This window comes from Ictidomys tridecemlineatus, chromosome 2, assembly GCF_052094955.1.
Source record: "Ictidomys tridecemlineatus isolate mIctTri1 chromosome 2, mIctTri1.hap1, whole genome shotgun sequence".
NCBI classification, from domain to species: Eukaryota; Metazoa; Chordata; class Mammalia; order Rodentia; family Sciuridae; genus Ictidomys; species Ictidomys tridecemlineatus.
In genome coordinates, this window is record NC_135478.1 from 101,667,875 (window position 1) to 101,812,053 (window position 144,179).

At 47.2% G+C, this 144,179-nt stretch overlaps 2 long non-coding RNA genes and 1 pseudogene across 2 annotated transcripts; all 3 read left to right on the forward strand.

The window, feature by feature from the left end:
• Positions 1-5,863: 5,863 nt before the first annotated feature.
• Positions 5,864-29,265, forward strand: LOC120891224 (uncharacterized). The gene is made up of 4 exons (XR_013434900.1): positions 5,864-6,003; positions 19,116-19,253; positions 20,340-25,736; positions 28,647-29,265. It is a non-coding gene; the product is annotated as an uncharacterized LOC120891224 (long non-coding RNA).
• Positions 29,266-36,877: 7,612 nt separating this feature from the next.
• Positions 36,878-85,845, forward strand: LOC144375280 (uncharacterized). Its single transcript, XR_013434901.1, has 3 exons — positions 36,878-37,153; positions 53,658-53,801; positions 82,237-85,845. It is a non-coding gene; the product is annotated as an uncharacterized LOC144375280 (long non-coding RNA).
• A 3,247-nt stretch (positions 85,846-89,092) lies between these two features.
• LOC144375279 (transmembrane protein 132B pseudogene) lies at positions 89,093-95,527 on the forward strand (annotated as a pseudogene).
• Positions 95,528-144,179: the final 48,652 nt, after the last annotated feature.

Sequence of the window (144,179 nt, forward strand, 5' to 3'; positions counted from 1 at the left end):
CAGGCGAGCGTGCTACCACTTGAGCCACATGCCCAGCCCCGGAATGTAAACATTAATAAGCCAGAAAGAGAAGGTGGCCAGCGGCAGGTGGGAGGGAGCCCAGGTGCACAGGAAAGAGCAGGGATGTCAGCACCTTGCAGTCACCAGTGGGTGAGAGTGCTGTGGGACAAGACGTGGCTGGAAGCCTGGCGTTTTAGGAGGACAGGAAAGGCCCATTAGAAGGGTCAGTGGAAGTGATCTTGCCCCCAGCGCCCTTGCAGAGCTGGTGGAAACTGGAGATACCCCAGAGGGGGACAACCTCATCCTTCCCGGGAGAGTGGGGGAACATCTTAGGACGTCCACAAATGTGGAAGTGGCATCCTCAGCTCATCATTCCACCCAGAGGAGAGCCCCGGGGAACTGAGAGCTTCCGAGTTTCAACACCCAGGCTCCAGAAGCAGGAGGTGGGTCCGCAGAGGCGTGAACTGGAGCCTAATTTCCTGCGGGCCTCGAGGAGTTGCTGTGAGCACTGGACCAACTCAGATGTGTTCGTCCTAAGTAGGGAAGTGGGGGCGGGGGGCTGCAGTCCTGCTCAGCTTGACAGGATCTGCGTTCTTGGAAGCCAAATATGTGTTATTTTTAAAAATATAAAATATTTTAACATTTCTAAACTATGAAATATCATAAACATTATAGAACCATTGCCTGCTCTCTGTTTCTACCTCTCCTGCTTCTCGTGTGTGTATTTATTTTGGGTGCTATGGACCCGCACCCCAAATGTACTCACTTTCCATGGAGGAAAAGCTATATCTTCCATTGTACTTTTCTTTCTTACACTACAGTGTCAATTTGAGGGTCTGATTTGAAACGATCGTCTCCTTCCTGGACGGTGACAATTGGTGCCCTGAGGAGGCCCCAGCACGTACCCCTCAGGTCTGTGCTCAGGGCAACCTGGAGTGACAAGATAGATTTCCAGGCCCTGAGTGTGACTTAGGTCTCTGCGGGTTCCTAGTTTTGCTGTGAATGTTGGGCAAGATTCCTCCCTAAGCACTGTGCATCCTTAGATCCCATGAAGAGAGGTGTTTTGATGCACGCAGACCTCCATGCTCACTGCTGGGGCGTAGGAGCTCCTGGTTTAGCCTGTCCCCTAACACGCTGTGCCCTGGGGTTGGCATTTGTGTGTTGTGTATGGGATGAGTTCCGCCATGGTCTCGCCTGCGTCTCCCTGGCCTGGTGAGCAAGCACCGCTCCTCCTCCTGCTTGTCCACTTCTTGGATGAAGTGTCCACTCAGGCTTTTTCTCATCATTTTCTTTTGCTTCTGCATGATGGGTATTTTTAATCTATTTGTTTTTTTTTATGTCAGTGTGTTTGAAAACAATTATATATTATGATTAATGTAAGTAATAGTTTTTTGTGATACACAAGGTCGGATTCCTTCTTCCATGTCTCTTGGCCACTTGTGTGTCATCATATAAAACTTGACATCTGTGTCCTCTGTCTCTGTGCCTGTAGAGGTGGACATGGCAGATGCAGTGGACACAGTGGTGCAGGGCTATAGGTGGCGTGTGGCTTCATTTTGTAATATCCTTGCACCCTTTTCCTAAAGAACTCGGTAAGATGCCAGCAGCTCCAACTCTGTGCAAAGTGCTTTGACGATTTTCTCATGTACCATCCCTTCACCTGTTGTGACACTGTACTTCTCCTCATTGATTTACAAGTGTGTGCTGTGTACAGGGAATGTCAGCCCTTTGTCTCGTCATTCTGGGGAGTGTCCCCTGGGGACTCAGGACTGGGCTCTGTCTTTGGGGTCTGCTTGCTTGGATGCTCCTTAATGAACACAGTGCAACTCAGGTGGGGCCTGAGGCCCACGTGGGGTCCGAGACGTCATCCTGGCCACTCCTGCACTGGCGGGTCCCCAATAGCTATGTTTTCCTGGTGAACAATAATAACCTCATCCAACATCTGAAATGGAAATACAAGTGAACAGGACTTCACGGGGCTGTTTACATAATAGAAGACACCGGAGACCCAAATGAAGAAAGTACAGATCCCCTGGGTCTAGGCTGCTGACCCTCGTTGAAGTGTGTGCATAAATATGAGAGAAGGAAGTGCGAAGTTGGACATGCAAATAGATATCGAGCACAAGGTAGCCCTCTATCCAGGCTGCTAAACAATCTAAACATTTCTGCATAATATTATCAAACGTTGGCAGGAGGGAGCAAGAGGGTCTCCCCACCTCTTCCTGCCAGCCCAGGCCTCTGTGCCTGCCACCTGCATCCAAGAGCTCCAAGTACAGGAGTGGCTGCCTGAGGGGGACTGCAGACCCCGAGGTCGGGAGGCCCAACCCAGGCCGGAAGATAAGCCTGGCACATGTGTCTGCAGGGGCGGGCCCAGGACGGGTCCTTCACACATGTGGACCCAGGCAATCCTATAGCGTGGGCTCCAGGCAGACTGGACCTTCTCTGAGCCTGACTTCCTCATCTGTGAAGCTGGGAAGGATGCCGGCAGAGGTAGAGTGCCCCTTGTCTGAAACGCTTGGGACCAGAAGTGTTTCTCTTTGGATCTTGGAGGATTTGGGGATTGTTGGAATAGTTACATAGACTTTATGGCTGAGCATCCCTAATCCACAGATCCACAATTAGAAATGCTCATGGCGTCCACCCCAGAAGGGTAACCAGCAGATGATGGAAGGGGATCCCAGGATGGGGAAGAATGAGGGAGAGACAGGAAAAGCCTGTGTCACCTGGCTGTGATTGACAACGGGTCCTTGCTGGTCCTTGCAATGATGAATGCTTTGCACCAATGGGTGACATTAACAATGGTTCAACTAAATGAGAGTGCATGGAACTTTCTAGTGTTCTCACAAATTTTCTATAAATAACACTGTAAAATTATTATGAAATAATTTAAATCATGTAAGTAACCCAGGAGGCTTTTTTAATGTTGTTTTTAAGACTTTAATTACATTATTGGATCATGATTTTTTGTAATGGTTTTAATAATGCACAAATTTAAGCCTGGATATTACCCTCTGAAGACCTTCTTGGATACACCCCACACGTTTGATAGAAGTTGTTATCATTCATGTTATATTATAAAGAGTGCGTGGTGGAAAACACTGCTAGTTAAACAGGAGGTGCTCAGCTCAGGCATTCACTGAAAAAAATTAAAACCAGCACAGAAAATTAGCAACATGGAAATGTGAAAAAACATAACTTTATCTTATCCCCACGGCTACTTTAAATTGGGAGAACCAGTCTTTCTGCAATCTTTGACACCTCTGCCTCCAGAATGCATGTCCCTAAGTATAAATGTCACCTGCTGCCTGGCTGGGTGATGTGGAAGCCCTAGGGGGAGGGGAGGAGGCCAGCTCCTCCCTGCAGGGGGCAGGCCTGGACACAGTCCTGGTGCCTGTAGATCCCTGGACCACACTGCAAAAGCTGAGTAGGCATCTACCACCTCCAGGCACCAGGTGAGAGGCTGAGAGAAAGCAAAAGTGAGCCACCAACACTCTGCTCTCCTTGCACAAAAATACAAACAGTTCATAGGAAATTGGTATTTCTAGCAAACATAAAAGTGCAGAAGAGACGCCATGCCCGGGCACCACGGTTTCTACCCAGTACCTAGTTCCTTGATGTCCCTTCTACTGTTCTTTGGGGACCCACCCCTCCCCACACTTAATTCTTGTGGCCTTAGCAGGCTTGTGACAGAGGTCTTCTAACCCTGAGGCCACAGTGATTGGATTCAGAGATGGGACTGTGACTCCAGATGGCCAGGAAGCTCCATTTCTGGATTTTGTCTGCAGTTATGCAGAAATAGGATGTTCTTTCCGCTTGGTTTGCAAAGTCAGTGGGAGATAACCCTGACCAGCCTGGAGTTGTCAGAAGCCAGCATTTGGAGAGAACTTGGAAATAAACCAACAGAGAGACAAGCAGGTCCCAGAGATGGAGCAGATGAGAGAGAAAGAGAGAGGGAGAGAGAGCGCGCGCACCCTGTTTTCATTGAGCTTCTGGACCCAGCCATTCCTGCAACCAGCTAGGACTTTATAAGCCAGCAGCATCAGCTTGCAAATGCTGGTGTGACCGGCAAGCACAACCTCACAGCTTCAAACCACATGGACATGGCTTGAGCTTCTGGGGGCCAGAAGTAAGGTCAGTTTGGGGCTCAAGTCTGGACAGCGCAGGCTGCTTCCCCTCAGCAGCCAAAGGGGAGCATCCGTGTCCTGGCCCTTCTCCTGCTTCCAAAGGCCTCTCCCACACCTTCAGAGCACTTCACTCTGGCCTCAGCTTGCACCCAGGCCTCTCCTTTCCTTTGTATTTTGAGTGGACACTCCTGTCTCCTCCCATCAGGACCCTGTGGTTGCACTGGGTCCACCCAGATCTTCCAAGCCAGCTTCCCCCTGCTGAGAGATTTAACTTGATCCTATCTGCACAGTCTTCCTGGCATCCTCTCAGATCCCAGGAAGTGGGCTGTGAACATATTTGGGCAGCCTTGACTCTGACTGTCCCACTATTCATGCCTCCCCTTTTATTCCTTCTGATATGAAGCTGGTTGAGTTTGGTTTCCTCGTGCACGACCAAAAAAAATAGTGACACATGTTTTAGAGAAAGAAATCGCTGAAACCACGCTGAGCCAGGAAGATCTTTATAGAAGAGCTGGCCCTGAGCATTCAGCAAAGGAAGAGCATGGACACGTGAGGTAGAATGTGGCGGCAGAAGCTCCACTTAGATAGGATCTACACCTATCCTGGGGTTCACTGGACTTCGCACCTCCTCGAAGCCTATGTATGGATGGTGCTCGTCTTCCACTCACATCTACCCTGCTCCAAACACTAATTTAAGCCAGCACTCTTTGCTTGGGGGCCTCTGAAAGAGCCCTACTCCTTACTCCCTCATTCCCAGGCGTTCTGACTACACAGCTTTGCTTCCGGCTATCGGTCCTTCAAAGCCTCTGACTCCTCCGTGCTGGAATCCTCCAGAGCCATCCTCCAGGTGGCCAGGAGTGAACAGGGTGACGCACAGCTGAACCTGTCTTGCTGTCAACACCAGCATGAGGGATAAGGTTGAGGATGGAGGGGAGGACTCGGGCCTCTGTGGACAAATGGCTGTCAATAAATGTCAGGGATCTAAACTCAGTCCCAAGGCACACAGCAGAATGGTCTGCTTAACATTCTGAAAGAGCCGCCCATTCAGGAGGTTCTGGGAAAAACCTTCTCTTACAAATGCATAATTATCACAGGCCCCTTCAAAGCAAGGATAGAAGAGATTCATCCACTGATGGACAGTGGAGTACCAGACAGCAATGAGCCCCAAACAGAGCACATCACAGAGACCAGGGTCAGCATTGGGGGGCATCTGGTGCTCTAAACTAGGTCTTTGCTCACCTTGAGTGTGTGTGTGTGTGCATGCGTGTGTGCACGCATGTGTAGACTCATGCTCACTCATTTGATACCACTTGTGTGTGCCTGTCATTCCATGCTGATGTCATTTTCTTCTGAAGGAAATACAGGATAAATTGACAAGGAACACTTCCTACTCGAAAGACAGAGCTTGTTTCAGGGTTTAATGTCTCCTGGGTATTTCCAGAAAGTGGGTCCTTAACACAAAATGCTCTTGAAGAGACAGTCTGTCACTTGCTAAAGTTACATTCTTTTTGCCTTGTGTTCCTTCCAGGGGTTTGAAAACAAAGCTGGATTTCCCACAGGAATCTGCTCCAACCTTACTTAAAATTCCAATGCCTCCCTTGGAGGGGGGTTCACAAGATACGTGCCTGGCTAATCAGCAGGAGCCATGCCATTGGCCACAGTGACTGGCTGGAATGCTCATGAGACCTGGTCACGTGCCCCAGTGCTAAGTTCTTCCGGGGGGGGGGGGGGGGGGGTTATGCACAGGAGATGCCGTGTGTCCCTTGCTGCAGCCTGCACAGGCTTGTTGACGAGCTTGCCCTCTCCCACACAGGACTTCCCAGAGCCTCCAGGTGCACAGAGGAGGCACCCAAAGTGACCATATGCACATCTGAAGCAGGTATGCTGGGCTCCCGGGATGGTGGGAGCTGGACTGGGCCAGATGGGCAGGGAGCACCAACGCGATGGCACCTCTGCCACTTCCTCTAAGGACCCTGTACACTCCACTCCTGCCTCAGGCCTTGAGTGTCCCATCGAGTTACAGCCCTGACTTGACCAATTCTCACAAGCAGACCTGGCCTGCAAGGCAGGCTCACAAGGTAGTGTCAACGTGTGGGCAGTCACCCACTGGCCCAGACACACGGCCACCTGAGCTACTCAATCTATTAGAGATTGGGAGTCAGAAAGGCTCACAGACTAAATTAAGATGCTCAGATTGTGTGTCTTGTCAAAAACCTGTAGCAAGAGGCAAGGAGAGCACCACAGGGTCACTTGAATGTCCCTACAGCCTTGTTCAATTCAGGAGCAGACACCCAGGTGCCCATCACCTCAAGAATCAGGACTCAGGGATGATTGTGACCATGTGACAGAGTGACATTCAGCAGTCCAGGAAGGCAGCACTGGCAAGCTCCCGCAGGGGTGAGCTACATGTCCCCAAGGCTGTGACAGAAGCCACTCAGGGTGACCAACTGAGAGGAGATGCTCAGAGCCGCCAAATTCATAAATATAGAAGATAGAACAGCAGTGTCCAGGATGGAAGGATTGTGGGACATGAGAGTGACTCACATGGGGAGTGACCAGTGTGCCTTATAGTCACATGATGGTGCTGCTCGCTGTTCTGTGAACGTGCCAAATCCCTGGATCCTGCATGGCCAGTGGCCACTACTGTGGAACCAGAGGGTACATCCACAAGGATGCCCTTATAAGAAAGCAAGAAAAAGAGAAGGTTGACATGCTGATGACAGGTTGCAAGGGAGAGCCTACCTACCTTGGTGTTGAGCCAAGGGCACAGCAGAGGAAAGGGTTCAGGTGAGGGGACACGTGAGCTAGTGCATGGCCGTGTCCTCTTATGTCCTAGGAGTTTCATAGATGGACATGTTTTTTCTTGGGTATTTGGCAGTGTGCATTTTGGTTGTCTATTCAGAGTGTCACAAATGCCTGCATCAATTGTGCCCCTGAGGGTTTAGCCTCTGCTCTCCACCACCATCTGTCCTGCGTGCATGGTGGTCACCTGTGCTGCCTGTGGGACACTCCCACCCCACTTCCCTCCCTCCTCCTCTTCTGTTCCCCTCTCTCATTTTCCACATCAGAGTTGAAAAGTCTCACACAGCACAGCCAACACAAGATGCCACTGCTTCTTCCTGAGCCGCAGGTGGGTCTTCAGTGTCTCTCTGATGGAGGGACATTCTGCAACCTGGAAGAGAAGATGACCCCTGCCCTGTCCCTTCTGTTGAAGAAGCCTCAAATATCCTTCATCCCTCTGTTGATTCTCCCTAAAACTGGAGTGTGGCCAGTGGCCTGAGGGAAACTATGTCCTTCAAATGACACCTGCCAAATGTGACTTCTTCATTGAAGGAGGCCCCACAGATTTCAAAGAGCTTCCTACGAGATCAGGGTCTGGCCATGTGGGCATCTTCTGGCTGGTTCTCTGACCTTGCTGGGTGTCCCTTAGCTTCCGACATGAGACACCAGGCTCTGAGGTGACTGAGGGTCCAGTTAATGAGGTAGGCTTTAATGGAGATGGGTTAGCTAAAAAGTGTTGAGCCCACCCTGGGTCCAAGAGGGCCATCGTGACACTCAGAGGAATGTCCTTCTGAAGTCCTGACCAGGGAAGAGGCCTGTGACTCCACCTCTGCTCACTTCCCTGGGAACTGGCACAGACCAGGAAGGCTCACAATGGAAAGGAGCCCACCACGGATGCCTCACAGTGACACCAGATAAGGAGGTGGCATAAGTGACAACTAGACTTGGTCACTATGGGGTGGCCATGGAAGGCAAGGTTGTCCAGTGAGCCAAGAACTGCATTGTCCAACCACAGGCCACTCAGCTCCTTCTTGGAGGGTCGCTTTCACACACTGTGGAGGGCACCTGAGATGTTGGCTTGCCCCTAAGAACTAGAAATAAGGCTCAGTCTGCGGTCTTCCCGTGGTGGAGACTGTGGAGGAGCATGGAGGACAGGCACAGCGTGGCCCTCTAGGACCATGGAGTGTGTAGACAAGATCATCTGTGACCCCTCCCCCTGCCCACTCTCCTGCTGACCTGCCCTCATCCCCTGGTCTCACCTGGGTCCATGCAGGGAGGGGCTCCAGCAGGAAACAGAGAGCAGGAGGCTCATCCCTCTGGAGCCAACCCAAGGCGTTCCTGTCCCCTGGGCATGAGTGACAGGGCCTTCCTGACCACACCAAGCCTGGGTGCAGTGACACCTGCTCCCAACATCTTGACACTCAGAGTCCTTTGGGAAAGAATCGCACACTCCCCTCTCACCTACAAGGACCCTGTCTGACAGAGACCAGAGAAGAGGGGGGTAACCAGGACTGCAGCTTCGAGAGGCATCTAGATCATTGCTAAGCAGATTTCTTTTCTTGAATTTCCTTGCTGATTCATTTTATTTTTTATTGCAGTGAAATTCATATGACATAAAATTACCCAATATAAAATCGACCACTCGATGGCATTTAGTGTCAGCATGACGTCCTAAAAACCACCCCTGGTCTCTAGTTTCAGAACACTTTCATCCCCCTGAGTAACTCTGTACCCAGGAAGCCATGACTTCCCAAGCCTTGACAGCCACCTGCTTGATTCCTGTCCCTGGGGCTGTCCATCTCCTGGAGGCTTCCTCTGAATGGCACCCATGGGATTGGACCTCTGTGTGTGCCTTCTCTCCCTGAGCATGACATTCCAGAGTGCACCTGTTGGAGCCTGAGTCGGAACTTCCTTCCTTTCAGTGGCTGAATAACATGGACATCCCACGGTGCTTGTCCACTCACCCACTGGTGGAGGTCTGGGCACCTAGAACTCGCGCTACCATGAGCAGCCTACCCAGGTCTCCAGGGCGTCACTGTTGCCCCGGAGTTCTCAAACCCCAGGGCGCCTCTTTTCCCTGGTGGGCAGGAGCCTTTCTGAATGGGAGTGGGTCTAACAGAAGAGTGTCCCGGTGGGAGGGGTGCTCCCTTGAGCTGGACACCCCTCCCCTGTCACCAGTGATTAGCGTTACCCTGCCTTGAGGCTGCCCGTTTCTCATGGCTGGTCTCTATGGTCACTATGTGACCTCAAGTCCTGGGGTAGCTGCTTCCCAAAGGTCATAGAGGGGATACTGGGTTGGCCTGAATGTCTCAGGCCTCCAGAGCTCTGCTCCACACGTGAACACACGTTCACACACACGCAGGTGGGCACACTGTAGGCACGGCCTCAACACCCAGCCAAGGTCAGGCTGAAGCTGAAATTTAGGTTACCCTGGCTTCTTTACCGCCCGTGGAAGAAGCCCCCTGCCTTTCCCACAAATATCTGCAAGTGCCTAGAGAGAGAAATTCAGTCTTAATATTTAACAACTCATTCATTCATCTGTCCATCAGATAGCTACAAGTTCAGCTTCTCTGAGCCACACTGGGGACAGGGAGGGAAAGGCAGCAGGTTGGACCTCCTGGGACTGCACCTTCCAGCAGCTGTCCCTGCGGGCCCCATGCAACCCTTGCTCCTGGACACCCAGATGACAGCACAATTAGCGGTGAGCTCAAGTGTTGACTGAACAGTCCAGATTCAAATTTCTTGACACCACACCCTCAGTTCAAAGAAAAATGGAATTTCTATCAATTCTCAAATCCTACTCACTTGGGTTAGAATTTTTTTTTCAAGCTGCTTATCATTCTACAGGCAGTCAGAGAAACAATAGTTTTTACTGCATGCATGAGTGTGACTGGGATCCTTTATTTCTGCCCTGTATGTTTTTATTGATTTTTACTGAAATATTGATCTGACTGCACATACTTGGCAAGCTGGGAGGGAATTCAGTCAAGTGCGGGGGGATTTTTGTTGTTATTATTGTTGCCTGATTTGCTTTGCCTATAAATTGAGTAAAGGAACTGATTCTAACTTCATTTATTTCCTACTGCTGCTGGCTCTTTAGTCCCCAATACTCTCTGCGCTACAGAAAGGGCATTCGCTCTGACAATAAAACATCAAGTCCCGCATGCCATTTACCGGATGTGATATTTCTTCTCCAGGCACCATGGTTTGTAGTTGCTAACATATTTCTTTGGCTATATAATTTTATAATTTACTTCCAAGGTTGAGAGGCTATTATTTTATATCCCAAACTGTTCCCAATAACGTCCGAATACAGAGTATGTTTGATTTATGGGACTAAAAATCTATATGTTTTCTTGCGACTCACTTTAAAATCACTACCAATGACTGTATGATGAAAAATATTTAGGTTTTTCAATTTCTCTGTGAAAGTGAACATACTTCATGTTCAGGCATATTTTCTATGTTAGCAAAAAGGGCCTCAGGCCTCATCAGCATGAAACTGAGGCTCTGAGGCTGATTACTGGTCATCTTTGTTTTGGTTTTATGTGGACGCATTGGTGACATCCTGCAGAGCAGGTGTGTAGTCGCTCTCCTTGGACATGGCTGACCTGAACCCTCTGGACCGAGGCTCACTGCCTTCCGGGCATTCACGGGCTTCTCCACACACATGAATTTGCACTGGAAAACCTAGACCTTCCCATCATTCCCCACGTTCAGGATGGACTTCCCTCCAGGTCAGCCCCACCAAGGGACATCAGCCCACATCTCAGCCGGTCACCTCAGTCTGTTCCCCAGCCATCAGCAGGGTTCTTCTGGGATTTTGACTTTCAGTCTTGACTCCAAGATTCAAACCTCAGTCGGCTGGAGCTGCAGCCATGCTGGCAGCCCTCGCAGGGCTGGGGAGTCAAGTGGACGTTCCTTTCCTTAGTCCTTCTTTATTGCCCTCAATCCCAGTGATTTGAGGGGGAGAAAGTCCATTTTACAGAATAGTGGGGTGAGGGTTTGAAATTCCAAAATGGAGATTTAGGGGCTTAAATTGTAAAATTAGGCCATCTTTTTTTTTTTTCTGTTTATACCTGAGAACTATAACAGAATATAGAGTTAGCTTCGCTTCGTAGGCGCTGAAACGCTTGGCTTATAAATTGGAGTCACAGGGAGTTATTGGTGTCCACTGTGTGTGATCTTGGCCCTCAGCTCTTAACTGTCTCCATCTGTGAGGTTGACTTTATAGTGAGGATTATGCAAGGTGTAGACAGGGCTGGAGGCTTTGCAGGACTCGAGGTTTTGCAGGGCTTGGTCAAAGAGCCAGAGCGGGAAGAGCTGAGCTTACAGGGCGGAGGTGGTCCTGGTCCAAGAGCTCTTGGAGGCCTGGTCATGTCTTCCCTGGGGCAGGCCTGTGTTTATACCTGCCGTCCTTCCAAAAAGAAGCCCACTTTATGTCATCAGTAAATCTTTGTTCCATTAACATATATTTGTCAGTACAGTTTTCTTTCCTCTTCTAACTGCCAAGGCTAAATTGTAACTCTACCTTTCTCATGTCTGCCCAGCTCTGCCTTTTAACTGCATCCAACCCAAATGTAATGAATGAACCTTGAGCCAGACTTTCAGAGCTCCTGACCTATAAGCAACAATACAGCTGTGCATTAGAAGAGGTGATATTTAACGAAAGGGAAGAATCTTGCTTAAATGCGACTGGCCAGCACAGAATGTATTAATTTTCCAAGTGCAGGACTTGTAATCTTCTGACACCCAGGTTTGGCTGATATGTGATTCTTCGCCTGGCAGACAGACTGGCCACAAGCTGGACCCATGTCCCAGGCCCCAGGTAATTACTGTTGGAAGCTGTGTGCTGAGTGGCTTGCCACGAAGTGCTGAATCCAATGTGGGAAGGCACACCCAGTGCCTTTCTGAGCTGACAACAGGAGTTTCCTGAAAAAAATAAAAATAAAAAATAATAGTAATAATAAAATAAAACTGGTGGTGACGTGGAATCTCGCACTTGTGAGAAACGTCTGAAGATTTCTATCCAGGCTGCTCTCCCCTCTTCTGCTGGTTCCATTATTAGAGGTGTCTCTCTCATTGATCATGGCTGAAGGACCACAGTCCCCTAGGGACACACACAGCCAATTTTCAGTGATCTTGTTAAATCTCCTTCCCATTTAAAGATCTGTAGATAAAAAACGTTTTATGGCCAAGCAGTGGTTTATCACAGTCTCCTGAGTTAGTGTCTGTTTTCTAAAACCCCAGGTGGCTCCTCTGGATAAAACAGCAGGTAGAGGCAGAGGCTGAGGTGGAGGCTGAGGCTGCTGTAGCTAAGACGGGCTTCACTCCGCCAAGAATCAAACCCTCTAGCTCATGGGGCTCCTGTAAGAGCAGGGAGAAAACACCTGTGTTTCGGAAGCCCTTACGGTGTTTCTGAGCATCTGTCAAAGGATGCTTTCAAATGCTCTGGAAAAACACTCCTCTTATAAAAGATGGAGCTGAAAACACGGAAGCGCATATGGCTGCTCCCCAGCCTCGTTCAACGTGGTGGACGAATGAGGAATCCGACTCTCAGGTGTTCACGGGGGCCACCAACCATCCGCTACCTGCAGATGCTCCTGGTGCCTGAACCCGAGCCTAGGGAGCCCCCAAATCCTAACAGCAAAGGAGGGGCTGGTCGTGGGGATGACCTCCAAATGCCTGCCCTGCACCCACTCTTTCAAACGTTGCGTTCTCACATGGGCAGAGGGTACCAACGACCCAAAAAGTCCACCCCAGCCCTGGGAGCAAAGGAGCCCATCCTTCCCCAGCTCCCAGGAAATCCAGATTAGCTCAACCCAACCAGTCCCTTTCTCTGCTGGGATTGGCTTAGGGCTAAGCACGTGACCCACTGCCAACCAATAAGATGTGAGAGAAAATGAGCTGAGCAGTCCCTGGAAAAGGGATCCTGGTGCTGGGAAGGAGACCCGCAGTGCTGTTGGACCTAGGGACCCCCTGGAGCCAAAGCAGCCATCCTCCAAGGGCCAGGGACCCAGCTGATGGGCTGAGGCTGAAGAAGCAGAAAGGGGGAGGGGAAGCTTATTTACAGCTGCACAGTAACCTTTGCCGGGGTCCCCACACCTGAAGACATTCTGAGACGTGAGATGCTGAGGTTTCCTTCTCATTGGGCTCTTTGGGTGGGTTCTTCTGTTATCTGCCACTTGAAGGATATTTGTAAGGCTCTGCATTCTCTTTAACTAGAAAGACTCCTGGGTGACCACAAGAGGCCCTTCTTTGTCCCCCAGTGCTAAGCTCTTTCTGAGTCAATGCAGAAGGAGGAAGTCTATCAGTTGACAAACCCCCAGCCCCATCCTTCTCTGAGCAGACACTGTCCTGAGGAATCTGCCCTCTTAGGATCCCTCTGAGCGGTTGTCTATGCTGCATCAGCCACCAGGCATGGTCCAGCAGCTGCAGGAATCTTCTATGGCACTGGAGTTGAGGAGCCAGAGTGTGGGGCATTGCCAGGGGATGAAGGGGGAAGGTTGATCCTACTTCAGGAACCCACATAAAGGCATGGAAGGTTCTGGGCTGCGAGAACCTCAGAATATCCATGCACTTTTCCTGCCTGCAGGAACTCCGCAGGATCTGCGAGGGATGCTTGAGGGACACTGCATCCTGGCCAGAACTCCATGCCCCACCCTCTCTGCCGGCCCTTTCTGGGCTTCCAAGGCTGCCTCCCCATCAAACCTTGACCATGACTTTGCAGAGATCCACATGGGAAGAATCAGCATTCTTCTTTCCTTTGGAAGCCCAGGCACGACTCTCCCAGTTGGAACACTTGCTGGTCCCTCCTGGTGAACAGGGCTGGGGGACATTTAGGCTGATGGTAACTTTCCAGTAGATTCTAAAGACTGGAATTTTCCCAGTGGGTTCTGGGGTGAGGGTGAGAGTAGGTTGACATTCAGGTCTGGCCTTCGAATTTGGACTTCTGAGCTCAGAGAATTTAGTTCATACACCAAGGAAAAGCCACAAAGTCTTAGGAATTGTAAGGAAAGGGAAGGTGACAGGAAAGAAAGGGAGGAAGAGGAGAAAGAGGAGAATAAGGAAGGAAGAGAGGAAGGGAAGGCCTTTGATGGGACTGCAGTGTTCTCGCCCTGGACTCCTTGTCCTCCGCTCCCATCAGCCTCTTTCCCTGTTCTCCCTTCTCAGAACCTCATGGACTGTGAGCAGGACACTCTGGGCCCAGCTAGCAGACTGTGTCAGCTGTGACACAGGGTCCATGGCTCTGTCTGTGGATGGTGGAAAAGCTGATTCTGGGACTATAAAGATATTTTTTTTTTGTTGTACCTGGGATTGAACCGAGGAGGACTTCACCACTGAGCCCCATCGGTAGCACCTTTTATTTTTTACTTTGAGACAGGGTGTCACTAAGTTGCCTAGTGCCTCAGTAAATTTCTGAGGCTAGCTTTGAACTTGAGATCCTCCTGCCTCAGGACCCATTTTGGTTTGGTGGCATTGCCTTTGTAGGTCCAGCCTCTGCCCTTCAAAGGAAGCTTGTGAGAGCCCTGAGCTTGTACAGCTTTTGTCCTTATGTGAAAGAACTCCTGACCTCCAGAACCAAAAGATAATTAAGTCTTGTTGGTTTAAGACACCAGGAGCGTGGCAGTCTGCTACAAATAATAACAGGAGTTGAGCCGCACAGCACCTCAGTGACTTGCCTAAAGCCACTCCATGGAGCCTCCTCAGAACCAGGTGGAAAGCCCTGCTCCAGAGGCCTCCCTCTGCACCCGCCCTCTCTGCTCGCACTTGCTACCTGCAGACTTCCGGTGCTAGAGACAAGCACCGGGTATAAGGAGCCCCTGGCTGGCTGGCATTCACCTAACCTGCCTTTGCACTTCCCGATAGGACCACCTACACTTGCCAGATGTGCACCTGACCTTCCCAAGCCCACCAGCTGCCCCAACGCTGCTGAAACCTCTGCTTAGGGTGGAATCTTGATCACCAGGCTGCAACTATGACGGGCACCCAGAGACTCTGGCTTTCCCACTCCAAGTTTGAAGTCTTAAGCTGATAGTGGTCAACATGAAGTGCCTCGTAGCTTCATTTTAAGTATAGAGCACGGCATCTCTAATATCCAAGTAGGACGTTAGCCTAGTTCCTGATGCAGATGTTCAAACATGTGAGACTGGTTAAATGTACAGTGGCCTTGAAGGAGCTCTGGTGCAGGGCGGGGTAAGGGAGTGGCCATCTCAGGATGGACAGATCACAGCAGGGCTTGACACACATTGTAGACTTTTATTGAACAATGTCAGTATATGAACAATGTCATGGCAAAACTGCATGACAGCTTGCACGTACTGGGTTTCTTTGGGGTGAGTAGGGGAGGGTGAAGGGGCTTCCCATCACCCACCTATGTTTTTGGTGGGCAATGAATTAAATTGACATAAAGCAGGGTTGAAGCTTTATGATATCCTGAGCCACAGAAAGGAATAGGGATCAGGGCTTCTGAAGGGGGTGGAGACAAGTTCTCGAGGGTGAGAGAAGTGTATGGTGAATACAGTTTGCCCTGTTGTACAGCTAAGACCTCTCAGGTGACAAGCTTTCTCAGGGAAGCCCCTGCCCGACACAGGTATTTGGGCTAATGTAGATTTTCTTCCTAGACATAATTTTTTTCTTTACCAAAAGGTAAAATTCTCAGAGTTACTCCTATGTCTTTAGTTTCTCAAAAGAATTATCTCAAAATAAGCAAAGACCTGCCTATGTGGCAGCATGTCCTATCTGCAGCCATGTAGGAGGGGCAGTGCATCCTGCATCTCACCTTGAGTAAGGAGGAAGCTCTGGAACCAGGCAGTGGTCACGGTCACACCACACTGACCGTGTCCTTTATGCCTTTGAGTTGCTCACTTTAAAATGGTTAAATCAGGAAATTCTACATCATGTGTAATTTACCATGATCAAAATAAACCCAAGAAACCTCAGGTTCTAAACAGAGTGGCAGCCTCTTTTGACTCAGACGATAGGTCTTTCTCCCATCCTGGGTCCCTCACTGTGCACCTGCTACAGGCCAGCTAGTTAGAGACATCTGGGGTACAGAGCAGGGCAGGTCTCTGTTGGGGAGTCCTTCACACCCCAGTGGAGGAGAGAGACCAATTCTAGTGGCCACAGAAATGGAGACTTCAGAGATCCAGTGTTGGAATGACCATAAAACCAGGTGCGTGAGGTAAGTGTGAGGCAGACAGCGAGGCTTTAGGGCAGAAGGAGAGTGATGGTCCTCCTAGAGACACAGGTGTCCAGCCTCTCCCAGCCACTGCCCCAGCCCGGGGAAGCTGCAGGTGGGGAGCTGAATTCTCCCTGGAGCCCCAAGAGGGAGGACTTCAGGTCCAGAAGTAGGGAGAAGGCCAGGTTGGCGGGGTGATGTGGAACGGAGCTGGAGAGTGGCTAGTCAGGGGTGTCCGGTCCAGGGGTCTTCCCTCTTTCCCTCTGAACAAGTCTGTCTGCATGAGCCCCTTTGGATAATGCACTTAACCCCAAAGAGTGAGTCTCCTCCAGGGAACTTGAGGCTCAGTGACACCCAGTAAAGGGGAGGCTGGGAGGGGAGTGCAGATGTCCCCAAACAAGAGTAATTCATTAGTGGCACCAGCAACTATGGAAAGAAGGGCTCCTTGTACTGGGTTGATGTAGACCCAGGTGTCAAGGAGTGGCAGTCGGAACTGGCTTGTGGGTCAGCCATTCCCCAGTTGCAGGCCTCAGGAAGGAGCAGAATCCAGCAGTGCTCTCCATGCGTGGGAGTGTGTGACTTTGCCCTGTCCTGCCTTCTGAGGCACCAGGCATCTGTCCGAAGTGCTCCCTGCAGTGTGCATCAGGGGCTCTGGGGGACCCCATCAGGCCTCAGAGGCTCTCATTGTCTCCACTTCACAGCGGGGGACACAGGCTCAGGGAAACCCAGTTGCTTGCAAAGTCCAGGCAGCAGACTAGGCCTTGTTCCCAGGCAGGGTGGCCGAGGAACCCATGGCCTGGGTCTCTGGGTGATGCAACATCGTTCTTGTTGCTCCCTGGACTCCTTGAAACACAGGCCAGATGCCAGGGATGGAGTGGTGTCTCTGTCTGAGCTGCTTCGACAAAGTTCTGGGGTTCTAGGGGCTAGAAGTCCAAAGCAGTGGCACCTCCAGATTTGGGGACCAGAGAGGCCCTAATTCCCAGTTCACAGGCCCGCCCTCTCACTGTGTCCTCATTGGTGGAAGGGCAAGGGAGCTCCATGGGGCCCCTTTTAAAAGGACACTAATTTCATCATGAGTACTCTGTCCATGTGACCCCATCACCCCATGAAGGCCTTACCTCCACATGTCCTCACGCAGGGCCTCCACAGGTGGATTCAGGGGGCACAGACCCTCAGGGCACAGTGGGTGGGCCCCTAGATCACCAGACTTAGGTGCTTCCCAATGGGATCAAGGGAATCTATCAAAAGTCACATTTCTTGCTTACTGAACTAGGAATGAAACACCTTTATGTTTCCAAATGCGAATCACTGGGAAGCTGGGAAGGGGATCAGCAGCCAAGTACCTAGCCACTACACCTTCCTGCTGGACCTCCTCCTCCTGTTCTTTCCTCTCCACTCCTCCCTCCACCCAGTGGTGGCCATGGTCTAATGACCACTCAGGGACTCTCCGAGAGTCCGTAAATCCTCTGCATAGGGTTGAGGGCAGAATTCTCACCTCCTCCATTCCAGAGGCGATTACTGAGGGCGAGAGTTGAATGGAACCTGCTCACCTTTTCCAAGGTCAGTCAGTGGCCATGGTGGCCCTCAGCCCCCACTGGTCTCCCTTTTCCCCCACTCTGAACAATTCTGGATATTCTTGTTTTATCATAAGGAGAGATGAGGATTGGTTAGGGAAAGAAAAGGCGGCTACAAGGAGGAGGGAGGCGAAAATCACTCCTCGTTAGCTGATTACAGTCTTCTGGATGTCCTGCAGCTGTGCTTCTGTACACAGCAGCTCCAGATTGCACATGGTGAGAGGAAAGTTTAACAATAATCATAGAAAATCTATTTATTCCCGGCTGTCAGTGCGGACACAACCCGCGCTCCTCATATCTGCTTAAGGGCAAGTACTGGGAGGACAGAGCTGCTCTCAGCAGAGGCTCGGAGGCTGTGACCCAGCTGTCCTGCTCCAGGGGTTGCCTGGTGTCTCTCAGGGTCCCCAACTCACTTCTGAGAAGCTGACGCTGGGATGGGAAATGCGCTGTTGGAGATGACTCTTGCCTCTCAGGACGTGGCGGACACCTGCTGGTTTTGTCCCTCTGCCATTTTCCTTGAAGATGACCCCCTCTGCTGTGGTCAGTCCACAAGGGCCAGGAGGCTGACCCAGCATAGCTCCAGGGAAGGAGAAGATCCAGGACCCACAGCCCCCGCCAAGAAATGGATTCAGCAGCAGCAAACACTCAAAGGAGGCCCTTTGTCCTCCAGCTGCCCGGCTGCTGGGCCATCGGGCTGTGAGCCCATGGGTGAGATTTGCATCCTTCACCGAAAGTCTGCTCTCACAGGCCCAGCAGCTAAGCAGGTGTGGGCAAGTAGTGGCTAAGGTCATCATTTCTCTATGGTGGCACCTACAACTCGTCCTTTTGCCTTCTGTGTAAAAGCCAAGCCTCCTGCAAAGTCTTGTCCTCTTGGAGAGCTGTCCCTCACACCCCTTCTCTTTCTTTTTCTATTAACCTGTTTCCCCCTCCCTGAGAGCAGCCTGGGGTTGCCGTGTACCCAGCAGTGCACAGGTGGAAGTGAGGTGTTCTTCAGACCACTCACCCCTGACTCTCACCCCACTCAGTTAGTGTCTGGTGCCAATGTCCAGGTGAGCTTGGGTCTACATGTGCAAATGGCAGAGGCTACATCAACCTGAGTCCCTGAGTGACTGCCTGGAGCCAAGTCCCTGTCCTCTACCCCACACTCCTACACCAACCAGACTTGACCAAAAAAAATTATAGACATTGGGGAGACAACTGAAAGGACATTTCAAATGCTACACCCCAGGGGTTGTAAAGAGCCGGGGAGTGTGTTCAGCTTTGCTCTGTCATGACCGTCTGTGATAACTGCTGAACTCTGCCATTACAGGAAAACTGCACCAGCAAAGCACAGACCAATGGGCATGGCTGTGTGCCAATAAAACTTTATTTACAGAGTCAGGCCAAGGGCTGCATTTTGCCCAGGAGTGCTGTTTGCCCATCCTTGCATGTGATCCTCTGCTTTTCCCTCAACAGGGAGGCTGCTCACTCTTCCCAGGTCCTGTTCCTGCATGAGGATGGGGGCTTCCTTCTCAGGTCACACAGCCAGTGGACAGGGCAGGCAGCTGCCTCCTGACCTCCCTGCCTCCTGCCTGGGGAGGAGGAATCTATCTGGTAGGTGCAATTGCCATTCAGAGCACCCCCCATCCCACCTCCTGCCTCCCCTCTGCTCTACTCTGAGCCCTGTAAGGAGAGCTGTGATCTGGGCAGGGGTTTCTTCCAGAGGGGATGAGAGCCCCTAATTTGCCCACAGATAGGGCCATGCCCTTTGTTCCAACTTATCTCATGAGAAAGCAGATGGCCTTTCCTCACCCTGTCCGGCTCCTTTATCCATCTTTCATTTGGTGCCCATGAGGAAGGCAGGGCAGGGGTCTTCTGCTCTCTTTGCTCCACCTGGGTTTGGCTAACCAGAGTCACCAGTGGGAACAGGGTGTGAGAAGAGGGTAGGCTGGGCTTTCTGCCTTGTGACAGCATTTGCCCAATGAAGGCCACAACCCCTTCCTGATGGCTCTGTCCTAGTGACCACTTGTCCCTGTTCCAAGAGCTCCCCTTGTCCTCCGCACTGTTTATTTATTTTCTTAAACCCTGACCCCACCTGTGTAAGTGTCCCTTTGCATAACTGCCTCTGGAGTACCTGGCCACTGTGCATTTCTTGTCTGCTGAGAGGAGAAAGGGGACAGAGCATCCTCTCTAATGCCTGCCCCAGTCCTGCCTCTGGATCCTGTGGTGGGTTGAATGGTGGTCTCCAAAGGGTGTGTCCACCAGAACTTCAAAGTGTGGCTTTATATGGAAAGACGGTCTTTTTTGCAAGTGTGATTCAGGGAGGAATGGAGATGAGGTGTCCTGGGTTAGGAGGGGCCCTTCAGCCAGCGAGTGTCCCTGTGAGTAACTAAAAGGCACAGAGATCTGGGGACAGGCTGTGTGAAGACAGATACCGAGGTGGAAGCATGCAGTCACAGGCCAGGCACATGGGGGCCTCCAGGAGCTAGAAGGGGCAGGACAGGCCCCTCTTGAGACTTTGGAGGGAGCTCAGCCCTCCAGGATCCCTGGCTCCAGAGCTGTGAGGGGGTGTGTTCTGTTTCAAGCCACTTGATTTGTGGAAGCTTGTTGTAGGAGTCCCCAAAATAGCACAGCTCCCAGCTGACTGGGGTCACCCGGTATCTTTGGGCAGAGTTTGGGTTTCTCACCTAAGGATGTCAGTGTCTTATCCATAGGTGACACTAATGAAGAAGGATCCTTTTCTTCAGGATACTTGAGCGTTGTGCTCCCAGGAAAGACTTCTATCCACATCAGCCCTGCCATCATCCAGCAGCTGCTGAGTGCCCGCCCGGTGCAGCCCAGCCCTGCAGAGAGGACAGCTCTGCTGACAGCAGCAACTTCGCATCTGCTCCAACACCCCAGTTGCCCTGCTCCTGTTCTCCCCTGGTTCCAAAGTGTCCTTTTGCTTGCTTTTCATTTATGGTGGCATCTCAGGCCGCCTTGCTTCCGTTCAGAGCCCAAACCAGGGCAAGTCCCATCACAGGATGCTTGTCAGCCACAGAGAAGAGCTTCTGAGAGTCCTTGAGTTTGGCCCTTTATGGTGTCAGGGAGTCTCTGGGCTGTATGTCCTTCCACATTAACAAGGACCCAAAGCTAAGAAAGAAGACTTGTAGCAAGTTTCCCAGGAGGAATTCTGTGGAAGAATATCTCCCCTAGGTTCCATGGGTTTAGGACAAAGACCACAACGTAGGAGCCAGGAAACCCACAGGCCCCAGATGATTTTAAAGCTTGTTTCATGTCTTACAGGAATTAGTAGCTCACATCTATGCATGGTCTATTTTACGTAAGAGTCAATTCATCTGTCCTGCCCTTCACCCCGAGAACAGTTGGCCCAAGTTGTCCTACTAACTGGGCTGGTGCATGCCCATGTGCCACTGTCCCCTCCTCTCCCTACTGTCTGACACCTGTTCTACTGGAAACAGTCACCAAGCCCAGGGGGCCTCTCTAGATTGGAGTCTCTGCTTCTCTAACACTTTATCCAGCAAATATATGCTGAGTATGTGAACCAGGTCATGTGCAGGGAATGGGGTGGTCAACCAGGCAGGCAGGGTCCCCGCCTCTGCCCTCGAGGGCTTATCACTGTGTAGGAAACAGGGTCCTCATATAATATGACAGGGGAAGGAACTTTAGCCTCTGGAATGCCATCTGGAAGACCCAGGATGGGCATTGTGTCCTTTTGTGTGTCCATTTTTATTCTCGGTGGCATGGATCAGGTCCAGTCTGCAGGAAGTTCCTGGCCCCACGTTAGCTGTGCTTGATGTTCTTAGTGTTAAATGTGAAATGACCCTCCTGAGCTCCCAGCATCCTCCCGACCTCCCGACCTCCCAAGCACTAGCTCAGGTTGTTCCTTCTGGAAACAGACCTCAGTTTTGGACTTGGTGTCTGTAGTTAAAATTCTCACCCAGCTGAAACCCTTCAGCAAGCCTCCAAGACCTGCAACCATAAAGTCTGTCCCCTGAGTCATCTGAAGGCTAAGGAAAGTCCTGTGATTTTAAAGTAATTAATTGTCTGATGTATTTGAAGAAGTAAATTGTCTTAAAGGAACTGAGAGAGCCTTTTAATTAGGGGAGAGCCTGTGTTCACCTACCACAGGGTGATGTTTGCAGAACCACCCTGTTATGTCTCGTGTCTGTTAGGGTAGAACAGCTTAGTTTTGAAGAGCACCTCAGCGGGAGGACTTAGACTTGGACATCATTCATCACCTGTGAATGCACTTTCCTCTCTTTTTCAGTGTTATCTTAAAGACAATTGTGGGAAATAGCCATCTCCACAGCTTTGGGGCAAGTAACATCTAGCCCAGGAGTTAGATGTGACAGTGAGGGGTGACCCCCTCACACACCCCACCCCCGTTCCAGTGTCAGGCAGAATCCCCACCATGGCCAGGAGGTGTAGGTGTAGTTTCCTCTTCTCATCCCCAAACCTCCAGAGCTGTGCCAGCTCTTTTCCTCTCCTCCTGGCCCTTGTCTGTTTGGAGACCAAAGGGTGGGAGACACCTGCGGGTGCCCGGGCCTTGGCACAGAGAGGCCACCCAAGCTGGATTCCGCAGTGAGTCTTCCCACACCCTCAGGGGACACATTTTGAGAGCCCACAGGAAAGGAAATACTCATAAGATGAACCTGCACATGGCCTGGTTCACATACTCAGAGATCTAACCTGCTGCACGCATAGGACCCCAACGGGTATAGTAGGTGTGCTTCTCAGAGGTGGGGACTCCATCAAGGGGCCGAAGGCTGGGAGACCAGGGCTGAGGGTAACAGGGGCCAAGGAAGCTCCCTAAGGTGAGGGAGGAGGAAACAGGAAATGAGGAAGATTCCCTCCAGGTTGTTACTAGGGAGACCACCTAGCCTCCTCTGCCATCTATCACTGTGCCAAAAATGACCACGAAGTGACCTCCTGGCTGCAAGTCACTCACTCAGGAGTCAAAGTCCCTCATAGCAGCCAAAAATGGCCCTACTGTCCATCAACTGGTGGATCAACAAGACATGGTCACCTGTAGCAGGGAGCTGCTCAGCCATGAAGAGAAAGAAGTGGGGCAGGAGGGTCACATGACAGATGATTCTTTTCATGTGAAAATCCAGAAGAGGCCAGTCTTTACAGATGCAAAGCAAATTAGTCCCCATCAGGGGCTGGGGCACTGGGGAGAAGGGAGGAGTGACTGGGGGTGAATGTCCCTGGGTTTCCTCGGGAACATTAGGAGTGTTCTGAAATCAGGCTAGGGAGGGTGCACACAGCTTTGAGAATCAACCTATAACCACAGAGTCAACAACTTAGAAAGGGTGAATTTGGTGGGTATGCAAATTATATCTCAACTTAAAAACAAATTCCAAGCCCCAGGGTTGTGGGTTTTGGCCCAACCCAGGTCACCTGCTGATCCATGGCTTGGTAAGTAGAGGAGACAACTCCAGGCATCAGAAGAACAAGGTGTCCAGGAGTTTCCATTTGAAGCTCAATATATTTTAACAGACTATGGAAGAGTTTTGAGGAGAGTTAAAAGCAATGTGCACCTGACTGTGAAGCTCCTGTAGTCACCTGACTTCTCGGCACCTGAGAAAGGTGGTTGACCACAGCTAGTCCTTGGTAAGTTGCAAGTGTCCCCTCCTCTGGGAATCTGCAAGATCTCTGATGAATCCTAAGTGACTCCAGTGGTTTCAGATGCTGCTCACGGTTGGCCAGAGCAACATAGACAAATTACATTGTAACAGTGCTATGTTGCGTCTTAGTGGTGGGTGAGTTTGAATTGAATTATTTCCTATTAAATATTCAAAATTTAGGTCTTATGAGCAATGACTGTAAAATTAAGAAAAAAATGAAACCAAAGGCCTGGGGTGGAGAGGGCCAGCTTTGTAGGATGGCTGAACCTCCTGCAGCTCAAGATGAAGATGTGGGAGTTAGTCTCAGAGGACTGTTTCTTTGGCTGGTGGTCATGAGGACCAACTGGGAGTAACTGTTCCTACTCCAATTTAGACACTGCCTTGTGGCTATCTATCTTTTCTGCCACAGAGACCCATCTCTATTAGCTCTCCCATGTTTTCACTGTGGATCTCACTCCCCAGAAGCCTGTGGTCAGACACCACTTCTTCAAAGGGATCACAGAGAATTTATCCAGCCTTGCTTTTCTGGATGCAGGGTATTTTGTAGGAAGCAATAAATGTGGATGCTTGGGCATTTCTGTGAGGATGGGTTACACCGTGGTACAGTAACGAGCAAGTCTGAAATCCCATTGGCTTAAAAGGTGTGCTCATCGACTCGCTCGAGAACCCTAGGTGACAAAGGAGCCACCACCTTGACTAAGGCCAGCTACTGCCCACTCTCTCCAAATATGGGGTTCACTGAGAGGCACACCTTAAATAGCCAGTGTTAACTATCTGCATGAAACACCCTGTTCGTGTTCTGGAAGGATGGAGCAAACCCTGAGTGCTCACAACTGCTTCCTCCTGAGAAGCAGGGAAGGCCTTGGGTAAGATGTTCAGATAATGGTAGTTTGGAGAATATTATGATGTATAAGTAGAAGAACAGGGCAATGGGTTAGGAGGCCATTACTCCAGGAATGATCACTGACTACAGCAGCAAAGTGCTCAAGGGCCCTACCCCATCTATGAGTCAGAATCAGTGTTTTAGCACACTCCCTAGGGAGTGGGTGCACACTGTAAGATCTGAGGATTGTTCAGCCAGAGTACGTGGGTGTGAACCCCAGCTCTGTGATTTCCAGCTCTGTGACCTTGGGCCACTGAGCTAAATTCTGAATCAATTATATGATCTTAAATGGGCTTAATGACAGCAGTAGTGCCACAGGATTGTGGTGAGGGTGAAATGAGTCATCACCTGGCCATGCCTTCTAAACGGTGTCTGTCACAGGATAGGGTTTTGCAAGTGTGAGATGGTGGTGGTGAGGAGGAGAAGGAGGAGGGGGTGGTGTTGGTAGTGATGGCACTACTGCTGCTACTGCTGATGACAATGATGGTGATGATGAGGGCGATGGGCAGAGCACTCCTCTGCTCCCTACCCAGGCCCATCATGGTGATGGTGTTGATGACAGTGAAGCTGGGGGAGATGATGTTGGTGAGATTATGACAATGGTGACAGTGGTGTTGGTGGAGAGGATGGTGGTGTGACTATGATCATGTCGATGATATGACAATGGAGGTGGCTATGTGCTGCGCCCCTCCCCTGACTCAGGCAATGGCAAGGCCCTACTGAGGTGGATGGCGCAAGGCGTCCATCCTCTGGAGGAGCGCAGTATGTTTCTGGGAATGGGCTGATTTGTTTTTGTATTCCTTTAATAAGTATAGTTTTGATTTCTCATATGACCATTAAGTATAAAGGAAAAATCATGACTTTCCCAATTAATGCAACTACTTCTAAAGCATAGATCTGTTTGCTCTAAATGCAATGATTCAGCTGTGGAGTGTAAATTGTTAATGTCTAAAGAAAAACTCCCTGTATTCCTGTCAAGGAAGTTTTTGAGAAATTAAATTAAAATCTAGAGAAGAAAAATTAATGTTAAGAAGATAGATTAGTGCTTAGTACTGGGCAACTTGTTCTTGTTCCTGTGCACAATGGTTTGTGCTCTTACTTCTGTTTGATTAAAAGTAATAACAAATCAACCCCTTGCCGTAACCATGGCACCGGTTCCAGTCAGTAAGTCAAGAAAGAATAGTCAAGGTATAGGCCAATAGTTTGGGACATTTGTAACTATTATTAAAAGTTAACTAAGCGGAAACTGCTCAAAGCAAAATGCGAACTGAAAGTACAAATGCTTGCTTATGCATAAGCCAAGATACATTCTTTTATTCTAATTGTAGCTACGTAATATTTTGTTTTGTTTGAATAATGATTCCTGTTTTGTAACCACAAAGTACTGTAAGCCTGCCAAAATGAAAAGTATATATGATCAACTTCACAAGTAAAGATTGGGATCAACACCTTCACTTTGGTGTCTGTGTTGTTTCTCCACCCCCTCTTTCGCCGACTCCTCACCATCCGTTCGTCTCCTGAGACCCCCTGTTGGAGCTGGTCTCCGACATCTGGCGCCCCCCGAACAGGGACGATCGGTAATCCGTAAGTCTGATGCATTCATTTCATTAAGAAGTTTTCGGGTGAGGATAGGATCTTACCTAGGGTACTGCAGACCCCTTAGCAAGGTGCTAAGTAAGTGAAGGGTAAGTAATCAGAGAACTTATTTTGAGAAGTCATGGGCCATAAAGAGTCTAAAGAAAGAGGACTCTTTATTGATATAGCTAAGCATATGCTCCATAAACGGGGCATTTCAGTTTCTTCTAAGCAGTTAAGACATTTTTTTAATTTTATTCAAGAATGCTCTCCTTGGTTCCCTGAGGAAGGAACCTTGAATTTAGAAACATGGAAAAAACTAGGTAAAGAGATGAAGGTTTATTATGATCATCATGGGCCAGAAAAGATTCCTGTAGATGCTTTTGCATTATGGAATGTTTTTAAAGATGCTTTGGATCCGACCCATGAGGCAGTTTGTTTGGCTCGTCAAGTGACTGAGTCTGAACAGACCCCCTTAATTGAGGCTGCTGCTACATCTAGATTTTATAAAACTACATCCCCTCAAAAACAGTCTCAATCTGATGATGAACAAGGGGATGAAGAGGAGGACGAACAACTTTCTCCTCAAGATCAGGAGGACTTAGAGGAGGCTACAGCTCGATATCATATCTCTGATTGGCCACCCAATTTGTTAGTTTCTGTGTCTCCAGAGCCTCCTTAGAGCTTTAAATAAAACTATGGAAACTATGGGAGCCTTACAACTGGGTCTCCCATCTCCTACTGCTATACCTAAAGATAGTAACATAGTGGTGAGACAGATTGCTTCTTGCAGTTCCTTTATCCAAACAGGATTGTAAAGGTTTTGCTTTTACTCTGCTTTCCCCAAATTTACAAAGACCTTATCAAAGATTTCAATGGAAAGTTTTGCCTCGGGGAATGAAAAATAGCCCCACCTTAAGTCAAAAGTTTGTTGATGCAGCCTTAGTCTCCACGAGAAATAAGTTTCCATCTGGATACATAATTCATTATATGGATGATATTTTATTAGCTCATGCTGATTATTTGATACTCCAACAAATGCTTAATTTTATGATTACAAGTTTACAAGACTGGGGATTAAAAATTGCTCCTGATAAAATTCAAACTCAGGCTCCTTTTTATTACCTTGGAAGATTGATTAATTCCAACAATATAACTTCTCAAAAAATACAGATTAGGGTTGATTCTTTGTGTACTTTAAATGATTTTCAAAAACTTCTTGGGGATATTAATTGGATAAGGCCTTACTTAAAATTAACCACTGCTGACCTTAAACCTTTATTTGAAATTTTACAGGGAGATTCAAATCCAAATTCACCTAGACAATTATCTCCTGAGGGAAAGAAGGCTTTATTTAAGGTGGAGAAGGCTATTTCAGATCATTATTTACAACAAATAGACTATAATAAGCCCTGGATGTTAATAATCTTACAGACTTCACACACTCCTACTGGATGCCTATGGCAAGATGATCCTTTAGAATGGATTCATTTGCCTTCTACTCCAAAAAAGATTAATATTTCATATCCCACCCAGGTGTCATCATTAATTTGTAAAGGTAGACTTCGAAGTAGAGAGCTCTTTGGACGAGATCCATCCTCCATTATTATTCCATATAAAAAGGAACAATTAGATTTCTTATTAAATGTTAATGATGAATGGCCTATAGCATTACAGGGATTCTATGGAGAAATATTGTTTCATTTGCCTAACCACCCATTACTACATTTTATAACTAAGGTAAATACTATTTTTCCTAAAAACTTTTCTCATGTGCCCCTCGATCAGGCTTCTCTAATTTTTACAGATGGATCTTCTAATGGAATAGCTGTTACTATTATAGATGACCAAGAGCCAATAGTCCAACAAACAACTGAAACCTCTGCTCAAAGGACGGAATTAATTGCTATTATAACTGCTTTTGAAAAGGTTACACAGCCTTTTAATCTTTATACTGATTCCCAATATATAGTTAATCTCTTTCCAGCCATAGAAACATCTTCTTTGTCCTCTCATTCATCAATTGTTAATATATTACAAAAGTTACAAAAATTAATATTACAGAGATCCTATAAATTTTTTATTGGACATATTAGAGGACATTCTAACTTACCTGGACCTTTAGTGGCAGGAAATGCTAAAGCTGACTTATTAACTAGGACTGTTTATAACGTTATTGAACAAGCTACTAAAGATCATCAATTACATCATCAAAATTCTGCTGCTCTTAGAGCACAGTTTCATATAACTAAAGAACAAGCTAGACAAATTGTTAAACAATGTCAAATCTGTCCTACTCACTTTCCTTCTCCACAGATGGGTGTCAACCCTAGGGGTTTATTACCCAACAAATTGTGGCAGATGGATGTTACTCATATTCAAGAGTTTGGAAAGTTATCTTTTGTTCATGTTTGTGTGGATACTTTCTCACATGTTATTTTTGCTACAGCCCGTACTGGAGAAGCTTATAAGGATATTGCCCAACATCTTTTTGCCTCCTTTGCATATATGGGATTACCTCTTCATATTAAGACAGACAATGCTCCTGCTTATATTTCAAAATCCTTTAAACACCTGTGTCAGACACTTAACATAGTTCATTCCACAGGCATCCCCTATAACCCACAAGGACAAGCCATAGTGGAAAGAGCTCATCAGACCTTAAAATCTCAAATTAATAAATTAAAAGAGGGGGAACTACATTATAGCTCTCCTCATCAAATTCTTCAACATGCTCTATTTGTCATTAACCATTTAAATGTAAATGATTCTAAATTAACTCCAATGCAACGTCATTGGTCTGAGCAAACAGTAACTCAAAAACCTTTAGTTAAATGGAAAGATCTTCTTACTGGACAGTGGAAAGGACCTGATATTCTCTTAACATCGGGGAGAGGATATGCTTGTGTGTTTCCACAGGACGCTACTTCACCTTTGTGGATTCCAGATCGACTCATCAGACATTATGACTCACCCATATCGCAGGCGGAGGTTCCTCCCCAAGCCATACCCAAGGATGCCATCGACCCAGGATGAAGAACTTGCCGAGGACACGACTAATCTTCACCTTCATTCCCCTCGACAGGCACGAACAACATTGACATCAAAATTACCTTCCTGGGGTCAAATCAAACATTTGACCAGTCAGGCACAAAACTTGGTTGTTAGCCAAGGTGCCTCTGCCTCTCCTGAAAAAGTGTTTCTTGCTATGCTAGCACTCTTATCCTGTCAGGTATCACTGATTTCTGCTAATCAATCTTATTGGGCTTATTTTCCTGATCCTCCTCTTTTAAGAGTTACTGATTGGGGAAAACTTAATATTAAGGTGTTTACTGATAATCCTGATTTGTTAGGAGGGATTTCTGATTCCCTTATTCCTCATAAGATGTCCTATAATATTAATTTCAAGGGTTTAATAGAAGAGACTCCTATTTGCTTTGCTACTGATAATAAATTCATCCCTCAAGGATGTATGCCTATTAATTATAGACAATATTTTACTGATTGCCCTCCTGGCTTCCCAAACATGGATAATAAAAAGAGGAGCCTTTGGCTCCTCAAAATGGTTTCTTTAGGATATTATATAGTTAATGAAACCTATGTTAATAAGACATTACCTGAAGCCATTGATCCATGTGAATTAAAGAATAACAAAAAAGATTTTTATTGGAATAATATGATTGATCCTTGGGAAGAATTTCCTCATTGGTTTCAATGTGGATTTATGCAAAGGGCACAAGTCTTTCAGCCTAAGTCTTCAGATGTTAAGATCTATGATTGGTCTGCTTCTGCCCCTCATTTTGATTATAAAAATTATTTTAAGACTAAGTTTCAAAAATTTAATCATACTGAAGGAATGTATACAAGTTTTCCTATTCATAGATGGTTCTCACCTGGTTGGGTCACTCCCATATTTCAGAGTGAGCTCCCTAATGGAAAAGTTTCATACTTCCCAGATCTCTTTAGATAAATTGCAGCTACTAATATGGGTCTTTTAACCAGACCTGGTAAAACTCCAGAACCTTTCAATATTCATGCTTGCATTAATGCTCCTCATGCTATTTTAGTAGGTAATAATAATACCTTGACAATTAATTGTAACAATAGTGTTTATTCTATTTCCTGTGATCAATGTATGTTAACTAATTGTATACATGCTAATCTTCCAAAAAACTATACTACTTTTATAATTATACATCAGCCTTCCTATGTAATGATTCCTGTCCTTCTTAATGATGATTGGTATGATGATGAAGGGTCACAAATTCTTAAAAAATTTAATGAATTAATTAGACCTAAGCGATTTGTTGCAACATTAATTTTAGGAATTACAGCATTAATAGGAATTATTACTTCTTTAGCTTTATCTACTACAGCTTTAGTTAAAGAAATTCATACTGCTCATCATGTTAATGATTTATCTCATAATGTTTCATTAGCATTGGCTATTCAAGAAAAAATAGATAAGAAATTGGAGGCCCGAATTAATGCCTTAGAGGAAGCTTTATTATATGTAGGAAACCAGATTCAAAATATAAAAACTCAAATGACAACCAAATGTCATGCTAATTTCAAATGGATCTGTGTTACTCCCTTAAAATATAATCAAACTAAATATGGATGGAATCAAGTACAAACTCATTTATTAGGGATTTGGAATAAAACTGAAATAGGCCCCAATATACAAGATCTACAACAACAAGTAAAATATATAAGTAAGGCTTATTTATCTACTGACTCTACAGCTGACCTTGCTGCAGACTTATACAAAAATGTACAAAAAACTATTTCCAATAGTACTTGGTGGTCATATATGATTAATATTGGTTTTGGCTTTTTATTCATTGTTCTTGTTTGTCTCATTCTTCCAGTCCTCTTCAGACTTGTCTGGAAATCAATCAGAAGCATCTCCGTCCAAATCGAACATCTCAAATTAAAAAAATAAAAAAGGGGGAAATGCTGCGCCCCTCCCCTGACTCAGGCAATGGCAAGGCCCTACTGAGGTGGATGGCGCAAGGCATCCATCCTCTGGAGGAGCGGCAGTATGTTTCTGGGAATGGGCTGATTTGTTTTTGTATTCCTTTAATAAGTATACTTTTGATTTCTCATATGACCATTAAGTATAAAGGAAAAATCATGACTTTCCCAATTAATGTAACTACTTCTAAAGCATAGATCTGTTTGCTCTAAATGCAATGATTCAGCTGTGGAGTGTAAATTGTTAATGTCTAAAGAAAAACTCCCTGTATTCCTGTCAAGGAAGTTTTTGAGAAATTAAATTAAAATCTAGAGAAGAAAAATTAATGTTAAGAAGATAGATTAGTGCTTAGTACTGGGCAACTTGTTCTTGTTCCTGTGCACAATGGTTTGTGCTCTTACTTCTGTTTGATTAAAAGTAATAACAAATCAACCCCTTGCCGTAACCATGGCACCGGTTCCAGTCAGTAAGTCAAGAAAGAATAGTCAAGGTATAGGCCAATAGTTTGGGACATTTGTAACTATTATTAAAAGTTAACTAAGCAGAAACTGCTCAAAGCAAAAAGGGAACTGAAAGTACAAATGCTTGCTTATGCATAAGCCAAGATACATTCTTCTATTCTAATTGTAGCTACGTAATATTTTGTTTTGTTTGAATAATGATTCCTGTTTTGTAACCACAAAGTACTGTAAGCCTGCCAAAATGAAAAGTATATATGATCAACTTCACAAGTAAAGATTGGGATCAACACCTTCACTTTGGTGTCTGTGTTGTTTCTCCACCCCCTCTTTCGCCGACTCCTCACCATCCGTTCGTCTCCTGAGACCCCCTGTTGGAGCTGGTCTCCGACAGCTATGGTTATGGTGGTGATGGTGATGATGATGGTGTTGGTGGTGATGGTGTGACTATGATGATGGTGGTGATAGGACAATGGTGGTGGCGATGATGGTGCTGATGCAGCAAATACAGTTAAGGCACTGTGAGTCGCAAGGCATAGGAAGGTGCCCTTTGCCAACCTTAAACCCTAACGGAAGAATGAAATCTATTTTGTGGGTCTTTACCATAACGATGAAAGGAGTTGGGCATCCACCAGTATTGCATGGGAAGTCGGATAAGGGCCAACTGTGGGCATTTGAACAATTGTCCTAAAGTTGTTCTCACAGGCCAGTAACTGACATTCTGTATCTTTCCTTGGGTAGCTGTGCCCATGTCCCTTCAGGGAATATTAAATTCTACACAGGCTGAGTTTAGGGAGGCGTAACAGAGCAGCATGAGGGGCTGGAGACCTTTCTGAAACATTAAGCAGCTATTACAAAAATGAGGTCTAAATAAGTTACTGAGACATCATCTAGTGTAGAAACCAGATACACTGAGCACATACAGGAACACAGTGAGGCTAGTGAGTGATCATCAATATGGACTTTGAGGCCAGTAGCCTGGGTGGAATCCCAGCTCTACCCCTTCCTCTCTGGGTGATCTTGAATGTGTCACTTCACCCCCTTTGACATCAGTTTTCTTGTCTGAAAACTGGATAGAAGAAGAGCACGTGTTCAGAGATGGTTAACAGAATTACTTCTTAATTAGCAAGTACCTAATAAATGCTAATTGTTACTGGCATCCTCACCATCACTATTAGACAAAATGAATAAAAGACAGAATGCATAAATCTCAGATTCCTCATTAGAAAATGGGTTAATTATGTAGGATTGGTGGTAATTATTCATTGGATAAGGGGCTGGGGATACAGAATGAAGCAGGTCAGACTTTGTTTTCCACCCAGCCCACATGAGATAGGAGAGTGAACAAGTAAAGGAATAAGAGTGAACAGTGACAGTCCCCACAAACAGTCCCTCACTGGTTTCTATTTTTGGATGGTGTGAACATTGGAACACCTACTGTGTACAGTGCAGGGGGAAGAAGGGTATGTCCTATATTAAACTCTCCTCCCCAGCCAGACCAAGGTCCTGGGGTCTGCTCAAAAAGAGAAAAGACATTGCTACAGTTCACACCATGCAAAACCCAGTTGGGTGCTGGGTTGGGTTGGTGGCCATGACCTGGTTGTGCTGTTTCTGAGGGCTGAATTTAGATGCTGTTGATGCCGCGTTCCACCAATAAACCACCTTGGTTTCCTGAATTATACCCATGCTCCCTGAGGCTGCTTACCATCCCAGCCTCCCCTGCCCATGAAGGGCACCCTCAGAGACGCATGGCTCAGTCCTATACTTCCTGTCCCAGGATCCTACTGACCATCAGCAAGCCCTGCAATTCCTGTGTCCTTCACCACTCTGCTCTCTACCCAGGTCCAAGCCCCAGGATTCCTGGATGCCCTTAGGAGTGCTTCCTCTGTCTCCTGCTACAGGCGATGTGCTTCAAGCAACCTTAGCAGACCTTCTGGGAGGAGAGCAAGGCCCTCCAGCTCCTGGCCCTGAGCCTTTGTCCTGCTGGTTCTCAGTGTGAGAAGCTCACCCTCCCTTCACCTGCAATTCCTAAAGATGCACCACAAATACACTCTCCCCTTAGCCTGATCCACATTATTCAGAACACATATCATTGTCTTTGGGGATGAATTGATTTATACATTTCTTGAGAGTCTATTTCCTCAACCAGAATGCAGGATCTATAAATGCAAGGCCTGTGTTTTTGTTCAAGCTGGAATCTGGGCTGACAAATATGTAGGAAAATGACAAATGCTTGTTGAATGAATGAATGAACTGTCAAAGGGCAAAACTAATGTTCCCGACTAGAGCTGCTACCAGGAGAAATGATAGTGTCCACAGCAATGCCAGCCCAAGAACTTAGAACTTCCTTTTGTGTTCCATTCTTTGCTTTTACATCTAGCAGGAAGCAGCAGTCAGACCTTGCTGTTGAATTTGTAGGATGACCAAAGCTGTTTTATGAGGCCAACATATAGCCCTCATTTCCATGTGTTCAGTAATTTATTATGTATAGGTCTTATTATGTGTAAGGAAATCCTGAGCCAAATTAGCAAGTTCTGTCTTTCATTTTATGCAATCTTAGCAATTTGGAATTTAAGCACAAACTAAAAAAAAAAAAAATCTGAAATTGCCTCTTTGAATTAGGAAGGACCCCAACACATGTGGAAGCAACAGGTTTCCTTTTTCCAATAACTCTCCTCTCCTATAAATCATGCTAATTGTCTCCATGTGCCCCCAGCCTGTGGGGAGCTTTGAATAGCCTTTGAGATTAGTGGTCTCTGATGATCCTTATGAAATTCAGAAAAGCATCTGGAAGTAATTTAAGTTAAGGAATTAATGATTTTGAGGTTAAATAATACACGATTTAAAAAAAAAATAAACACAGGAAACTCTAATAGCCCATGAACCTTTAGGTTCACACCACCATTTCTGTGGATTTACCTAACCAAGATAGATGACCATGTCATCCCTCAGATTTGTTGGATCTGTATTTTGTTTGATTGATTTTTAGAAGATATATTAAATGAGGTCCCACAGTTAGACTTGCAGAGGGGGAGTCCCTGTTTCCTAGGTCTACTTCTGCAGGGATGAGAAAGAAAACCTCTGGGATGCTGGGAGGCCTTGGCCAAGTGTGCAGGGCTTTGTTACAAAGCAGAATGGCCACACAGTCAGGTGGACTTACCAGATTAAAGTCATCTTCTCCTTTTTTAAAAATTTCCCCTTCATTTTGAGTGGCTACATATTGTGTTGTGGTGGGTTCAATTTCCTCTTGTTTTGTTTATTTGCAGGGTGGAGTCCTTAATCCAGGGACCACATCTGGCTTTGCACAAGAAGAGCAATGTTCTGTGCCAAAAGGAAAGTGCCAGGGCAGGGGAGGGGCAGCTGTTGGTCTGCAAGGGAGAACAGGGGAAGGGAGGCCCCAATCCAGGGCTTTTATTTTTTTGTTCCTATTATAGGATAGGAGGGAGAGAGGATGAAGCAGATTCCAATCTCTCCATCAGGAATAATGGGAGTTGTTGTATTTCTCCCTGATGGCGGGAGGCTACAAACATTTAAATGAAAAATATTTATTCTCCAATGACTTCCAGGTTTAAAAAGAAAAAGAAGAAGAGGAAGAAGAAAATGTTCCTTTCATTTTAGGAGCCCTATGTGTACTCCACGACTGCTCCCTACTAGCTGGGCACTGATTTGAGCAATTACCAGCATAATCCACTTAAAAAATTAAGTCGATACTCCCCAGGCCTATGGGAACTGACCTTTTGGACATGGCCGGCTCCCCAAGCTAAAAGAGAAACAATGAAGCATCATATGCTGCAGCCTGGGCCATAGAATCTCCAGCCTCACGCACCCCCCCTCCCAGCCCCCAGCAGGGAGAGGCTCCAGAGCTAGGGGTGCTCCAAAGACCTGGCTCCATCCCCGGTTTCTCCTTGTAGGAGACTCATATTTCCTTGAAGCTGAGTTGAGGGACCTTTTTCCTTTATCAATCAAGGACTTCTTTCTTTCATTTCCAAATTCTTTCCTCAGGAGTGGCCTAAACATAACCCAGTCGTTGTCCTTCCTTCTGAGGTTGGTCTGAGCTCACCTAGGGTGAGAGCCAGAAGCCCAGGGTAGGTGGGGACCACCAGGACTGGGGTGCTGTAGCTGGTGCAGGACTGGGCCAGGTTTCCAGTCTCAGAATCCATCCCTTTTGCCCCCAGACACCAGAGAGAGCTGTGGTCCCACCCTCTTGTTGCTTGCACCCTGGTGGAGGGGGAAGCCCCAGGGTCCATAACATGGCAGAGACTGCTCCAGGGTCCCGAGACATGCTTGAGGGGAGCGCTGGGAAAACCTGAGAGGATGGAGAACAGGTCAGGAAGCAGTGGCAAGGACAGCCCTTCCAGATCTGTATCTGCAGAGAAACTGCTCTTGCAGGACAAGCCTGGGGCACGCATGTGTGGTGGCGGTGAGCTGGATTTTGTTTTGTTCCCCCTCACCAGCAGTTAATAAAAAACACATGGGGCGCGACTTGCGGACCCTATGGCATGAAAGGATATGCAGTGAAAAATGAGTCTTTCTTTTTTTATGTTGATTTTTTTATTGGTTGTTCAAAACGTTACAATGCTCATGACATATCATCTTTCATACATTTGATTCAAGTGGGTTATGAACTCCCATTTTTACCCCAAATACAAGTTGCAGAATCACATCGGTTACACATCCACATTTTTACATAATGCCATATTAGTGACTGTTGTATTCTGCTACCTTTCCTATCCCCTACTATCTCCCCTCCCCTCCCCTCCCATCTTCCCTCTCTACCCCATCTGCTGTTATTCATTCTCTCCCTTGTTTTTTCTTCCCCCTTTCCCCCCTCACAATCTCTTATATGTAATTTTTTGTAACAATGAGGGTCTCCTTCTATTTCCATACAATTTCCCTTCTCTCTCCCTTTCCCTTCTACCACTCATCTCTGTTTAATGTTAGTCTTTTCCTCATGCTCTTCCTCCCTGCTCTGTTCTTAGTTGCTCTCCTTTTATCAAAGAAGACATCTGGCATTTGTTTTTTAACACTTGGCTAACTTCACTTAGCATAATCTGCTCTAATGCCATCCATTTCCCTGCAAATTCCATGATTTTGTCCTTTCTTTCGACCCTTTGTCCAGTCCCTTTGCTGAGACTGCTGGTGCCTTGGGTTCTCCATGCACCATGCTACACCTATGCGCATTTGTGTCCATCAGAGTTTCTGCCCTGCAGGTTGCTTTCGCCACTAAATAATGCTTCTGGGAGGTCCTCCTCAGCAGCCGCATGTGACTTTTAAATCCAGATGGCTCCAGATCTCAGAGCTAAAGCGGGGAATGGCTTGAAGTTGACACTGGGGTGTGATGACCACCAGCCCCGCTGTGAGCACAGGAGGCGGCGACAGGAAGGTCCAGCTCCATCCTGCGTGCAGGGTGCCTGGGCAGGACACTGCACAAAGGCCAGTGGCTGAGAACACGGTGTTTCGCGGTGCTTGCGTCGCCCCTTGCCCTCTTTTCCTCTCGCTTTCCCCGCCTCCAGGGTCCTCCCCAACCGCAGGTGCGCTCCTGGTCCCCGCCCCCCGCCCCCTCCATTCCTCACCGGTCGTGGGCGGGGTGTGTGTGTGGGGGGCCTGGTGGGCTGGGCCTGGGCGGGGTGGGGATGCCTGGTGGCGGGGCCTAGACAGGGTGGCGGGGTTGGAGGTGGGCGGGACGGGGGGGGGGGGGACGGGACCATCGGACATCGGCGGCGGCGGCGGCGGCGGCGGCGGCTGCGGCTGCTGGGGAAAAGTTGTCCCGGCCTGAGTGCCAGAAGCCGCGGAAGCCTGAGCGCCGCAGCGTAACCGCGGAGAAGCAGCCCAACAGACGCCGCGGCTGCCGGGGTGGCCCTGGGCATGGAGCGGCCGGCGGGGGCCGCGGGCGGGCGCTGCGCGAGAGCGGCCGGGTGCAGGATGCGCTCTGAAGGCGAGGCCCCCGTGCGGAGCGCTGAGCCTGGTGTTGAGCGCGCTGTTGGGCAAAGGTAAGGCCAGGCGAGAGTCGACCTCACGGGCTATCGCAAAGTTCCACGGAGCCCCTATGTAGGCCGGACGAGGGGAGCCTAAACTTGGGGGTGCAGTAGGGACATTGACAAGGGCACAGGTCCCATCAGGAGCCCTCCACGCTGCGCCGAGCAGCCCCTTCCCTAGAAGGGTGGATCCAATTGGGCGCCAGGGCTGGGACATGATAAGTGCAGAAGCTCCAAACCCAGTACCCTAGACCACCCCAGACCCAGTGCTGCCTCCGGGGTGAGGAGGGGGCGTGACGAGGGGTCACCTCCAGCGCATCCTCGATTCCTGAGTTCCGCGGGAACCAGCCTCTGGCTACAGCAGTCACATTGTTGAGCCTGGTTGCTTGAGAGAGGAGCCCAGTTCTTTGAGCCCCTTCCTCCCAGCCATGGGAGCCCCATCCCCAGGTCAGACAGAGGTACTGGGGATCCAGTCCCTCTCTGCAACCCCTCTCCGCAAACGCTGGGTCCCTAGAACCCACGATGGCTCACGAAAGGACTCATACTAATGGAGCAGCTCACCCAGACACCAGCTTGGCAGAAACCTGGGACTCTCTCCAGGCACCCCAAATTAGGCCTTGTATGGCTTGGGAGCATGTGTGGGGATGAGTGCGCTTCTCACCGGGGCTGGCTCCCCAGTAGCTCTCTCCCTGGAGGACTTTCACCTCTGCCCCCTCCTCCTCCTCCTTGGGGCTATAGGGTTGAGGACTGCCACAGGTCTTCGGAGATTTGTGCAAGTCAGCCGAGGTAGGGCTGCTGAAGGGCTCACAAAAGGTAGCTGTTGCTGTAATAACGACCATATTATTATACGCATGTGGGGACCATGGCCTTGCAGGGCGGTGAGAGATGGTCGAAGCCCAGCTGCAGGAGAAGCTGACCTCACGGGGACAGCGACTGCGCCCACAGCAGCTGAGGGGTCCTGGGGTGTGGTCTGGGAGTGAGGAGAGGATTCGGTGGACTTCTTGCCTCCCGTGCTCTGGTGAGGGTCTCCGGTCCATTTGGTTAGCTGTGGTGTGCACACACAAGTGTGTCCTTCGCCTTCGCCTCTTACACCATAGGTGTGGCTACAAGAATTGTCAATTAGAGATTATTTGTGCATAATTATAGAAAATGAAAATCATACTTACTTGGCTGGCACTTGTTTCTGAGTGAGTACTTCTGATATCCTTGGAATCATTTTCCCTGAGGATTTTATTCTCTCTCCTACCTGCATAGTGAGTTCTCTCATTTATGTACCCTAGGGATTGAGAAGTTGCTGCTTTCAAGGAGAGAAGGTGATGTCCACCTCAGCTGTCAGGGGAGTTAGCAAAGTCTCCAAGACAGTGAGTCCCAGCTACTCTCTGATGGGGTGATTTGTCCTCTTCTGTGCAGTTTTCTTCCCCCATGTAGGGAAGGGCTAGAGAATTCTGCGCTGAGAACTCAGATTTCTCACTGGAAGTCTGTAAAGTCAAAGGACAAAACTAGAAAATCTTCCCCGAGGCATAACTGACACCCATGAGGACCACGTTAGTTTTCCAGAGTCAGAAACCAGTCAAGGGAGGCTGGCCTGGGAGCACCCGGGTGGGAGGATGGAGCATCAGAGTCCTGGGCTTCTCTCTCACTGCAGGGCTGACATGAACTCAGGGTATGGTGAACCTCCTAACGTAGACTTTTGTAGCAGGGAAAATGGAGGCACACAGTCCAGGTGACAGAGAAAGCCTTTGTGCCATCTCCTAATGCAGACTTTATTCATCCACCTGACAAGGGGCTCTGCAAATGACTGAACTTACAGGGACGGTATTAGACGAGCCTCTTCCTCTGTACTACAGGGTGTCAGCGTTAAAGGCAAAGGGTGTTCGTTCTGAGGCATTTTAGATCAAGAAGACGAGTCTCATCAATTGATCTATTAATCAAGCTGTTGGTGGATACACCCACACACCCGCCCGGTTGCCCCCAGCACCCAAGGACCCTGCCCTTGTTCCAAGGCAGAGGGCCAATGGACCACACTGATGGTCCCTGCCCCTCAGCCTGCCAAGGGAGGGGCTATCAGGACAAATACACCTGTATTAATCTCAGACAAGGACACATGATTGGGGGAATAAAAGGTGGTGGAGTGTCGGGTTCTAGGAGAGGGTGCTGCGACTTTTATGTGATCAAATAAAGTGTTTGAGAAAACAGTCCCTTACCCAAGTGTACAGGTTAGTGGAGGGCCCAGGATTCCAGGTTGGAAAGTGGGGAGTTCTCAGAAAAGAGGGGGAAAGATCAGTGGAGCAGAGGAAGGGGGCTGAGGAGGGGAAGGAGGGATGGGAAAGGGAGGACTGTGGAATGACACAGGCCAAATGATGCTAAGCACATACGAGTGTCCCCTGTGGATCTCACTTTATCTATACAACAGAGATTAAGGAAAACACATGAAAGCCAGCGGAGGAAGGGGAAAGGAGGGACGAGGGGCAGGGACGAGGGGCAGAGACGAGGAGGCACTGGGGACTGAAGCACAGCAAGGACGTCAGGAGGACCCACCACTGTGCGTGGCTCCCACGCACTAACTTGAAGAGGGCCGCCCGGAGTCTCCCCGCCACACGGCATGGTGTGGGTGCTGTGACTGTGCACACAATCTTTCCAAGCTCTGCTTTAAATAAGTAATAAGAAAAATATCCCAGGAGGAATAAGCACCCAGAAGAGAGAAGAGGGGCTCTTGACTGGGCGGCTTCATCACCACTCTGTTCTCTCTGAGTCTCAGCCTCTTCCTCTGTGTGGTGGGGATGGCTGCACCTTCTTGCTGGCCCCCGGGGTGCCATGACTCTACTGTTGCAGCTGATGTGAGGAAGGGTGTGTGGGGGATGTGAGTCACAGCTGCCCTCAGGAGGGGAGGCATGCAGGTGCTGGACAAGCTGTCCGTGTAAATGGGTGTGGTGGCCTGCAGGCGTCCTTACCCACAGGAGGGCTGGCTGGTCTCTGATTGAGACTGACATCCTGTGTTGGTCGCCTGGAGCTACCTCAGCAAAGTATCACTGAGAAGGTGTCTGCACAGCAGGAACTTATTCCTCTCTATTACCAAGGCTGCAGTCCAAGGTCAAGGTGCTGGTGAGGGAGGTTTGGTCACAAGCCCTTCTTCAGGCTCCAGGACAGCTGCCGTCTGGCTGTGTGCTCTTGTGGCTTCTCCGTGGTCTCTTCTTATAAGGACACTAATATTGGCCCCACCTTTGTGACCTTAATCAAACTATTTTCTTCCTCAAAGGCCTCATCTCCAAAGTGTCCACAATTGAGGGTTAGAACTTCAACATTGGAATCGGGGGTGCAAATATCCACACTGATGGGGATTCCACTGAATTAGGCAGTGTTTGAGTGTGGCCCAGCCCTTATGCAGAGGGCTTCCAAGTCTACCTGGACATTTGAGAAGAGACGGGAGCAGATGGTCAGTTCCTTCTTAGGGGAGCTGTTGGGCCACCATCCTAACTTTAGAATGCAGCCCCACCAGGTTTCTAGGTTTCACCCTAAGTTAGACCAGCTGAGAGGGTCATGCTGGTGCCCCTCAGGGCTTTGGGTTAGGGTCCAGGTAGTCAGTAGGAGCTGCAGAAAGCCCCATCTTATTGGACCAGGTGGGGTCATGTGCTAGACCTTGAACCAATCACTGAGGCCAGAGGAATGCTGGATAATGGTTGGCTGTCAGCTGGTTCCCTGGAAGCACTTCTGCTGGAGGGGTGGGCTAAGGCCCAATCAGGAGAACATGGCCTGAGAGGGGTCAGGGGTCAAGTTCCCCAGTGCCCCAAGCAGATGAGGGGCCAGACTTTTCTTGTCCTTAGATATAGCTAGTGCCCATCTTCTTGAAATAATAGGCCACTCTGTCTTCTCTCTCGGGTTTTTTTTTTTTTTTGATCCTTCAGAAATGATTTCCAAAGTCTGTGATGACAAATCAATATACAAATTGGATAAACACTGGGCACCCGTGAACAGCACACTGTCTAATACGGGGTTTAGGATGTTTCTTTGCTGCTGTTCTGCTTCACCTGTGTTCCCAACAGCAAACACAGCTCCTTAATTTGCAGTATTCAGGGCATAGATTTTTTTTTTTTTGTCTAGTAACAGGATTAGCTCAAATCAAATATCCAAAATAGCTCATCTGTCCCCTCGCCTTCGAAAGGAGCTTATTTGAGGAGCAGCAACACAGAAGGAAATCATTGAACCACACTTGGCTTCCTGCTCTCATGGAGCCACAAACCCTCTCACCGTCGTCTTCAGGGGGAGGTAGGCAGAGCCACCAGCCACCCGGCATCCATACTGCTACCTGGCCCATGGGTGGTCTGAGCAGAGTGTCATCAAACAGCTGTCTCAAACCCCAGGGTCCAACAGGGGAATGTTTTAGAGACACATGTGCCATTGATGAGGTTGGACAGAGTAACTTCCTGGGGACAGCTATGTTAACACTCCTGTTTCCCAGAGACAGCCAACCCCTGTTTCCTGGGTTGATTCTTTGAAAACAAAAAGTGAGACCTGGGCAAGCTTTCAGGGTGTATGAATGACTGAAGCTTGTGATTTCATCCTCACATGAGGAGGTCCAGTCAATAGGCAGTTGCTTGTTTTGCAAACCGAATTTTGAATTTGATAGGAAAATATGCAAATGCCACACTAATTTCCCCAAAGTGTGGAGCAACTTTTTTTTTTTTTTAAAGAAAGAGAAAGATTGGACTTTCAATTCAGGAAGAGCCATGTGATTGTCACTGTTTTTGTCTTCCTAACAAGGTGAAGGTCAAGGTTTGTCATTTTTGTGCCTTGCTTTAAATACTCCAGAAAATCAAGCCCCCACAGTGGCTCCCCCAAAATGGTATGTCCAAAGGTATGTCCCCCTGGTACCTGCAAATGGGAACATACTTGGAAACCGAGGCTCTCAGTCAGGAACTCTGAGAAGATCCCATCCTGGACTTCTCCAGCAGTCACTGTCGTTAAGAGCAAAGGGACAGCTGGGATACCCAGAGGAGAAGCCCAGGCCACATGGAGATGAGGTGGGGATTGGCTATGTGCCCCCCCCCCCAGGCCAAGGCGCTCCGGAAGCCACCAACAAGAAGAGACTGAGCCTTTTTTTCCTGGGTGATTGTGGCCCAGCTGGTACCCTAGCCTTTCAAGATAGTTTCTGTCATTTTAAGTCACCAAGATTGTGGCCACTTGCTATGCCTCCCAGGGACACTGATAATATAAGCCCACTCATGTGCTTCAAGACTCGGATGAAGAAAGGATACGGTTGGGTTTGATATAATTCAGCTGTGGAGACAAAAATAGGTCTGCTGCCTGTGTTTCATGAACTTGAGTCCTGAAACCCTCTTCTCAATGCCGGGGCACACGGTAGACCACTTAGTTTGAATTATAATAATGTGGCAAACTGTTTATTTTAGATATTAATACTTAGGTCTAGTAAGGAAAAGGTGCTGCATGATTTATCAAATGGATTGGAAGGATGGCTTCAATACTGACACCGCACATTTGGTCTTGCCAGGATCAATGTGGGAAAAAAACATGGAGAAGAGCATGTAATTTTCATCGAGTTCTGCTTCTTGCTACCTTCTCTCAGCTCCTCTCAAGATAGAAATTCTAAAATGTGGTGAGTGGAAAAAGTGGGACAGTCTTCTGTCAGGTTCGCCCCTTAGGATCTGCAGCCTTCTCTGTTGACAGATAGATTGTTCACGACAGTTCTTAATTAGCCAGGCTCTTCTGAGGTGGCGCTTGGTTTTGAAGGGGGTTGGTGAGGCCCAAGAGGGAGGGCTGGGGAGATTTCTGTGGCCGGCCTTCCCCTCCCTCTCCCACTCAGACTCCGCGCTCTCACATTGTGGTGTTCATTAATTTGTTCAAACACTCTAAAGTTTACAGGCTTGTGCTAGGATCCAGGAAACCAAAAGTATACACAAAACCACACCCAAGACAGCCCGATGATGGGTGTCCCAGGAGGAAGCATTTATAAGGCACTCTGGGGACACAGTCAGTGGAGGAAGCAGCTTGTTTGCCTGGGAGAAATTGTCAGTCAGGAAGGCCACATGTGGAGGCCGGGCCTTCGAGAGTCTGGAAGGATGTGTGGAGAAAAGTCATGATGGGAGTCATGAAGCCAGCAACCCTTCGGAGCAGCTGCCCAGGGCCTGGCAGGTCCTGGGTCCTACCTGCATCACCCACATCAACACTCAGTCCACTTTAGAGGCCCGATGACCGACCACCTCTTATGGATAAGGAAACTGAGTCAGAGTAAGTCTGGGTAACGTTCCAAGTGGTAGAGCAGGACATGGACCAGGGCCATCCTGAGCCACTGTGCCACCTGCTGGCTCCTGCAGGAGGAGGAGCACTGTGGGGAAGGAGAGCTCAAGGCCCAGGCGTGCTCAGGAGAGGCCAGTCAGGGGTGATCCTCCCAGGGTCAGTATGGGACGTATGGGACGCTGGCCCCCAGGACCGCAGTGGCCCCTCCAGGTGGGGTGAGAGGTGGACCTGCCGTTGGCCAGTGAACCCGGTGGGTCCTCTTCCTTCCCCTCCCTCTTGTGTTTCCCTTGCTTCTGGTTCTTTCTTGCCTTCAGAACAAGTGTTCGCTGGGAGCAGATGCTGGGGTCCAGTGAGGAACCAGCAGGCAGTGAGTTGGAGTTTTTCATCACACAGTAAGATTCCTCACTTCTCTGGTTCCCTGTGCCTTATGGCCATTGGACCAATTCTGGTATTGGTCCATTGATGGAAGCGGAAGTTGTGAATCACTTTCAGTGAGACCCACAGGTCAGATAATTTCCATATTGTGGTAAAGCAGGTGACATGGAGAACTAACGGAGAGCGGGGTGGGCTGAGAAAGATCCTCTCGGAAGACTAACGAGATGCAGAGACTCGCCTCACACCTGGCTCCTCGTCTCTGGTTGCTCCAGGTGCTGGTGTGGGTTTTCTTAAGGAGCAGAACTGCCCTGGGGTGAGGCAACCCCGGGCTCTGGGCGCTGGTAGCAGGTGCAGCACTCAGTCTTCCTACCTTGGCTGAGATCCTTGAGCCTCTGCATTCACATCTGTAAAATCAGAGCTCTGGCTCCTCCCCACAGACTTGTTTGTGGATTATGTGCATAAAGCCTGGGAGACATAAGCGGCGCCCACGGTCCTCCGTATGCGTTCAAGTGCTCTGTCCTGATCTTTTGCACTCATGCACCAGGAAGCCCCCCAGTGTTTGCTCAACAGCTGGCTTTTTAGATCAGCTGCTTCCCACCAGGAGACCTTGGGACACAAAGTGTTGAGTCCTTACTGGACCTCCCCGGCTGAGGGGCACTCTGCCTGGTGTCCCCATGCTGTCAGGCGCTGCTCCATGCTGGGCGCTGCTCAGCCACGTCAGGCTAACCTCTGCAGGACACAGCGGTTAGTGGGCTGACCTGGACAGCTGGTCCACACACCCGCCTCTTGGCTTCTCTAGAGCAGAAGGCCTCTGGCTTGCGAGGTCTCAGTCTTCTGGTTCGCTCCTCCTTGGTGCCTCTGTCTTTCTGCCTGCAAGCCCGGTTGGTCTGCCTCCCCTGGTGGCTCTGCTAACTCTCTGGATTTGTCCCCTCCAGTTTGTCCAAGTCCCTTTGTCCTTTCCCATTTTGTCTCACTCCATCTCTCTCTCTGTCTTTTCCTCTCTCTCTTTAGGACCGTACTTGCTTGCCCATCTTCTCCCTCTACCTCCATCTTCCCTCCCTCCTTCCTCGTTCCTTCTTGCTCTACTCTTCCACCTCTCTCACCTCCCCTCTCTTTCTTTCCAAACCATGGATCCATCCACCCACCCACACACCCATCCAGTGGCCTGACTGAAGGATGGACAATGAGTGGAGCCTCCTTCCAGGGCTCTCCCTGCTCCCTGCAGTCACCAAGCCCCGGCCAGTTCACAGCACTATCAGGGAGTTCATTCATATTCAAGTAAGGCTATCCCTGCAAGCCCAGGTCTCAGCAGCACTAAGTGTCTCCTCACTGGTGCCCTCAGCCCACGTTTTAGGTTTCAATGGAGCAGATGCCATTTGCTTGTTAGCCTGGTGGCAACTGGGAGTTGTTTTAAATTTGAATTTAGCTCAAACTGGATGAGAGTTTTTTCAGACAAGAGAGAAATAGTCGACAGGTTACGCTGTCGTTAGTGGCCTGCCCATCGAGGGGAAGGAGAGAAGGCACAGGTGGCTGCTGTCAGTGTTGGAGCTGGTGTGGGCTGCACAAGGCTCATGGAGGTAGAGTGGAGAAGGAAGCAGGCTGGGAGCAGGGCAGAGCTGGCCTCCATGGTCTGCGCCTCTCTGGCTCCTGTGCCCCATCTCTGTGGCGGTCTTGGTCTCTGGGGCTCACGGTTCTCTCTCACCCTCCCTGTTCTGTCCAGCTTGGCTAATGGTGCCTGTGGGAGCCTCTGCTCTTCCGCTCTGGCCCAGGTTGGATGTTACTGTCCACTTTACAGAAGAGAGGATTGCTGGCCTGGGGCCACTAGGAAGTCTGTGGCGCAGACAGATCTCCTGGCTGTAAATCGAGGGCCATCCATGTCGACCCGGCCTGCTCTCCTGCCACGGGTGTGGGGCCTCCAAGGAAGGGTGCAGGATCCCATGTCCATCTCCAGCTGGTCAAGTGAAGCATTTGAGAAACTGAGGACAACGTGACTTTGGGGTCATTTTGGAAACTTGGAGCCTTGGGGTGCAGCTCCTCTGTCTCCCCCACCAGGACTCAGGGAGCAAAGGACACTGGCGTGGTTGAGCCCTTGGGGAAGGATGACTCTGGTGAGAGCAGAAATCAGGTAGGACCCGTGGAAGCTGCACTGTAGGTGAATTCTTGACAAGGACATGACATGTCCTGGAATCCGAAGGCTGCGAAGGGCCACCTGCCTGAGCTCTGCAGGAAGCCTGCTCCCTGCCAGTGTTTCACCCACCTCTCCACCTCCTGCCTTGGCCACTCTGCTGGGAGGAAATGCCCAGCAACTGCCCTTTAGTTAATGTCTTTCTTTCTGGAAAGGAGTCAGAGAGGCTGAGATCTCTTCATCCCCATTCCACATGCTTTATCTGGACCAATCAATGATGACTGGTGGGGGACAAGTCCATTTTGTATAAAATGGTGACTTGGCACCTCATCACCATTCCCAAGGTGATGGGAGTGAGGAGGAGGGAGGTTTCCAATGGATGGTCCCTGGGTCATGTTGGGCAGTTTCACCAGGGTTCAGTATTTGGCCTCTTGTTCTACCTCAGGTAGTGTGGGGGGGTAGTGGGAAGAAAGAAGTGTGGTCCCTGCTGCTGTAGTTCAGAGCTGTGGCTTTAAGGGTCCGGGGCCTGCCCCCTGCCCACCCCCTGCCAGTTCAGAGGCTGCAGGGACTGGGCTATTTATGATGGACTAGCAGCCGCCCTGCTGGTGACCTCTTCTCACACCAGCTAGGGAGACTCATGCCCTCCACCCGTAGCTACTGGGGTGGAAACGCCCACCTTGGACTCTGGTGAGCAGCTGGGAGCTCCTTTCAGGGCTGGGCCTTCCCTCCACAGCTGCTGGCTAGGGCCTAGGACAGCACATAAGAGCCCCTCCTGACCCTCTGTGCGCCGGCCTATTAGGAATACCTTTCTTTGTGTTATTCAAGAACTCATAAAGAGCTGAATTTTGCAATATCTTACTTCATTGTGGATAATAAATTATCCAAATCTAAAAATATCCCTTGCGGGTGTTGGGGAGGGGAGAAGGGCTGGTTTCAGAGTTACATAATGCACAACAGTGGGACTGAAATCCTTCATTTAAATTGAAGCCAGTGTCTTTGCTCCTCTCTGGGTGAAGTTCACATCGCCTTGCAGCTGTCAGAATGAGTCTGGGTGTCTGCCACCTGAGTGTGGTCAGATTAGATTCCTGCCTAAAGGCCAGTGTTCTTGGGCCAGGGACCTGGGTGTGCAGGTGGCCAGATCTCAGGGCTGTGGTCCAGAACCACAGGCTTGGGGAGGAACTAGGGGGAGCACATGAAAGCCACACAAGGCCATGGTAGGGGTCTCTGGGGACACTTGACTGCAACTAAAAAGTAAGGTTCACATGCATGTAACATCTTTGTAGAGGTTTTAAAATTTAAAATCTCTATAAATCTACCTTTGATCCTTCAAGCTTTCTTTTGAGTTAGGCAAAGGAGAGGATGGCAAGGTCCGTTGCACAGGCTAGGAGCTGAGCAGGCTCACAGGGTGGCCGGCCAGGTGGTGGCTTCTGTGGCAAATCACATGCGCTCCCATCTTAGCTCATTATTTAGCAGCAGTGTGATTCTGGTAAAATGAAGATACAACTAGTAACCCTTCAATAGCGGTGTTGTAATAGCGATGTTTGAGGATGAAGTAAGATATTAATAAGAACTGTTAAAATGTATCAGGCACTTAGAAGGTCCCAGGCAGTTTTTGGTGCTTTATCAGGTATTGATACATATCATTCTCTGTATCATAAACACACATTATTATGAACAGCAAGTGCATGTAAATCATTCGGCCTGTGCCTATCACTTATGTAAGGGTTTAAGAGAAATTAATTGTCATTAGTCATGTTTGTTAGGTGACTTATATTCTATATTATTATGCATTTGTTCACCAGTTCATCTTTAATTAGTTTTTTGTTTTGTTTTGGTGGTGCTGGGGATCAAACCTGGGGCCCTGCATGGGAGGCCAGCTCTCTACCACCTGAGCCACAGCCCAGCCCCATCAGTTCATCTTTGTTGCATTTTCTTTTGGTTCTTTTGATTGTATCTGTGGACCCGAAAATGGATTTCCCAAATACCTTTGCTAAAATCCCCCCAATATCAATATTCTCTCTCTCAACATAAACACCTAATATTATTTTAATGAAGTGTTCAAGAGTAAGTTACACATATGAGGTACTTTGTAAATATTTTGGTGTGAATTTCCCCAGAATCCTTAAAAAGGAAGAGTGAAATCTTAAAATCTGGAAATGAATGTCAACACAAAGAATTTTTCCATCCCTGGGCTTTATTCTTATTCTTGGCCCACTAGTGTCCATTGTACCAACCAACCAACTCCGGAATCGTGAGTTGTGTCTGTGCCCCTTGATCTGGAAGGGTTCCCTGGTCTCTGTCCTTAGACCAGGATGCACTGGAAGGTACCGAGCAGTCACTGTGCAGTCTGGGCTGGCCTGGCCCTTGTTCCTCACCAGCCTCACCTCTCCTCCTCTGCGAGACACAGGGTCTGTTCACATGTCACTAGTGATGTCACTGATGGCCTGGAGTGGCTGGTGTACAGCATCTGCACCACACAGCTGCTGTTTCTCCTCTTTGAAGTGAGTGCGTCTCCTGCACAGAGGTCCTTTGCACTGTGCAGATATTCTGTTCCTTGTACTTTCAATCACTACTCGAATCCACGTGTGACTGCCTGAACAGCTGTGGTAACAAATGGTGGCATCGGAGGTGGTGGTCTCCTTCTGCCGTTCCTTCCTCATTTACTGGTTGGAGTTCAACCCTAAGGACATAGCTTCTGCTTCCCAGTGGTGTTGATGTGGACTCATCCTAAGTTCATTGTCACCTTCTGGGACCACTTGCGGTGATGCTGAACTGTCCTGGTTCTGCAGCAGCACCTTCACCTGTCTCCTGTGTCCATTTTGACATTTTCTGAGCATACTGTTAGCTTCTGGGTGTTTTGGCTCATGACCTTGACAGTCCTCACCTCAGTCTGTGAATTGGCCGTTTCTTTTTCCTGGGGCATGGTGTTCAGAACTGCAGTCTGGGCTCTAGGTGTCCTGGCTGCTAAAGGGGTATTGTCCTTTTGGTCTGTGCCCCTACCCCGGACAGAACTGAGGAAAAGCCGCATGCATGCATACACCCATGGCCACACTCCACATGTGCACACATGGACATCCCACCTCAAGCTCTCTCTGGCCACCTGTGCCAGGTCATGTTTGCAGAGTTCACCCTGACTCTCTCTCCTCTCCACCTTGAAACACCTTCTTCCAGCAGCAAGAACCCTGGCGCTCGGTATCCAGCACGTCATTTGCTCAATCCTAGATACTAAAGGAGCTTCGGAGCTGCTGACCCATACTGCGGTGCAGAACGACCCAGCCAGAACTCAAGAAATGTTTACAGTTATTTTTGTCTTTGCTCTGAGAGTCCAAATAACCTTCCCCAAAGTTACTTGCAACCACTAGATTCTAATGGTTCAAAACGATGGAGGTTGATTTTGCCCACACCCTATGTCCAACACAGATCAACCTGGGGCTTTGCTCTGCATTATCCTTACTCTGGGACCCAGGGTAACAGGGTGGCCATCACCAGCACGGCAGAGAACAGAGGGCACAGGGACTTGCATTCTTGAATTCTCTGGTTCAAAGTGAGTGCGTCTGCTCATTCACCTTCTGTAGCCAGGTCCCCTCACCCGGCCACACCTACAAAGTGGGCAGAGAAGGCCAACCACTCTCTACAGCTAGTAGGCAAGTCAGTTATCTACTGTCTTCCTTATAAACCCCGGGAGAAAAAGTCTATTTTACACAGGAGGAAGCTGAAGCACTTGGGCTAGTCTTAACTAACACATGGAGGCAGTTCATCACGTTCTCTGCTGCATACTATTTCACATTGTGGGTATGTACTGTGCCCACTGAGCTGTGCCCTGCATGTGGACGTTTAGAAGGTTTCCACCTTCTCTATGGGACACAGTGCTCCAATGAGTACCCTTGAGCAGTGGCCTGGGTGGAATTGTTGAGCAGCGCGGCCTCAGTCAGAGACTCCTTATTGCCTTTTTTCTTCTTAATATAAGTAAATATAAAGCTAACTTCATTAATTTACTACAGGAATTGTATCAGGTACCACAAGAAGCCCTTCTTCCAATGCTGGGAACATAGCTGAGCTTTCCAATGTTACTGTTAGTGTTATTATTGTTGTTAATGGAGCTGGGGATGCAGTGGAGCTGTTACTGGTATGTGGCGCCAGGGCTGGAGTGTAGGCTCTGGCTCTCTCTGTCCCTTTGTGCACTCTGTGGGCCCTTCTCCTGATCCAATGGGGCTTTGGGTTCCCAGCATGGGAGCAATGGCTGCCACCTTCCCTTCTGAAAGGAAGTGCCTGGGGCCAGTGTGTCCTCCTCCCCTCCCTACCTCTGAGTCCTCTCCAGGGTTCACTGGGCCCTTGAGACCGGAGCTAACAGAGCTGCCGTTGAGAGACCCTGGCCATCTGAGTGACAAGAAGGGGGAAGAAGGACCATCTGGAGCACTCAGGGCCGCTGGGGCCTAGGCCTGAGGATTCCTCTGTGGCCACGACATGTGGAACCACCTCATCCTGAGAGAGCCCGCGCTGCTCACAAGGCATTGAGGCCTACGGGGCTCACTCTACTGACTATGTTCCCAATACTGCCAGGTCCTTTCCCACTGGCATGACTGTCACAGTGGCCACATCTACTTGGTACATAGCCCTGCACTCCTCCTAACCCTGGGCAAAGCACGAGCCTGTTCCCGGAACAGTATTGCCTCAGTGTTCAGAACATGCAGTGGGTTTCAGTGTGTGTACAAGGTTCTGCAACCATCAGTGCTAATTCTCGAATGTTCACGTCACTCCCACCACACAGACCCTACCGCCCAGTGACCCCTATGCCTTTCATCCTCCATTCCCTTCACATCCACTGATCCATGTCCCACCTGTTCCGGACATTTCACACACATGGAATCGGCAGATACGTGTCGGGGCTTCTTTCTCTAAACATAATGTTTTTAAGGCCCGTCCCTATTGTGATCTATCAGTTCATCCTTCTCATGACTCAATGGCATTCCATTGGACAGGCCAGCTTGCGGGCAGCCTGTGATGGGATCTCCTTAGGCACTTGGCACTTGCCTTCACTCTGGGCACATGCACAGCTCCTGGACGAGCATGGCCATACTTATGCATTCCCAGGAACATGCCACAGTCTTCCAAAGCTCTGTGGTTATCTCCTTGCCCATCTCTCTCCTTTAAGCTATTTGATGAGGTGCTCTTCAGGCCTCAGAGAGCTGTGCAGGTGAACAGTTGCCTGTAATTGCTTTTGACAAACATCTTCAGGGAGAAGATGAGCCCAGAGCCAGGCCACATACAGCCTTGCCAGTGGGGTGCTCCAGGGAACCCACAGACAAGGTGTGTACCGTGGGTGATTTGGGAATGCAGGTGGGAAAGGTCTCCGGTGGGGTTCTCCTCCCTGTGGTGCCCACACAGCTGGTTTTTACTGGGAAGGTGGCATGCTTCAAAGCTATTGCAGAGCTGGAGAGTGGGGGAGTGGCCTCAAGTTAAAGTGCCACCAAGGCCTCTGTGTTTGACCAGGACCTGGCCCTCTATTTCTTATATAAATGCTCTCCCAGCTGTAAAAGTGTTTGGAGCATCTCCAGAGCCCAGAAAACGTTATTTTGACAGTGTTTGCCAGTTTCCTTGTGACTTTTATGGAGAAGAGAGTTTTCCAATGGCCTCACTGTGACTTTGCCCTTGGTGTTGCCCTCATGGGACAAAAGGGCCTTCCACAGAGGAGTGTGGAGATGATCTATAGGCATCGGACCTGGGGCTTCTGCAGACAGAGCAGAAAAGACTTGTTCTTGTTCTGTGGTCGATGGTGGATGTTTAGCAGTTTCCCCGACCAGATCATTGTTTTGATGTAATATTAGATGTGGTAATTGCTCTCTTGGTGTGCCAAGGGTACATAGGGACCTGCTTTAGGATTTTAGAGAGGCTTAACTTACTTACATTATTTTGAAATTATCTTTTTAAGACCTCATCCCAAGCTGGGTGTGGTGGCCCACACCTGCAATCCCTGAGGCAGGAGGATCACAAGTTCAAAGCCAGCCTCAGCAATTTAATGAGACTGGAGGCAGCCTAGTAAAACTCTCTGTCTCAAAATAAAAAATAAAAAAAAGGGCTGGGGATGTGACTCAGTGGTTAAGCACCTCTGGGTATAATCCCTTGCACCAAAAAAAAAAAAAAAAAAAAAAAAACCTCACACCTAGAAAAGAACACATGTCAAAACAAGAAGATTGACTTACCACCCTGTTGGATTGGGCTGCCACCTTTCCCATGTGTTCCTTATAAATTTGATATTTTCTCTTGAAAATTAGCTATTATTTGCAGGTTTAATATCACTGCAAAGCAAATCATGTATAAAATGGTACTAAAACTCGAACTATCTTGGGAGGGTTGTTGGGGAAGCACAGAGGATGATTATTTGCATGCCAGTCATTTAGAACAACACCTGTCTCCTAGTAGCTCAGTCTCAGTGGCTGCTGTGGCTGTCATTCAAGGCCCGCCCCCTCTCTTGTCCCTCTCCTGGTTTGGAATGGAGAGTGGGGGGCCAACTGAGGACACGGAGTGTGGGACCTGCCTAGTGCATGGCCTGAAGCAGGGAATGAGGAGAGGAGTGATGGACGACGGCCTGTTGGACCCTCCTGGGGAGCTGAGCTGATGCTGTGGACTTCCATTGCTGAGCTCAGTTGTGCACCCGTGGCCGGCTGTCTGCTTGGCCTTCTTCTCCATCCTGGTGTGGAAGTAGCTTCTCCACCGTGGTCCCTGCGTGAGCCTTGAGGTGGCTCTTTAGCTCATTAATTGAGTGAACATTCTGAGCTCCACTGTAGCAGCTGCATGGAGGGCTGTGCTCACAGCACCTTCTGCCCTGAGGTGGGCACAGATGGCCTGTTCAATGTTCATAAGCTCCCTGTGGAGTAGGGGCTTGTTTGTCCCTGTTTGCAGACCAGGGACCCTCTGCATGGGAGCTAACGTGGGGAAGAAGCTGCCCAGACTGTGAGAAGGCTGGATTGTGTAGGGGACAGAAAGAAGGAGACAGGAGAAGGACCAGGTGGTGGGCAAGGCCCAGGTGACCCTCCTCAGTGAGTGGGATCCTACCTTAAGAACAGTGGGGCAATTTCCAGGAGTTTTGATCTGGCAGAGAGATAGTCTGGGTTGGAGTTCTTGAGCCCTGTGAAGAGAGACCCAGGGAGAACCCCTGGGCCAGCGTAGCTGACCAGGCCAGAGGTGCTGGGAGGGCAGGGGAGCTGTGAGAGGTGACAGCAGGAAGTTGACAGATGGAGATGAATTAGGAAAATAGAACCCACAAGCCCCCAGGGGTCATCAGGGTTTGCAGGGGAATCTCTGAGGTCCCGAGAGGTAAGGGAGGGGCCACAATGCCCAGCCCAGGTGTGCAGAGGTTTATGATGTGACAAGTTCTCCTTTGCTCTTTGTGCTCTTGTCTTTCTTCTTTTGAAACAAAAATGAAGCGTGTGCTCCTGTGTTACTAAGCCCAGAACAGGCAATCTGTACATAAAGGACCCTCAGACTGAGCCCTGAAGAATGCTGCGGAGAAATTCTGTGCCAGTGTGAGCCTGACAGATGCAGGAGGTGCAGGGTGTAGGAGGAGGTGAAGAAGGGAGCAGCTCCGTGCTCCCCGAGAGGCTGGGTGCCAGGAGAGGGTCTGGCTGCCGGTGTGGCCATCAGTCTGGCTGGACCCCACCCTCACATGGCTGCATCCCTGCAGGCTCTTAGGGCAGAGGCAGTGCTGGCCAGCCTCATCCCACTCCCTGGGATCCAAGCTCGCTCACTGGCATTTCTTCTCTCCTTCAGGACACGGAGGTTTTGAACACCGCCATTCTCACCGGAAAGCCCGTCTCGGTCCCTGTCAAAGTCATGGGGGTTCAAGAGTACAGTTCTGTGGTGGACGTGTCAGAGGCTGTGGAGTGCAGGTCGGCCGATGAGGACATTGTGAAGGTACGTGATGGCTTCATCTACCTGTCTCCCAAGTGCACGTGGCTTTCATGGCTCCCTGTGTACTAGTCTGGATATCTGGTGAGCACCCTATGCTCCTAGGGTTGCGGGCCAGAGTGACCTCACTAAGCAGCAAATGGCTGAATCAGAAACACCTGGGTCAGACAGCATCTGTGGGTGGCCGAGCTGCTCCCCTCTGCCAAGCTGAATCTCAAGGGCAAATCTGTGCCCACGCTCAGTTCCATCTCCTTCCCCCTCCTCCCTCTCTTTCTTCGTAGGGTGCTGTTCTCTTAGCATCAACAGTCCCCATATCATCTCAATTGATACCAACTCTCTGTGCCCAATCATTTTATTTACTGAATATATTTTCTTTAACTGCCTCGCTGTTTTGGAGTGGCTGGTTGGCCCCGCTGGTTGGCGTATGGTGTTAATAAATGCCTCCCTGTTTCAAACTTAAAAACAGATTTGGTCTCATTATAGGATAATAAAATTCATGAGCCTGATGTACTAACTTTTTGTTAGTAACATTAAAATAAGTGGCTATTAAATTTTTTAATAGCTCATCCTGTGCTACCTGCCTTAATTTGAATATAACCTGAGGCACATAGCTCAGTTGGGGAGTCTGTCCAAGGGACACTTTTACTGTGTGCTTCATTCTAATTAGCTACACTTCTGACTCCAAATTCGGCCGGGAAGCAGCCCATGTTTTTCAGTTTTCCATAGTCTTCACAGGGTTCTCCTTGAACTGCTAAATTGGGTGTTTCTGCCCATTTTTTCTAAGTACATTGGTTGCTGCTTCTTTTTGCAGCAAAGACCTGGGGAGAAGGGACTTCAGTCTTGAGGATGATCCTTCCTCCTCCTAGTGCCGAGAGAGGCCTGGGGTCCACTCTGTCCCCATGTTTTAGAAGAAGATGTCAATGCCCAGCCCTGCCCTTCCTCGCCTTCTCCCAGCTCTGCTTCAGATGTTCAGCAAAACTGTTCATGTCCAACAGGAAGGCCTTCCGAGGTTCTCCAGGAAGAAAGTGTCGCAAAGGGGTTTATTTCTCCTCAGTGCGACCTACAGGAGGCTGTGTCTTGGTCTAGAGACAGTTTAGTAAAGAAGAAATGGTGTATTTGTGAGATCTAGTGAAAAACAAGGAGTCCATAGGAACTCAAGCTTGGTGCCGGTGGTTTCCTGGGCTTGGAACGTTAATTCTCCATGAGAAGAAGGCTGGACCATCTTAAGACCTGGACACACGGCCCTGCCTGGTGCCTGGAGATGGAACAAGCCCAGGCCTTACCTTCTCAGCTCAGGGGACCAAGTGCTCGCAGGAGATCATGTGCATGGATGAAAACATGGACAATGTGCCTTTGGCCACACACACTCCTTACCCTCCCCCGCCTTCCAGAAAGCAGGAACAGACACTGGCAAATGGAGATGGCTCCCTGTGCTTATGCCATCATGGACCCAGACAAGTGACTCCCCTCAGTGGGTTCCTTAAGCCCTCAGTCCCCTCCTGAGAGTCTCCTGTGGAGCCCCACACAGGATCCTTGTTTTTCTGCCTGGAGAGCTCCACTAGAAGGAGGCCAGTTCAAGTTCAAGTTCATGGATCCCACCAAAAATATCCTCTGTCCTTCCTGATAGATACAGTTTTGGAAGAGGACAGATTTTGCCTATTGCAGCCTCATGAAAAAAGCAAGTTCTTTAGCAAATTATTGTTTGCTCTTCTAGGTGTTAAATGGAGCCCACAGATCACCAAGCTCAGCCCTGCAGTAGGACAGGTCCTCTGGCCGTCCCTGCTACCCATGTCAATTGGCCAGACTTAATTAGACAGCTGTGATGCACAGGCTGTGGCTTCACTCTTAATGTTCATAGTCAATTTTGCCATGACTCTAAGATGGATGGAGGTGTCCACAGAGCTCTGTGCTGGCCTCAGCCTCAATCCAGGGTCAGTCCTGGACATTGGCACAGTTGTTAGTACCCTCAGGAGAGCCCCTCCATCTGTGGGGCTGCTGCTCAGCCGCTCCTTCACAGCACAGGGAACACAATGGGGCCCTAAGGATGAGTTCGCTCGGTCCCCAAAGATCTTCATGCACTGGGGGTTCAGTGGCCTGAGTCTGGGATTGAGATGGCAAGGAAGTAGGAATCCAGAAAGATGCAAATTATGGCAGTGCATAAATTAGCTTCTTCAACCTGGGATGGAAAGACTTTCGAAGGACAGAATCTAAAGGCATAAATATTTTAAAAACCTGGAACCTGACCCTAATTGGGAAAGATTGGAGGGGATAAATGTCAAGTTTTAAATCAACAGTTACTCTGAAGTTAAAAAAAAAAAAGTAGGGGATGAAGCTTGAGAGTGTGTGTGTACGTGCATTGTGTACGTACACGTGGCTGGCTGGCTTTTATTCTTTAATCATTATGGTCATGTAAAAGTAGACAAGTTGGCACAGAAATTTGCATTTCCAGTTTCTAATGAAAAATCACGAGATCATGTGGTCCTGGGCCTTGGGCACACGTGGGCTGCACCTGGAGTTGAGTAGAGGAGAACCTTTGTGTAAGGCCTGCACCCCCCAGCTCACCACAGTCCCCACTACTCCCTCTTGTCTCCCCCAAGGAGATGGAGGGACATTTGCCACCTCAAGTCATACTTAGGAGGCTGGCTTTCCGATCTTAGATTTTAGATGAAAGTGAGTTTTTTTCTCATACTGTGGTCTCAAAAAAGAGAAAGGAGCAACAAATGATTTACTTCATTCTGTCATCCTTCAGGCCCTAAGAGGGCACCGGAAAATTGGATTATGTTCTGCCAAAGAATGTCTGGGTGGCCAAGGGTTCTTGAAATCAAATCACAGGAGGAAAGACTACAGCAAGGGTGAGTGTTTAGCCTGGTGATGAGAAGAAGAGCCCCCGGGATTAGGTGGTGACGGCACTTTTATGTCTTTCAAGGGCCATCATGTGGAAGAGGGAGAGTTATACTTTTTGTATTCCTAAAGTGGCAGTTACCAAGGACCATTTTCAGTTCAAAGTAAAGGAAGGACTGCAGAGGTGGTGAGTTCTTTGGTTAAGTGTTCAGACAGACAATGGGGTTCAGATCTTAACTCCACCTTCCTTACAACTGGACCTTGGGCAAATTGCTTAACTCCTGTGAACTCAGATCATTATCTACAAATGGGAATGATAACAATATGGTGGAAAGTTACCTTCTATAGAGATTTGTTCTAATGTCATTGTGTAAGTAGAATGAACCACAATCAAAATACTCCTGGAAAGCCCATTAGAGGAGACCTGGGCTTTTGGAAGTTCAAAAGACAGTTGATTAAAAAATGTTTTTCTTGCTTTAAGCCACAGGCATAGGGCAAGGGTTAGTTTAAAGGAAATGGTGTGGGGGGGTGTGTGCCCAAGTAAGCTGGCCTTGGGCAGCTGCCTTGTACTCTCTGTGTCTTCTGGTGGATGTTTCATCCGGTGGCAGCCCAGCATGTCTGAGCATGTCTAATTGGATTGCTATTTGTTAGATCTGTGTGATGAAGTCCCAGTGTGAATTTGGGGAATAATTGAATGAGAATGTACATCTAAAGGAAGTCACAAAGTGTTTGAGCCATCATATGTCAATGTTGCACTGATAGATGTACAAATTTAGATCCACGTGCATACGCATGTCCATGATCACATCTACAAATCTTAACCTCTACTTGGTTGTAGGGCCGCAGTATCTATGGCTGTGTCTATGCTGTTCCCAGCCCTGAGCACAGTGTCTGGAACAAGTAAATGTTGGTTGAATATTCAAACAAATGAATGCTAGGGATTCCTGGAGGTGGGAGGAGATACCAGTCATGAGTGGCTTTCTTGTCTTTGTGGGACATCTCCACTGAATTTCCTGTTACTGGAAATCTTCAAAGAGAGGTGGAGAGACTTAGGACTTGGTGATAGTGGATATGTGGGATTGGCCTGCGGTCCACCTTCTTCTGCCCCCTTGAGGATATTCCATTCTGTAACACATCTTGATCATCTGCTTGTGGAGGGCAGTGCATATAGAGCCCCAGGAGCTACCAAGGTGGAGTAAATGTGACATGTTCCCTTAGCAGTTTTCAACAGCACATGAGTATTAAAGAGGCACCCTGGTTGAGCATTTATTAAGTGCCAGATACTACCACAATAAGGACATTAGTACTGTTGACTCAATTCATTGTCACATGGACCTTTAAGCTAGGAACTAGCAGGACCTGGAGTTTGCACACGAGGAAACAGCAAGTAGAAGGGCAATGCCACTCCTTGCACTCTAGTGGATATGGGGGTTGGATCCCTTCTAGGACCCTCAGACCCATGCATCCTGAGTTTCACTCTAATGTCATGTACCACACTGTGTGGGTGAGGTGGCAGGGACAGTCAGGGAGTCACTTGATGGCTTACTCTGGATCTACAAAGGACCTGTTTCCACCCACAGCACCTGGAAGGTGTGTGGGTTAGTCCCTGTGGGTTGCTGTAGCAGGTCACCATGAACTTGATGGCTACCCATGGTTCTGGAGGTGGGAAGCCTGCGAGAGGCTGGTAGAGCCGTCTCCTCCTCCAGCTTCAGAGGCAGGCTATCTTCCCAGCTCGTGTCCCTCCTCCATCTCAAAGTCAGCAGTGTGACGCCTTCACCTCTCCCCGTGGCCCCTGATCCCATCACCACGTCCTCTTCTCTGACTGCAGCCCTCCTCTGCCACTCACGAAGACTTGCCCAACAACTTCCCCAGTCTAGGTCCTTAAAGGCATCTGTGACATTCCTTTACTACACATGTTGCATTCCTAGGGCTGGTGTCACAGGTTATACAAATGCGGTGACTTAACACATGGAAATTTTTCTCCTGGAGGCTGGGAGCCTGAATGAGGGCATTGGCAGCCCCGCTTCCTCCAGTGACTCTAGAGAGGGTCCGCCCTTGCCTTGCACAGCTTCTGGAGGCTCCAGGCATTCCTGGGATTATGGCCTCCTCACTTTAATCTCTGCTTCCCTTGTCACCTCTTACCTGTGTCTCTGAATGACCTTACTTTCTCATACTGGTGCTTGTCATTGAATTTGGGGTTACCTTAATTCAGGATGATTTCTTCTTGAGATCCTTAAAGTTTACCTCTGTAAACCCCTTGTTCCAAACAAGGTTGTGTTTTTCTGCACTTGTGATTGTATTGTATCAGTGGATTGTGGCTTCCAGAGCCACCGAGGCCAGTTGAGTTTCTCAGCAGGAGATGAACTTGTACATGCTCCCAGAGAAATAAATATAAGTTCATGCGGATCTCGAAATGGTGCCTCCAGCCTGTGGCTGCTATGAGTAAGTGCCTGGCCTTCAGGTATCAGCTGGACCAATAATAAGGAGATATTAAAGGGCCAATAACAGAGCACTAACACATGAGAGCCTTATCTGCCCAGGAAGAGTCTCGTCTCCACAAGTGACCTGGGAGGGGTCAGGTAAGTCAGCGGGTGTCAGAAAAAACAAAATCTGCTGCTGAGCAGCCTGTGGGCTGCTGGTCACCAGACAGCCTGGAGGGCCCGGTCAGCACCTTGGAGAGCAGCCTCACTCTGGGGATCACTATATCCCTATGAGGGCTGCGAGGAGTTTCTCCAAGAGGCTGGACTTTCAGACAGGACAGGCTGGACAATGGTGTGTTCTCAGGGGGGCCCTTACAGAGATGACTTCAATGACAGGCACCTCACCCTTCGGCTTCAGGTGTGAGGGGTGCTGGTCAAGAGGCAGTTCTTGGGCTCAGGCAGAGCTAAGCTGTACACCTGGGTTGGTGTGGATTGTTTCTGTTGTTGTTGCAGATAAAAGAAAGCCCAATCCAATGGCCCCCGGCTAATGCTAATTCTACTTGGAAGAACACAGAGAAAAATTCCAAAAGAGGTTGTAGGCCATCCTTTCTCCTTTAGCAATGCTTCACAAAAATTCCTCCCCAATCCACGGTTACCCTATTTCTGGCATGAATTTCCCTCCTTCACGTGCTGCCAGGAGCCATGCACCTCAGAAAAAGTTGTCAGGCAGTTTGGATGTTATTGCCTAATTTTGTCCTTCTTTATGCTGGTAATTTGGACTTTCATTGTTCCATTCTAATTGGAGATGTGTCATATATTTCCTGTTGGCTAGAGATAGGCACTGCTGCCTTCTCAATCTTTTGTTCCTGTCAGCTTCATTATGATTCCAATATTAATTAGATCATTTGTTCTTCTCTGTCTTTGGCATCTCTAATTAAGAACTAACATCCTGGAATTGTTTCTGCATAATTCAAGGAGATCTTGAACAATCCGGCATGAACCTGCACACCTCTGCCTTCACTTGCCCAGGATGCATGCCCGCGCCCCCTCCCCCTCCTGGGGACCCTCATCTGCTCTTCCCTGGCCAGGCCTGCTTGCTACACGGTTGGGGTTTGCTGGAGACGTGGGGCTGTGACTGTGCTACAGATTTCAGGCCTGATCAGGTACAATACCTAGTGTCTGGTGTCTCCTGGGGACATATTTATTCTGTGTTCAGTAGGAGGGAAGGGAGCCCTCCATTGTGCTTTGGTTCTTGATTCACAATTTAGACCCTCATCATGCAGCTTTGGAGGTAGGGAGGGTGTGTCGGCTTCACTGAGCTTCCAGGAGGAAACTCAGAGGAGCTAAACAAAGTTCGTAAATTAACTGGATCACAGAGCCGTGAGACCCAGACACAAGTAGGCATGGGTCCAGGCACAGAGGCCATGTGTTGAGGCTGCTGCCTCCCTCTGCCGTTTTCCTGTCTAACAGCCTCATGACCACACAGCTGACACTCAATGAGCTGCCCATGTTTAAATGGAGAGTTTGGTACATTTTGATGGTTTTGTGGGTGCAAAATCACCACCCAAATTGGGGCAGTGATATTTTTAGCCTTTGATCTTCTTTTTTCTTCTTTATAATCCCTTCTCTCTCGCCTCTCTCCACGTGTCCCATGTAATCACTCCCTGATGGTTAATTTTCATTTTCTGGAGTTTCATATAAATGAAACAGTAAAGTATGTTTGTTATCTCTGTCTTCATTGCCCTTCTTATCTCTCTCTCTCTTCTTTCCCTCAGTGTAATTAACTTGAGATGTATCCTTGCTGGTATGTGTCTCCATAATTCTTCTTTAACTGCTGAGCTGTATTCCACTATGTGAATATATCACAGTTTGTCCCCGTGGATGGACATTTGGGTTGCTCCTGGTTGGGCTAATGCTGCTGGGAGCATTCATGGAAGCTTTTGTCTGTCATTTCTGTCACTTCAAGCTGTCATTTCCCTAGGAATGGAAGAGTCACACAATACACAGAAGCACTTGTTGAACTCCTTAGGAAGCTGCCAGATTGTTTCCTGAAGTGGGCGTGGCATTTGCTTTCCTGCCATGGGTGTCTGAGAGTCCAGTTACCTCCACAGTTGTGCCAGCACTTGGTGTCATCGTCCTGTTAATTTTTGCTATTCTGATGGGTTCAGAGAGGTGGGCCATATTGGTTTTAGTTTGCATTTCTGGAATGATTAGTGCTATGGAATGTCTTCCCACATGCTATTTGATACCTACAGATATTTGGTAGAGTGTTGCTCAAATTTTTTGCCCATTACAAATTTGAAAAAATGCTTGTGATTGACGTTATCAGGTATGATTTAAGAGACTTCATCCCGGACTTTGACCTGTCTTTCATGATCTTTCATCTTTTGAAGAGCACAAAATTTTCACTTGGTGACATCCAATGTATAATTTTTTCTTTTATTAATTAAGCTTTTGCTGTAGAACCTAAGAAATAATTGCCTCATCCACGTTCACAAGATTTTTCTCACATATTTTTTTAAATTTTCTAAATAGTTCACCTGGTACATTTAGGTCTGTGATCCATGTTTTGAGTTAATTTTCGTGAATGTGAGGTAAGGGTCTAAATTCTTCTGTTTAGCATGGATTTTCCAGTTGTCTCAGCACCATTTGTTCTCTGTTGTTGAAGACATTCTTTTTGTGTTGAATTATCCTGGAGTCCTTGTTCTCTGTAAAGAGAGCTTTATTTCTGCCTTTCTTGTCTGGGTGGCTTATTGTCTTGCTTAACCACCCTGCTAGGCCTGCCTGTAAAGAATCCCTCCCAAAGCCTTGACCAAGTGGCATGAGTGGGTGTCCTCCCTCAGCTCTGATCCTGGGGAGAGGACGCTCTCCTGGCTCCAGTAAGTTTAACTCTAGCTGTTTCTGTTGCTCTGCATATGACTTTCATCGAGTGTGAGGAATTTTCCTTCCAATCCTGTTTGTTTGTTTCTGTGTCTGTTGAGGTGACTGCATGAGTTTTGTCCTTTGTTCTATGTAGGAATATAAGGCTATTTCTTAGAGAAAAAAAAAACTTTGAAGTATTTCAAAATTTTTTTTTCTTGATAAAGTGGGAGTGACAGCACCCTGGGCCAGATCTTTTGGGTTGTGTTTTAATTTTTATATCTAAGTTAAAAATCTTGCTTGTTTGTTCTCTAATTCCATAGGAGGGTGGGGGTGTTGCACCAGTACTGTCTTTGATTATTTAACAACGCTTAGAAGGAAACGCTCTGGGAGCCAGTTCTTTAGTGAGCTGAGGAGCTCCGAATTCCCAGGGCAGCAGACTTATCCAGGTGTCACCCCCAGCTCCAGCTCTTCCCTGTCACCTGGGGAGCAAGCACAGCTGGGGGAGTGTGCAGATGGCACCATGGATGTGTAGAGGGAAGGCGCAGCAGGAGCTTGGTGTGGCCCTCTCCAGTAATGCAGGGCTCCCTGCGCGGCTCTCTCCCGTGGTTGGCTTCCAGTGGCCCTGCTGCTGGTGGACTGGCTGTGCCCTCCTCCTCTCAGCCTTCCAATGGGGCAGGACACTATCCGTCTGGCTCCTCAGTGCATCCTGGTCACCTGCCACTGAGCCTGGCACCAAGCAGCTGCTCCACAAACAGATGCTGAGTACAGCCTCTGGCCACTCCCTGGGGCCTGAAAAGGACAGCACTGCTGTGGAAGAGGGGGGCTGTGCAGTCAGGGATGCGGGTCTAGACCTACTCAGCCTTCACTCTCAGGGGATTGTGGGAAGGCTGCTCTTTTAAAAAATTGGTTCTTTTTAGTTAAACACAACAGCAGAATCCATTCTGCATAATTATACAAGCATGGAATATATCTTATTCTAGTTAGGAACCCCCTTCTTGTGGATGTGTGTGACAGTGGAGTCCACGGTGGTGATTTCATACATGAACACAGGAGAATCATGTCACACCCATACCACTGCCTTTCCTTTTCTGGCACCCCTCCCCTTCCCTCCACTCCCCTTTGTCTAATCTACAGACTTCTATTTTCCCTGCCCTTTATTGTGGTTTACCTTCCACATATCAGAAAAAAACTTTAAACCTGTTTTTTTGGGGGGGATTGGCTTATTTCACTTAGCATGATATTCTCCAGCTCCATCTATTTACTGGCAAATGCCATCATTTCATTCTTCTTTGTGGATAAGTAATACTCCATTGTGTGTATGTACCACACTTTGTTTATCCATTCATCCATTGATGGACACCTAGGTTGGTTCTATAGCTTAGCTATTGTGAATTGAGCTGCTCTAATCATTGATGTGACTGCATCACTGTAGTATGCTGATTTTAGGTCCTTTGGGTATAGATGGAGGAGTGGGTCAAATGGTGGTTCCATTCCAAGTTTTCTAAGGAATTTCCATACTGCTTTCCAGAGTGGTTGCACCAGTTTGCAGTCCCACCAGCTGTGTATGAGAGTACCTTTTCCCCCACATCCTTGCCAAAATTTATTGCTTGTGTTCTTGATAATCTCCATTCTGACTGGAGTGAAATCTCAGTGTGGCTTTAATTTGTGTTTCTCTACTTGCTAGAGGTGTTGAACATTTTAAGTGATCTTCGGAGCCTGACTCTATAAAGCCTCGTAGGTACTGGGCACCCACACATTTCTTGTGCATGAGTTCATGCGATACTGTGTTCACAGTACCTGAACCCCACAGTCAGTCACCCCACCTGAAGCAAGCACAGGGCGCCATCTTACCTCTGAGCAGGACTCTCTGGCTGCTTTCTTTGGTGCTCGTTGACTTCACCCTGAGCACGCCCTGCTGATCTCTGGGGTGGGCTCTTCTCTCCCCACTCTTAGACTGCACATTGGCCATTTTAAACATACCAAAGAGATTGTATGATTCTTACCTTCTGCAGATAAAGATGTGTCGTCTTTTTCTCTTAAATATCTCAAAGGTCTACAGAGAAATTCACTCATGTGGGGAACTAACAAACCTAAAAAGAATGAAAGACTGGAACTCCTTTTGCAGCCAAGGTCCTGGCACCAAGGAGATGCGAGGAACATAGATGAGAGATTCTGAGACTCTCACATGCTTTCCCCAAATACTCATGAAGTTTAGCTCGAGCAATTAATTAGTGCTTTATTGATGTTTATCACTAGACTGTTACAGACTCTTGGAAGTGATTGCTGGCCATTCAGCTGGTGAAATATGACTTCTATCTCAATGGGAATCAAGGGTATGTGCTTCCTCCAGGAGCAGGTGAAGTGGATTATGTGATCTCCTGTTCACAGACCCAGGCTTCTTGCTTACATCCCGTTGTTGAGAGGAATGGGCTGTCAGTAGTAAGAGACCACTTCTCACACACACAATCTTCTCACCCTTCTCTGATTATATTGTCTCTCCCCTGCTCTTGGTTTGTCTTCTAGTTACAATAATGAAAGACCTGAGGCCAGGTAACTTTATAAAGAGAAGAGGTTTAATTTTGCCTCATGGTTCTGGAGGTCCAAAGTCAAGGGGCTGTATCTGGTGATGATCTTCTTTTCAGCAGAGTTCTGAGGTGATGTGGCCAGAGACAAAATGCAACATAGAAAACTTGCTATTTCAAGTAGAGGTCACAGTAACCCCTTTGGATAACAGGAATTGTGCCTCTATGAGAAACATGCTCTCCTGTCCAAACCCAAAGAACGGACCAAGAGACACAAAGTATCACAAACAGTGAGGCTTTACTGACAGTCCTGCAAGCCTGGGTGTCTGGGGGCGCAGGCACAACCCCGACTGTTCCAACCAGCATTTTGTCTCCTCGAGGTGCAAGAGCCCTCCCCAGCTCCTCAGTGTCTGAGAACTATGGGGTGCACAGTCTTCCTGAATGTCACCTAGGTTTTACTGCCCCCTATTGGTTATTTTAAGGGATGTACCTGGAGTTTCCACATCTCCCTTTGCTTTCTTGGGCAGGAAGGCCTTTCCGGGGTTGATCTGTCTCATGTGGGGTTTATCCCTGTTGGTCAGCCGGGCATCTCCCCACCTTCTGCGAGTCGATTTGTCTTGTCTCCCCACTCAGGAATCAACTGCCGATTTAATCATTTGCTCTGTTTTCTCCTTGGCTAGTTTTCTTAAATCCTCAGTAATTTTGCGTTGAAGGCTAAATCCTGCGTTCTGATAATGGACTGCGGGACTCTCTGTTTCTACCTCTGCTGCAGAGATCAGGAGACCAGTGCTCACTGAGGTCAAGTGTCCAGGCCCTGAAGGTTGAAGGAAGGCATGGGAAGCTGGAGCCCAGGTTCAGTTCAGTCACTCCAGAATCTGCACTTCACCTGTGTGCTACCCACACAGACGTGATCTGTAGAATTTAGGGAAGATTTAATGAATCCAGAGGATGCTGAATTGGGAGGGGTGCGTTTGGGGTGCAGGGTGTGGGAGGGCACAGGTGAGGCTGGAGGACATCATGGTGAAGGGTGGTGAAGGGTGGTGAAGGGTACTGAGTGAGTCAGAGCCCTAGAGAGAGATGTCAGCAGCACCAAGTGAGCAGACTGCAGTCTTGCATGGAGCCCTGGCCACTGGTCTGCTGAAGGTGGAGAGATCGTGCTGCTGCACAGCTGGGTGGCATCGGGAGGGCCACTGCTATTGAGGTGGAATTCCCTGAGGCTGGACTCGGAGGTGACACCTAGTCATTGAAATCCAGAACATGGATCATTAATAAATCAATGACCGTTTCCAACCCATGACAGTTCAGGGCCCAGGCCCATCGACAGCAGAGCAAGGCTGTGGTGTCCTGGCAGGAGGAGGCCCTTCCGAGGCTGCCAACAGGCTCTACCTGCAGCCTGCCTGAGCGGGATTCTGTAAGGAATCTTCTCAGTGAGTCAGGGCAGATGGGTGTGGAGCTCGCCAAGAGTCACATCTATACGAATAGAAACAAAACAGTGCAGGAGAAGCATCCATGAAAAGCTTCCTCTGAGATGCGCACTCTGCCTTGGTAGGCATGCCGTGGGGCGGCCTGGTCCACTGTACCCTGAGAAGGAGCTGAGCTCTGGGTCTCGGGAGGCGGAGGCAAAGGTGTGTTAATCAGGACTGTGGCTCCGAGTGGCTAGGTCCAACTTAGTTCCCCCAGTAGAGGGGTGTGTTGGTGTCCCAGCACACAGTGGGAGACCTGGGTCTTAGTGATGGCAGCAGCCAGAGAACGGGGCTGCTCACTACGCTTTCTGTCCTTGTTACCATGCATGGACTTTCTCCTCCCAGAGCAGCTTGTCCACAGCCATTTTAGCCTCAGGTCACATCTGTATAGCCTTGTAAGGAGGGAGGAGAAGAATCTTTCACCCTCCTTGTTCAAAACTTTTGAGGCAGTGTCCTGGCCAGTTGAGAATGATCCAACTCCTCAGCTTTGTGCTGGGGCCAGTGGTGGGAACCGGGCTGGGGTGGGATTGGGGGCCAAGTAGTGTGGGCATCCTCTGGGAGCTGGATGGGCATGCCTGGGTCATCTGCTCATCTTGCAGGCAGGATCTTAGGAAAAGGAAGGGGCGAGGGTTGCTGGGTACATCAACAAGACAAGAGCCACTCTGCAAACATTTTTTGTTTTAGAAATTAGAAATTAAAATGTGTTTCCAGACCTAACTGATGAGTCTGGGAAATCTGGAAATACAGGCAATAGTCTAAGTTACCAATGGCTGCCCTCAGCACTCACATGTGGGGGACAAGCAAGCTCAGACAGGGGCTTGAGCCTCCTTGTGAGCAGGGGGAAGCTTACCTTTGTTCTCAATGGTGACGGAGGGCTTTTCCAGGTAGACTGAGAACAGCCAGGTCCTCTTGGCAGGACAAGGCAGCAAAGGCAGAGATGCAGGGGAGTCGGAGACCAGATGGCTGTGAGCCTGGGAGGCAGGTGGGGGCTGGGTTGGGGTGGCCACTCCAGCCACGGCAAGGAGCTGGGGGCTCTATCCTGTCATTGCTGAAGGACGTTATTTTATTGAGAATTTTAGAAGTTAACTGAAAATGAGGTGATTTTGGCAACAGAGAGAGGGATGAGTGAAAGGGAGGAAGGGTCCTTGAAGAATTCCCTTCATTTCTCCAATAAGAACCCTGGAATGGTTCAGACCAGCGAGAGACGGGGCAACGAGGCTGAGCGGATTCAGGGTGAAGAGGACCTTGCCATCCTCGTGGTCCACACTTTTCTTCACCCCTTCCCAGTCCTGCCCAGTCCCTCTCTGCCATCTCCTTATTGTCACCCATACCTTTAGCTCTGGTTGACATTGTGATGTTTATGTGCTGACTTATTTATTGTTGGTGTTTGGATATTTGCTGTCCCATGTCCCACATCATTCTGTGAAAGGACAAAGTATCAAACAGCTGATCAGGTGCTTATGGGGCAGGGTTTTCGTCTTGCCAAGAACTGGTGATGTGAGGGGACATCTCCCAGGAGCACCCTCCCCCAGAGGAGGCAAGGTCCCCTCCCTGAAGTGGGTGCCATGAACAGGGAAGAGCACTGTGGATGTCATGCCTGGCCCTTGTGGGGCAAGCTTTGCTTCCTAATCATGACTGTGGTCTCACGAGCTCATAACCAGGTCACAGGAGAGAGGCTCTGTGACAGATGCTCCTGAGCCTGTCATGCCTTCTGACCCCCTTGGATCAAAAGGACAAAGGCATGAGTGTAGATCTGTTTGAGGGGCAGGGAGAGGTGGTCAGCCACATGAGGGAGAGTGCAGTTTGGCCTACAGATGACACAGTGGGAAACGCTGCTTGGATGGTCCTTGTCTCCTGTGAACATGGTGTCGATCACCCATGATGAGGAAGTGGCCACTTTCCCGCCTTAGTAAGACCCACCCCCGCCCTTCTCTTCTCAGTGGAGCCTGTGCCTTGTAACATGTGCATCCTCGCTCACGTGGTCAGAAATGCCTAGTTGTCACTGAGCCCTCCACTGCCCAAGCACTTTCCAGGCAAGAAAAGCTTTGAGGTCAGTGCTGATTTCCTTCAAGGTGTGCAAACTGGGGACAAAGGCAGAGGAATTGCTGGCCTTACACCCCTCCACCTCTGCCCTCAGGAAGAGGCTTCTCCATGGCTCTCTCCCCTGCCCAGGCGGCTTCTCACCACTTGGTCAAAAGCCCACTGCAGCTGGTCCTGCCCCAGGTCCCAGGAACACAGACAGAGCAGCAGGAACTCTTGGAGGTCACAGGAGGGCAGGGGGAGCTCATTTCCCAGAAGCCCTCAGCAAACGCCTTCGCATGCCATTGGCTAGCACTGAACCAATCACGAGGCAGGAGGGTGCCCCCAGGAAACCAGCATCCTGTGTTGTGTGTTACTGTGGCCAAGGTCACCACAAAGTTTAATGTTAGCTGTGGGTTTTGGCAGGTGCTCCTCATCTGGGCCAGGAAGCCCCTTCTGTCCCTAGCTTGTCATCTGTGACACAGTTGCTTTTAGGTTTTGTCAAGTGCCTTTTTTTTTTTTTTTTTTTTTTTTTTTGCCTGAGATGCTGGTGCGCTTCTGTTCCTTATTGGTATGGGAACTCCCTCAGTCAGTTTTCTGATGTCACTCCAGTCCTGCGCTTCTGACAAATCTGACCTGGCCATGGTGCACAGTCTTCATATAGGTTGCTATATATTCCTGGATCCGGTTGACTATTTTCTTGAATACTTTTACTTTGGTTTTGGTATCCGGCTAAAAGTGGCCCCATGAAATGAATCGGGAAAGATTTTCTCTTGTATTATTTGAAAGAGTTTGTCAAAGGTTGGTGTCGGTTCTTTGAACATTTGGTGAATTCTCTGTGATGCCACCTGGTCATGGGCTTTTCTTCCTGTGATCACCAGTACCACCTGTGCTTTTCGCAGGACTGTTCAGGTTTTAGATTCCTCCCCAAGTCAGCTGTAGAACTTGTCCATTTTCATTAGGTTTTCTGATTTGTTAACACACAACCATTTATAGTGTTCATCTGTAGCCCTTTTTCTTTCTTTAAATGTCATAATAATGTTCTCTCTTTCACTCCTGGTTTTAGTTATTTAGGTCTTCTTTCCCTTTTCCTTTGTCAGTCTAACTAAATGTCTATTTTTTTTTTTTAGTTGTCAATGGACCTTTTTTTAAATTTATTTATATGTGGTGCTGAGAATTGAACAGGGCCTCACACATGCTAGGCAAGCGTTCTACCACTGAGCCACCACCCCAGCCCACCTAATGTCCATTTTGTTATTTTTAGTGTACCAATTCTTTTCTGTGTGTATTTTCTCTATGTTTCTCTATGATCAGTTTTACTAATTCAGATCTAATTTTTTAATTGCTATTTCTTCCTAATATCTTGACAGTTTTACTAATAACAATGTCCTTTCTTGTCAGAATTGACTTGTCCTCCATTGATAGCTGCTGTAGGCTTCGTAGAGTGGTGTGTACAGAGCTCCTTCCTTTGCCTTTTTTCCCTCCACCTGGTTCATCTCTGGACATAGGTGCCTCTGCTGCAGGCATCACATAGTGGGACCTCCTGTTTCCATCATGTCTGATGATCTCTCTCTGTTGGGCTTTCAAACCAACTCACAGGAACATTCTATTGATATATTTGATCACCTCTTCTGTACACTTTTTGCGTATTATTTTCCTATTGTTTTTCTCTCTTCCACTTTTACCAATTTCTTTTGCACTAGCTGAATAATTTCTAGTGTGATATTTTAATTCTTTTAATGATTTTTTAAACTACTTTAGGGTTAATTTCTTAGTACTTGCTACAGGATTTCTGTACACATCTTACCAGATCAACTTGAGAATTTTGTAGTAATAATTCCTTTGAGATACAGAAGGATTACTTTCGTATAACTCTTATCCCTCTTTGTGATATTATTATTGTGCATATTAAATATGTCATAAGCATACCAGTGCATTGTTACCACCATGTAATTTATGACTCACATAGAAGCTTAGAGCAGGAGAGCAGGTCCATAATTTGATAATTTAAAAATTAACCCCCTTATTTACCATCTTGGCTTGCTCCTTTGGTTTGTTTCTGTGGCTCTAGCCTTTGGTGTAAGACTCCCACTCTGCGCAGCTTTGCTCCTGCCTACCTCCTTTTTCCTGTTATTGTTCACCGTATTACATTTCTACATGGATTGGGCCCAACAGTACAATTATATACATACTGCTTGAGATAACTGCTTTTAAAATCGGTTTAAAGTAGGAAAACAAATACACATTTATACTGTCTTTTATAATTAGGCTATTACTTTCAATAGTATTTTTAATGTGGATTCAAAGTACCATATAGCTAACTTGCTCTCAGCTTGAAGAACTTTCAGGAATGTATTTATTTTGCATTCATTTTGAAATAATCTTGCTGCCTATAGGATTCTTGATTGACAGTCCCTTTTGAACCTTTTGGATGGTGTTCCTCAGCCTCTGGTTCCAGTATGTCTGATAAGTCAGGTGTTAATTTGAGTTTCCTTTTTGCATAATGAATAACTTTTCTTTTGATGTTTGTATTATTTTCTCTTTGTCTTTCAAAATTTTTACTGAGATGTATCTGAATGTGACTGTCTCAGTGTTTTCCCTGCTTGTTGTCGAGTTCTTGGATGTGTGGTGTTTTCATCAGGTTTGGGTGGTTTTAATCATTATTTCCTTCACACTTCCTGCTCCTCCCTTTCCCCTTGTCTACCATCCGGGTCCACATGTGTGGGTGAGCTCAGTGTTTCTCTTACGCGGTGTTCACTTTCCTAATCGTCTTTTCCTTTGTTCTGTGGGGTATAATCTCTATCAATCTCTCAGCTTGGCTGCTTCTTTCTGTCCACCTCATCCTAATTTTGATCTTCTCTAAAAGATTTTTTGTTTCAATTTTTGTGTTTTTTTTAATCTCTGGAATTTTTTTTCCAAAAAATAATTTTGCTTTCTGATATTTTCTACTTGTTATGACATTGTCATATTACTATCCTTTTATTATTTAAAAAATATATGTGTATTATTTATAATATGCAATATATATGTTTATATATTGTATGATATATTTTCCGTATTTTTAAATCTTAGCTAAGATTGACATCTGAGCTCTCATTGGAAGTTTCTGGCACCTGCCTTTCCCTCTGTGGGTGGGTGACAGTTTTCTGTTTACTGTGGACTGTATGTTTGAGTCCTTCCATCAAATCCACTTGGTGACGCCCTAAGCTCCAATGTGATGATATTTGGAGGGGCGCTCTGGGGCATAATTAGGTTTAGATGAAGTCATACAGGTGGGACCTTCATGATGCGGCTCATTCTCTCCAGCAGAGGAAGAGGACAGACCCTCCTCTTCTCTCTGCATGCCCCAAAGCCCAGCCTTGGGAGGAAGGTGTGCGCACCATGGGAGGCAGGGCTGGGCAAGTCAGGAACACTCTTTCCACCCCTGCAGTCCCCACGTGTGCCAGCACTGTGGTCTCAAGCTTCTCACCCTCCAGAATGGTTAGAAGACAATGAGGCTGAAGTTTCCCAGTGAGTCATATTTTCTTGTGGCAGCCTCAGCTAAGACATGCTTCCTTTCATGTCTTGTGGTTTTTCTTGTTGTTACTGAAAACCTGCTGTTTGGGGTGATACACTTGACGGAGCCCTAATTCAGGCTTTGTTGTTGTTTGCTTGTTTGTTTATTTAGGACCTGTAATTAGAGCCTCTCTTCCCTCCTGTGTAGGGGTCCTGCTGCTCCTCAGAGGGCACAGCCCTGGTCATGCTCAGAACCTTCTGGTAGGACAGTGGGCTCAGTGTGCTCTTCCGCTGTCTAGTACTTGAAGTCTCTGCTAAGCTGTCTGAAATTCAAATTGTGGCCTTGAAAATCCATCTATAGATGTTGCTTCAGCGTTTCTTCAAGCCTGGCACAAGTGCCACTTCTGGTACGGAACAAGAGACTTGGTAGGACGTAAAACAAATAGCTATCGGATTGTTTCTAAAGTACCTCAGGAAATGATGCATTTAGTGCAAGGAGCCCACCCCCCACAGACACCTGCCTGCTGGGGGCCAAACTGGGTGGGCAGAACTGAACTATTTCTGGTCCTTCTCAAACTGAGTGAGCTGGAGAGACAGGAGCAAGCTGTGTCTGTGAAAGTTATAAACCTACAGCAAGTGACTTCCTTCTGGGATCCTTGGAAGGATGGGGAGGTTGAAGGTATGGGTCACCAGCAGACTTCCTCCTGCTCTCACTTCAAAGCCTCGCTGGCTGTCTTTCCCAGTGGGAAATCAAGTTGTTTATGATGTGGAGACGAGACGTGGCAGAGTGGGTGACCCCACCACACAGACAACCGAACTTTGGGAGACTTGGCCTGAGAAGCCATTAGCTCAAACCTCACAAGAACTTAAGTCTCCCTTAATCTTGTTACTTTACAAACACACACTCTGCTGCCAGGTGCTACAGCTGCATAGATGTTTTGAGCCTGACCCTTAGCCTCAATGGTCACGATTTAGAAATGTTCCTTTAAATGTGTGTGCAAAGTGAAATGGGGACAGGAGAGTGAGGGCTGACAGGCCATAGTGACTTCCTGGAGCAGGTGGTGTTGGAGCTGTGTCTCGAGGGATGTGTAGAAGGCTTGCAAGTCATTTACAGTAAGAATCCCTGTAGTTTCACCCCAGGGGCTTCTTCTCAGACCAGCCAGAACCAGGATTATAGCCAGGATTCAACCAGCACTTCCCATGCCAGAAAGGGCTCAGAGTCAATTAAGGGGTGGATTCTGATGACTGACTGGGCCATCCGGCCTGTCTGAGCACCAAGCTTTCCTCTCTGACCCTGGTTGAGATCTGTTTTCCTGGACCTTCCCAGAAATCTTCACTGTGAGTGTGAACATGGGGTGGGTGTCCAGACTTCTCTTGGCCCTTCCAGGTGTCTAGTGTGGGCCTTCCTATCACCTGGAGTAGGGGTATGAGGCTACTTTTCCCCTTTTTCTAAAATCTCAGAGATAAAAATTCTTAGCTTCACAGTTCACACTATTCTTTTTGCAAAAGTTTCTTTTCTTTAAAAAAAAAAAAAAAAAAACCAACTTTCAGTTAGTTGTCCTGGCACACACCTGTAATCCCAGTGGCTTGGGAGGCAGAAGCAGGAGGACCACAAGTTCAAGGGTAGCCTTGGCAACTTGGCAAGACCCATCTCAAAAAATAAAAAAAAAAAATGAGCTGGGTAGGTGGCTCAGTGTTTGAGCACTCCTGGGTTAAATCTTCAATCCCTCCCCCACAAAAGTAGTTTCATAACAATTTTGAAAAACACAAATAATTCTATCCTTCAATATTCCTCTCTTTCTGAGACTATGATTCAGAATCCTGCAAAATATTTGTCTTTTATGTGGCTGATCTGTATACCCACCCTGAAGACTTAAGCTCGTGGCCCCTGCAACTGTGCATGTGGCATGTGGCATTTATGCTGCAGAGATGCTCCCCAGAAGCCCAGGGCCCTGGTCACAACTGTGCAGGATGCTAGCAGCACCATGTGCTTCTGGGATTAACAGGTCGACACTGTCTTTCCAGGCATGGTGGGATTCATTTGAAATACGGGGTTCTCATATAAACCTATATTGGCAGTGCATTTTAAATATTCCCTGTGAAGGGATAAAGTGCTTAAATGAAGACATCCCATAGACAAGTACATGCTAAGCTTTGCACCAAATCCTAACCTTGGGCCTTGGTTGTTGGCATAGTCTTGATACGGGGCACCATTTTGGTAGTGCTTGTTTAAAAAGGTAGAATTAAGCTTTGCTGAATGCAATTTGGGTAGCTTTTTTGTGTCTTCCTTTTTTTTTTTCCTCTATAGAGGTGGTCCAGTGGTGGGGGATGAGGGACAGAGAGTCTCTTTGGGCAGGAGATGTCATGGGCACCTCAAATTAATGTGAGCAGCAGTCCCTTCTTGTTGTTTGGATGGACCGAATGCAGCCAGCAAGTCCTGGGCATCTTGTAAGCACGGAGTGCACATGTGATTCTACAGTGCAGAAAGCTCATCAGCAGTTACACAGAGCCAGGAACTAAGGGAGTCATGGATGGAAAACAGGCATTCAGGGTGACAGGAATATCTGAGGGGAGGATGGGTTCATAGGTATATACAGCATCAAATTCATAGGACTGTACCCTTTAAACATATGCACCATATTAATTATAAATTATATCTCAGCAAGGTTGGTTAAAGGTCCCCCATGTGTGCATTTAGGTCTTGCCTTTTCCCATCAGCCTATGGTCCTCTGGAGGCAAGGCCACGTTTTCCTTGTGTGGGGTGCAGTAAGGCAGCAACACAGTGTACCTAGGAGGCCTCTGATACAGACCCCAGTGTGAACCCACACTCTGCATCTGCCTGTTGTGATCACTGGAGAAGCAGCCTAAACTGGGCCTCAGTTTTCCCATCTGTAACATAGGGACAAAACACCTCATATACAGAATATTTGGAGAGTCTAATTGGTATGATTCTAAGTAAATCTTTGAAAATAATTGTTATGTAATAAAAAATTCATGATAGCTACTATTACTCCTTTTTATTTTTTGGCAAAAATTCAAGGTAAATTGAATAGTTTGGGATCTATTGTACCTTAGAGTATACTTTGCTAAACAGTAGTATATACAAAGTGTTTGGTTCAGATTTCAATTGACTAGGTTTTTCTTTTTGTCTGTTTTGGTATAAACTTTCAATATATTCTGTGAATTTTGTGAGCAACATAGTACCTGATTCCGTAGTATTCTTTCCTTCTAACTTAGTGGCACAGTTCTTGGGTTGGGGGAGGTGTTGTAAGGAAGAGGTTTAATGAACAGTCTCCCATCTCTAACCAATGGGTTGGACAATTTGGCAAACACAGAGGACTGGTAATGCAGATGAAATTCCTGCTGCTTTCCTAAACAGAAAATGAAGGAAATTATGTCTTACAAGATCCCCAAGGAGATATCTTTACATCTGGAGAGTCTCCTTTGGTCTCTTTTATTCATGACTAATGTAGTTGCAAAAGTGTAATTTGACAGTAAAAATATTAACCTCTAAAGGCAAGTTTCGTAAGATGACATTTACAAGCCATTTTACACATGCTTATAGATTAATGTGACACAAGTTGTCTGTTTCCAATCCTGTCCTCAGTTCTTCTTATATTAGGATTGATAGCATTTGGTTTTCAATGTTCCTATTGGGGCTCAGATAGCCTTGAAGGTATCATTTAGAAAAAAATGATGGAAATCTGACTCTGATTTTTATCTCATCATAAATATCTCATCATTTCTCTCCTAAAATTCGTCTGCCCCAATACACATGTACTCTGTGTAATTGCATATATAGGGATCTCAGTTCCTAGTAAAAAGGCTAAATTGACCCCTGGGACTCCAAGGTCATACACATAACAGCTTTGTGTTTTCTTACCTACTTTGTGTCTTCTCATCGTGTTTTCTCTAATGACCTTTGAAATTACTTTCATTTTTCTTTATGCCATTAGCATGAGACCTCTTTAAGTGCCCCTGTTTCCCTTTCACCAAGACACACACTGCTTTTGGTGATGCCTGGGAGGAACAGGTCCCAGAAGAACTGGTTGTGACCTGGTCACACATTCAGCATCTACTTATTGAATGCTTTCTATGCGCCCTGCCCTGTGCCAGAGGAGTGAAGAGGAGACAGGTCCACGTCCACAGGCAGATTACCTGCAGGTGGAGTCCAGGGATAAGAATCAACCAGGAGCATTTCAAGAATAGCTACTGAGAAGGAAATGATGTAGCATAACAGAGCAATCTGGTGCAATCTATATAATGTATATCATGCAACAATACCAAGTGTAAGGAAATCGTGTAGTGTGTACTCAGGGGCACGCACAGCAAATTAGAGGAATGTGGAGTAACATAGATGGAGCGGGACACCAGAAGGGTACAGGAAGTTTGGAGTGGACAAGCCTAAAGGGAGGCCCTCTGAGCAGTGGCCCTTGAGCTGGGGTCTTATGCATGATCTTAGTGGTGACCATGAACATGGTCTTCACAATGGTGAAGGTCTTCAAGTCTGCCCTTCCAGCAGAGCTGGTCCAGCAGCCTCTCTGGGTCAGGGCCCAGGCAGCACCTGGGTTCCTTCCATCCTTCCCAGCTCACAGTGCCAGGCCCTGGCCAGCTCCCAGGAGGTTCCTGGAGCCTGGGGCAATCCTCCTGCATTTCCATAAGACAACATCTGGTGGAAGGATGCCTCACTTCCTGAGTGTCTCTGTGAAGGAGCCCTTTCCCATAATCCCTAGTGGGCTTCTCACACGACATTGGCCAGGGTCGTACCACGTGCCTCTTCCTAGCCAATCAGTGGAGGGGCAGTGAGGCCGAGGTGGGCAGAGCACCGTGGTCTCCTTAAGAGAAAGGAAGCCATAGTGGTGTTAGAACCCAGGAGGTGCGGGGCGAGGGCTGCTGTGTGGTGAGTGGCCTGTGGTGTCGTGCCTGTGTGACCCCCAGGTCTGTGGACAAGGTCCACATGGGGAAAATCGGTGGAAGGATGCCAGCGAGATCGCTGCCTGTGAGTGGGGAAGCGGCTCCACGCCTCAGGGCATCAGCTGCCTCTGTGTGGTCTCAGTCCCTGGGCAGCGTTGGGCGTGGTCTGCCCTGACCCCCTCACGAAACTGAGCATATGGCAGCCTTTTCGTGCCTGGATTCTGGACAGGTGAAGTGAGCATCCGGACCTCTCAGGGAGTAATGGTGGGGCTTGTTGTCTGGAGCAGCAGGAAGGGCCGGCAGTGATGCCCTGGGCAAAGGCGCTGCAGTGATGCCCTGGGCAAAGGCGAGCTGCCCCGCAGGCAGTGGTCCTGTTGGAAGTGGTGGTAAAGTGACAGGGAGCACTCAGCTGGGGGTGTGTGCGTGGGACAGGTGACTCAAGAGTTTTCATGCAGTCTGTTCCACCAGTCACCACAAAAGTCCTCTGAATGTTGCTTTTGGGGCTACAAATAATTTTTAGAAAGCGTGAATTTACAGATACAGAACCCATAAGTAACAGGGCCAGCTGTAAATTGGTGAATCCGTGGAGTGGGGAACTCTGTTTTTTGTATATCTGATATGGCCCCTGTATGTTTTCACGTATTCAGATGTTAGCACTCAATATGATAAGCCATATTAAATGAGTTGTTTTAGTTGAATCACACAAGGATGGAGAACATACATTTTTAAAGGGTATTTATATCCTTGGAGAGAAGAATGATAATAACATACAGAACTGCTAAATTCTTTCACTCTTTTACATTTTTAAATAATTAATTATTTTGTCCATTTCAGTTGTACATCGATTCCTGAAATACAAGGTAGGGTTAAATCTGCACATGCTCTTAAAGGGTGCAGAATCACTGCATTATGATATCAATTGTAATGACAGAAAAAAACTCTCATGGTTTCCAAAGATGAAGTGTTCCTGGCAGTGAGATGTGGTTCAGAGTGATCCAAAGTGGAATTAGTTGTGGGTGAGAAGCAGTTGACAAAGAAGAACCAGAATTTTTCATAAATGTAGGAGAGTTGAGGTCTGTACTCTAAAAGGTAGGATTGGGAAAGTCCCAGCAATCGGTGACAACTACTTGCATCAGGGAGAAGGTGAGGGCAGAAGGGAACCTCCTAATATGTGCACTGCAGCCTTCTGATTGGCAGAAAACCAATAGATTGGTCTGCAAGGCATGGGCAGATTACATTCTTTTTCTCTAGAGGAAGGTTCTTCTTGAACCTCCACTTGCCCCAGTGTAGTGCTCCTATGGGAAGAGGGTTTGCTTTGTAATAGGACTTCTGTTACCATTCCTAAATATTTAAATGGATGGCAGCCTGGTTTAACTTTGAGTCAGCATCATGGGATTTTAAAGTAAGAGCATGACCCTCCATTTCATTTTTCTGCTCTAAATAGAAGTCGTATTCTAATTTTTCCTTTTTCCTGGGCACAATAATGTAGATTTAAGTTCTTCATTCATGCTCCCCAAAATAGCTGATTTTTTTGCACTTCATTTTCTCCCCTTTAAAAAAGTAAAGCAGAGAAAATGGGAAAGTATTCTTTTTTCCTAAAATTTGAAGAATCAAAGAAATGCCCTTTTCAGCTCAAACTGTAATTATGGGGCCGAAAGACTTGTTAGCTCCACTGTCTACTATCATTTTTTTAAATAAAATTTTAAAATTTGTTCTAATTAGTTATACATGATAGTAGAACACATCATACATAAATGGTTTATATCTTCTCATTCTTCTGGTTGAACATGAGGTAGAGTTATATAGTCATGTGATCATATATGCACATGAGGTTATGTTTGATTCATTCTACTATCCTTCTTGCCCCTACACCCTCTCCCCTCTTCACTCCCCTCTGTACAATCCAAGTACTTCCATTCTTCCCTAGTCCCCCCCCCACCCCCTTATTGTAAACTAGCATCCAAATATCAGAGAAAACACTCAACCTTTGGTTTTGGGGGATTGGCTTATTTTTCTTAGCATGATATTCTCCAGTTCCATCCATTTACCAGCAAAGGCCATACTTTTTTTATTTTTTAAGCTGAGTAATATTCCATTATGTTTCCATGCCCTACTTTCTTTATCTGTTAATCTGTTGAAGGGTACCTAGGTTGGTTCCATAGTTTAGCTATTATGAATTGTACTGTTATAAACATTGATGTGACTGCATTACTGTAGTATGCTGATTTTAAGTCCTTTGGGTATAAACCAAAGAGTGGGATAGCTGGGTCAAATGGTGGTTCCATTATAAGTTTTCTGAGGAATCTCCATACTGCTTTCTGTAGTGGTTGCACCAATTTGCAGTCCCATCAGGAATGTATGAGTGTGCCTTTTCCCCCACATTCTTGCCAACATTTATTGTTGCTTGTATTTTTGGTTATCGCCTGAATCATCTTTCAAAAACAGTATTATTTTAATTCTATAAATTCATGGGTACTGTGTGATAATTTATGCTTACATAGAGAACATAATGTTCAAATCAGGGTAGTTAACATTTTCATCTCAAACATTTCAAACTTTAAATGAACACAATAATTGTACATGTTTATGGGCCACAGTGTGATATTTCAATATATACAGTGGGTACTGATCAAATCAGGACAATTAGTATTTCCATTTTCTTCTCACTACATTATAATTGGGGCCTTTGAGCTTTTCTCTCTGGTTAGACATAAAACATAATAGGTCATTGCAAAGACTTGTCCCCCAACTCTTTTGTAGAGCGCCAGAACTTATTACTGCTATCTAACTCTTTTGGTTCACATTATCCAATCTCCCACTACCCACCCCTCAACACTTCTCAGCCTCTAGTAATCACTGTTAAACATTTAGATTAACTTTTAAAAACATACATGTATAAAAACATGGAGTTTGACTTATTTCTCTTAATGTAATACCCTCTGATTCCACCCTCTTTGTTGTAAATGATGAAATATCATTCTTTTGTGGCTGAATAATATTCCATTATATACAACTGTGTGTATATAGCACAGCTTCTTTATCCTTTCATCCACTGATGGTATCTGGGTTGATTCCATATCAGCTACTGTGAACAGTGCATCCATGAATGTGGGTGGCAGGTATCTCTCTTTTATATGCTGATATCATTTCCTTTGGAGATATACCCAGAAGTGGATTATATAGTAGATCTACTTTTAGTGCCTCCATCTGTTCTCCATATGACTGTATGAGTTTGCGTGTCCATCAATAATGTATGAGAGTTTCCTCTCACTCACATCCTTGCCATCATTTGTTTTTTGTTTTCTTTTTGGTGATGACCACTCTAACTTTGGTGAGAGAGTATTTTTTGAGTCTTATGGCCCTGATGGCTAATTAAGTTGAGGGATTTTTTTTCCCATGAATTTGTTGGCCATTTGAATTCAGCCCTTTAAAAATAGACATGCAGACCAGTGGAACAGAATAGATTCAGAAATAACCTTATGTACTTACAGGCAAACAATTCTCAACAAAGGTGCCAAAAACATATGTTGGAGAAAGGAGAATGTCTTCAATAAATAGTACTGGAAAAACTGGATATTCACTAGGAGGAGATTTAAATTTGACCTCTATTTCTTGGTATGAAAATAAACTTGAGGACTGGGGTTGTAGCTCAGTGGTAAAGCACTTACCTGGCATGTGGGAGGCCCTGGTTTCATCCCCCATAACAGAAACAACAACAAAAAAGTCACAATGAGAACAGAATGGGTAAGAAACTAAAATGTAAGATCTGAAATTGGGAAACCACAAGAAGGAATCAGAGTAAACATCTTGTGACATTGGTATAGGCAATGACATTTTTCATAAGATCCCCAAAATACAAGGAATAAAAGTAAAAATAGACAAATAGAATTAGTCAAACTGAGAAGCTTCTATGCAGCAAACTTGCCATAGAAGGAAGAGACAGCCTGCAGAATGGGGGAAAATTTTTACAAATGATTAATGTGACAGAAAGTTATTATGTGAAATATCCAGGAACTTAAATTACTCAATAAGAATAGTCACATGAGCAACAACAACATCAACACAAAGTACTTCACAAATAACCCACTATGATGCCTGGACAGATTTGCTGCTCAGAAGAGCAGATTCTGGAGAGAAGGGGACTTTGGACTACTCCATTCTTACAGGGCACAAGGGGACTCCAAAATGACCCAGTTGCTCTCTGGCTACCTCTGCATTGCTTTGTGGACCAGGGTTACTCAGGGTCACTGTGATTTCAGCTGATCTTCTAGTTAGGGGCTTAAGTGAAATACACTTATATATTTCCTAAGATGATGCTGATGTTGTGAAGTGGAAATGACAAGGTTCTTTCTCTGTGACTGGGATGAAGGGTGAGAATTTGGTTTGAATTTACGGTGAACTACCACATCCAGAAACGTGATTGGTGGGTGGTTGGAGGCCTCCTCTTCCTCCTCAGGGAGCACATTTATATTAGTACCATTTTGCAGGGGAGCGTGGTAATTTGTCTCACATAACTTGGAGGTTTTCCCTGGGTGTGGAAGTTGGTATTTCTGATGTCACTCTTGAGCCAATCACCTGATAATGCTTAGCAGGCATTTCGGCTCCTGGATCTGAGGCCTGGAGCAGAGGTCTGAGCTGCAGCTCCAGGATAAAGGTGAAGAGAGGAGGAAGGGAAGTGTCAGGTTCTAGTTGGTGGCTTGTCAGACTGGCTGTGTGATGCCATCACTGGTTGAGTTGTGAGCCTTGCCAGCACCAGTCTGATACAGACAGCTCTGCTAAATTTTTTTTAGTTTTTTTTTTTAGGTGGACACAATATATTTATTTATTTTTCTTATGTGGTACTGGGAATCAAAACCAGTGGCTCATGCATGCTAGGCAAGTGAGCTACCACTTGAGCCACATCCCCAGACCCAGGTCTGCTAATTTTAACCAAGATTGATTTTTGGACTTTTGACTTCTGGAACTTCAAGATAATAAGCTTATTTTGTTAAGTTAAAAAAAAAAAAGTTATCAGACCTCTGGCCAGTTATGTTGTAGCCTCAGTTTCTTCATGTGTAAAATGAGATTCTGGCCCCTTTGCAGTTTTGTGATTCTGTTGTGAATTGATGGTTTATTTTCTGTCTTCTCTTCATGAAGTGATGCCTACTCCTTCCCCTCCCTCATCTATACATTTTCTTGATGGGCCAGAAGAGCAAGGCAGCAACATTTTATTTGCTTATCCTGAAGATGCGAATTGAAAAGGAGCCTTAAATTGTCTAATTCTGAATCTGTGAGTGGATCAATTAAAGGGGAAGTCTCCAAATGCTGAGTCAAAAGACCATGCTAAAATGCTACATCCTTACCACTATTCTGCAAAATTATAGTTTAATGGGGCAAAAATAATTGCATCTATGTTTCTAGCACATTTCATGAGTGCTTTGCCTCATGGATTTACCAGGATTTTAATTTAATACAAATCTCTCTTGGTTTTTCAGAAGATCCTCTTCATGGCTTGGGTTAAGTATGTTTTTATGTAACAAAAACCTTTTGTTCATCTTCTAATATGGTGCCAGAGTGAAACAAATTGCACCTGGGGTTTGATTGGTGGTGGTTTGAGTTCATGAAAAAGGTAAAATAAAGAAAAAGCACATCACAAAAGCAACAGAGGTTGTGTAACTCCATTAAATTATGTTTACGGGTTTACTTGTCAGAGTTTTGTAACAAAATGGTTTTTCTGGAGCCTGTTTATCAGTATTTGTCACTAATTAGTGCCTACAAATTACACTTTTATGGGAGTCATGTTCTTGCGGTCATCCTGGTGTCTTAATAAAATCAGAGCTGTCACTCCTCATGTGCTTTGCTGTTGTTAGGTTTTGCTTGTGCTTTTCTTTCTGGTGCATCTCATGGTTCTCTCTCTTCCCCAAAGGTTTCCAACAACTGTGACTCCATTTTCGTGAATGGGAAGGAAATGAAGAGTAAAGTGGACACGATAGTGAACTTCACCCACCAGCACTTCACCTTCCAGGTGGAAGTCACTGTCTGGGCGCCTTGACTCCCCTTGCAGATTGAGATCTCAGACACAAGCTGAGCCAGATCAAGGGTTGGAGGATCCTGGTGGCCTCCAACAGAAGGTGAAGACCATACCACAGTGGGTTACAGTGGTCTGTGCTTGGGGTTCAGATGAGTCTGACTTGGGACTCACATTTTAGTATTAACACCTTTTAGAATAGTTGTGAGGATTCAGTGAGATGATAGGTGTGCCTAGCATGGGGCCTGGCATTGGCGCAGCTGTTTTCCATACCCATCTCACTCTCGTTCATTCTTGTGTTCCTCTTCCTTAGTCTCGCTGCTCAGGGATGTTGGTCATTTCTCATGGACACAATGCAGGGATTAAGACTGTGAGCTCTGGAGTGAGGCTGTCTGAGTTTTAAAACCTGGTTTTCCCACTTAAAGCTCTGTGAAATTGTGGCTTCACCTGTTCATTCCTCAATTTCTTTATCTGAATTGAAAATAATATTACTGAAAAGTTGTCCCAAGAATTCAGTGATGTGATGCGTACTCTAGTAGACAGAATTCTAAAGATGAACTGCTTGCTCTCCAAGATTCCCATCACCAAACACTGATCTGATAGGGTGGTGAGGGGATTTCACAGAAATAGCTACAAACAACTGATCAATGGAGAGTACCCTGGTGGGCCAGACCCATCAGATAAGCCATTGAGAGCAGAACATTCTCCATAGCCAATACATAGTGGAAGTAGGAGGGATTTGAAGGTGTGAACATTTGGACAGGGTGTTGCTGGCTTTGAAGATGGACTGAGCCACATTTCAAGGAGAGAGGGTGACAGTATTTAGGAGCTGGGAGTAGCCTGAGGATGTACACCAATCAGAAAATGGGGGCCTCAGTCCTTCAATAAAAGGATCCAAATAACCTGCAACAACCAGACAGATCCTAGAGGTGGGCTCTTCCCTCACATCTGCTCATCAGAGTCAAGGCCAGAAACTGGAGAGGAAAGGCCAAGTTGGCCTGAGTGGCAACAGGGAAGGTGGTGATGGCACTCAGAATGTGAGAGGAGCGTCCTGGGGAAATCACTGCACAGACAACTGCAGGGCTGGTAGAAATCTAGACTTCAGAATGCTGCCACTGAGGGCCTGGAGGGAATTGAGGAAGGCTGATTCTTGCTAGGAGGCCACAGAGTGCTCAGCAGAGCTAGGTACTGCCAGTATGTGGAAAGCAAGTGAGGCTGGCTGTGGCTGAGGAGGTGATGGGTGTGCACCTTGGAGTCTTCTTGCTACATATGGTAAAATGCAAGAGGAGAGATAAATGGAGGCAGGACTGATAAAAAGGAACAGGACCTGAGGATGTTGAAGTTTTTAGCATCACTAGATGGCCAGCTATGGGAAAAGCAAGAGACTCCCTGCTGGAAAAGTGGGCCCTTCAGCAGAGGCCGAGGATGGGACTCAAGACTCTTCCCTGAAACCTGAAGGACAGGCCCAGAGCTGACTGCTTGTGTGGCTTCTTGATTTTGGCCCACCCTCCACCTCTTCCAGGGCTATGAATTCTGCCTTTTGGGCAAAACTAGCGAGGAAGGAGTGGGCACCCCATGGTGTCCGAAACAGATCACCTGGGCTCCAAGCCCAAGTTGTCATTACAGCCAAAGCTCAGAAAAGCCCATCAGCACTGTGCACTAAAACAGAACAAAGTTACTAAAACAGGTGTTAGTGGGATCCAGGGTTTTCTGTCATAATATTCAGAATGTGCAGAAGCAATTGAAAATCACTTGTTATACCAAGCAGGGAGAAAAAAACAAAGCTCTCAGTGAGGAATTACAAATAGCCCCAAAACAAAACAAAACAAAAAAATTAGAAAATCTCAGCAAGCACATGTACTCTTCATAAAGAAGAAGATGTAAATCATAGGACTGAAAAAGAGAGTAACTGTCAGTGAGGCTGTTAGAAGATCAAGTCAGTGGAAGACAGACAAAAGAATTTACTCAATATGAGTAAGAGAGAAGTAGGTTTGGGGCAAGCGAACAGAGCTTCAGGGACTTGTGAACAATGACAAAAGATCTAAAGTTCTGTAATTAGAATCTGAGGAGACAGGAAAGGGTATATGGCTGAAACAGTATTTGAAGAAATAGTGGCTGAAAACTCCCAAATTTGACAAAAGACACAGCTTATGGATTTGAAAAGTTGGGAAATCACAAAAGTGACAAATAATCCAAAGAAATCCATGCCAAGGCAAATCATAATTAAGCTTGTGAAACTTAGAAGACAAAGGAAGAATCTTAAAAACATCCAGATATTACACTAATTTGAATGAGGATGAATTTCTCACCTGAGACCAAGGAGGCTAGAAAGATGTGGCACATGTTTCCAATGGTGAAAGAAAAGAACTGTCAGTCCTGAATCTATATCTGAAAAAAGTATTCTTCAAGAATGAAGGGGAAATAAAGACATTCTTACATGAAGAGAGACAGAATTTATTTCCAGGAGACCTACCCTTAAAGAATGGCTGGCGGAACTTCTCCAAAGAAAAGGAAAATGATAACTGAAAAAGATTTGGAACTTTAAAAGGAAAAAAGAATGACAGAATCAGTGAAAATTAAATAGGATAGAAGTCTTCCTGAATTCATGAATTTCTTAAATTATATTTGACAATCATATTTGGTTGAAACAAAAACTTAGGACCTCATCAGTGTGGTGCTTAAAGCACATAGAGGAAGTCTTTAAAACAATTGTTTGTGAAAGCAGGGAGGCCAAGGAACCTAAATGGAATTAAGGTGCCTGCCTTCCAAATGGTCAAACTTTGTTAACCAGGCTAAAATAAGTTATTCATGGAGGTTAAATTGCACACCCATGCATGCATACAGGCACAAGTGACTCTAAAGTTGGTGATATCTGAATGAGCTCTGTGTGTGCCAAGGCCAATTGCTTGGTTTTGGTATTGTCCTCTCATTACAAAGATAGTCTCTTTGCAGTAGTGAGTAATGAGTGTATGGGATCTCTCCATACTTCTTTTTCTTTCAGTGAATTTGTGATTATTTCAAAATTAAAAGTTAAAATAATTAATAGAATACACTTTATCTTAACCTAACAGAACTGTTTTGTTTCAATAATTAAGAACTTCTAAAAGTTTACATACTTACTGACAACTTTTATCATACCGCCACCTTTTAATGAAGTGTAAAATATACTTTATAATGCACTTCTTTCAGTTTTATCCACTTAATTAAGGGGAACTTCTCATCACTATCACAAAAAAAAAGACAGCTGGTATCATTTATTATAAAATAAATTGTATCAAATATTAATACAAGAAAAACAATGTTTTAAATTTCTGAGTAGATGCTGTCTCTGTGTGTCTTTGTTAAGTATCAGGACAGCATTTAAAGACTTTGTAGCACTGAACGGAAACTGTGCTGGTGATATATTCTGAGGGACTCAAAAATAGAATGGGGGGCTGGGGATGTGGCTCAGCAGTAGCGCGCTCGCCTGGCATGCGTGCGGCCCAGGTTTGATCCTCAGCACCACATACCAACAAAGATGTTGTGTCCGCCGAGAACTAAAAAATAAATATTAAAAATTCTCTCTCTCTCTCTCTCTCTCTCTCTCTCTCTCTCTCTCTTCTCTCTCTCCCCCCTCTCTCACTCTCTCTTTAAAAAAAATAGAATGGGAATGACTTTTCAGTATGTCACAATGTTTTTAATGCTGTGTCCCTTTCCTTCTGAAGGCTTCTCTCTTACCCATAAAGATCTTTACTTCTCGCTTCAGGAAACTGGAATTGCTGGTCACAGTGCTGGTTCAAGGAGGCAGATTGACCTATTGTGAATAACACATATTTCAGAAATCAAATGGAACTGGATGCAAGCCTGCTAGTTAGCAGTTGTCACATGTTTTAGTCAGTTTGCGTCACTGAGATAAGACCTGACAAGAACAACATAGAGAACGACGAGTGTATTTCAGCTCATGGTATCAGAGGTTCAGTCCATGGTCAGCTGACTCCATAGCTCTGGGCCAGAGGTGAGGCAGACCATCATGTCAGAAGGGCAGGGAGGAAGAAAGCAGCTCAGGACGTGGTAACCAGGAAGAAAGAGCACCACACTCAGCAGGGACAAAATATAAAGCCCTAAAGCCTACTCCCAGTGACCTGCCTCCTACAACTACACCCCACTGCCTACAGTTACCACCAGTTAATACATATCAGTGGATTAATAGGTCACAGGACTCATAATTCGATTTTTTCACCTCTGAACATTCTTTCATCATTCCGTACATGAGCTTTTGGGAATGCCTCAGATCTAAACTGTAAAATACGTGTTAACCACTGTGAGCCTTTTGTCACAGCCACAGTAAAGATGAGGTTAGTTGTAGAGCCAGTGAGGATGTACATAGGGACAACCAGATTGGGCTTGGCCCTGCCTCTGCACATGATAGTTACGTGGCCCCTTTCTTATCCACATGATCAGTATACAGTCCAACTTCAGTCTTCAGGTTTTGTGAGGAATGAATGAGTTAAACATGTGGCTGTTGTAAAGTCGGCTGTCACTGTGGGGAGACTAGGCCCATAGTAGGTGTAACAACAGTACATAGGAATTGCTGTCATTTCATCCCCTGATGTATTCCTCCTCACTGGTGGTTGCAGACTAGGCAACAGCCATGAATCAAAGTCCTCTGCTATGAGGCCACAGGAGAGGTTCTTCTTTAGGGGAAGGTTCTAGAATTGCAGAACCAGAGGATTTCTCAGGGTGGGCTGTGGACAGATGGAGAGCATGTGCCAGGATTGGAGGAAGGGCCAGAGCCTTGGGGAAGGAAAGCAAAAACCAGGATGGGCGAAAGGAGAGATCCACTCACAAGTTTTACCAGTAACAAACCAGCAGCTTTGCTCCCAGAGCAGTACTTGTGGGTGAGGGCAGGATGTGCCAGGGGAGAGTGCTCTGGCACCCCAAGGGCCTAAGCAGGAGGAAGCTGCTTCTGTGGAGTCCACTGGCCCAGGCCCGTGAGGAGTGGGATATGAGAGCAGGCCCAGCCCACTGACTCCTGGTTTATCTTTGCAGATTCTAAGGGGCTTTCCCAGTGTCTTTACATCTTGATCTCCTTGGTCCTTGATCTTTGTACTCCCAAAGGGGAGGAACAGGCAGCCATTCTTATTTTCATTTCCAGCATGAGGTACCTGAGCCCATGGGAGAGCAGAGCACCTGGCTCAAGGCCCAACAGGGAGTGAAAGTGTGATTGTAGAGTGCTTTCTCATTGTGTTTGAAGGTTAAGGTCAACATTTAGGGGGATTGTTCTAGAAATTTTGCCTTTGACATATTCCTGTTCCGGTTTCAGTCTCCCATGGTTGCACATTAGATGGTAAAGTGGTAGGAATGGCTCCTTAGGACATGACTATTCCCTGCCCCACTTTAACTGTTCATCCAGTTATCCCACAGTGGTCCACACAATGACCATATTGTCCCATGATAGGCATCTAACCTGCCCATTGGAAGGGATGTGAGCAGAAGAGGGCTGAGCACCATTTTCTTCAAAAGAGTTGACCACAGGCCACTGCTTTCAAAGTCTGAATGTCGGTTGTTGGGAAAGCGCTACTCTTTGAGTGCTGAGTACCAAGGCAATCAATTTGAGTTATGGTCTCTAACTTAAAACAAGCTTATCTCAGAAAATACACTGTTGTTATCATGGCATGAATCCCAAGAAAGGAATTGGATTAAGGTGACCTTTATAACACTCCTTCAAGTGCTAAGTTTAATTGGACAGTGGCAGGATACCTACGTAAGCAGTCTTCCTGTGTGCGCTCTGTAGAGCACTGCAGAGTCTCCGAGGCCCCGCCAGCTCCCGGATTTGAAATTGTCATATGGGCAGATACCATGCTTTCTCACTTACTCCCCAGGTCCTCTCACCTCTCTCTGACTCCATCCTGCCTGAGAAGACAGTGATTGTCCTGGATGACCGCGTCACCATCGTGGAGCTGGGCGTGCAGCTGGTGGCTGGCTTGTCCCTCTCCCTGCAGCCTCACAGGGTGGACCAAAGGGTCATCGTCTCCACAGTGGCTGCCAGGCCCCACAGCAAATGAGAGCCTGGAGGCCTGTGCCTTGGTCCATGGTCAGCTCCTCTCCATGTCGTTTTGTCCTACACAGAGGGTCAGCAGGGTCTTGCACCCCCTTGCTGTTCTTGGAGCTGCTCCCTACATCTCCCCCAGCACATTGGGTCTAGGAAAGCATGTAGAGATGGAGGCTCATTTCCTCTGCCATTTGTTCTCCAGCAGGATAACCTGTGACAGGCACAGTCTGCTGTTGGACTGTGAGCTGAGGACCATGTTTTTTTACCTTGGCCAAACCAAATGAGTAATTTTTGATACTGCATCTTGCTAAGTTGCTGAGACTGGCCCTGAACTCATGATCCTCCTGCCTCAAGCTCCTGGTTGGCTAGGATTACAGGTGTGCATCACTGTGCCTGGCTGTTGCAAATCATTTATAAAGATAACCGAGGCACTAGGCCAACTCATAATCCATCGTTTACCAAGAAATTTACCAGAGTGCATTTTGCTTCATCAGCATTGGCTTCCTAATAAAGAAGGTTCAAAGCGATATTATCCTTAGCAGTAGCCTGATTAGTTGCACCTAACATTGATTCAGATAAATTGCCTAATCTTTCAAAGTGTTTTTAGAAAGGTCAAAGTCAAATTCTTTGATATGGCATGCAGTAAATTAATTTACACTTTAGTGCATTCATGAAAGCTTATTATTTATTTCTCATACCAGTGGAGTTCCTGCAGATTATTGATGCCAGTTCAAGGCATGACAAGAACTGGTAAAGATTATAAAATGGAAGATTTTTTTCTTCATATACTTAAAAGCGTTTATGTAGGAAATCTTGCTTATGTTGTAAATTTGAAGGGAGCTGATCATGCTTTGATTTCGTTTCCCTCAGGAAGCCATAGTCAGTTCTTGGATTTTGTTCAGTGATGGCTCTATTGCACCTTTAGACATTTATGATGAGAAGGATTTTTCCATAACTGTCTCATCATTAGATGAAATGGTGGTGTCTGTCCAGCCAAATTTGCAGTCCCAGTGGCTGGTTGTGGTTGCAGAGGGTGAAGGACAAAGGCCCCTGATAAAGTTGGAGATGATGATCAGTGAGCCTTGCCAGAAGACCAAGAGGAAGAGTGTTCTTACTGTGGGTAAAGGAAGCGTCAAGGTCAGGTTTGTACCAGGCATCCAGGAGGAGCACTGAGGAGGCAGCAATGACATTGAGGGTGTGAACCGGGAATACAAAGATCACCTGAGCAACTCCATAGAGCGGGAAGGGAGCCAGGAGCCAGCAGTCCAGGAGTGGCTCCAGCATGGGGGCCCTGCTGGCCCAGAGGACAGGACCAACAGGAGCACAACCCTGCCGCTGCCTGGGAAGGGGAAGGACAAGAAGCTGCTCAAGAGTGGTGGTGCAGACGCCTTCACCAGCTTCCCCACCCAGGGGAAGTTTCCAGAATCCAGTAACCCTAGTGACCTTACAATGGCCTCCAGGGGCTTGACTGACTTGGAGATCGGCATGTACGCCCTGCTCTGTGTATTCTGCCTGGCCATCCTGGTCTTCCTGATCAACTGCCTGGCATTTGCCTGGAAGTACAGACACAAAAGGCTTGCGGTGAGCGAGCAGGGCAACATCCCCCACTCCCACAACTGGGTCTGGCTTGGGAACGAGGTGGAGCTTTTGGAGAACCCAGTGGACATCACACTCCCCTCGGAGGAGTGCACGACCATGATACACAGGGGGCTGCAGTTAGAGGAGAGGAACTTCCTGCTGAATGGAGGTTCCCAGAAGCCCTTCCACAGTCAGCTGCTCAGACCTACTGACTATGTCTATGAGAAAGAGATGAAAAACGAACCTGTAAACTCTTCTGGCCTGAAGAGGAAGAGCGTCAAGTTTACTTCCTATACCACCATCCTCCCTGAGGATGGGGGCCCGTACACCAACTCCATCCTGTTTGACAGTGATGACAACATCAAGTGGGTCTGCCAGGACATGGGGCTGGGGGACTCACAGGACTTCAGAGACTATATGGAAAGACTGCAGGACCAGATGTAAACTCCCTTTTTATGTTGTATTCACCTTTATGCCTTCTGTTTTCTGAACGGTGGAGCAGTGAGTCTGATCAGCAATAGAGTGACTTCACAAAGCTGAGTTTGTGGAGGTCTGGAGGGAGCCCTTTCTAAGCATGTTTCAGAGGCCTAGAGAGTTATGTCAGCTGGGTTTTAAGCTGGGAAATGCCTCAAAAACAGCTACATGTAGGGACTGGAAGAATTCTAAGACAACAGTTTTGCCTACAGCCTGGTACCAGCTCAGTGCAGGTAGAGTAAACCCGACCCCACAGACATTGTTAGTCATCTCATGGCGAATGGCTGTGTGTAGTGAGGAGAGATTTGGATGGTGATTTTCCTGTTCCTAGACCTTTTAAAGCACAGTGGGCAGGTACAGCCTGTGGCCTGGGTTTGGACACACATGAGAGGTGACTGAATGTAGCTATCCTTATTTGTTAGGAGCGCTGCTCAGTACTTTTATATACATTTGCACCTGCACCTGTTCCTTTGACCTCTGGAATTTTTTTGAAACATGAAGAGAAGAAATTTCACTCTTTGAGATCTGTGTGATTTACAAATGAGTTTTATTTCCTGGGATTTGCCGCGTCACGTCATTTCCTGGGTCTCCATACAGGATGTCAGGTTTTTCAAGTTTTGAGCACTTCTTTCTTTAGTGACAGCATCTAAGAAGCTTATTCTCACTTTCTTTTTCCTACCTTTTGCTGTTAAACTTTCTTGTGTATGACTGGGACGGGGCTTTTGCTTAAAATGTTGATATACAGTGAGGGAGGGTCATCTCTTTACATTTTTCTATGTGAAGTTTAAAACAACTTGGAGGAAAGTTGTGAACACACACATTTATTTTTGTCCTCTGTTTGCTAAGAATCCTGGGGAGCTCCTGGAGGACACTGCTGAGGGCAGAAAGCCCCTAGGGAGCAGTGATTATGCAGGTTCTTTGTAGTCAACACAGTGTACCATCCAAACTGAATCTAAAGGTAGAATCCATCTACAACTGCACTGAAGGGAAATTGCCCAGGAAATAGCTTCCAATTAAACTTTCCATTTTGCCAGAAAAAAAGAAAATTAAATGATATTTCAAGTTAGCAATACATATGAATTATCCATACAATAACCATCTTCACAGGTGTGCATTTGTTGGCAAAGCAATGGGTTCCCCCCAGAATTCACAAAAATAAATGACTGTTCCAGAGCCCAAGAAGCAGCTATTATGAACAAACGATAGCTATTGAAAAATCAAAGTGCTAAGAGGAAAAAAGTGATTCTTGTATAATTTTTAAATAAAAATATTTAGAATCATCATGAGTCATCATCTCAAAGCAAGAATTTCAGATTAGCAAAATGTGACATTTTTATTTATTAAGATGCTATATGTGGAAAAGCAGACACTGGACTAATCTGTCTCATTATGAGTTAACTGAGCCATTTGCATCCCTAAGAAATGGAATTTGAAAGGCCCAAAGTAGGAGGCACATGCAACAAGTCACCCTTACTCCCAGTGGCTGACAACTGAGCTATTCAAAAGAGAATTGTTTTCATTCAGTTGCTCTCTTATTTTAGATTCTCATGGATGGGAACTTGACAACTCAGCCTCTTCTAGCCATGAAGCAGCAGCCAGAAATTTCTCCTATATCTCTTGCATGCCACAGATAGGGCTGAAATTGCAGATGGTATAGCAGTGACCTCAGAGGCTGGTATTGGATTGGTTTTATAAGTATTTAAAATGGCGCTTAGGAGCTCAAGCCAAGGACTGCAGAGAGCTTCAACTTAACTGGAGAATGAAGCAGAATACCTAAGCCTTAACTGCAAAAGGAGTTTGCAGGACAGCTGGCGCCTTTTAGGAAGAGCTCCCTGGTTAGCCAGTGGCCTTTCCGAGGGCTTAATGGGAAGGTAGCACAGAACAACTGTGAAGACAGAAGAGAGTTCATGCCTGATGGACGCACAGCCAAGCTATCCAGGAAGTCTGGCTCCTTCTGGGAGACGTTTTCAGTTCCATCTTTTGGAGCTTCAATATCAAAGAAATAATGGAGGTCCTTTCTGAAAATGAGGAGTGTGAATTGAAAGGAAGGAGTTTACTCAGAAGGCCGCCTCCCAACCATTGGCACATCAAGACTTTGGTGGGGGCATAGTTTGTGAGGAATTGCCATTGTCGTGGGGAGCATCACTAAGGAACATATAATTCGGAGCCTTTCCTGGGGTAGGAACATGGGGCAGGGGCAGAGAGCAAACAGGAAGTATTGGGTTGTGCCAGATCAGCCTAAATGGAGCTGGAAGCTGACCATGATCCTAAAGAAGCTTCTGGTGGACAACACAGACTCACCCAGCATGAATCAACGCCCATATAGTCACCTGTGCTCCTTCACATTAGAGTTCAGTTAGTTCAACATGGAGAAAGTCAAATGGAAGGTCATGGGAAAGGGTCCCTTTTACCATATAATATCCACTCACAAAAACATGTACACGTGTGTGTGCTTGAAGCTGAAGAGTCAAACGTAGACCATTTAGTGGGACTTAAGAGTGACAGTTGTTTTCAGATGTGGCATGAACATCTTTCATTGAAGTATTTTATGCTCCTATTTACTGCAGAGAATAAACCATGGGTTAGATCACCTTGTTTTCCAGCTAGTCAGCCACAGCTATTAAGCACTACACCTCAAGATACCTAAACCCAAATGGGAACAACATAAACTATTAAGCCTTGAACTCCAGTTTCCAGTCACCATGCTTTCACCTGTCTTCATTCTCTGGGTTTTCATGGTTGAGATATTCAGATCCTGGGGCTCCATGAATAACCTAGCCCCAGGTTGTCAAGGGCTGCCAAGTCCCCTTTTTCCCCATAGAGTGGCATGCTCAGACTCCTCCTGAGGGAGGAACCAGCAGGTGTTTGGAGAGGGCTGCAGGCTGTGGACATTGGTCGCAGGCAGGGAGCTTGAGATGTGAGTTGAGGACTGCGTGGCTTGGAGCAGTTGAAGAAGTGCAGCCACTGTCTCCAGGCACCAGCGTTCCTCTTTCAAGTGCAGAATATAGGGACCAAGAAGCAGCTGCCAGATCAAAAAGCCTGCTTTTAAACATAGGTGTGCTGCATTTGAGAGAGCAAAAAGAGGAAGAAAAAGATCCAGCAAACCCCAGAATACTCTGTGTACCAAGAGAAGGAACATCACCTTCCTACCTGTTGCACACACTGGCCAGGGTTAATTCCCAGCTACAATAATCCTCCATATCTACACAGAAAGTTTTGATTTATGCACATGAATGCAGTGAAAACATGGATTGGTATTTCTGTCCCTTTGCCATATCTAGAGATATGTACTTGCTGATTTTTAAGTTTTAAGAAGTCCACCTTTGTGTAAATTGTTGATCAGCTTTTTAGAAAGGGATCTTTCTAATATTGGCAAATTGAGACCATAGTAAAAGTTTTGTCAGCAAAGATCCATTCAGTCCACTGAGGCTGACTTCATCTGAATCCTTCATGCCACTGGCACTATTGGGCTTTCTACTCTAATCATCTTAAAAACTATCTTAATTCTCCATTCTGGTCTCTGTAAATGACACCTCAGATGGTTTATAAACTTAGTAACCTTCCTCTCAATTAAAATTACATAAGTGTTCTGTGACATACATCACCTGTATGTAAAGGGACAGGTTGGATGGTGGAAAAGCTATGCTGAAATGTGGATATCAGATATTTTTGTATGTAATATAGACATTACACTGAAACTCTGAGAGGTGTATCAGAATAAACACATTTTAAAATAAAAGTATGCAAAACTGTTGCATTTAAATGTACAGACCTCCAACTCAAAAATATCTCAACTGATGATGGGAAAAACATTAGGACCTGACATCGTGAAATGCATTGAGTTAGGAATTCTGGCCTGGAAAGGACGTGGCTCATATTTGCAATGTTGATGAAACTTGCTGGAATATTTTCATTTTACTCTTTATTACTTTTGGATCTTTCCTTTTTTTCCTGGAAATATTTCAGAAATAAAGTGACTTCACTTTTCCAGTATAATGGTATATTTTAACCACAGGGTAATTCATTGTTTTTAACATGAAAATAAACATTTAAACATTCTTAAATTGTTTCATTATTTTACCTACATGTTTCTTTTCTAATTTCAACTTCTATATGATTGGCTATATTTATAGATACATATATTTTTCTTTTCAGCCAGAGATTGTAACATCTTTGATGACATAATAAATGGACACCAAAACGAAATATTCCCTAAAAGTCAAAGATGACTTTGAGATTTAAAAATTTTCCCATTTGTTTTCCTAACAGGCTGGGGAAACTTTCCAGATGTCTTACAAAGGACTAATTTCTCGTGTCTCTGTTGAGCGTCAGCCCACCTTGAAATCAGGGCTAAAGTGCAAGGTGCAGTGGGTGTTTGTAGTGTGATAACTGGCCACCCTCTGGCTTTCCCTGGTCAGTGACTTGGTTTTGTGGATGTATTTTGGCAGTAGCTTTGCATGGGCTTGAGTCTGGGTGCTGAGGATCCAGACAGAAGCTCTAGAGATGCAAGTGAGACATAGGACAGGGGGGCCTCTGGTTCGAAGATGAGGTAGCTGCTTCATTTGAGGGACTGGTGGGTGTGTAGGCCAAGTACCTAAGGCTGCAAGTGCATTTCTTGAAACTGCCAGTATTATCTTTGGCAGTTTGGCAAATACTACCCATTGTTCTCAGGGTGCATATGAGTGTCTCAGGCAGTAACTTGGCATGTCGTAAATGTTTCATGCCACACCTGGTCGCTCATCACACTCTTCAGACCCCTGTAAATGCAGGCTTGGGAAATGTAGGCTATGAGGTAGCTGGCTTGTGAAATCTAGGCTATGAGGTAGCAGGCTTTCTTACTTATTTATAAAATGTTTGGCTCATTTGGCAGCAAATAAGCCAAAAAACTTTGCTAGGTGTACAAGCCCACCCCCATCAGGATTACTTTTCAGCACTTGGGTAATTGTTGCCCACTAACAGCTTTCAAAGCCTTTTCTCCTTAAAACATGGGAAGACTGAGCCACAGAACCCAGATAGCTTGTCCTAGATCTCAGTGTTGTCTGTTCACAGTTTATATCTCAAAAAGAGAAGGAACAAAAAAGAAAGTTTTAAATGAGATATGTAATATAGGGATCACTTTGTATTTAATTTTTTGTGCATATGAGCACAAAATGCAAAAACTGTATTTTAGTTTTTAAAAATATTAAAGTCCTTAATACTTGTTAGTTTCATTATGACTTTATACAATTTGGATAGATAATGGAGTGTTTTTGTTGTTTGCTTTTAGAAATTTCTAAAAGTATAAAAGTAGAGACATCTAATCTGGGTTACAGTGTTTACAGACTGTTCCATGGTTCAAACAAGTAGGACACCAACACTTTCCAGGTGGAAATTCAAGTTCATTCAGGGACATTATCTTCCACTTTAAGGAAGCAATAATGTTGTCAACTCAACGCTGAAAAAACTTCATGTTCTATGAAACGTCTTCAAAATTTCTTTGGCTTTAATTGCTCCTCTTGGTCAGTTGTTCAGATGAAACATTGTCATTGTATGTTAAAGATTGAGTCTCATTAAGATGCTGCAGAAACTGAGAAGACAATGGCTTTTTCATACATCTCCATCGCCCTCTGCAGTGATACACTTTAGAGTTGAATGCTGCTTTGGAATTTGGGGTCTGTGTGATGCTGAATTTTTTTACCTGTTTGAAAATATATGGTCCCTTCTTCATATCTGTAGTACTTGATTCCAGGTCCCCCCGAAGTTACAAAAATCTGAGGATGCTCAAGTTCTTTATGTAAAAAAGGTATAGTAGGATTTGTCTAGAACCTATACAACCCTCCTGTAGAGTTGAAATTATTTCTAGATTACTTATGATTCCTAACACAATGTCAATGCTATGTAAATAGTTGTTATACTGTACTGTTTAGGGAATAATTACCACGAATCAGTATTCATGTTTAGTACAGATATATTTTTTTTCTGAATGGGTTGATCTGAGTTGAACCAGTGGATGTAGAAGCTGTGGATATGGAGGTCCATTGCACTTCTTCAGGATGGCAGAACTCACTTTTGACTTGGCATTTCTTTTTCACTTCCTTCTACCAAAAGAGCACATGGTGTTTTCTACTTTCCATTCTAAGGTTGGAGCTGAAAGACCTACTACTTTACTGTTACCTCTCCTGTAGGAATCTGACTCACTGAATGAAATAGCTTATGTTGTATTCACTTCACTCCAAGATGCTCCCTTAGGGAATATGTCTATTCTCCTGATCACAATCACTTAGGGTCTCCATTTTTTCCGTGTATATTCCTAAATGGTACAAGCATTTCCATTCTATGAACATCGTGGGCTGACAGGAAGCACATCACTCCTGCACTCAGCATCCATATTGCCAATCTCCATGGGACACATCTGGAAACATGCAGGAGACCTTCCACCATCCCAGTTCTCCTGTGCAGTGAAGTGTTCCACCTCCACCAGTTCAGACACCAGAAGATACCAGGACTGGCAGATGTTTCTCCTCTTAGCACAGATCCAGTGGCTTCCTTCCTTAGTTGTCCTTCTCTGAAGCCTTGCTTTGGACTTACAGCAAGGACAACAATTCAGAATTCAGAGTGGATTCTGAGAACAAACCCATTGTCCAGGGCTCCATTACGAGATATTCTAGGCCTTCTCCACACATCGTTGTTGGTTTAAGCAAATATCAAAACTGAAAAGCAGGATCTGAGAGTGGAGAACTAAGGAAAAAAATGCTTGAGCTCAGAGGAAAAGATGTGAGACCCAGTGAGAAGCAGCACATCCACACGCTGAGCACCATCCTGCAGGGCCACGCTCCCAGGGGGCAGCCGCATGTCTTCTGTGGCCAATCATTTTTACAGTGCTGCTTCTCTGTGATAGATGTTTAGAGAGCATGATGTTACCTAGAGATTTAAACCTGTGTTCCCCTTGTCAGGCCCAGCCTCAGATGCCTCTTGTACAGGTGGACCCTTGGCTGTAGACCATAGTGAGTGGCCAGACACACTGGGCCCAGTCAACTGTAAATTCTGGGTGGTTTCCAGGCAGTAAATAAAAGAAATAATTTTTATCTGGCATTTGGAAAAAAAAGGTGTTATCCCTTATTTTTCACTTTTCTGAAATTGGATTCTTAATGCCAGATATTATGAACAGAGCATGCTGGTATCACCCTGTGCTTCTCTGACTCTTGGTTGTATAATGTATTTATCCATTTCGATGCCCATGGCTTTCAGTATAACCTGTTGTGTATGTTCCACAGTGTACCTCACCATACCTATAAAGGCACTTCCAAATATTTAAAAAAAAAGAAATAAAACATGTTGGATAATTTGTTGTTATAGTAAGACAATTAATTGGTAGGTTCCAGGAAAGGATCTCTTCAAAAAGATATTCCAAGGAAGATACTGAGAAATCCTCAAATTGTACATAGAGGTGGCCATAACTACATTGTCATAGCTGTCATAGTCATGGACATCTATTGTCTGAGACCCTAAGAGTTAGAGAAAATAATGACTTATTTAAGTCTGAGAGAAAGATTCCAGGAGAAACAGGCTGCCCTTGAGCTCCAGGGAAAGTCTCGGGAAGTTATTGAGTCCAAGTCTTGCTCATCACTGACATTCCCAAGTGGCCCTGCGTGTCTATAGCTAAGACAGGCAAATTCAGTTCTTGGAGAAGGCCAAGAAAAGTCCCTATTTCCATAAAGCTTACAAAGTTGAATTTTAATGAGAGAAAAAACTTAATTTAAATGTGTCCCTGCCAGACAGGGGCTGTTAGTTCTATGTATAAAACTGGAGACACAGGAAAACTCACGCAGGCGCCAATTGCATTTAACTCGGGAATAACTAAAATACTTCTGTACATCGTGCCTCCAGGGCTCCACACTTGTAGCCAGGGAAGGCACCCTGCTGTGTCACACTCCTGCCCTGTATTGACAGTTGGTTCCAATGTCTGTTGCCTGAGCTGGAGTCTGTAGAGAGGACCAACCGTGTGAGAATTCATTCAGCTTTAGAAATACCCTCCATGACAGGGTAAAGTTGATGTCAGGCAGCCGTGGCGTGAGCATGAGCTCTGCCTATGTTCCCCGGCTCACTGTGATGCTCGCAGGTTCTACAGCACTTGTCAAGAGCAGCATGATGAGCAGTACTCTACTGTTAGAGAGGAATTTACTGAACACCTGTGTCGTCATGCCAAGGACAGTAACTTTCAGCACCGAGAAGGGCTGCCCAGCATACGCATGTTCTGGGTCCAGCTTTCCTTCGAAGAGGTGAAAAAACTTAAGAAGGCAATGTTTTCAAGAAGTTTGGTGCCACTTTGGAGCAAGGGTAATGTGCAGGTAAGTGTCCCTGGGGTCCTGAACTGCCCATGAACACTCTGCTTGGCATTGGAGGTCACACGGGTCCCTGCTGCTGACAATGTGGCATCTTTGTCAGGTCTGCTGCGTTTAAATATGTAACTGGCCCAGGTGCAGAACACTCATGTGGCTTTATACAATTGATTTTTAAAGCAGTTAAAAATGGAGAAGAGATATGCATTTATACTATGTTTATAAGCACCTGATCACCTTTTCCAATGCCACCTGTCACCTGTCACCCTCTGCTTTCATCCTGAAGGACTTTCTTTAGCATTTCTAATAAGGAAAATCTCCAGCAACAAATGCTCTCCTGGGCTGGCTTTATTTAGTTTTCCTTCTTGATATTTTTTCTAGATGTGGCATTTTGGGGTAATAGTTTTTCTCATTAGTTTACACGCCATTCCACTCCCTCTTGGCCTCCACAGTTTCTGATGCAATAGAGCATGACCTTGTTGTTGTTCCCTGGTATATGAGGAGTCATTCTTCTCTTGATACTTTTAACATTTTTATTATTATGTCAGAGTGTGGATCTCTTTGCATTTACCCTATCTAAAGTGTTTTGAGCTTATCAGGGTTATAGATGAATGTTTTCTATTAAATTTGGGAAGTTGTCAACTGTTGTTCTCTTAAAACTTTTCCCTTTCCTGCCTATACTCTCTTTGTATATTGGTGTATTTAATGGTTTCATACAAGCCTCAGAGGCTTTCTTTTTCTCTATTCTTTTTTCCTCTGTGTTCCTTGTGTTTTTTGGATTACACAATCTCTATCAATATATCTTTGTCACTGAGTCTGTCTGCTGCCAATTTCAACCTGCGGTTGGGCCTGTTTCATATATATATTTCCATGTAGAATAAGTGATATGAATAGAAGCACAAGGAGGGTTAAATGAAGGGACATTGCTAACAGTTCTTCATTATACATGAAGTACTCCATATTTGTGTTATAAGGTGATAAATAGTGATCTAGGATAAGACTGAAAATGCAGCAAGGTATATTGAATAAGGTCATAGAAGAGAAAAATTGGAACGCCAAATAATACTTGATTAATATTAAGAGTTGTTTGACAGAAGGGGAAAGAAAGAAAAGGTGACAACTAGAAATCATATGACTGAGGCCTACTCTATCAGCAAGTCAGGATTAATAGGAAGAGAGCCATCTGAAGTTCATAAGAGTCATACTTTATTTTTAACATTTGTTCTTTTTAGATATACATGACAATCAAGTGTATTTTGACATATTATACATTTATGAATATAACTTAACCTAATTAAGATCTCATTCTTATGTGTTATACATGATGTGGAGTTTAACTGGTCGTGTACTCATATATGAACATAAGAAAGTCATGTCTGATTCATTCTATTGTCTTTCCTAATCCCATTCTCCCTCCCTTCCCTTCATTCCCCTTTGTCTAATCCAATGAATTTCTACTTCCCCTGCCCTTATTGTGTTATCATTTACATTTACATAGCAGAGAGAACATTTGGCCTTTGGCTTTTATGGATTTGCTTATTTCACTTAGCATGATAATCTCTAGTTCCATTTATTTACCAGCAAATGTCATAATTTCTTCTTAATGGCTGAATAATATTCCATTGTGTGTATATACCAATTTTATTTATCCATTCATCTGTTGAGGGGTACCTAGAATGGTTCCATAGCTCAGCTATTGTGAATTGAACTGCTAAAGCATTGATGTGGTTACATCACTCTAGTATGCTGATTTTAAATCCTTTGGGTATATACTGAGGAGTGAGATGACTGGGCACAATGGTGGTTCCATTCCAAGTTTTCTGAGAAATCTCCATACTGCTTTCCAAACTGGTGCACCAATTTGCAGCCCCACCAGCTATGGATGAGAGTACCTTTTCCCCCACTTCCTCACCAACATTTATTGTTGCCTGTATTCTTGATAATTACCATTCTGCCTGGAGTAAGATAGAATCTCAGTGTAGTTTTGATTTGAATTTCTCTACTTGCTAGTGATGTTGAACATTTTTTTTATATATTTGTTGACCTTTCATATTTCTTCTTTTGTAAAATGCCTGTTCAGTTCCTTTTCCCATTTATTGATTTGGTTATTTGTTTTTTGTTTGTTTGTTTGTTTTTTAAAGAAAGAGTGAGAAAGTGAGAGAAAGAGAGAATTTTTTAAATATTTATTTTTTTAGTTCTCGGCAGACACAACATCTTTGTTTGTATGTGGTGCTGAGGATCGGACCAAGGCTGCACGCATGCCAGGCAAGCGCGCTACTGCTTGATCCACATCCCCAGCCTGGTTATTTGTTTTTTTGTGTTAAGTTTTTGAGTTCTTTGTATATTTGGAGATGAATGTTCTAGCTGAGGATTAGGTGGCAAAGATTTCTTTTTCCCATTCTTTAGACTCTCTTTTCACATTCTTGATTGTTTCCTTTGCTGTGAAGAAGCTTTTTAGTTTGATACCATCCCATTTATTGATTTTTGATTTTACTTCTTGTGCTTTAGGAGTCTTTTGAGGAAGTCAGTTCCCATGCTGACATGATGGAGAGTTGGGCCTGTGTTCTCTTCTAGTAGGTGCAGGGTCTCTGGTCCAATGCCTAGGTCCCTTATCCACTTTGAGTTGAGTTTTGTGCAGGGTGAGAGAGGGGTTTCATTTCATTTTGCTACATATGGATTTCCAGTTTTCCCAGCACTATTTGTTGAAGAGTCTATCCTTTCTCCAATGTATGTTTATGGCACCTTTGTCTAGCATGAGATAGCTGTGTATTTGAGGGTTTGAAGAGACATACTTTAAATGTGAAGAAACAAAAATTAAAGTTTGAAAGAAGATATAATATTCAACACAAATAAGTTTTCCAGTGTGACTAGGCAAATATCAGATAAAATAGACTTTAAAAAAGAAGGGTCATTACCTCAAATGGATACCATCATTACCATCATCTTTTCCCTTCTCCCCTCCTCCTTGTTGTCCTCCTCCTCCTCCTTCTTCACTATCACCACCACAACAACATGGTCAGCTTATTGATATGAAAATCCTAAGTGGATATGCACTAAAAATAGAACTTCAAATTAAATGAAGCAAAAATAGCAGAACTGAAAGGAAATTTGGGAAATCTATCTATTTATCTGCTTGGAGATTTCAGCACTCTTATCTCAGAACTGATAAGAATACAAAAAAATAAAAATATAGTTAAGTGGAACTATGCCAATCATTTAAATTTAAATATATAAGACTGTATTGAATAACTGAACACAGAAGCAACCATAGAAAAAAATTCTCCAAGATAGAAAATACATTGGGGCATGAAACCAGTCTCAATATAACATCAGAGGGTTAAATTCCTCTGGCATCTGTTCTCTGATCCCAATAAAAGTAGATTAGAAATCAACTGAATAAGACGGGTGCAGTGGCACATGACTAATCCAGTGGCTTGGGAGGCTGAGGTAGGGGGATCACCAGTTCAAAGCCAGCCTCAGCAATTTAGTGAGGCCCTATGCAACTTAGTGAGACCCAGTCCCAAAAAGTAAAAAGGTCTGGGGATGTGGCTCAGTTGTTAAGTGACTCTGGGTTCAATCCCTGATTCAACAACAACAACAAAAAAGAAAGCTATTTAGCAAATTTCCAAATATTAGAAATTAATCTGCACAATTCTATGGAACCCATGGGTCAAAGAGGAGAATCAAAAGAATCTTTAGAAAACTTTTTGAACTGAATCAAAGTGAAAAATCAGAGTATATCAAACTTTGTAAGATGGCTAAATATTCATAGCATATTTTCATTAATTATAAATGAAGAGCTTATTAAAGCTGATAATCTATATAGGAAGCAGTAAACTATAGCTCACAAGACAAACCTGCCAGATGCCTGTTTTTGCCAATAAAGTTTTATTGACACAGAACCATTGTCACACATTATATAATGTCCATGTCTGTTCTTGCACACAATGGCAGAGGTGAGTCATTGCCTTAGAGATTGTGTTGTCCACAAAATCTAAAATATTTATTATTGGGCCTTTTTTAGAAACAGGGTTTGATCTTGATCTAAACCATAACCTAAGGAGTGTGTAGAAGAAGAGCAAATTAATACTGAAGTGGGTGAAAATAAGGCATAGATAATGAGTGGGCACACATGGCCAAAGTTTATTTCCCCAAAAGAAATCATAAAATCAACAAATCCCTAGTAAGACCAATGAAATAAAATGCACATTATGAATTGCATCACAAGAAGAAATTACTATGGCTCTAGAGGCATTAATAAGAAAATGGTATGAGTAGCTTTATGCAATAAAATTTGCAATTCAGATAAAATGGACAGATTCTTTGAAAGATGCAACTTAGCGTCAAACTTGACAAAACTGAGACAAGAAGGAATCAAGGTCTGCATGGACCAAATCAATTAAATAAAATATTGCTCACAAAGAAACTTAAGGGCTTAATGGTTTCACTCATGAATTCTGTCAAATATGTAAGGAAGAGATAGTCTTCTTAGGGTTGGGAGTGTTGCTAAATAGTAAAACACTTGCCTAGCACACAGGAGGATCTGGCATTCATTCCCAGCACTTAAAAAAAGAAAACAAAAACGGAAAACTATTATCCTTAAAGACATGCTGTGAAAATGCAGAGGAGGAGAAAACAGTCTATACAGTTAGGAAGCCAGTCTTAATGCTAATATCTGAACCAGACCCTATAATATAAGCAATGAGATACAAGACTAATGCATAATGAAGCAACTTCCATATTCTAGAAGTTAAAAATTGGAAAAGAAATTTAATGAATATCATTTACTGTATCATTCAAAAACAAAAAATACTCTAGAATAAATATAAGAAAGTAAATATCTGCCAGTCATTAGAACAGGGCAGTGTCTTGAAATAGATCCACTCTTTTATGATTGTTTGATTTTGGAATACAGGAGTCCTGGGAATTCCATGGGTGTTAAGGAAGCTTTTTTATGAAATGATGCTGAAAAAATTTGATATGCATGTGGAGAAAAATGAAATTTCACCCTTAAGTCCCACCATACATCATGTCTTAATGAATCACAGACTTAAATGTCAAATGAGATTTATAACCTTTAGAAGACAACATAGGAGAATGCATATTTTTTAATCATGGGGCAAGAAAAAGTTTCTTAACACAAAGTCAATTGGCATAAAGAAAAATTAGTAAATTAGACTTCACTAAATTAAAAATCTATGTTTTCAAACATCCTTAAGAAAATACATGTGCAATTCACAGAAGAGGAGAAACTACTCTTAATTCAATACTGTTATCTAGAATGAAAGATCTACTGCATTTCAATAAAAAGGCAAGCAGCACTTTGAAAAGTGACAGAAGAGTTGAACAGAAAGTTCCCAAATGAATAAAGAAAGAAAAAGTGTCCCACTGTCTTTGTCATCGGGAATGGAAATTAAAGCCTTGGCAAAGTCCTGTCACACACCTCTATTGTGCATAACACCCAACGCTGCTGAGGGCGTGGAGAACCAGCACTGAGGCACTCTGGGAGGCTGCACAGTACTGTCATTATCTGGGAAAGGTGCTGTCACTTCCTGGCTCAGTTAAACAGATACCATGTTACCTAGGACAACACTCTTTGGCTTTCAGCCAGGGGAGTAAAACCACAATGGAGACGTGAACAAAGTGTTCCCAGAAGCTTTATTCATACTGGAGAGAAAAGGAAGGAGCCACCCAGATGCCATTAGGAGAATGACAGATAGGAGCCGTCCTCAAGTGGTGAGAGGTGGGAACTCTTCAGAAGGAAGCTGGCCCATGCAGCTTCGCGAACTGCAGGAGGGTGAATGTGGAAGAGTGGCCCTGGTAGTTTTCATGGCTTGACAGGCAGCTGCGGGCAAACCAGTCTCCAAGAATGGACAGCGAGCATGCCTGCCTCCACCAGGGCCTGTGCTGACCAGGAAAGGTGCCTTCATCTAGACCTGGGACTCACTCTGTAGGTAAAGTCTTTTTAAAAGTCCTCAGAGCTGTGCCCTTAAGATGTGTTCATCCACTGAAAATTGCACTCAGCATAAGTCATGTCACAAGGAAAACAATCCTCTTCAAAAACCAGATACCCTGGAAGGCCTACCTGTTTCTCTCCCTCCACTTGGGGTGGAGTCCTGTACCTGGAGGATCAGCTTCCCCTGCCTATCCTCAAGGACACTAAGCAATCAACAGGAAGACTCTGAGGGGAGGTTCCTGTTACCTTGAGCAAGAGGTCTGCTGCTGGGCTACTGCAGGAAGAGTCTTCGTGGAGAACCAGAGGAGCCACAGGCAGTGACAAGACGCACACGCCCCCGTGCAGATGCCTCGACCTTCCTGCCCTGGACCATGGGTGCAGAATGTGGGTGACTGGCTTAGCTTCCATCCTCTGGGGTCCAAATTGCCAGTTCCAGCTGGTCACCTCTGCCCTTAAGCATCCTTACCCATTTGTACCTCATGCTCTTCACATAGAAGAGGTTGGACAATAGGTGACACCTCCTTATTGACCCTAGCTACCTCTCTCAGTCTGGTGACAACTGGGAGTTGGACAATGTTCCCCTGGTCCCCTTGGTCAGATTCCAAGCAGCACAATCCACAGGGTTCCATGTGGCCCCAGCAGGGGACTGGCCAGCAGAGGTAGATCCACAGGGCCCCTCTATGCTGGCAGCCACCCCATCCCTTCCAGCTCCTGGAGAGTTGGGAAGGTGCTCCTGGTGGTGCCTGAAGCTCGTGACCAGGCCAGTGTTGCTCTGCAGTGGGTGGCAGGGCCTGCTGTCATGGTCTCTACAGTAAACATTAATTTTAAGGTGGCAAAAATGGTAGCCCAGTGATTTGTGCATGAGTTAAAAGATTTCATGAAATTCAAGACCAGAGTCACCTGCTTGCAGAGCTTATAGAGACCAAGTCTCCATCCACCGAAGTCACCAGTCTCAGCCAGCCAGAGACTCTGTGTTTGATGGAAAGTAATACAAATCTGAAAAAGTCCATCTCTGAGAATAAAGCAGACCTTCTCCAAATAAGAGAATGCTACACCTTTTATTTTAACTGTTGATGGCTCATTTGAGGATGGCTGTCATCTCAAGAAACAAAAGCCCCCAACCCTAAGGGGTCCAAGCTCAAAGGGACCTCAGAGCCCCAGAGGGTGTTAGGGGATACTGGCCTGCTTTTACAGGAGCCAAGGGGGAGAAGGAGAGGATCTGGGTGAATAGAAGATGGGTCTGCCCAGCTTATACCAGGGACCCTGTTGAAGATGTCACCTGCCCTCCTCGAGGAAGGTCCCCAGAGGGTGACAACTGGGAGTTGGACAGAAAGTGAGTCCAGAAATGGAGACCACCTGGGCCACATAGAAAAGCTTCTTCATAGGAATGGATGTGACAGCCAGGCTGAATGCAAGCAGAGCATTAAGAAATACAGGGGTTCCCTGTAGAAAATCCGATGAAGGAAGCACTCAGTGACCCAAACTCTCCCAGCTGGGCTTGCCTCTCTGTAGTCAGAAGATGCAGGGCAAGATGAGCATTGAAACCAGCTGAGGAAAAGGAGCAGGAAGTGCAGGGACAGCGCTTGGTGAAGCTCCCCGGGAAAGTGCATGGGGAGATGCACCATTTGGGGATAGAGATGAACCTTGCAAGTACATGAAAACATCAGTTCCTGAGAAACTGATGTGACTCCATTTTTGAGAAACCAGCCTCTACCTCAGAGCAAAGACTGTCCAAGGGGGTGTGACCCTTGTCCTTGGAAAGACCCACAGAGCACTCCTAGGCACATACCCACCCTGCTGAGTTGTTTGCCTGCAAATAACAGGAGAGATCTGCCACGCCAGGTGTCCCTGACTAAGTCAGGTAGGTGAGGACCCATAGCAATCCCCTAGCAACCACCAATTAGCAAGGAGCCAGGGAAAATACCTGGATGCCAGATGACCCCCCCAGTAGTTTATGGTGGTTGATAACGTGTTGGGAAACTATGTAGTTCAGCACGTACACCTCTTGTGGCCTAAACCAATCAGTTCAAACGAATTCCCCCTCTTGTACTAACCAATCACCCCTACCCAACTAGTTCCCACCAGTGAATGTGCTAATCAATGTTAAGAGTTGTTGTTTGACTTTCCTGCGGTGTGTGATGATTTGCTGTGTGATGTTGTGACTCATAGAGTATCCCCCAAAACCTATAAAATCTCACTGAACAAAGGAGCAGGGCTCACTCCCTGGGACCACTGCGTCAGGGACAGTTGTGAGTCCAGGCTCGAGCTTGCAATAAAGACTCTTGTGTGATTGTATTGGATTCGGCTCCTGGAGGTCTATTGGGGTCCCACGAACCTGTCATTACATCCCCACCTCCAGCAGGTGCAGTGGGTTTAGGAAGGGAGGAGTCCTCTTCCCAAAGCCAGATCCTTTAAGAGCAAAGAGGCGGCTGGGGTGGGCCCGCAGCTCCATGCTGTCAGGAGCTGTGTGACATGGGTGAGCAAACGCACACACTGGAGGTGAGTGAGTGGCTTAAACCTGAGCTTTCATCAAAGCCACTTTTGCCCCTGCTGTTCCCAGTACAGGGCTCAGCAGAGGCCAGGCAGGGGACCAGGGCATCCCTCGGATATTCACACACAATGAAGGAGGAGGGACAGACAACCAACGAGGAAAACTCAGCATGGTGACTGCTGGGTCTGTTCTTCCACTTTCCACATTCAGTAGAAAGATGTTATCTTTCATCAAAATAATCTGTAGACATACAATCTTCTTTCGTTTGTCAAAATTCAAGGTTGGGTTTGGCAGTAGGGAAACTAACACTTTAAGAACATGGCGACCATCTGTGTTGAAGTATATTGCCACCCTCTCTCTAAACCAGGTTTCCAGAAATTGACACTCACAGGAGGGTGGCAAGGCTACTGTCCAAGGAGTTCACATCGTGTCCAGATTCTCAGGAGCATGAGGTTAGTACTTCCAAATGGTTGCTTAGTGTCCTCTCTCTCTGGGTTGGGAGCTTCAAGAAACCAAGGCAGTGAGTGTCTGGTGCTGAAGAGCTCTTTTTATTGTCCTTTATTTTGATTTACAATAACTGAAATCCATCAACAAGCAAAAAACCAGCGTTTGTGGATAACTTGTAATAGAAAAGTCAGGATTGTGCCGGGGACGGTGGTGCACACCTATACTTCGAGCGGCTCAAGAGGCTGAGGCAGGAGGATCCCAAGTTTAAACCAGCCTCAGCAGCTTAGTGAGGTACAAAACACCTCAGTGATTCCCTTTCTCTAAATAAAATACAAAATATAGCTGAGGAGATTGCTCGGTGGTCAAGTGCCCCTGAGTTCAATCCTTGGTATCCCATCCCCCCAAAAAAAGTCAGGATTGTGATTTCAGTTATAGTTTGATCCAGCTGTTTAGACAATACTTTTAGCCATTCTCTTGTACTTTCTCTGTGCCTGAGATATGTTATCCTCTGCATTGACTTCATTTTTCAGATAACCTTTGTGCACATGGTAGCACATAAAACATGCAAGTTGATTTTGATTATGTTAGCTTATAACCACACATACCTGGAATAAGAGATGAATGAGGAAGCTTGTGTGTCTGGGAGTTTCTGGCAGCCATCTTGTGATCATGAGACATGCTTGGGATATAGTCACTGCAAAGGAGAAGAAGATAAGAAACAAACACACGAGGTCTGTGGAAGTACTGTCAAACTGGGACAAAATGTTGTGATTCTTTAAGTGAAGCAATAAATTGCCTTTAGTTTTAAAACCATTTTGATTCCAGTTTTCTATTATTAGACATTGAAAAATTTCAAACTGAGACTAATGAGCCTGTTTTTATGTACAGCTGAGAGGATTTTAAAGAGTACATTGATTTGGAAGGAAGAAACTTACAAGAAGTGCAAACAAATTTTTATTGTTATTTTCATCAGCAGCTTGATTAACTTCCTTCTTAATGTCTTTCATTGCACTGGTGAGAACTCCTACTCTTCCCACCTCAGGCTGAAGTCTCATTTAAAACACTCTCTCACTGGAATGCCCCTTGGAGGCTTGATCCTCGTGGTGACCAGCGGGTGCAGAAATCTGTAAGGTACCAGCTTTACATCCAAGGAGGATGTCATTAAAACAGGGTGGAAATCATGAGCATGGTTGAGACCCCCCAGAGCCTGGGGCCAGAGGCAGGTGCACCCTCTGCAGGGCACAGCAAAGCTTGTGCAGCCCCCTTTCAAAGGGATGAGAAGACCTTTGGTGTGGAAGGAGAAGCGGTGACTTTCTCCTGTGGCCTCTCAATTTTTCATGGTGTTTTTTTAGCTTGCTGTTTAGTGTTTTTCTGAGTCAAGAAAACCCAAAATCTCCAAGTTATTGGCATGAGTCTTTCAGTCGTCTTGAAGCAGTTGATGCCAGTTTTAAACGCAGCGCCCACACACAAGCCTGGGTGCAGAACCCCCACGTCTGAAAGTCCCTGATTCCTAGCTGGGAAGGCACGTGTCCTCTGTTCTCACTGGAATGGTGTCAGCACTGCACAAATGGACTCCCCCGTTTCTTTCACTTCCTGATGTGATGCCACTTGCCAGCCAGCTCAGCCCCAGCCTGCCAGTGAGCAAGGGGGGTTGTCCAGAAAAGCACCTGGCATCATCCTCCCCATCTCCTCCCTGGCCTCATGGCAGCCTGAACGGTGGCTGATGCTCCAGGAGAGCCCCAGGCAGGAATGGGCCAGGAAGCTCTTTGGCTGTCATGGCTCCTAGGATGCTGCTGCCTTCTTTTTACATTCAAAGCAGCTGCGATTAGGTGTCAGTGCCTGTTGGGGCAGCTGAAACATCCCCTCCTGGAATGCACCTGCAGTACTCACTACCCATCCTGCTAGCCCCGAGGCACCCTGCCAGCCTACTGGGTGTGCTGCAGGCTCTGCAGGTGACAGGAAGCCAGGAGGGTGGCCACACCTGCTGTGACGCTCTGTGCTCCTGCACTGCCCTCTGCCCCCAGACTGTGCTTCCAGAGCACAGGTCCAAGGATTTCAAGATGATGAGCGCAGCACAGCGGAACAACTGGGGAACCCTCTGGGCACAGGATCTCGGGTACCTGTGAGGCTGGCACTGTCTGTCCAGAGTCAGAGGAAAGAAGGCTGTTGGGATTTCATGGACACATGGACACAGTTCACAGGACTGGAGGGCAGCTGTGTGGGGACTCGGGGCAGAGAGCTGTTGGGAGGGTCACCAACCCAGTGCTCGTCTGCACCCTCCTGGAAAAGGTAAGGGAGGCATCTTTGACATTCTGTGGACTGTGGGTAGAAGCAGGATTCTCAATCCAGACTTAGTCCTTACTCGGTGCTATGTTTTGGAGGAGGGGACTGACCTCTTGGACTCTTGTCTCCATCTGTATCTGGAGAGAGCAGGTCAGACTGCGCAGCTGCAGCTGAGAGCGGAATGAGGTGGGACCAGGTGGTGGCGAGATGAGCTGGTCCTTCTTGGTCCTGTGCTCAATGTCAGCCAAGGCAGGGACTCGAAGCCGGGTCCTTAAGCAGGTCAAGTTAAGTCCACCTCCCACCAGTGGCATCCTGGCTGACAACATGCTTGAGACCCAGGACCTCAATGCTTCAGAGCCATGGGCCAACTTTGTGCCTTCAACTTCACCCAAGGACCTGCGTCTCACACTGCCACACCTGGGAGGGCAATTTTAGCTTTGAACATCTGAACACGCAAGATAAATTATTCTGGAAAAGCTGCCCTGCCAGCTTCGACCGCACCATCCTGGCTTCAGGTCCTCTTCTCCTCATTTTGAGTTTGAGGAGAGTGAGGCCTGGATACTAGAACAAAACGTAAAGGTGCAGGTGGCAAGATAGTTGGGATTTGAGCCCATAAATGACATGCAGCCACTCTCCTTGCCCCATGTCACTATGTCACCATGTTCTCCTTGGTTTCCGAAAAGTCTACTTGTTGCATAGTGTATCAGAGGGTGGAGTGATGTATGGCGGTCTCACAAAGCATTTCACATGATGTCCCTTTCTGCAGATTCAGGGGTGCAAAGCCAACTTCTTGACAACAGAGAGAGGATGCACTTCTTGCTGACTTGGTAGGGGCTTCTGCCCACTGGAGGCCAAGGAGAGATGAAGGGCAGCAACTTGAAAGTCACGAGTGATCTCTCCTCAGACTATGGTCCATTTGGGGGATTCTCCGGGCTGCACCTTTGAGGAGCACCTCTGTTTTGTACAGTGAGTCCAATTCTGCTTTGGGTCCACAGACATCTGATGTCCCATTATCCCTTCTCCTCACCACCCACCCCCCTGATTCACTACTGGGCATCTCCTCCAAGCCAGCTACTTGTGGGCAATAACTCATCCCCATGAGAAAATGTGAGACACCAAAAAGACCAAAGCAATAAATTAGTGAAGAAACTACAAGTATAAATAAAACAGATGGCCCTTATTGACTTTAACAAACTGATGAATTTCTTTCCCCTTGAAACAAGGGCAGTCCATATGGATTACCTGGCAGGTTTTGAAAATAGAAAACAGGGTAATTATTCCAGAATATCAGGTTTAAAACATTCTTAGGAAATATGCAACCTTGTTAATTATATGTTATGTTTTTCTTCAAACTGGAGTGAATAACAGAGTGACATTCACTGCCTTACACTAGATTTGTTACTGTGCTGCTCTTAACAATCACACATTTGTGTTTTATCTCTAATGTGCTTTGATCTGCCTCAGGCTGGTTGGTTTCTGTGTGAGGAAAATACCTGCCACAGCAGGTGCAGCCGGTCATGCTCAGGCCTTTATCATGAGGAGCTCACCAGGCCCTCACGTGCTCACAGCCAGGAGCTTCTCTCGGTCTTTCCTGGAGGTACAAACCACACCATCACTGCATTCTTACCATGGAAATTTTTTGTACCACCTTTGCTTTTGAGCTTGATGGAAGGCACTGACCCTACGCATTGTAGTCCCTGCCTCAGAGGTCCTGGTGATGCCCTCCATCTGGGGATGATGATGATGATGATGACAGCAACAGTGATGATGAGAATGATGGTGATGGTGGTGATGGTGGACATGGTGGACATGGTGAAGGTGGTAATGGTGATGATGATAATGATGGTGGTGATGGTGATGATGGTGGACATGGTGGACATGGTGGAGGTGGTGATGGTGGACATGGTGGAGGTGGTGATGGTGGTGATGATAATGATGGTGGTGGTAGTGATGATGATGATGGTGACGGTGATGGTGATGGTGATGGTAGTGGTGATGATAATGGTGATGATGGTGATGATGATGGTGATGGTGGTGTAGTGATGATGATGATGGTGACAATGATGGTGATGGTGATGATGATGGTGATGGTGGTGATGGTGATGGTAGAAATGATGGGTGGTGGTGCTGATGATGATGGTGGTGGGTGATGATGATGACAATGATGGTGATGGTGGTGGTGGTGATGGTGATAATGATGATGACAGTGACTATGATGGTGATGATAATGATAGTGACATGATGGCGATTAGGATGATGGCATGATGATGTTGATGACCATGTGGTGATGATGAGTGTCAGCAGCTGAGACGGAGGAGGTCATTTGCTCTCTCTCATTGGACAGAGTCTAGCCTCGATTCTGTTGCCCTTAGCCTTGGTCATGTGACCTGTTTCATCAGTGGGAGGAGAGTGGACAGACAGAGGATTCTTTGGGAGGCATGAGGGGACTCCACTTATACCCGTGGTTTCTGTTGAAAACATACCCTCATATCTCAGCTCTCCAGAAACAGGTTTGAGTGGAGTGAGGGTCTGTGTCGCTGGATGGCATGTGCTGAGTTCCTGTGCTAGATGTTGATTTAGGATTTGTCCCAACAAACATTTATTGAGCATCTCTGTTCTAGGCATTGGGCATAGAATGTAAATGGAGCTTGAAATTTTGAGGGGGGAGAGAGTAAATATAGGGTAGGCCAGGAGGGGTAAAGGGCAATGTGGGGGGCACAGGAGTGCCCATTGGAGACAGGGCTGGGAGGGGGAAACCACCAGACTATTGAGCAGCTGGTCCAAGCAGGACCCAGGAGGAGTGAGTGGGAAGTCCATGGGGTAAGTGGGGAAGGGAAGGTTCTAGAGAGGGAGAAGAGGAATGGCAAGGGCCCTGAGGGACATAGCAAGCTGACCAAAGGAGACAGTCATGAGTGAGGAGGCCAGGAACTCCAGGCAGGGGCTCTTGGTCAGCCATGGCAGCCATGGTGGCTTGCGAGGGCTGCAGATGACACTGGCCATTCTGAGTATATCTGCCCACCATGGGTGTCCCTTCCTTATAGCATCTGCCACTTCTGCTCAGGGTCAATCATCTGATTTATTAAGCTGAGTGGCTCTACAGTTACAATCCTGTGGTATTTCTGGTGAGATGTAAACTGGAGTGTTCGGCAGGTAGGACCGACAGCTACTGGAGTAATTACTTTATGGATGTGTGTGTGAGTACTTATTGATAAAAGTGTACATCAAGACTCCCTGGAGATCATTATCCTAGAGAACTAATGTAGACATTGAAGTCTGAGCACTTTGCAGCTGGATAGTGACCTCCAGAGCTCCGCACCTCCTCCCAATGATGGGGGACTTTGAGGAGTGTTGAAGTGACTTTCAGTCTGTTGGCTGGCTTGGCAGCAGAAAGGACGAGCATCACTGAACCCCTCTGAGGTGGAGCCTGCCTCCCAGGTGAGGGACATGGTGCTCCTCTTGCATGGCTGCCCTTCCATTTTTTCCTCCGCATTGGGAGGCTTCAGTGCAGAAAATATGTCGTCTCTTTCCCAGTAGCTAGATGCCAGCTCAGGTTAGAAGTCAAACCAACAGCCATTTGTGCCATGAAGAATAACAGTGATGGATTCTTTACACATGCAAATATATGCTGAGCAATACGTTGGAGTTATAATTATAAGATGCTAGAAGATAATGAAATTAATATTTTAAATATCATGCCCTGTTTAAATGGCAGCTAAGCTTGTGGCTGGATTGGGAATCAGCACATTGTTTCGTTCTGTTGGGCAAACACTCATCAGCCTGTGATGACATGCTGTAATTAGTGAGGACTTGAGGAAAATGAGATTTTCTTCACTACTTGTAGCTTTAGCTCATGGCATCCTTGAGGCCGATTGGGGCAAATCTTTGACTACAGGTGTCCCTTTACCACCAGGTAAGTTGTTGGAGCAGCTGGGAACAGCTCTCCCTAGCTCGGGGGTAGAGTCTAATCCTAGACCTGGATAATTAGGTCAACAGCCAGATCTAATTGCCACCAAATAGCAGAATCAAGTTCAGGCTGATTAGTGGTGCAAAACCATTATTTGGTTCAATGAAAAGTGCACCTTTTTTTTCATGAGCAACAACAGCACACCAGAACAGTGCATGGGTGCTCGCTCATGTCTCTACTGGGTGCTCCGTAGGCAGGGACTTATTTAATCCTTGCCCCAAACTTATCACTTAGGGGTGTTATTATCTCCATTTTAGGGGCCAAGGGAACTGAAATTCAAGACGTAGCTTCCCCTTTCCAAAGCATGCAGTCAAGCACAGAGCTGAGATTCCATTTTAGGGATGCCTAACTCTCAGACATCCTGAGAGATGACTTTGCAAAGATCACTGGACTATTTATTTGCAACCCTCCTCACAACCTCTCCAAAGCAAAAGTTGCTATCAGGATTCAGCTCCTGCCACCTCTATTTAGAGTACCCCTGCCCGCCTGCTGGGTCTCCAAGGTCTTGCGCCTCTAGCGCCAGCAAGAGGGAACACACCAGGGTGCCCCTGGGCTCCTGCAGATGCAGAGTGCACCTGGGGACATAGCACCCTGCTGAGGCCACAGCTCCAGCCCTGCAAAGCAGCATTCTCCAGTTCGTGGCCTTTCTGGCCCCCTTTCTATTGTTTTCCTGGTCCTCCCCTCCCCTCTATTTCAAGTGATCTAAGTCAGGGAATCCTTTTGTCAAAAGTGCAGAAATCTAAACAGAACTCATCTCAACATTTCAAATTTCAGGAAATCCCAACCCTTTTTGCAGATCCCCTACAAGAGCCTTGGTCATACTGGAGCTCCTTTGATGTAAGGAAAGGGCCATTTTCGAATTAGAAAAAAAAATCTGCAAACAAACAAAGCCAATGTGGAGTTTCTAAATGAGTTGGGCATGTTAAATGTTCACACTTGAATCAGCAAATGCTTTTAAATTTTGCGAAAGGTGTAATACAGGGGCTAGAGTGCATGCCTAGGTTATTGTGCCTCAGGGGTAGAGTGCATGCCTAGCTTGTGTGAGGCACTGGGTTCGATTCTCAGCATCACATATAAATGAATAAAATAAAGGTCCATTGACAACTAAACAATATTTTAAAAAAATTAAAGGTATAGTACATACTTCATAAAGGACTCACAGGGTTTGGGAGTACCATCCCCAGGACAGTAGAGGACACGGTGGGGGGGGGCGGGAGTCCTCTGGCTTGTGACGAAGGTCCATTTACCCATGCCATCAGGGTGGCTTTAGCTTTGGGTGGGGAGTCTTCTCTGGACTCCAGGCCCAGGCTTACTGCCCCAGGAAGGTGGGGCCTGAGCACACACTTTTCTGTCCCTTGAGGATGGCAGCCCTTGGCCTCTGCCTCCTTTTTCACTGGGTGGGATGGGATCGTGATGTGCACATACTCAGGGAATTTCCTAGCACCTGTGACAGCCATGACTGCTCTAGGGGATGGCCTGGATATGCTTGTCACAGTCCCTGGAGGAGATACGATAATGAACACCAGAGACGCAGCTATAAGCATTGGCGTGAGCCTTGAAGCCAGGGGTGTCTGAGTTGGGAGCAACCACAGGATGGCCACTCAAGGAACAGGAGAAAAGTGGTGATCACAACAAGGAGCAGGCCTACTAAGCATGGATATTGAAGGCCTGCTGGAATGCTGGCAGCTAGTTTGCATCCAGGGTCCTTGGATGGTAGGACATGACCCACCACAGGGATATCCAGGATGATGGAAAAAACTCTGTGACTTACAGCCCCAAGGGAGAGAAGGTACCCATCAGGGACACAAGGGGCTGCACCCACGGGCTGGGTCATAGCAGTTGGGGTGCCAGGGGCAACCTGTGTATGCACAGTGGAGTGGGATTGGCTGGATTGGAAGGGTGCCCTGTGGATTGGTGGTTTGAACATCTTCTTGGGCTCTTGAGCATGGATGAGGGTTGTCCAGGATGGCAGGGTCTCTGTCCCTGGAATTCCCGTGAGAGACCATAACAGAAGTGCCTGGGGGTGTGGACATAACTTGTGGCTGAAGAAGAGAAACTGCCCCTCCTCTAGCCAGGAGCTTCAAAAATGGATCAGAAAAGACTGAAACTAATAAATCTACTAAACAGTCCCTATCTTGGGGGACTGCGGACTGTCTACATGAGAAATGCCTTCCCCACCCCAGGCCAGTGTCCTCAGAGCCTGTGTCTGGCAGGACCTTGGGTGAGTTGAAGACCTTCCTCTCTCGCAGCAGAGGAAGCTGAGGCTGGGCTGCTGGAGGGACTTGCCCACCAGGGGGGCTGCTCTAGGCATGAGCCTCGGCCCAGCCCATCACCAGCAGTGTTCCTGGGAAGCCACTAGTCTCGTTAGCTCTGGTGATCCAGGACTGGTAGCCCAGGGCTTTCCTGGTTGTTCTAAGTAACCACTGTGGGACACAACAAATGTTGAAGGCAGCTCTGTGTGTGCAGTCCGGCCTGATGGGTTTCTACTAATTCATAAATCACAGATTGTTGTGGAGGCCTACCTGGAGAGCTGTGGGCAGGAGTGCCCTTTCCCTCGAAGGGAAGTTTCTGGAACCCCATCTGTGCCTATTGGTCGCTTCCTCTGGTCCATACTCCCTCCCTTTATGTTCACATCCCCACTATGGGATGGCAGAGAGGGGAGGGGGATGCTCCTGAGGGGTGCTTTCCCAGTCCTCACTATGGGCCACCCAGAGCTGTCCAAATGCTGTGTCCTGACCTGCTGTCCTCTGCCCCGAGTCTGGACGTGAGCATCATGCTCAGCACCTCTGTGAACCCTCACAACCCCGCCAAGAGGAACTGCCACAACTAGAGCCATGCTGCTTCAGCAGGGAGTCAGATGTCTCTGAGGGAATCTTCAAGCAGGTCGATGAGCCCTGCACAGGTGGAAGGTGTGACACAGTGACCAGTGACCATGCCTTTGGCGCTGTCCCTCACCAGTGGGGTTCTCTTGCATGCCCCAAGTCATAGGTGAGGTGGCCTGGCAGCATCCTTTGAAAGGTGGGAGCAGTGTCCCCAGGATGGAGCCTGAGCTGCAGAGGCACTCAGACCCTAGGTGGCACCCACTCCTGCCTCAGTGTACACTGGAAGCCACTTGAGGGCCCCTGAGAGGCAAGAGAAAGGGCAACCTTCCAGCTTCATCTAAGGATAGACACTGGCACTCACGGCAGCGCCAAAGCCATGCAGAGACCTCTGTGCTGTGCAGAGCCCGCCCTGGAGCCACAGGATGCTGAGCTGAAGGTCACTCCTGGGGACCCCAGGCAGGGCCAGCTTGCCTCTGGATTTACCCATCTGAGGGTGTGGGAGCCATAAGCAAGCAGGACGGGGTAATGGGGAGAAGCAACCCCTTTAGTAAATTCTCCCCAACTTCTCCATTCAGGGTCTGTTGTTTGTTTTGGTGCATGTGGTTGGACAGAGAGAGACTAATGGAGGGAAGGAAGGAAAGAAGGAGAGCAACCCAGGGAGAGGCCACCACCACAGAGACCTCTTCACCATTGGCCACACCATTGCCTTCTGCTGATGGTGCTGCCACTGCCCTCCTCCCGTCCCGAGAGACTGAAGAGCATGGGTCCCTGCAGGCGGCTCTGTCTATCTGCTCAGGGCAGCCCCGACTGGGCCGGGGAGCTCTGTAGCGCTGTGGGGAGACATCCTCCTGCCCCCATTTTCCCCACACCCCTGAGTGAGCCGAGAGGCTGAGTCTGCCAACCGGGGGCAGCTGGCACTGCAGATGGACAAGCAGAGGGCAGCACTCTAAACCCAGGGCTCCTGGGGACCCATAGCAGGGAGTGAGCCCAGGAAGCCCACGACGATGGCAGGGACAGTTGATTAAGTGACAGCTCCTTTGCCACATTGAGCTGCTGAGCTGGGTCCCGCAGCAGATTGTGTGGCCAGCATGTCTGGGAGCCCAAGGTCGTCTTCAGTGTTTGCATCTGGGGACATTTATTTTCCTCCGGTTGCTCTTGAAAACTACGGGCTTGGCATGAGGAGCACGGACTCCAGTCTGCCTGTCCCGATTTAGCTGGTGCGTCCTGATGCTGTGTGGACTGGCATTCACCTCTCTGCACTATTCGGGAATGCTCTCCCGTAATGAGGCATTTAATGATGAGCACAGTAGCAATCCCAGTGTTTAGCTCCAACTGCGGTGTCTGCCAGAAAATAGCCAAAATAATAATAAGGAGCATTTTATTCAGGGGTCCCAGGGCCAGCCATGACCCTGGAGATGTGTGGAATGTTTCTTCGAGTTTTCTAATGACCATCTTCCACCATCTTCCATCTCCACAGGGAACAGGAAGCAGAATGCCCCCCCACCCTTGCGCGCTACTGCTGCTTGCTCTGTGACATTGGGCAGGTCAAGGACTTCTCTGTGCTTTGGTTTCATAACCTCTGAAAGGAGCAGTCAGTCCAAACCAGAGGTGAATCGTGATCATGAGCTGAATGTCTTTTGCAATTCTCCATTTCCACTTTCTTCTTTAGGGCAGAGAGACTGGCCCAGTAAAATCCATGTTACACAGCCTGGTTCTGCAACCATGACCCCGCAGCCAGTTTCCTTTCTACTCGTTCTGTCCTCTCCCCACCTCTTGCTTGATTGTGTGAAGCAAAGTACAGACATTGTACAGCTTCTTTTGTAAATACTTACATAGGCCTTGGGAATATTTACATATTGTCAAAGATCATTTAACTGCTCAGATGTACCTGTACTCTCAACAAGCAGTCGGCGCTGCAGTTTTCCCAAATGCATCTCAAGAATCCCCTTCCCCAGCTCTTCCTCCCATCAGGGACACCAGGGAGCCCCTGTTTCCCCACAGCCTGGCCCTGGAGCACCCTGCTAGGGAAGCCCCTGGGTGTAGTGTCAGCTGCTGGGAAGGAGCATCTTGCACATGTAGCATCCGCTTATTTTTTGGCCAGTTCTTGTGCATAACTCTTGCCCATTTTCCCATGTGGGCCTTGGTGTCTTTCTCTTCTTCTTTTAGAAATTCTTTATGCTGAGATGAACCCTCTTCTCTGATGAAAGTTTTGTCTTCTCTCAGTTTGCATTTCTGATTATCTTAGTTTCAGAGGAAATTTTAATTATCCTTAAATTTGGTGTAGTTGTCAGTCTTTTCACCTTACTGCCTGTGGAGTCAAATACAGAACATTTTACCTTTTCCTAAATGGTAAAGAATTCACCCTGGTCTGGAGATTAGTTCCCTTGGAAGGGTACCTGCCTTGCATGACAAGGCCCTGGGTTCAATCCCCAGCACCCGCCCCCTCAAAAAAAGAAACTGCACCATATTTTGTTTAAATACCTGCATCACCACCTTTCCAATCCTTATTTCCCATTTATGTTGTCTTTTTAAATTCTCTGAGCCTGGACACACCCCAGACCCAACAGCAGAGCAGAGCAGAGTGGACAGGCCTCTGGGCTTTCCCCTTAAGGAAGCTCTCATTCCTGCCCTTGGCACAGTGTCCCTGCGGAAGGGGCTCCTGCGCTGTGCATGAAGCCCAGCAGATGATTTCAAATGCTGAGGCTGCCAGGACGCCCAACACAGGACAAGGAAGGGCCACAGGTGTGGGGACTTTGATCTCGGGTGGCTGAGATGCCTGCTGGTGGAATGTCACTGATGAGGAGGTGGGCAGGTGACCGTGGGAAAGTGCATTACTTCACAGTGCACTGGAAGGCCAAAGGATCCACCGGAGGTTTCGGGCAAACAGGAGGGAGATGCCCAATTATTGAAGGCCAGAGGGACAGAGGATTCGTATGTGCTGCGTGTCACACACCTGTGGAAATGGAGAAGATGAGGTACTCTGCTGTGACTGAGGCACAGTCACAGAGTTGAGGCCAGGGTTTTATCCTTGATCACATCTGCCTCAGTGCCCAGTGCCCGTGAGGCTGCGGCCATGCTGAGCTGGGCTGTCTTCTCTGTGGCCTGGCTGTCCACTGTGGAGGGTCAGGTGCCTCAGGCACGAGTGTCTCTGAGCGCACTTCCTCCCTCCCTGCTGTCGCTCTTTGCAGGACCCTGGGCAGCAGCTGGGCAGCAACTGGGGAGATGCCCTTGCCTTTGTTTCCCAGGTGGGGAGCCCAGCAGGTGACTGCTGTGGTGCAGCATGAGCTTGCACCCCAGGGACATGTTGCTCCTCTAGGGCTCAGGAGGACAGGGACCCCTCTGTTCTGGGTGCAGGAGCGCCAGGCTGGAGGCCATGGGGCAAGGAGGGGGGATTCAGCTGCTCCTCTGTGTCATTCTGAGGTGCTTTAGCTGGCCTGGGGCCTGGGGGAGGGTTCGTGTATGTAAATTAAAGAAGCCCAGAGCCTCCTCTGTGTGACACCAGGGCCTCATACTGAAAGCTCTTGTAAAAGCCACCAGCACCCTCGGCTTCACCCCCACCCCCAGCAACAGGGGGAGGAGGATAGACCTCAGGACTGGAGGGCTGGAGCAGGAGTGGAGGTTCCAGCAAACTCCCAGGCAGGGCAGGGTCCAGCACTCTCAGAAGTCCCCCAGCAGTGCCCTTAGACAGTTCCCTTAGCAGGACGCCACAAGCTAGAGGAAGAAGGGCCCCAGAGCAGGATACCATGAGTCTTCTTGGGAGGTTTGGGAACAAGTTCTGAATTAATTCCAATTCCACTTGAATGGTGAGCACTTGCTATTTATTTTATCCTCGAGCTGTTCGGCCATGAGCACGTGGCTTCTCCTGCAGGATGCAGGGTGGCAGCGGGGACTGTGGGGGGAAGGGGCAGCAAGAATATTATTTTAGCTCCTGTTATTGGAGGGGACACTGTAACTGGAACACTACGTAGTTGTTGGCTACTCCCATGAAGAATGGCCGGGTGGCCTTCAGCTCTTCCTGTCCATGATGATTCACTGCTGTGACACAAGAGCCACTAAAACCTGGTCTGTTTAACCTCCCCGATGACCTGACCTCAGTCCGTCATGGGGCGGTGCTTTAATGCCATCTCTACTGCCACCTATTTTAGAGAGGAGGAGGAATGAGGGGGAGGGCAAAGGTGAAGAGGAGCTGCCAGATGATTTATCTGTTTCTGTGACCATGCTAGGACACCATGCCCAGCGGCCTCTGTTCACTTCTCATCCCTGGGGACTGCAGGACATGTCTGTTCTTAACTGTTCTTAACTGCAAGGAAGACTGGGAGGGGTCTGTGCCACCAGCTTGAGCAGAACTCAGGTGTTGTCATTGGGAAGAAGGGAAGAGCTGCTATAGGGACAGTGACCGGCTGGATATGCCAGTATTCCCATCACATAGATGAGAGGACTGAGCTGTGGGGACTTCAGCTATTTTTCATATCCACGTAGGGCAACTGGATCTGAGTTTTTGTGGGACTCAGGGATGGCCTCTCCCAACTAATAGGCTGGGCCCAGTGAGCAGGTCCAGGTGGCTGGAGCAAGGCGGGGGATGGTAGGGCCCTGAAGGTAGAGAAGGGGCTGGGGACAAGTTCCTAATGGCAGCAGGACTGCAGGCTTGGGTGTCCCCCAGCAGGGGGCAGCCAACTGCTTCTCACAGATTGTCCAGCTGGGGTCAGAGGGGATGCAGGGGTGTGGTCTGAAGGCCTCTGTGGACAACATGGAAGTGCAGTTGGGTCTTCATTAAGAGTCTGCGTGACTCCTTTCAGAGTCCCTGCTGGGAAGCCTGGGGATGGGACAGAGGAGAAGACTACTCTGCCTCTTGCCACCGGGCAGGAATCCCGGTGCCCCCAGCAGGTCTGCTCTGGAGGGCCAAGGCTGGGGGTTGGCATGTGGCTGGAGAGTGAGGGGCATCCAGCATCTCCTGGCCAGGAGTGGCCATTGTGGAGGGGCCTGGTGGTGCCACCTCAGCTTGTAGTGACCACAAGCCAGTGTCCAGAAGGTTCCAGCACAGCGTGGTCATGATAGCCTGCCGGCTCAACATCTCTCTAACACAATGAGGGACATTCTTTTCCCACAATTTCCTGTCAACACAGAATCCCATAAACCCCAGAGGTTCTCTTGTCCTGATTTTGAAAGTCATTATGATTGAGATGGGGCAAGATGAGAGTTGATTAAGAAAATATTTGTGACCCAAGAAGGAGTGCCCAAGTGAACGTCACAAAAAGGACCAGTGGGCAGCTGCTGCCAGCCCTTCAGGAGGAAGAGTGACTCGGCCTGACAGAGAGGGACAGTCGCTGAGTTCACAGCTGAGGCTTGGTGTTTGTCCCGTGGTTAGATGGCCTCTGCGTGAGTCCAGCAGCGATACTCTGTATGGATTTCACCACCTCCAAAGCCTCAGTCTGCTTAACAACCATGGAGGTGGACAGAAGGGAAATCGCCACCAGAAAAGGAAACTGGAGGTTGGCTCGTCAGTGGGCGCCTGTCTCATGCGGCTCTTTCGAGACCTGCTGACTCTTCTGGAAAACTCTATCCACCTCCTTTGGCTGGCTCGGAGCCTTGGGTCTGAGATGGAGAGGACCAGAAGCTGTGCCCAGCCCGAGGGGCAGACTTGTGCTGTTGCCTGTCCTGTGCCCTTGCTGGTCCTGGGCTCAGCTTCTGATACACTTTGTGAGTCCATTTCTCCCTGGCTACCCATGGCTGTACCTGGGGCCTCTGTCTCAGTCCTTTAGGCTGCCATAATCCTTCAGGATTCAGAAACAACAGAAGTGTGTTTCTCAGAACTTTGGAGGCTGGAAGTCTGAGGTCAAGGCCATGGCAGATTTGGTGTCAGGTGAGAGCCACGGTCAGGTCATGGATGGTGCCCGCTCCCTGTATCCTCACTCAGTGGGAGGCTGGACAAGTGCTCTGGAGCCTCTTTCATAAGGCACAACTTCCATTTGTGAGGGCTCTGCCCTCCTGATTTGGGTCACCTCCCAGAGTTCTTCCTCTTGATGCCACCATCAGAGGAATGAAGATTTCAAAATCTTAATTTTAGGGGCACAAACATTCAAATCTCTGTGGCCTCCAAACACCAAGGAAGTTCTCCTCCATGGTGGAGGAACGCAGAGGGCCACTCACATAGGTCTCCTTGGCCCTGGAGCTGTGCAGACAGATGCATGGCCCTGTGGCAAGGCCTGACGTGCACCAGAACTTGGGCCCCAGGACCAATCACCCACGCCCACAGTTTTCTAAATACACAGTGTATTACACCGACTTTTTACAAGTTAGCATTTGTCTTTTACTCAACTTACCGCTTTTCCTTAACAAACATCTCAAGATGAATCACACGTCACAGACATAAATGTATCAGCTTATGGCTTTCTCTGTCATTATAATTCTATATTTCAAGACAAAAATCGATGTGCCTTGAATCATGACCTTGCATACTTCAGCTGGCTTTCAGAACCAGCAGGGACGGTGGCAGCGATCAATGTGACATGCTGACATGGCACGGGGGCACGGGCAGACGTGGGGTTGTCACATCGCTCACTGTCCACACGTCAGTGCACATGCCTGGGAATGCGTGGGAATTGTCTGGGGGTGCAGGCAGGCTGCAGAGGGAAACGGGCCTGGTTTCCAAATACGAAATAAGCTGAGGGTGTTTTTTGGGAAACAGGATGATTTTGTGTGACTTTGCCTTATGCTGGTGCCGCCATTCTCAGGCTTCACTGCTAGGATCTGGGTTGTCCTGGAGGCTTTTAAAAGTCCCAAATCTTCTCTCTTAACACTCCCCTTGAGTTTCCAAGTTCTCAGTCTTTGGTGCAACACCCCTCTGTGGCCACAGCATTTGTTGACTATTTAATGTTTTTCTTTAAAATATGCTGCTTAAATCCATGTTTAAAAGGGGAACCACTTGGACACTAGGAATGCAAAACAGTATAATTTCCTATCAGTAGAAGATAACTGCTACCAGGGAGCATCACACCAAGGAAGGCCTGATGCCACCAGGTCCATCCTGAGGGATGTTGGTGTGGGTGGGGAAGGGGCTGAAGGTCCTTGTGAGCTGAGACTCCTCTAAAAGTATCAGAAAGTCTGCAAGAAATGTGCTCAGGGAAACTCCCCTCCCTGCACCATGCAATGGTATTTACAACCCAGTTAAATAACACCGAAACCATCTGGCCTGTCACTAAAATTCTGTCTTTTGTCACCAGGTGATGTGCTGCACAATTTGTGGCTGTCATTGGATCTGTGTTCAGTGGCCAATTCTGGATTTGCTCAGATACTAAGCAGCTGCATTTTGCCCAATCCTCAGTCCAGGGCATGGATCACAATTGGTTTAACCCACGATTGGCCTCATTACAACTTAGCTCCAAGACACTGCAGTCAGGGGCTCCTGAGGCCTGCAGTCTTCTTGAGGGAAATACAGAGTAATCGAAGCAGGTGCCACAGCCATCAAAACATTGAGGAGGGGGATGGACCAAAAGGAGGGAAAACAAAATAAATTTTAGGTGACTTTTCCTTCCTGTTTTCTTCATTTGTCTGTTAAATATTTAATGATCACCTGCTAAGTACCAGGCACTTTGCAATCCCAATCTGGAGGGACAACTCCCTTGTTTTCATCTTTCAGTGGTGTTTCATTCTGCTCAGTGATGCTTTGCTGTCTAAGGTCACTTGCTCTCTGGAACCTGAAGCCTGGGCTCTCTGGTTGATGCTTCTCCTCTTCATATGTGAAATACTGTCAGTGCCAAGTGGAGTCTTGGACAGAGTGAAATGACAGAAAGGAAGGAAATGGATGTCCCCTCCCTCCTCATTTCTGTTATCTCAGCCCAGCCTGTTGTCCCGTTCCTAGAAAATAGACCTCAATGGCACCAAGTCCTCTTGCATCAATGATGCCTCCCGAAGATGGTACCAGGATCGGGTGGTTATGGACCTGTTATGATGGGTGGTCATGTGCAGGGAAAGGGGTAGCCTCTTCTGAGAATTTTTCTTTTATATTTGGGTGTCACTTCCCACTGCTAATTAGAAAAGTGACCCAGCAAACAAGTTGCTATGGCTTAAATATGATGTGTTGCCCCAAAATCATACAGTTTAACCCCCCAAAATCTTATATCAGTGGTATGGAGAGGTAGAGACTGGATCTAGCTGTGGTGTCTAGAGGTGGGACCTTTGAAAAATGACTGCATTAGATAGGTCATCAGGGTGGAGTCCCCATGATTGGATGCTAGTGGCTATACAAGTAGTGGGTAGGCCACAGACCCAGGGATGCAAGCAAGCTCCTGCCATGATGAGATGCAGCCACAGGGCCCTTGGAAGGACTTGAGCCATGCTGGTGGGACTTCCAGCCTCCAAACTGCAAGCTAAATAAAACTCTGTTTTTAAAAATAAAGTAGCTGTGGAGGGAAATGAATTACAGTAGATGGGGTAGAGAGAGAAGATGGGAGGGGAGGGGAGGGGGGATAGTAGAGGATAGGAAAGGTAGCAGAATACAACAGCCACTAATATGGCAGTATGTAAAAATATGGATGTGTAACCAATGTGATTCTGCAATCTGTATTTGGGGTAAAAATGGGAGTTTATAACTCACTTGATTCTAATGTATGAAATATGAGATGTCAAGAGCTTTTTAATGTTGTGAACAACCAATAAAAAAAAATAATAAAGTAGCTGCCTCACATATTTTGGTACAGTACTTGGTTATTTTCCAGGAGCAAATGCCTTGTTGATTAGGGTTTTCACTCTGGTTTAGAGGATGAGAGTGAAGAGCTGCATATGCCCAGCTCTTCTCCACATGCTCATGGAGGAGGTGAGAACCATGCCAGCATCTCCATGTTTTCTAGGATGGTTATCCTTCTCAGTTTACTAACTTTGCTGCAGAGACTTGTGTTTGAATGCAGCTCACACACTGTAGAGATTTTAACATCATGGGGTTGGCCTCTTAAAATCTCTCATTTTAAAAGATTAATGATACACAGAATTAGAGAGGGAAACATACTGAAGACAAATATGTCCTGAATAAAAACTGCCCAGAATTCGTGGCTGGGTCACATACTAGACTCTCAACAGAGCCCAATGCAAACCTGTGATGCTGGCTCTGTGCTCAGGCATGTAGGGAGGCTCTGTGCAAGAAGGGCTCCTCTTATCCTGCTGGAGGGGATGGGGATCTGCAGGCCTAACTGCAAATCAGCCCCACATGAGCCCCGACTTCCAGTGTTGCAAGGGAAACAGGGCGAGCTCAGGATGGAGAGCGATCCTGGGACAGAGAGTGACCCTAGGATGGAGAGCGACCCTACAAGTGGAATTAGATGTTGGTTCACGGCTCCAGCGCACCATGGAGGCAGGCATGGCTGGGGGGGCTGGGAAGAGAAAGAGAGAAAGGAGCTACAACTTCCTGGTTCATCTGCAGAGGTCGCAGACATAGGAGGCCCTTGATGGACTGAGGTGGGTGTGTTTCTGGCTGAGGGACAGGGAGTGTTCCAGAGACACAATGGGAATCCGTCACTGAAGCCAGTGCCCTTCAGGCCTCAGTGCTAGCCACACCATCCACAGTGTTTCCTACACACTTGATTTGAAATAGTCCTCTATTCCCTGGAAGTTGCAAAGAATCATAGGTCCTGTGGACACTTGGTTCAGCCTCCCAGAGCTGGCATCTTTGAGAACACCAACCAGGCGGTCAACGTCAATGTCATCTGGCAGCTCATTCCCTGTCACCAGTTGGGTGTGCACGCTGTGTGTGCTTAACTTAACTTCACAGTCCAATTGGATGTCCCCGTGGATCTTGCTGTGGTGGCCACACCAAGTTGTCTGACCTGTCTGACGTTTCTTTGAGTCATCCCCTAGAGCCTCAGCTCCTCTCCACCAACCCTGATCCCTGGTAGCCCGATCTTTCCCCACCCCTCCAAGCTATATCAGTGGGTAAATATGTTACGTAATGGAGCCACATAAAGCGTACCCTCTGAGACACCTCGCTTTCATGCGCCCTGGATGTTGAGCTCATCTTGAGGATCAACAGCTCCTTGGTCTGCCCGGCACGGTCCCCCAACTTACATGAACCCTGGCTTCTTAAATCCTTCTTAAATCCTCATTGGAGGAGTGCAGGTGGCTGCCTGGGGTGCATTTTGAGGCTGTTTGCTGACCTCCAGATCTCTCCACAGTACTTGAGATCTGGCATTGACCACTGCAGCAGGATGGGCCCGCGGCCTGCAGCAGGATTGCAGAACTAGGCTAAATGGGAATTTTAGCAGATAAAGACATGAAGAGCCACCATATGTTGGTCTAGAGTGAGAGAGGAGTGGACACGAGGACATAACATGTAGAGTCAAAAAAAATAGTCAAGCGCCCCCGTGAGCCCCAGCTGTGCCCATAGAACACTTGCTTCTCTGCCACCAGAACAAGCTGGAAACCACCCCAGGGTGTCCCCCGCCCACACCCTGTGAAGTAGCTCAAGTGCAGACTCATAAGCTGACATTATTTGCCTGAAGCCTATATTTCATGGGATGTATCCATGAGCATTAAACAGGAAAATAAAATTAAAGTTGTGTGACAGTTTGAAGCCATTGGGTACTAATGAGAGACATCTACCTCTTCCTGTTTGTGCATTTACCCAGTAGGCAGGTTTTTTTTTTTTTTTAAGTAAGTTAGTAATAAGGTTAAAAACAAAGGGGGGGGGGGGGCAAAACAAACCAGAAATGGTTGCCGGTGCTCTAGAAAAATGGACAGAAGAAGGCAAAATTTGGTCTTAGAAAATTTGTGCTGAGGGAGAAGATCTGCAGTTCTTTCCGTTTCCCATGGACATCTTTGCATTTTAGTCTTGCAGATGCTCCGCTCAACTCGCCTGGGCTGCCCTTCCTTCACCCGACAGGTATGAATTGAGCTTCTCCATGAGCTGGGGCCATGCTGCTGCTGAGCCACCTGGGTGACCGAGCCAGACGCGGCCCCGGCCCTGGGGAGAAAGTGCGAGAGGCTGAGAAAGGCAGGAATTACTAAAGGCCACTGGTCCTCACCAGGCAGGGGCACCTTTCTAAGGGCTTTTCAAACACACTTTTTAAAAAATTCCCTTGATAATTCTAAGAGTTAGTGGCTGTCATTATTTTTGTCCACAGAGCATGGATGAATGACAAGGCACTCAAGCATGTTGGGAACCTGCCTAAACCACCTGGTTTTGTGCTGGGTGCTGGGGACGCAGTGATGACAAGTCACTGCTGTAGGCTGAATTGTGACCCCTCCCTTCCCTCTGCTTATTACCCTCCAAAACCTCCATGTGGCTGTGTGTGTGAGACAGTGGAGTTACGGTCCAGGGACCGGCAAGCCTCTGCCTTCTCAGAAGTTCAATGGGCAGTACATGGGCAGCCCCTTAATGAACCTTTGGGAACTTGCCAGAGCTGCTTAAAGGGAAATTTAGAGAGCGGTCAACTCGTAAGTGTCAAGAAGTGTCCACTTAAAGAAGGAGGAAGGCGCTGGCCTGCAGCTCGAGCTGGGCAGGATTCTGCCCCGTGGGTTTTATTCAGTGGGTTTTCTTTATAAAGGTGTTTTCTGTATACAGGGCAGTTTCTTTGTATGGGTTGTGTTCTGTTTCAGTTAAGGACAAATCTGGGCCTCCATCACCTGCAGAGCCTCCGTGAGGACATGCCTCTGTGTCACAGTTGCCCAGGGATGTCCTGAGAGCTGAGCTTTCAACACAGGGACCCTAGGGGACAGGCAACACCCAAGCTCCTGCCTGTGACAGGATTAGGACCATTTCAGCTTTGTTGGTCTCAGCTTCATTGACTGGATGAATCTGGTTTCAGGACTATGGGAAATTTATATGAAGTAGGGGTCTCTGGTTTAAAGTAACAGAAGTGACCCTGAGTCAGCTTAACTGAGCTGCATGTCTATCAAAGGAGCAGACTTGTCTGCTGGGCTGCAGCGGGGAGCTGTGCCTGTGTGAGAAGCGAGGCCCTCAGCAGACATGGGGCCAGGAGGTGTCCTTCTCTGTGCCTCTCATCCCCCCTCCAGTGGTCATGGCCAGACCACCTCGGGGCCACCTCCGCACGGCAGATGGAAGGCGATTTCCTGCAATGTCCACCTTTGCACTGTTGACCTTGCCTGGAGCAGGCCCGGCCTGGAAAGCTGAGCCATGGCAGTGCTTTCCTGGTTGCGTGAAGATGACACCATGGATGAAATGTTGCTTCCAGTCTTGAAGTCAACAGCTGTCATCAGAGTGGGGACAGGAGCTGTCCAAGATTCAGGCACCCTGACTAGTGCCCAGGGCCTCCCAGGATCACGGGTCCTATCTCAAAGCTCAGAAAAATCAGGGTCAAATGACACCTTTTAGTCACTGCCCTTGTACCTGCACATTAGTCATGTGATGCTTTTTTACTTTTCTGCCACTCCCATGCCACCCTCCACAATGGCATGGCATTCCTCATGCCATCACACTGTCCCCACCTGTGAAAGGGTGTGGGGGACAGAAGACTGTCCTGTGTCTCTGCCATGATGTCAGGTTCTTCTCCTGTGGGGAACCCACAAGCACCCCCTTATAGGCTCCAATGTGATAGAGAAGAGTTCCCCGGCTTTGTTGGTCGTGTGCACTCCAGAATGCAGCAGGTGGCTTCTGGGGTGGGGAGCAAAGTGCTGATGGTCTCAGGCCTGGGCACACACTTGCACCATCTTTAAGGGACACTTTCAATAGACCTCCAATTCAGAGTTTGTTACCTACCAGTGAGACAGAAAGGGAACCGAGGCTGAGCACAGGAGAGAGGGACAAACCCAGCCTGGGAGGCTGAGAAGGGACAGTGGGAAGGAGGCGAGTGCGGCTGAGGTACGTTGTGGCTATGCTGAGGGGTCCATCTGCAGTGAGGGCTGGGTATTTCTGGCAGGTTCCCAGCACAGGTTCAGATCCTGGGAGAGTGCAAAGCAGCACCTACGTGGGGGCAGTGGTTCTCATTTATCTGGAGGCGTGACACCTCTGCTTCCCAAGAGACCAGGGAAACCCTCTCACCTCCTCTGCCTTGGCTGGCTGCCTTCTGTCCAGTCCCCTGGCTGTGCTCCTTGGAGACTTGCTGAATGTCACAGAGATAAACCTGCTCCTGCGTGAGCTGGTGGGCAGCAGTATGTGCCTGTGGGTCCTGGCACCCAGGTGGACTCGGGGACTTCTGCTGGTCACTGAACAACACTCTACCGTCGTCTATTTTGGGCGTGATCTATCACTTGCATCCAACTTTAGAAAGCCGAGACCATTATCTTTCTGTAGTAGCCTTCGGATAATGGCTGTACAATGATTTATGTTCCTGCATTGCTCTGGGAGAGAAAAACTTCTCAGCAGACATTACTAAAAGGCTTTTAATCCATGAAAGCTTAACCAGCCAAACTGGTTAAGAGCACCAGGGCCACCGCTTGGCTGCCGTGCCCAGAGTCTTTATCCAGTAGCTTCCATCCCCTGCAATGAAGGTTGCAGATCAAAGCTGATGAATCAAAATTTTTTCAAATCTTTTTCTGCCAATAGCTCTGGATGTTCATAACCTCTTTATTGCCTTCTCCTCCTTTGAGAGCTGAATAAGGGGATGGATGTTCTTTTCCCTCCAGAGTCCCTGAGTCCTCGGAGTCAAATGCTTTGTGTTCTCCCTCCACACACAAGGGACCAGACCCCACAGGGCTGGTAAGGAGCTGTGGGGAAGCTCCTTTGTGTGTTCAGAGCTTTTCACATAATAGAGTTTCTTATCTGGGTCTCCAAAAAAATAATACTAAGCAGTTTTGTACCTGGTTTCTTATCGGGAAGAGGAATTTCACCACACTTTTGGCTCTGAATTACAGACAGGGGCTCACACACAGGTTCCCAAGATAATGACAGAATGACAATAATGGTGGGCACCTGAGAGTGTTTTCCCATCTAATTCTCACACCCATCATGCCACAGGCCGGACACAGAGCCAAGTGCTGTCCTTGCACTGTCTCCTCCAGGGTCAAGGGTGCTCAAGGAAGGTCATGTCACTGTGGCGAGGATTGGCCTTTTGGCGGTCAGAGGCAGCAGGCCCAGCTCTGGAGGTCAGTCTGCATTTCACAGGCTGAAGTGCTTCCTCTGAGAACTGGTCAGCCCCAGAGGGGCAGCCCGGAAGGTGGGATTTCAGGATGGTGACACCACAATATGCAGTCCACTTATGCAGCACCTCAACAGCTGTGCACAGAAACCCTCCATAGGGAGAGTCAGTGAGCAGAGAATTCAAGAAAGCCATATGTAGTGGCTTCCCGGTTAGCTGGGTCCCATTCTTATAAGTGACAATATTAACTCCATCAGCAGTGTGACCAATTTTTCTTTAATTTTTTTTTGTGGCCAATATTTCAATCTTTCAATATATTTCTTTCAGTTAATGCCATTGGAGGAAGTGGTAGGAGATTAAACTCTGGATTAAAATGAGAATTAAATTAGGAATTTTATCCACAGGAAGGATCCATTATAAAGCTGTTTTAACAACCTTTCCTGCAGCCGTGGGAGGAAAGCACTCTGCTGCAGGGGTAGAGGAACTCTCTAGACTCACACACATGCACATTCAATCACATATTAGAATCAGTGTCAGATGGATTTTCCTCTTGTTGGCTTAATACAAAATAAAGTAAATGGCCATAAAGAAGAAGGAAAGGTTTTCAACAAGAAAGTGTTTAAATATGCAAACATTTTGATAGTTAATAGGGAAGGTGATGGAATGGATTTGATGCATATCTTAACTGAGGGTTCACAAGACTTTTAGTAAGAATTTGGGTTAGTGCTGGTGTTTAGTAGTTTCTTCTCTTGCCTCTGGAGCCTGTTTCCTTGAGGACTCTTATGAATTAGCACCAACATTCTTACAGATATTAGAGGATGTTGTGGCTGAGATGAGACACAGAACTGTAGATACCTAATGACCTGAGGTGGGGATGGTGAGCCTTTTCATGATTCCAGGGTTTTTCTTTTAAATATTTTTCCTTTTCTTTTTGCAGTCAGGAACAGCATTTTGTATAGAGCACGTTGCTTCTGGAGGCCAGGTGCCTGGGAGTCTCAGGTAAAACCCCCTGGCTAGAGCCAAGGATGATGTCCAGGTCTCGGTGTCTATGGCCAATGGAAGTGAGTCATAGTGCAGTTTCTCACCTAAACCAGGGGCAGCCAGTCAGCTGGGACAGTCTGGGAAGGAGGCAGCTCCTTAGGGACTGGGGCAGTCAGCTGTCTGGGAGAGGCTGGGCAGCAGGCAGCTTCGCAGGGACCAGGTTCTTTTCATTTTAAGGCCCTGCCCTTTCCCAGGGACCCAGAGCCCTTGGCTGGGCTTTCAGAGCTGGAGGTCAGTGCTGACGGGTCACCTTTGACCCTGCAGTGGGGTCTACTAATGCTCAGCCATTATCTGTTCCCTCCTCTTCCTGGGGAACCTGCTTGGCCCCTTCGCAACCACCCACTAGGACCAGGGACTGCTTCTTGCACCTGAGGTGAGGGCAGAAGTGATGCGTGTCCCCTTCTGATAAGGTGGCCCTTCCCTTGCTCCTTTGGAAGGGGGACCGCAGGGGAGTGTGAGGGCTCTGAGGTGGCAGAGCTGGAAGGCACCCAGAGCTCAGGCTGCTGTGACAGGTCATGCAGCTCTCCAGGTGGTGTGCTGGCCAGGTGCACAGGTCACAGAAGGGAGGAGATTCACCCATGTCCCACCCAGTGCTGGCTCAGATGAAGCTCCCAGAGCTGGAGCAAATGGACACTCTGAGCGGGCTGGGCCTGGGTGTGGGGCTGGAAGGGACATGCGTTCTGGGGGCCTGGGTGGAGCTCTGCGATGGCCGTGTCTTTGCCCAAAGGTAAGTTGACATCCTGCCCCCGATGACAGGACATGAGCTGATTTGGAATCGGGTTTTTGCAGAGTTCGTTAGTCAAGGGAGGTCACGGTACAGCAGGGAGTGCCCTGATGCAGGGTGACCATGTCCTTACGAGGGGCTGGTGGGTGAGGAAGGACACACAGAGTCCTCTGAGGATAGAGGAGGCTGGAGCCAGGCGGCTGGGAGGGAAAGGCTTCGATGTCTGTGGGCACCATTGGAGCTGGGAGGGCACAGGAAGGTGCCTGGAGATGTCCCAGGAGCATGGCCTGAGCACTTGGCCTAGTCTTTCGGCCTCTAGGACACAAAGGATGGGTCTTTAAGTCACCCAGGGTGTCCAGCTTTGCTCCAGCAGCCACAGAGAGCAGAGGCTGCCAGCGTGGCCATTTGCAGGTGCCCAAGCTGGCCAAAGGTGGAGGTATGGCCGCCCAGGGGTGGACCCCAAGGATTACCTGCAAGAAAATCACCTATGGAAACATGGGAGCTGCTAGGATTCTGAACTGATTACCTGAGGCTTTCATGAAAACTGCCCCCAGTCAGCCCCACAGAGTGGCGCCCAGCGGTGGCTGAGAAGAGACTGGATATGGAGGCAGGAGTGGAGGGTCATATGGAGGTCCACTGGCGCTAAGCACTGTGGCCTTGTCCTTTGTCTTCCCTCCCTGTCCCTTTGGCCTGCAGGACCTCTGCCTGGATGAGTGTTTGGCTCAGCAGTTTCCAGGGCAATCTGCAGCCATGTTCTTGGGGTTCCTCTGCCTGCACACCTAGGCCACACAGGTTGGCTCTTGAGGAATCCCCTGGCGCCCGCCACAGTGGCTGTGGCACTTCCAGGTCTGCAGATCCCTGTGAGCAATGCAGGTGGAAATCAAGGAAGAGATGCTCTGCTTTGGGTTTTGCTTTGAAGTTTGAATTTTGCTTTTTAATTTTTTTCTTTATTAGTGAATCAGAGTTAAACACAATAATGGGCTTCATTTTGCAATAATCCCACAAGCAAGGAAGATAATCTGCTCCACCTCAGGCCCCCAGCCTCCCCTCCCCTCCCCTCTCTCACCCCACCCCTCCCTGCTTCTCTTCCATCTGTTTATGTATAGTTTATTTATAGTTTGTTTCAACCTTTAATAGGAAGTGGCACATGCTCATATTTAGAAATCGCTTTCTTCATCTCCTTCCTACATCTGTATTTCTGAATATTGGCCTTTTCAAAAGCAAAGGATGCTCAAACATTTCAAAATTTTTTTTTAAAAAAAGAGTTCCACCCTCCCATTCTGTGCGCTCTCTGCTCTCTCCTCTGTGGTCAGAAGTTCATGGTCCTCCAGGACCACCAGGGCGTCCTCTGTGGACCTGAGAGGCCGGAGCTTTGGGTTTGTCTCTGCACCTGCAGCTGCTGTACATTTCCTGGGAGAAGCAGGATCTGGCAGGGGCCCTAAGGTGACTTTTCTATGTTTCCAAACCCTCGAAAAGCCCAGTTCTCAGGGGTAAGTCATGTCCACGGCCCTTGCCTTCAGGCTTGGTCTCCTCGTGGCTGGAGAGTCCCCGTGCTGGGTAGCAGCCCTCCGTCCTGGACCACAGGTGGCGTGTTAGGTGTTTTAGAAAGGGGTTTCCAGTGAACCAGTTTGGAACAGCCTGGTATATCAAAGACCACTGGTCTGTGTAATTTCCCCTCTAACTAAATTACTCTAAATTACTGTCTTTCAAAATAATAAGATTTTTAAAGGTGGTTTTTTAATTAGAGAGCCGTGGGAGAAACAGATGAGCCTAATAGCCCACTGTATTTCATGAGTGATCCCACCTGGAGTGCAGGTGGCCATACTTTGTGGCACAGTGAGACCATCGACGTCTGACCTTCCCTTCTCAGGCTGAGTGCTCAGTTAGAACCTTCCATCTGATACTCACTCTCCCTTCTTCTTCCTCCCTTTCTTCCTTCTTTTCTTCCAGGAGAGAGATGCTATTCTACATAGTAGAAAAACCAAACTTTGCAATAAAAATGGTCCAGAGTTTATGAAATCTATCAGTTTGTTATCTTCCTTTTGCAAATCACAGAGAATCCAATTAAAACAGGTTTAAACAAACAAGCTGAAGTATTCAGGGGAAGAGTGGACTGTAGGTGCAGTAGCATCCAGGGGTTCATCAGATGCAGTCCATCTTATTTCATTTTTGCCTTCTGCTGTTTGTGTCCCATGGTCAGACAGGCTCTTCCCTCATGGAAGCGGCTCCAGCCTCACGTCCCTCTAAGTTTATAGCCAGAAGAACAGAACTGTCCTCAGGGAGTCCTCAAGCCCTGGATGTGTTCTAATCGCATCCTGGGTGGAAGTGGAGAGGCCTGGGTCTTCTGGACTCAGACCCTCTTAGGCCTTGATCTGCAAAACCAGCAGTGCACACAGCTGCAGGCAGCCAGCAGGTCCAATGCAGCACTCATGGACAGGGGCAGGCTGTCCCTGCCAGCCTGGGAAGCAGCGGGTGGGGGGAGGAGGCGCTGTGTCCAGCTGATGGCAGGTTTTTCAAATGTCACAGGAAACCATTTCAGGGCTTTAGACTGACAGCACTGGGGAGAACAGGAACGGGGTGAAGCCTCTCTCACAGACCCTCAGGCGACCGGCAGAGCCAGCACCAAGATCCCCAGCCTCACGTCTCCCGAAGCACATGAGCTGTGTGCTCCTGCAGTGAGCCTCACCTTCCATAGGACTAGTGCACCACAGTGCCACTCTCTGAGGACATTGAGCTTATTTTCTATGGGCTCCAAGGTCTCATGCCGATTCCCCTAACAACTCCACTGGTTGGAAGGGTGTGACTGACTCACAAGCCTTCTCCCTAGATTCCCATGAAGCATTACTCAGGGAGGATTTGCAAATGTGCAAATATGTGCAGACACAATGGAGAGCAGTGTGGAGGTTCCTTGGAAAAATAAAAATAGAGTGACCATATGGCCCAGCAAGCCCTCTTCTGTGTATATTCAAAAGAAATGAAATCAACATGTGGAAGAGACATCTGTACTCATGGGTTTGCTGCAATATCCTTCACAACAGCCAAGGGATGGACAGAATCCGTTTTAATTTCCTGTGGATGGATGGATGGATGCCTAAGCAAATTGGCAGGTGTACTGTGGAATATTATTCAACCCTGAAAAGGAAGGAGATGCCAGTACTTGCAACAACTTGGATGAACCTAGAGGACATTGTGCTGAATTCCATAAGCCAGGCACAGAAAAATCCGGCACGACCTCACTTACATGGGCAATCTAAAAACGTGAACTTACAGAGGCTGAGAATAAACAGTGGTCACCAGGGGTGAAGGGCGAGGAATAGGTGTTGGTCAAAGCTACATGGGCAAGTGTATGCCAGGTGAGACCTGGAGATCTGCACCCTAACTGCCTGTAGTGAGGAATGTGGTATTTTGCCCTTTAAATTGCATTAAGAGGACAGATTTCTCTGGTTAAGTATTTTTGCAAAACAAAGCAAAGCACACAGGGGAGCCCAGGGACTGGCAGGAGGCAGTGAGGGGGGCCAGGGTGTTCCAGATGTGTGCAGTGGCCAGCTCACTGACCTGTGTCATCAGATAAGAGCAATTATTTGCTTCAATTGTGCCTCCCAGCTATGGGGAAAGGCTGTGTTCTGGAGGAGACTCTCTACTGCACCTGGGAGGGAGTCCAGCCATGAAGGCAGTGCAGGTGGCTTTTCCGGGGGTGGGGGTGGGGGTGGGGGTGGGGCCAGGAGGCATGGCTTGGGCCTGAGCTCTTAAGTGTACTCAGCTGCTCAGACCCCAGCCTTTCCACCTGCCCCGGCCTTACATGGCCTGCAGTTGTGGGAGATGTGCTGTGCATGTGCATGGAGACTGGTGAGAGCTGGGAACAAGGTCCCGCCCTGCCCCTCAGGCCCAATATAAGGTGCAAGGAGGGCTGGTGGCTCTTCTCTTTGCTCTGCTCAACTTGTTTTTATGGTAAGTAGATTAGTAACAAATCCTCTGTTTTTTTTTTTTTTTGGGGGGGGGTGGTACTGGGGATTGAGCCCAGGGGTGCTTAACCCCTGAGCCACATCCCTGGATCTTTTTACTTTTTAATTTTGGACAGGGTCTTGCTAAGTTGCTTAGGGCCTCCCTAAATTGCTGAGGCTCACTTTGAAATTGTGATCTTGCCTCAGCCTCCTGAGTCTCTGTGACTATAGCATGACTCTCTTTCTCATTAAGAGGGCTAGAAAGTTGATAGTGGTGGGTTTCCTTTTCATTTGTATCTTCGCTATCGAGATCTCTCTTTTTACCACAAACTGTTTTCTCCAAGACACCCCCAGTGGGCATAGGCATGGATCAGAGCCTTAGGTACTTTGGGGATGGTGGGGACAGCCCAGGGGGTGTTTCTGCAGAGCTGTGCTGTGAGCTCCATCCCCCTCCATATAAGGGGCAAGTGTAGGGAGGAGGATGTGACCTGCCAGGGCCATCCAGAGAGCTCCAGGTGAATCTGCCCATTAAGTGGGCATGGCCACAGGGTGGCTGGCCTGGATTCACCCTGCAGTCAGCCAGGCCTTGGTGGCTGCACAGTGGGGGGCTGTGCTGGAGGGGCAGTGGAATGAGGCATCCCACTGCTGCACCCACAGGGGGTGTGTTGGCCTGGATGGGGAGCTGACCGGGCAAGAAGACCTGAGTAGTGTGAGGTCCTGCTCTTCTGCAGGGACAGATGCCAAGGGAATTGGAGCAGGAAGCAGGAGAGGTGGCCTTCTCTGAGCAAGGCTGTGCTGTTTGGATTGTCACTGAAATGTCCACTAGAGAGCCACCTTCACATACCCATCAGGCCCTCCGAGAGTGAGCCATGAGCCATTGAGCATCAGTGCTGATCAGGTGAAATCCACTGCTTCCCTGACTGCCCTGGGGTCAGGACACTAGGAACGGGGGAAAACTGCTCAAGGTGAGGGACAGAGGATTTAGAGTCTGACACCTTGCAGAGCCCATGAGGACCGCCAGCCCCACCAGGTCCTCAGGCTTTGCAAGGCGGACCGCGCGTCAAATCAATGTGAATATTTAGGATGTTGGCAGTTGTTTAAATTTATTTTTAAAAGCAGCTTTACTGAGGTAAAATTGATATACAAGGAGCTGCACATGTTGAATACACACAGTTTGGGGAGTTCGGGTGTGCCAAGCACCTGTTGACGCCATCCCCACCTCCAAGCAACAGATGCATCTCCAGCACCTGTGTGGGTGGCGCACCTGCGCAGGTGTGGGTGTTGAAGGGTACCCCACAGGAGAGCAGTGCTCCTGACAGTTTCTAAGTGAATGATCCCCTGTTGTTAACTGCAGGCAGGATCCTGTGGGGTGGATCTCTAGAACTTGGCCAGCTAAGTTAGCTGAAACTTTGTACATTAGTAGGCTTTATTTTTACAGAAGTTTTGGATTTATGGAAAAAGAGAGCCAACTCCACCATTTCAATAGAGTCATTTCCCCTGCAATTTCCCCAGTTATTAACATTTTGCTTGGTTGTGGTGCATTTGATACAGTAACGGACCAATATTGACACATTATTGTTAGCTAAAGTACATTATCTATTCAGGTTTCCTTAGGTTTTACCTAATGCCATTTTTCTATTCTGGGATCCCATCCAGGAGACTGCCTTACATTGATTTGTCATGTCTAGTCAATGTAATTTTAAATTCCAAATTGAGATTGATAATCTTGAAGATATCATACATTATCTCACTGTTAAGGTTATGGTAACTATTGTCATGAAGAAATCCCAGATCTCAAGAGTAGCACAAGGTAATTAGTGTCAGCAGACTTATTTCCTTGTGGTGCCAGGGTCTGATTCTTTCCTGGTCCCTTGGAGCCCTTGGCATACAGCCAACAGAGCAGGAAGCACAGGAAGGCGCCTGGATCCCCAGTCACCCAGGCCAGGGCACAACAGCTGTCCACTCCTTCACTCACTCATACACATGAGAGAACCAGTGCATGGTGGAGCCTGTCGGTGGGGAGCCATGTGCCCCAGGGTGGGGAATGGGCCTGTGGGAAGTCCTCTCTGCCACATAGTGTGGGTTAAAAGTCCAAGGGGCTGTCTGAGCTTTTACCCAGAGGAAAGTGTGGGGAACGGGTTGGACTAATCTAGGCAGGATCCTGGAAATCTTGGAAGGGGTAGAGCATGGTGCATTGTGGGCACAGTGAGGGGATGGGCCATGGGTTTGGGCAGGGTTGACATGGCACCTGGTAGGACTGGAGAATTGACCAGATTTAAGATCATGGTGTCTTGTTTCCTTGGAGTTTCCAATTTAACCTCAGGGTGATAAGGTGACATTGGAGTGTTTTAACCTGTGAGTGATGTCATTAGCTTTGTAATTAAGAAATATACTGACCAGGTATAAGATAAACACGTACTGGAGACCTCATGTCCAGCAATGTGGCTGTAGCATTGATATTGTCCCTGTTTGTCTGAAATAAACTGAGTAGTTCCCAAGTACTCTCACCACCCCTCAGAAAAGAGGAAGTGATGGGTGTGCTAATTGGTTTGCTCACAGAAATCATTCCACAGTGGAAACTTCTAGGATGTAATTTCTATTTGTCCCTCATACTCAATAAATATGGACAAAAATGAAGAATATGAGGGTCACAGGGTGGAGAATAGACTGGGCAGAAAGGGCTGGACGAGCTCAGCTGGGCATGGCAGGGCATCTGGGAAGGAAGAGGTGGCAGAGAACAGATTAGATGCCATGGCTGTGGAGGGAAGGGGGCGAATGTGCTCCTGTGTCCCAGCACCAGGGAGGCACTGGCCCAAGTCTCACCCCTTAAGGAGCCTCTCCCTTTGTGCTACCAGGGATCAGGATGGATTAATTCAGCTTTCCTTCCCCATCTCCATGGAAGCTAAAAGCCCCTCAATGAATAATGCACCACTGATAAAGAATGATGCCAATTGCAATTTTGAGATCCCATTGAATGCATGATGCATCCCATTCTCAGTAACATTGGAAGGTGAAGGAATTCTCGCTAGGTAAATTTCTAGAATGCAGAATGGAATTCCCTGGTCATTGTGTCGCTGGCTTTGTCTCTGTAGCCAGCCTGTGAGTTCTGCAAGGGGGCAGACCTCGCTTCATACTTCTGTAAACATCTCGGGCCAGCTTTAAACCAGGAGCATAGTAGTTGTTGCATAAAGATAAACTGAGCTACAAGGAGACAGTGTGGTGGGGAGGAGCTACTGCTTCAGTGTTAGGAGGGCATTTTATATTTTGTAAATGAGGAATCTGTATATTGTGGAGAAAAAGTGGCAAAGATACCAACTTGCGTTTAAAAATAAAATTGAGAATGACTTTAGAATTCTGGAGTAGTTGCCATGTTCCCATACATCCCACACACAGCTTGATTTGTTAGCATCTTATAAAACCAGAGAACAATAGTCAAAGAAATTCATCGAGGTGCACTAATAGAGACTGAATGACAGATTTATTTGGAATTGCTTTTCCCACTGTGTGCCTTTACGTTCCAGTAGGAGCCGAGTCTCCTTAGGCTCCTGTGCCATACTTCTGCCATTCTCACTCTGGGAGGGACTGAGTGCAGAACTTTTCTGGGCCTTTGATGGTTCCTGATTTTGCGGCTGGGTGGCTGGTGGTCACCCCTCTTGGTCTACTGCAACTCTGCGTCCAGAAGTTCCTGGCCTTGGTGGGTCTCCTGAGTGCTGGATGGATTTGTGCTTTGTTACCTCTGTCTTAGGAAGGAGTCAAAGTCCTTGCTTCTGAGTAACCTGTGATATTAACAGATAAAAATTCACTGAATTTTCAAATGTTCCTTTGAAAATTTCCATTTTATTATAGATAATATCACAATCTTGGATGAAATCTAAACTTGGGCACTAATGGATTAAATTTTAGATTTTTGCTTCACTCCTTCAGTTATTCTCTGGCTTTTGATACCTCTCATCACTTCAGGCAAAGAAATGTGAATTGTAAAGACAAACATCCCCCTCCCCCCATGTTATTCTAGTTTGAGGGAAAGCTAAGTACCTTGTGGAATCAGAAGGGTGGAGAAAGCAAGCAAGACAGCAAGGAACTGTCTGGTGCTTCTTCATTTGCTGCTTTTGGCCATTCAATATTTCAAATTAACAGAGCAAAATAAATAGAAGCTCAAGGCTGGTGCACACCCTGGTACCCTGGGGAGCAGGCAAAGGTGCCAACATATTTGTAAGTTTGTTTCCCTTTTAAAGTGACCTGTATTGAACCAGTGGATTTCTGAGCCACAAATATTGATTACCATTCCAGGTTTTAGATTCATGACACCATAGTTAATGACCCCGATGATCAATAGGCATTACTTGCATTTTTATTTTCCTATAAAGTCAACCCAGGAGGGAAATAATAGAAGAAGCCTCCTGTTTAGCCTGACCAGTGAATACAAGGATCTTTTTACATTGACAACTCAAATGATTACTCTGTGCCTAAATTCTCTTTGCATTTGATCTTTATTACAATGATGATCAGATTAGCTGACAGTCACTGCATAGGAAATGATAGATTCTCTGCAACGAGGCAGGATTTGGGGTGCAATTTGCAACTCAGTGACTAAATGAATTCATCCTAAAGGATTATATCCTTTCTATTTGCAAAATTGAGATGAAACTATTTTTATAAAGTAGTTCTCACTTGCCTGGTTTAGCATACACTTCCAAATTTGTGCTCTTTGATAATGAGAGAGGGGAGGAAGGAGGAGGAAGAGAACAGAGTGAAACTGAAGCTCTGAGTGTGGGTCCCTCACCCTTGAGTTGCAAGCGCGCCTGGGCTACCTCCACCTCCTGTATTTTAACCCTTTTGGGTTGTGCAGAGCGTTGCAGTATCCACTTGAACCTCTTCCTACTGTTAATAACCTAAACTCCATTTTTTAAAAATTCACATTTTGTGTTTTACTGGAAAGTCAAACTTTTTCCTCCTTTTACAGTGATTGTCCATAAAGTCAAAGGGATGAAGGAGATCACCAGATGTCTAAGAAATGATGAAGGATTTAGGTAATGAGATTGAGAACAGAGAGTGACTGCCAGGCTGCAGAGCTTGGGTGGCCTGTGAGACCCTCTCAGCCTTCAGAATGCAGGGGCCAGAAACAGCCCCGCTGGCCCCTGTCTCCAGGGTGTTGGTCAGCACCCTTGCTGTTGCGGGTGGTGAGGTGCAGACCCACCCCGTGGGCCTCTGCCTGAAATGTGCACTTTTTATGTGGGTGTTGAAGTGCTTGGAGGAGACTTCATTCCCTCTCACTCAATGATTTTTAGGAGCAGGAGACATTGGAGGAAGCTCCGTGGTGATGGTGTGGTGTAAATCGCGGTGGTGGGTCTTGACCTGCTCCATCACTGTCCATGGGTCTTAGGCCCAGAACTCATTCATGGACTTTAAATGTTGACATTTAACTCTAGGCTGATAGTTTTTTTTTTTAAATAAAGATTTCATGCTGTAAAGCAATGATTCATTCTTAGAAGTACAGTGACCTCAGTTTCCAAACAGATCCCTTGGCTGCAAAGGTCATGAGAGCTTCGGTACAATTTTCGGGAGAGGATGCTTCCAAATGCATCTTCCTCTGACCCCAGAGGAAGGGTGATGTGTGGGTGGGAATGGTGGATTCCATGATGTTAGGGTCTGTAAACAAGTCAAGATGGCGCCTTGCATTTTGCCAGAGGGAGTGGTTTGTGAAATAATGCCAGCGAGCCATTAAGTATGGAGATTCCTTATTGGTTGAGTGCTGTATCTAGTTTATGTTAATTAAGATAAGCTGTGTGTAATGTATATATACCTGTCCTGTCCTTCAATAAATGGCTCCCACTCCTGCTGTATCAATCTACACAAGTTCCTTGTCACCCTCCAGTTAGTTTGCCGAGCCAGCAGGGCTTCAGCACCATTTGTCAGGGCAAAATGCCGTGTAAGCCTCCCTGTGCTGCCTCTGAGGGCATGCATAGCTCAGGGACCAAGAAGAAAGGTGAGGGGTAGCAGAGGGTTCATGCAGGTTTATTGAAACCTAGTTCCTCTGGCCCACATAGAGCTCTCATATTTAAGTATCGAAACTTAAGTCATGTTTAACAGGAACCTTTTATAAACGTGCTTCATCTGAGCAGAACACCGTGCGTGCTCGTGTGTGTGTGTGTGTGTGTGTGTGTGTGTGTGTGTGTGTGTGTGTGTGTGTATGGGGGGGTATTCAGTGGTCACTGGTGATTTTACTGTGAAAGTACTGGGCACATCCATGGCTGCCTTTTTAAGTATCTGGCCTCCTGTGAGCAAGTCTTTTGAAAGCTTTTCTTTTCCATTGTTACAGATCTCCCCCTTCATGGTTTCTACTCTCTATGCTCATGGAGGGGCTTCTGCTGGGACAGTGCCTCAGGTAGCTTCCTGGGGAAGGTAGAAGCAAACCTCTGCCTGAGAAACTGTGTAAGCTGTGTGCCCGAGTAGTCACAGCCACCTGTGGCCTTTAAATCCAAATTAATGAAAATTAAAAATCTGTCCCTCATTTGCACCAGTGCCCTCCCCAGTGCTGAGTGACACAGGTGAGGAGCTGTGATTCCTGGAGGGGCCAGAAGCTCAGCCAGGGGAGAAGGCTCTGCTCACCTGGCTCTGTGACTGGCACCCGCTGCCAAACTGGCGAATAATCAAGCAATTTGCACTTGTCAGTGTGTCCACAGAAGTAAAAATTGGTTCTGAGGCTTAAAGGATTGCTTCTTTTGTTTTATCCAAAGTGTGTGAGTGAATCCTCAGCCGGTAAGTCTTTTCTGGCTTCTAGGTTTTGAAAAAACAGCTTTTAGTCATTCTATTGCATAGAGTGGTCCATCTCTTCTCACTGGATATCCTCCTTCTCCTCCTCCCTTTTCCTCCTCCTCATTCTCCTACCTCTTCCTCCTCCTTTTCTTCCTCCTCCATCCTCCCGCTCTTCGACGTCTTCTCTTCTTCGTCCTCTTCCTCCTCCTCCATTCTTTAGTCATACATGACAGGAGAATCCATGTTGGTAGAATTCACAAGCATGGAATCTGTCGTCTTCTAATCAGGAGCTTGATTTTGGGGCTGTGCAGAATGGTGGGGTTCCCGTGGTGTGTTCGTGGCTGGATCTTCTGAGGAACACTGCTTCCTCTCCCGACAACCCTGTGTTCTGGGGGTTGCGGGAGGCCTCCTCCCGAAACATCCTAAGTCAGGTCCTTCCCTGAGTTCTGCTGTGTGGCCAGGCCAGGGGCCACAGGCTCTGGAGCAAGCCATAGGCGCTTCTCTCTGGGCTTCTGTTTCCTTGACCTTCTTTCTTCTCCTGTCTTGAAATTCTGTGAGCACCGTCCTGACACGTGGTGGCATCATGCAAATCTCTCCAAATCTACAGCCCACTTGCGTCTCCCGGGCAGTTGGCAGATGAGGATGTTCTCACTTGGGGGATTTGCTTGAAGAACCCATGTAGCGCTGCTTTCTCTTTCATATTTTGAGGAGGAATTTGTTGGGTAAAATTTTTAATTCTGCTCATTTTGTTAAAAAAAAAAGAAAACAAACCAACCCATGTTTTATATTCTTAACATTATGATGGAATTTTTCCTATAATCCACACCTTGACTTTAATGATACAAACTACTTTATTTCCATTGCTAATGAGAAGGTCATTTAGAAAATATTTTTGCTTAATACATCTAATTATTTCTCTGGTTGAATGGGAATGTTGCTGTTCTAGAAACCTTTTAAGACTAACCAGAGCCTGACTGTTCCTCAGAGGTTCCCT